The sequence below is a fragment of the Phocoena sinus genome, chromosome 6 (assembly GCF_008692025.1).
Source record: "Phocoena sinus isolate mPhoSin1 chromosome 6, mPhoSin1.pri, whole genome shotgun sequence".
Classification (NCBI taxonomy): domain Eukaryota; kingdom Metazoa; phylum Chordata; class Mammalia; order Artiodactyla; family Phocoenidae; genus Phocoena; species Phocoena sinus.
Window position 1 is genome coordinate 30,726,156 of NC_045768.1, and position 144,179 is coordinate 30,870,334.

At 40.9% G+C, this 144,179-nt stretch overlaps 4 protein-coding genes, 1 long non-coding RNA gene and 1 other non-coding gene across 12 annotated transcripts in view; 3 read left to right on the top strand and 3 right to left on the bottom strand.

Moving 5' to 3' along the window:
• Nucleotides 1-290: 290 nt before the first annotated feature.
• RNF20 (ring finger protein 20) lies at nt 291-25,450 on the bottom strand. 2 transcript variants are annotated; one of them, XM_032635574.1, is made up of 21 exons: nt 25,312-25,441; nt 24,113-24,267; nt 18,807-18,974; nt 18,553-18,700; nt 18,218-18,400; nt 14,274-14,392; nt 13,233-13,457; nt 11,674-11,820; nt 11,422-11,499; nt 11,115-11,234; nt 9,596-9,775; nt 8,501-8,636; nt 8,056-8,177; nt 7,548-7,918; nt 6,201-6,318; nt 5,241-5,390; nt 3,478-3,690; nt 2,801-2,926; nt 2,493-2,633; nt 1,644-1,745; nt 292-1,390 (listed from the first exon to the last, which is right to left on the bottom strand). In XM_032635574.1, the coding sequence occupies exons 2-21, from the start codon at nt 24,239-24,241 to the stop codon at nt 1,214-1,216; spliced, it is 3,153 nt and encodes a 1,050-aa protein (XP_032491465.1). In that variant the 5' UTR covers nt 24,242-24,267; nt 25,312-25,441; the 3' UTR covers nt 292-1,213. The 2 variants fall into 2 exon arrangements, with proteins under 2 accessions (XP_032491466.1, XP_032491465.1); XM_032635575.1 differs by lacking the exon at nt 13,233-13,457 and having other exon boundaries at nt 291-1,390; nt 25,312-25,450.
• Nucleotides 25,451-25,567: 117 nt separating this feature from the next.
• LOC116755596 lies at nt 25,568-35,560 on the top strand. The gene is made up of 4 exons (XR_004350407.1): nt 25,568-25,907; nt 26,439-26,642; nt 29,523-29,615; nt 35,520-35,560. It is a non-coding gene; the product is annotated as an uncharacterized LOC116755596 (long non-coding RNA).
• Nucleotides 35,561-50,996: 15,436 nt separating this feature from the next.
• Nucleotides 50,997-75,655, top strand: PGAP4 (post-GPI attachment to proteins GalNAc transferase 4). 4 transcript variants are annotated; one of them, XM_032636295.1, is made up of 3 exons: nt 52,482-52,500; nt 56,020-56,127; nt 71,715-75,655. In XM_032636295.1, the coding sequence occupies exon 3, from the start codon at nt 71,792-71,794 to the stop codon at nt 73,001-73,003; it is 1,212 nt and encodes a 403-aa protein (XP_032492186.1). In that variant the 5' UTR covers nt 52,482-52,500; nt 56,020-56,127; nt 71,715-71,791; the 3' UTR covers nt 73,004-75,655. The 4 variants fall into 4 exon arrangements, with proteins under 4 accessions (XP_032492187.1, XP_032492184.1, XP_032492186.1 ...); XM_032636296.1 differs by lacking the exons at nt 52,482-52,500; nt 56,020-56,127 and adding an exon at nt 50,997-51,057; XM_032636293.1 differs by lacking the exon at nt 56,020-56,127 and having other exon boundaries at nt 51,902-52,500.
• Nucleotides 54,206-54,309, bottom strand: LOC116756246. The gene has a single exon (XR_004350610.1). It is a non-coding gene; the product is annotated as a U6 spliceosomal RNA (small nuclear RNA).
• A 42,218-nt stretch (nt 75,656-117,873) lies between the features above and the next one.
• On the top strand, nt 117,874-131,343 carry ALDOB (aldolase, fructose-bisphosphate B). Its single transcript, XM_032636188.1, has 9 exons — nt 117,874-117,980; nt 122,486-122,607; nt 123,450-123,661; nt 124,693-124,747; nt 125,691-125,851; nt 126,746-126,829; nt 127,702-127,876; nt 128,294-128,493; nt 130,813-131,343. Exons 2-9 carry the CDS (start codon nt 122,496-122,498, stop codon nt 130,906-130,908), a joined length of 1,095 nt encoding a protein of 364 aa, XP_032492079.1. The 5' UTR covers nt 117,874-117,980; nt 122,486-122,495; the 3' UTR covers nt 130,909-131,343.
• A 9,818-nt stretch (nt 131,344-141,161) lies between these two features.
• The window catches only part of ZNF189 (zinc finger protein 189), a 12,045-nt gene continuing 9,027 nt past the window's right edge, over nt 141,162-144,179 (bottom strand). For all 3 annotated transcript variants that reach the window (XM_032636209.1, XM_032636208.1, XM_032636210.1), the window contains exon 3: nt 141,162-144,179. This exon is cut by the window's right edge and continues 252 nt beyond it. In XM_032636209.1, coding sequence (XP_032492100.1) covers nt 142,711-144,179 — 1,469 coding nt within the window. In that variant the 3' untranslated portion in view covers nt 141,162-142,710.

The following is a 144,179-nucleotide window of genomic DNA, read 5'->3' on the forward strand; positions in this document are numbered from 1 at the left end:
TCTGGAAAACAAATCACAATCTCTTACCCCCATAGCGAACTATGAGAGAGAACTAAATAGTCAAATAAACCATTATATTTTAGGCATAATCACTCCGCAGAACAGATTCAATAAAACAACTGGGAGAAAAGTGCTTCAGTTAATCAGAGAAATAAATACTTTAAACAGAGCTAGCCCCTTAATCTAAGTTGATTATTTCTGTTCAAGAGAATTCAATTCTAAAACAGCAGGTATAAAATCAACTAATACTGACAAATAGAAAAATTTCAAAGGAAAACATAAACACAAAAGCAAACTGAATCCTGCTTTAATTGAAGCTTGTGGAGTATAAAGTCCTACAGAAACATTACAGAGAATCTTCTGGAAAACAGGAGTGACGACAACCCCTGTGGAGAGGCATATGAGAGTAATTCATAGTTCACCAAGGCCTCCCTGTGTCGAGACCCCAGGGTACCCAGAAGATCTCTTCACCATCGCAGCCCCGTGCCCCATCCTCTCCAATCTTGATTTCATTATAAGATAAAAGGGGCTATAGTATTTGAAATTATTCTGGCCTCAAGAAATTTAAAGGCATCAATGAGTAGAACATTCAAAACTTAAGTAACTGTAACAAGGTCAGCTGACCTTAACAAATTACTTAGCTAGTGAACAGGAAATGGATTGAATCATCCTGGACATAAATTTCATTAAGGCTTCAAACTATCCAGGAATAAGTAGCATGATGATACCATTTTATAATCCAAGTTTACAAAAAGTTTACTGCCCAAATCAAGTACTGTTTATGCCTGCAGACAGCTTATTTCTAAAAGATCACCGCCCACTGCAAGTAGCCATGTGTCTCTACTCTTGTTTCTTTCTCTGTGTCAAAAATACCAATTTGACTTCTTCAGGAGGAATGGACAATCCAAGATTATACAGTAAAAGCCTGAAGATGTTGAAAAGTCTAAAGGCAGGAAATACACAAAGCTGGTAGGGAAGACAAATAAAAGTTGTTTCTAATTCATTCTAAAACCCAAGACTTGCATTACCAGTCCTTTCCTCCCGAAGTCACCTAGGAATTAGTGAGGAGAACCCGGACGTAAGGTCTGTGAAGGAAAGGGAGTTGACGGACAAACTGCCCTGTGGGTGACAGTCAAGGAGAGAAGAGGTAGAGGTTTGGTGGTTATTGACTAAGTGCCTGTCCAGCCTGCCCCTCTTCTTCTCTTGGCTTGGATCAACCAATGTAGATGCGATGGAAATCATTGGCACCAAAAGCAGCATTACACTTGGGACATTTGCGCTGGCGGGTGTCATAGCGGGTCTTCACACACTCAAAGCAGAAAACATGAAAACACTTGGTAAGTACAGCATCCTTTTTACGCATGTTGCAACATGGACAGGTCAGGCGTGCCTAGAAAAAAAAGAAATCACAGTCAGAGCAACCATAAAGGTTTAGGACCCAAATGGCTCTTATATATAAGCAAAAAATCCATTAAGCACTAAGACAGTAATAGCACCGCACGCCCCCACCACACACACATAATAAAGCATTCTCTGTTACCTTCAAGTAAAGAGGTTCAGTATTTATTATCCTAATCTGTTAGTAGGCCACTGTAGGCCAAAACAAAAAAACACACACAAATCACTGAGGCAGTTTTTCTAACCTTGTAATCCTTAATCTCCTCCATCAGAATCTCATCACATTTGGGTACATTGTCTGGTTTCTTTGTGGTCTCCAGCTTCCTTCGAAGTCTAGAGATGTCCTCCTGTGGTGGGATAGCATACCCATTACACACTCCCCCAGATCTGTCACTTTTGAGAAAAATTAATTGCTCCAACCTGAACTTTCTGTTGCAGAAAGAAAGGACTTTCTGTCCTTTCATGCCTAACTATATTTTAGGAATGTAGAGAATTGCAAATGACAAGCTATTTTCTTTTTTTTCGGAACAGGCAACCACAATCATATCACCAAACTTCAGTTGCATCTAACTACTGTCAGTTCAGTTCTGCGAAACTCCAGTCTAAGTTTAGAGGGATTAAATTTTAAAAAAAGAAAAAAAGATGAAAACTTGATAGGCCACCTTATTTTAAGGCAATTAGTTTTTAGGCTGAAGATAGATTGGATCAGAATTTACAGACTTATAGATAACTATAGAAAGGCAGCATGAGGAACAGTTGGCATGCAAAAAATAGAAAAAATTGTAGAAGAATTTAAAGAAGAACTTTAAAATTCTCTAGTGTTTTTTTTTGCTGCTACTTCTTTACGATTTCACTAACTCATTCATTTAAATAAATAAATATTTATTTCATGCCCATTAGGTGGCAGGCACCACGATAGGCTTTGGGGATAGCTTTCAGTGAAGAAAACAGACTCCATCTCTTCACTCAAGGAACTTACAGTTAAATAGGAAATGACACATTGATACGACAGACCAATGACTCTTTTGTAACATAGGTCATCTTAGAGCTCAGAAAATACCTAAAAGGCAAAAAGTGAAGAAAAAACAACTGACCTGGGCCCGTTTGAAATTGAACATATCTTTTTCTTTGGTGACGCTGTTCTCCACAATCTCATCCTGAAAATCATGTAGCTTCTTCTGAGCCAACTCCAACTGTGCTTTGAGGTCATCTGCAAGCTGGGCTGCCTCCATTGCCTATGAGGGATGTATGAACAACATTATCTTATCACCACTTATTTCCAGTGAGACAAAACGTTACCACGCCCAAGGAATAAAGTGAACCTGTAATTTTATCAGTGTTAAACTTATTTGTTCCTCTGAAGACTAACTGTCACTTTAGACCACAGAGTAATCGATCATACCTTGCGTTTATTCATCTCTAAGGCTTGGGTCCTAAGACCCAGCTCCTTCTCCCCTGTGCCAATGTTGCTTTGTAACAGATGCTCCTTCTCTTCCAGTTTCCTCACTACCTGTAACTGGGCATCAACCTTAGAAAAAGAAAATCACATTTTAACACAAGCAGGAAGGAAAAACACAAAAAATTGAATAGGCTCTGTTAATCCACAGGCCCACAAAAGAGAATCTGTTAGAAAACTCGAACTATTACTGATTTTATCCATGAACCTTTCAAATTACATGCAAGACTATGGTAATTCTCTCATCTCAACGTCCAGAAGTAATCAGGTAACCACTCTTACAGCTTCTCATGCAGCCTTACAGAAATTTTTAAGATACACAGCACGTGCACACAAAGACATACACATTTTTAACACAGAAGGGATAAACAGATGAATCCCTCAATGATATATTTAAACACTCTTCCTTATTAGCAGATCCACTTTTGTTTAAACAGCTGCACTGTGCTCCTCTGTAGGGATGTGTAATTTATTTCCCGGCACCCAAATCATGTACATTAGTTTTGGGGAGTTTTTCCTATTACAAAAAATGCCACAATAATCATTTTTTTTTTACTTGTATCTTCGTGTAGAAAGCACCCTATTTCAACAGGATTCTGGAAAACTTTTTTCATTCTAGTTACCTGAGTCTTCAGAGTCAAAACCTGGTCTGCCAGCTCCTCCTTCTCTTCTTTCAGCAGCTTATGGATCTGATTGGACTTGATACGTTCTGACATGAGCTTGAAATTTGCATCATCCTTCTCCCTCAACTGCTGCATCAAACGGATATTTTGCTCCTGCATGTCTTCAAAGGCCTGGCCTGTGACGTCCATCTCAGAGAGGAGAGCTTCTTCCTCCTAAAATAAGAAAGAAGAACCTTCATTTTAATGGAATCTTCTAACTCCAAAGAAATGCACACAGGAAACTAAACTTTCCTACTGTTGTTATGGAAATAACCTAGTGACAGAGAAGACAGTTTTAAGAAGCTTAGTTTTGTCACTAGGTTAGCCCTAGGAATCTGAAGCCATTGGCATTGATTGTTGGTCTGATGCTCATTAATTGGTCCGTATTTGAGGTCAGCTGAAGCAGACTAAAATTATATACACCATAATCTAGCAAACTGATCAAGTAGGAGTTGGTTAAGAAAATTTCTATCATAAAACCTCACATTTTCTCATACTTTTCCACAATTATAATACTGACTTGAATCTACACTTTTCAACTCTGAAAACATCTGTTTCATAACAATCTGATAGGTGAAAAACTGAACGTAAAACTAGTTTTAATTTACATTTGTCTTATTATAAATTACAGAGCATCTTTTCATATGTTTAAGAGCCATTTGTTTTTCTATGAATTATTAATATCTTTCATCTGTTCTTCTATTGGGCTTTTGAGTTTTCTTCCCTATCATTTTTTGGGGATTTTTTAATATATATTAGAAAGATAAGCCCTTTCATGATAAGAGTTAGAAATATTTTTTCCAGGTTTCTCATTTACCCTTTTGCTTTGCTGCCGTGTAGAAGAAGTTTTGTGTGGTCTTTTTTATAAGTCAAAATTATCAATCTTATCTTTCATACTTTTTAGACTTTTACTAATAGTTAGAAAGGTCTTCTCCACTTAAAATTTAAAAAGAAATGTATCTGTTTTCTTCTGGTTCTTTTATGGATTTCTTTAACATTATATATATGTTCCATTTGGAAATTATCTTAGTGTAGAGTGTTCAAATATATCTCCAACTTTTTTCCAAAATTATTTTGTTTTTGCCCACCACATTTAATCATCTTCCTTTTTCTTGCTGATTTAAAACTATATCTTTTGCACATATTAAATACCCATGTGTACTTTGGTTTATTTATGTACCTATATGGTTTTTCCAACCATTTTTGGTATCTTTATTATCGAAAGTTAATAAAATCCATTGGGACTTAAAAATAAAGAAATATATGTTCCTTATGAGAAGGGGACAAGTCTCTATAGTTCTATGATCCAGAAACCACTACAGTTGACATACTGGTTATTTATTTGTAACCTATTTGGGGAACATGTTTTTCTTGGTTTCATGTATTTATAATCATAATGTGTATAAAATTTTATATCTTTTTATAAAATTTTATATTCATTACATCCCCTGATTGCAGATCAGCAGAGAAACGATACATCCCTCAAGAAACAGTTTTTGAATAACTGTCTATCCATTTGAAAATAGAAGTAAATTTCCTTCCTCACAAATACACAAAACAAAGTAACTGAAGGATGAGAGACTTCAGTGTAAAAACAAACATATAGGAGAAAAAAATATTAACCAAAAAAAAAAAACTGGAATGACAGGGCAAATTTCGCTGTCAACTTACTTATCAAGTAAAACTTACTTAAAAAGCTCATTAAATAAAGAAAGTATGCCCACCTGCTTGGCCATGGCCAGCTTCTTCTGCAGGTATTCTATCTGCTCCTCTACTGCCCGGATCTTCCTCAGGGCATCTTCGTCAGCCATTTTCTTGTTCTCTTTTTTCTCCTTATCCTCCAGATCTTTGAGTCTTTGCCTTAAATCTTCCAACTATAGGAGGAAAGAAATCACATGAAAAGAAAAACAAAAAAGCTATAATACAATTTCAAAAATCAATTAATACTGTGCACAGATGGAGGGCCCATAACACCAAAAGAACCTTTATAGGATTATGGAAGGAGACAAATGATACACTAGTGCACCACATCACAACCCTGCTTTAACATCACTCCATTCCAACGTCACACGCTTCTGCAAGTGGCATTTTTTTTTTCTCTTTTTGTGGTACGCAGGCCTCTCACTGCTGTGGCCTCTCCCTTTGCGGAGCACAGGCTCCGGACGCACAGGCTCAGCGGCCATGGCTCATGGGCCCAGCCACTCCATGGCATGTGGGATCTTCCCGGACAGGGGCACAAACCCGTGTCCCCTGCATCAGCAGGCGGACTCTCAACCACTGTGCCACCAGGGAAGCCCTGCAAGCGGCATTTTTGAGGAGCGCAAATGTACTTTTCTTTAGAATAGTCCTCACCCTTTTTTTTCCTAGGCTCCCAATTTTAAAAGAACAAGGCATTCTTCCCAAAAGTAACCAGAAAAAGAAAATCAGTATGACGATGATTTATATGGCACAAAGGGGAACAAAAAGTTTGAAAAGGTTACTCCTATTCCCCGTAATTCTGATATACCTTACCACCTAGTGGAAAATCTGGAAGTCTCTATATTAGATGGTCTTTGAAAGGGAAGAAAATGTTGCTAAGTCTTAAATGCTAACTTTAAAGAAACTACAGCCTTCAGAAGTGTGAAGGAAAATCCCACAAATGGAAGATTTTGACCAGAATGACAGGTAATGGCAGATTAGATTACCTCTCCCTTAGACTTCTTTTCAGCTGCCATTAGCTGAACCTTGTCTCTCTGTTCCTTTGGGGCAGAGCGGTACATATCTAGCAATAGTTTCATCTCCTTTTGGCTCTCCTGTGCCTTCCTATGATGAGGGTGGTAGAGGGGAATGGTGTAATGAGAAAACAAAGGGCATCAGAGAGGGGAATTTTGAATTATGCAAAATATTTTACAACAGTTCTATTTTACACTTTACATAACACAACTAAAAGACAAAACTTTTGCACAGACTATCAAGAGATTTCTGGATATACTCAGAAAGTATAGAAAAGTAAGTTTGTATAAAAGACTCATTTCTCCCGTCAGACCAAGTTCTCCAACATAGTTCTAAAATAAACACTTATGGCACTTGTTAAATAGGCAAAGTTCTGGGGCGCCACTCTTAGAAACTGAGACTCTGTAGGTCTGGGATGGAGTCCAGGAATGTATTTTAAGTAAGTCACCCAAATAATTCTGATACCACACTTGGAGGGAAAAAAAATTGCCTTAAAGAGAGCAAGAGGAAGAGAGAAAAAAAGGGAGAAAATTCAAAGTTTAAAATATACTGCTAATCCTAGATTTGACAACTGAGTGATTAACCATCGGCTAAAGGCTAAAACTTTACCTTACTAAATTTTCAAACCTCTTAACTATCCTTTTATATACCAAAGAAGTTCAAATGTTTTGAGCACAGTAGTCCCTTAAATCCAAACATCAATAAACACTCTACCATGACCAATGGGGAGCAAGAAGGAACCGGTTCTATCAGAAAAGGTACGGCTGAGCAGGATGAGAAGCGGCGATATGTGAGATTACGGCAGTGTTTCTTGACTTAAAGGTCTGTCTCAATGCCTGTAGGAGTAAACCTCCTAGAAATCTCTTAAAATGATCTGATATACACACAGACTACTTAACTGCCAGGCAAAGAGATCAATACTGTTCAAGTTATAGCGATACATATTCTACCTACTATAATTTAAATTATAATTCATGCCAACAATTTGCCCAAATCTAGTAAACAGCAGTATTTACTTCCAATAATTCTCATGAGTGTTACCTCAATCATGACATCCTTTTCCTTAATTTGGATTCATGAAGAATAAGGCTACAACAATGGGGTTTATTGAGACCTGATCACTGAACCAGAGTATACAATAGCTACACAGGCCACTGAAGTCGTACACTTGATCAAGAATTGTACATTAATTGTACATTTAGTTACACCTGATACATTACAATTATTGAATAAGCCATGCCATCATTCAAACATTTCATGCACGATGTCCTAACCTTAGCTTTTGAGTCAGAAACAGTTACTCTAAACATTGCTCTTACTTGAGTTCAATCTTCAATTGTTTGATAATTTCTGCTTCCTTCTTCCTTCCATCATCATGTTTCCCTTTCTCTTTATCCTTAGCAGAATCTCTCTCTTTTTCTGACTCTTTTAGTTTCTGTTTCTCTCGTTCTCTCTCCTTTTCCTTCTCCCGCTCTCTTTCTCGCTCCCTCTCTTTCTCCCTCCTTTCTCGTTCTCGCTCTTCCTCATCGCGTTTGGACTTAATTTCGTTGACTTCCTCCTGAGATGCCTTCGATGCGGTGGACTGGGCAGACAAGTCCTCAGGATCTTGTTTTAGCTCTGCAGGCTCGTCCTTAGGGTCCTCAGTACTGGACTGAGACTGCAAGAGGGCACTGCCACTGCGCAGCCGTGTCTGGGAGGGCAGAGAAAGGAAAGCAGCACCCACACTTACTTAGTGGTCACTTAGTGGTGACCACACCACTCTCCTCACCCCAAGACAGCTTTGCAAACTTAACAGAAAATAATACTTATTCTCCTCCTCCTGGTTACCTTGTTCAGGTCAGACTGGGCTTCTCTCAGTTTCCGCTTATACCTTAGGACCTCCCCTTTCAGCTGGTGATTGTGATTCTGGAGGCTACTGATGAGGTGGCGCATCTCCCGGTTTATGGGGCCTTAAATACAGCAATAGCAATGTCAGAAAGAAGTGTGACAAGGGCAAAGGCACAAGGAGAGAAAGTGTAGAACACATGAGGGACCTCTGAGAAACAGGGAGAATTGACAAAAGGAAGATTCCTTCTCAGAAGATGAAAACAAAACTGGCCAATCTGAGTTAAAAAACAAGCACCCAGGCTGTAAACCAAAATGAATGACAGGATTTGAATTAAGGTTCTTTAGGACTTCTGAGCTCCATAACAAACCCTGGTGACCACGCTGTGTCTTTCAAGGAACGCATGTGTAGCAGACGAACTACAGGGTGGAGCCAGAGTAACTGTACCTGCTTGTTCATTGGCAGCAAGGGTCTGCTCAAATTCTATCCTCAGCATTTCATACTCCTTGCGGACCTGGGCCAGTGTATCTTCTAGCTGGATCACTTCGGTCCTCAGCTTCTTATGAAGACTAACCTCATCTCGCTACACACAGAAAAAGGAACCAATCAAAAATTCTTATCAAAATGTGGACATGTCATCATATTCTATTATTGTTTCCTAAATTTGATCTATAAGGATCAAGATCCTTATCTACGTATATAGATCCTTGATCTATAAGGATCTAAGGAGAAAAAGAGAAAACATCAAGAAAGGAGGGATTACTCTGAAAAGTTCCAATTCAATCAATACTTAATGAGCACCAGACAGCTACAAAACACTGATCTGAGAACTAGCAGGAGACTCAAGAAATACAGGAAATGGTTCCTAACTGAGAATATTACAATCTGGTTGGAGAACTAAAGAAGAAAACAGTATATAAACAGTAAAGTAAGATATACTCAGCTCTTTGGCAGACACACAGTAAAAGACAAACTACTATAAACATAACCTTAAAGGCAATGGAAAATACAGAAGTGAACACATGAATGAAAGTTTCTGCCTTAAAAAAATTATTTACATATGCCATTATATGATATAATGGCTTGTAAGCAGTGATACAGCTTCTATACACTATTCTCCCCAATGTACATAAGACTCCAGCCATACTAAACTATTTTTTTTACATCTGCTGTTCTCACTGCTGGGAATGCCCTTCTCCTATTTTTATCTACGAGTAAACTTGTATTTATCCTTAAGAGTCATACTGCACTTTGGCAAGTGGAATCAGGACGGCTCCACAGTCAAATCAGATGTTCTGTCTCCTTTATCACTGTACCTTTTGGATATACTCTATTGCAACACACTGCATTCTACTGGATACTGTTCTCCCCACTAGACTCTAAGATCTCTGATGGCAGGATGCCCACCATCTAGCAGAGTAAAGACCTACAGCCACTCCATAAATGTTTTCTGAATGAATAAAAGATTGAGCAGAAGAGAGTAAAATTATAAAATTTATGAGGGAGGAAGCTTATATACAGAAGACAAAGCTAGGCTGTTACCTCAATGAGCTCAACTTGGCGTTGGTGGGTACCCCTGGTGCCATGAAGTAGGGTCCGAGCCTCATCCAAGTGGGCTTTCAACTGCAGGCTCTCGTTGTACAGGACAGAGAACTGTGACTGCATGCAGCGATATTCTGGAGTCTCCTTGACCACTTCCTCCACAGCACTCCGTAATTCCACCTTAGGAGGGCCCAAAGAAAAGAAAAGTCAGAAGCAGAATCTAGGATGCTAGCCTGGAAATAAAATCTTAAACTCTCTGACGTCTTGTGCAACTGAGACAAACTTTATGAAATCTATCTACCTATTCCTCTAGTTACAATAAAATCTATCCTAACTTAAAGTAGACTGTCCAAGAGGTGGTACCTGGTACCTGTATTCTTCCACCCAACGATTGTTTTAATTCATACATGTTTTACATTATGTGTCAACCTAGATCCAAGGACACTAGAAAAGCCCTATGAAATCTGTCAGATCTAGGGACAGAGAAGAGCACTACGAAATTTGTCAGGATACTTATTTTAAGAACATAGTTGAGGACCCTAGCCACTAACTTGTTCTCTTTATTGACAGTCACAGAGAAAAAAATTTTTGGTATTGTATCAAAAATACTTATGGGGCTTCCCTGGTGGTGCAGTGGTTGAGAGTCCGCCTGCCGATGCAGGGGACACAGGTTCGTGCCGCGGTCCGGGAAGATCCCACATGCCGCAGAGCGGCTGGGCCCATGAGCCATGGCCTCTGAGCCTGCGCGTCCGGAGCCTGTGCTCCGCAACGGGAGAGGCCACAACAGTGAGAGGCCCGCGTACCAAAAAAAAAAAAAAAAAAAAAAACAACTTATGCTTCTCCTAAGTAACTGTTTACTTTAATTACCCAAACACATCAACTGATTCAACTCAGGTTGTTTTTGTTCTTTTTTTTTTCAGTTCAAACATCTTTATTCATATATTTACCTAGAAACAAATAAAATTATAAAAGATAGGTGGTTGTGACTGAAAGAGGGGTGGGAAGACTTTCGGAATCTACTTTCTTCTCCCCAAGAACCAGGGAGAGAAAATTCTAATGGGCAGGTTTGAAAACCAACAGGATCACTGACCATGTTTCTTTCTCTGTTTTGGCAGTTAGAAGCTGCAGAGGCAACTTCTGTGGCCCACATTTGGCAGTTACTGACATGGGAGTGGCCTACGTACTGTAGCTACATGCTTCTTGCATGTATCTTGTATACAAGCCCCATTTTTAAAACCCACTTTGGATCCTCACCCTAGTTCACCCTACTCCTCATTTTTTCTCAACAATTCTTAAGTTAGTGCACTTTGATTCAGCCAATGTATTTTTGTAGGTTGCTTTAAATCCTTTTCAGAAAAGGCAGGGTACCAATATTAAGTATATATATAACTAAATAAATGGATATAGCAACAAAACTTACATTTTTCTTTCCCGTAATAAATTATGACGGTTCATAACACATATGTGAGTTATCAGCAAAAAGTTTCATTTTACTGCCCCTCAGAGTTGTGTCTCCTACCTTCAGCTTTTCATTTTGCGTAGTGACCTCCTCAAAGTCTTGCCGAAGTTTCTCCAGCTCACAGTGACGGTTCTGAGCCAACTCTTTGTTCTCCTCAAGTTCTGCGTTCATTTCCTCAAACTGGGAAAAGGAGGAAATAGCAAAATGAGAGTAAAGAAAAGGAATTTCTAAATCATTCCCATTCCTAAGCTTCCAGCTCCACTGATCGACTCTTCTAGCAAAACCCCACATTGTCACTAACACAATACCTAACACAATTCCTGACACCAGGTCAAAGAAACAAACCCTCGGGGCGTCGTGATTTTACCTTCCGGGCATTGATAGTGATTGTGCCGCCATAGAGACTGCTCCCTGCACCGTATACTTTATAACCTTTTGAATTCACCTATGGAGAAGACAAAGATTCTTTAGTGAGAGGCCCTAAAAGTTTAGTCTGATAACCAAAGTACTTTCAAAGAAGTCCATTTTTTCTTCAAGTACTACTACCCAAGTTCATCCTTTCTGAGTAGACTCCTTAAAATGATTCTAGTCTTCAAACTATGAATAAAACAGCACTTGCCCGTTCTAGGACTTCTACTAAGTGTCGATTGAGTCGCTGTTCCCTCTTTCGAATTTTGTCAATATCCCACTGCAGGTCATCAATCATGGACTCCAGGACAGATACTCGTGACTCAGCTGTCTCCACTTTACTCTGCAACTTGGCGAACTACATCCCAAACACAGGTGTTCAGAAAAATACAGCAAAAAAAAAGACCAGGTTAGAAAAGGAATGCCTTATATCCCAAATCCCACAAAATTAACCCTTGCTTATGTGTCATTAAAGAAAAGGTTTAAGTAAAAGCTATTTCACCCTCTTCCCAACACATGAGTATAAAACTGAAATCACAGGTTTAACAGTTTGGGTAAGTCACAATTATGAAAACTGTACAAGTCTATAAGAACTCTCACAAAGAAAAGACTACTTAAGATTCAATAATTTTTCTACCTCTGAGAAGCACCATTTCCCTATATAGACCACAAACCCATCAGAAAATATGTTTTTTAAGAGACAAAAGATAACATCCTTGATTTTACCAGACAAATATTTTAGGAGATAAAAATTCAAATATTTATTTAGAAAAGACAGCTATCTTTACCCTCTACTTTCCCTTCCCATATTCCAACAAATAATAATCCAAAGAGAATGGAAGGAAAACTTCCATTCTCTTTTTCAAGCTGAGCCCAGGGCAATCTAGAATCAGATGCTATAAAGATACAAAAATCTATGTTGTTCTCTGCTTATTTAGGAGATGTACACAGCTAATGCTATTTAATACTTTAATTATAAAACTGTTACATGCCCACATTAATCTACACATATCTTTTGTGTTGGTTTTAAAATATGGCCCCCAAATACTTTGACAGTCCTCCCAACAAAAGGTGAGGTCACTGTCCCCTCCTCTTAAATCTGGGTCAACTTTGGTGACCCAGTGGAAATGATGCTACATAACTTCAAGGCTACGTCTGAAAGGCCATGCAGGTTCTGCCTGATATTCTTGAAACACTCATTCTCTGGAAGAAGTCAGCTGCCATGTAAGAAGTCCAACTACCCTAAAACATCCATGTTGGAGAGGCGACACTCCAGTGGACAACTAAGATGAGCTCTTAGCTGACAGGCAGCGTCAACAGCCACCCATGAGTCGGGAGTTCCCTAGTGGTCCAGTGGTTAGGATTCAGTGCTTTCACTGCCATGGCCCAGGTTCAATCCCTGGTCAAGGAACTGAGATCCCACAAGCCATGTGCCATGGCCAAAAAAACCCCAAAAAACAAGAGAAAACAAAACAAAAAAAAACAACCAGCCATGAGAGCCGTCTTGGATATCAGCTCAGCTGAGCAGAGCAATATGTCTCTCCAACTTAGTAATGCTAAATGAGATTTGGGAAAGGGCTGGTAAAGGAAGACCTTTTCATCTTGGTAGCACCTAGCTTATGCCTTAAAACATGACAGAAAGTTATACTGATTTTTTTACTACACTCCAATTTCTTTATAAGCACCACTATACTCTAACCCCTTTGAAGGTTGATGAGAAGTATTAATAAACTTCCCAAATGATTCCCAGGCAACCAGCCCAGCATGCACCTTGGCACTGGAGTTTTTTTTTGTGTGTGTGGTACGCGGGCCTCTCACTGTTGTGGCCTCTCCCGTTGCGGAGCACAGGCTCCGGACACGCAGGCTCAGCAGCCATGGCTCACGGGCCCAGCTGCTCCGCGACATGTGGGATCTTCCTGGACCGGGGCATGAACCCCTGTCCCCTGCATCAGCAGGTGGACTCTCAACCACTGCGCCATGAGGGAAGCCCCGGCACTGGAGTTTAGGAAAGAGGACATAATGAAGAACATAGGCTTTGAAGTTGAACAGACCTACATCCAAATCACAGTTCAATCACTTTCTGGCTGTGTGCCCTCAGACCAGTCATCAGTTTCTTTGAATTTGTTTCCTTAGCAGTAAAATGAGAGTTATTTGACCATGAGAGATAATATTTGTAAAGTACTTAAGTGCTACGCACTAAGTAAATGGTTAACTATTAACTTACCAATAAGCGTAAGAGTTGGGTGGCCAAGCTAAGGTAGGTCAAATTTCAGCAGAAGGCTTATCACCACATTGTCTCAATCATTTTATACAATAAACAAACACCCAAATCTTGACATAGTTTGGTCGTGGCACTATGTGTGTCCAAGTTTGGATTGAAAACCCACATTCCTCAAGTTCATAGGTCATCATAAATGCAGTATTTCCTACTGCTCCATTCTCAGATAAATTTCTACCAACCTATTCCTCAGTAACACTGTACATGGTCTTTTATATTTGGAGTAATTTAATATTTGGGGGTTTGGTGTGTTGTTTTGCAAATCTCCATGATGGTAATTCTTCCTAAAAACTAAGATCCCAAAATGTCCACTTAAACAGAGGCAGAGTCAAGGAGAAACGTTCAATTATTTCCTTCCCTTAACCTTTACTCGGATTTTGATTTCTCAGAGGTGGTTGCTTTAACCTGCCCTGCATGCTCTTCAGTATAAAAACAGGCTTTCTAGAGTAAGATGATGTTTGAAGCACTTAGTATTCTGAGTCAATGTCTGCCACAGGCCACTGGAAACTGCCATCTCCTTTCTGGTCAAGTACCTCCTGAGACATGGTGCAATGCTTCTCCTGAAGGAGGTCTGTCAATTCTTGTAGCCTCATGTCCTCTTGTGCAAGGAAGGAATTCAGCTCCTGCACTGCTTCCTCCACTATCAGATTATCTGAGGGAGAAGAACTGTACTTTAGTTTAGTTAGCATCTATAGTGTCAGATTTTACAACTGTGTATCCCACCAAAGCATTAACGTGCTATCTCACTTTATTTTCCTGAAAATTGCAAGAAGTAGGCTGGTTTTTATTATCTTCACATGACATATTAAGAACCCAGGCTTGCGTAGAGGACTTAGTCCTTCGTTAAAGCACTTGCTTAAGGAAATTAGTCAACTTTGTGCTTCTGTAGAGGTAGACACAGAGGCAAGGTCACGTAACGCCCATCCCTTTCTATAAAATTAAAATGCCTTGAGAAAAGAAAAGGAGAGGTCCTATAACTTTATTCAGATAAGGCACAATCACCAAAAAACCCTGCATTTTAGAATTGTAGACAAGACAGAAGTATCTCTAATCAATGTCAGACTTAATAGCAATAAAATTCTATTTTCTAAGACTGTCACAAATTCCTATTATTCACTAACACCAACGTGAAGCATCTCTCTGTTGGGAAAGAAGGGAAGGGCAGGGCAGGGAGCAGTAATTTCCTTGTTCAAATGAGCACCTATAAAATCATGAAGAATAAAGACAAGAGCATAGAATTACTTATCATATTCTGGTATACTATGCCAGAGGCACTCCTGAGGCTCAAAAACCAAAGTGTGAAAAATAAAAAAATGGTCATGAAGAACCTAGGGGCAAGACGGGAATAAAGACACAGACCTACTAGAGAATGGACTTGAGGATATGGGGAGGGGGAAGGGTAAGCTTGTAAAGAGTGAGAGAGTGGCATGGACATATATACACTACCAAATGTAAAAGAGATAGCTAGTGGGAAGCAGCCGCATAGCACAGGGAGGTCAGCTTGGTGCTTTGTGACCACCTAGAGGGGTGGGATAGGGAGGGAGGGAGGGAGACGCAAGAGGGAAGAGATATGGGGACATATGTATATGTATAACTGATTCACTTTTTTATAAAGCAGAAACTAACACACCACTGTAAAGCAATTATACTCCAATAAAGATGTTAAAAAAACAAAACAAAAACAAACAAACAAAAAAAACCAAAGTATGCAGTGTTATTTACAAAGAAGGTAGTAAATCTACAGAACTTACCATACCAAATTAGTATGTTTAAAATCAGTCACAGACACTGTAGCTGAAATCCAAATGTTAGTAAATGAAACCACATACTCTCGGGTTATATACTGCCCCTAGAGACAGTTATCAGGAAGTAAAATTGGCACCACTCTTAGAAACATAATACAGGTTGGCCATGCGGTGGCTTTTATGGTTTTCAACCAACATTACCCATCAGAATCACTTGTGGAACCTCTAAAATTAGATACCTAGGACCCATCTTATACCTACTAAATAAGAATAAACATGGGCAGGGCCAAAAAAGAGTATGCTCCGAAAACTCTCAAAATGATTCTGATTCATAACCCAAGCTAAGAACTAGGGGCTGAATTTTAGTCCTCTTAATATCTTAAAATATTGAGAATAAGGCCCAGAATACAATAAGAGCTCAATAAATATTTAGTGAATTAATAAACAAGCTGATAAATGTAATTCTTTTGAATCAAGGACCAAATAAACATGAGGAAAAAAATGAACCGCCAAAAGTTACAGTTGATGCTACAATTCATACTTTATACAGCTTTTATCTCTTAGAACGTTCAGCTTATCAATGGCAATTGCCTTTTATGTTATAAATAATAGCTTAGCAGTTTGTAACTTGTACTGAATGTTTTTATTTTTTAACTCAAATCCTACCTTAAAATGCATGCCATCAAAAAGAATAATTTTAGGGCTTCCCCAGTGGCGCAGTGGTTGAGAGTCCACCTGCCGATGCAGGAGACACGGGTTCGTGCCCCGGTCCGGGAAGATCCCACATGCCGCGGAGCGGCTGGGCCCGTGAGCCATGGCCGCTGAGCCTGCGCGTCCGGAGCCTGTGCTCCGTAACGGGAGAGGCCACAACAGTGAGAGGCCCGTGTACCACAAAAAAAAAAAAAAAAAAAAAAAAAAAAAAAAAAAAAGAATAATTTTAAAGTACTGTTTAATGTGTTACTCATTTTAGTTTGTTTTTAAATACAGCAATTCCTTTACTTGATATTCATTTATAAAATCAAGTTTCATAACGACATAGCCTCTGCATATAGCATATTATCTGGTACACCATGCATACTGTATAAATCATAATGCATATGGTATATCCGTGTGGCATATTACTAATGTTTAATAATACCTTCTAACTATTCAAGTGGAGCCAAGGGAGAAAGGAGTAACATACAGCTCAGTTTACATTAGGTGACAGGGAAGATTTATAGCCATTCATTCACCATTATGTAAGCACCCACTAGACACCAGAAACAGTGCTAGAAAATGGAGAAACAAGGAAGAGTGAGGCAAGGCACTGCACCAAGAGACACAGCTGAGCTGGGAACACACAAGTAGATGTAATATATGAACACAAAAGTCTGGGAGGACATGAATAATATTGTTTACAATGGCTGTCTTTGGAAAGTAAGATGGAAGGACTTGTGTAGTGTACTTTATGTGATTTCTGATTTGTATATCTTAAAACAAGTATCAGTTATCCAAATAATAAAATACAGAAATACACAAACACCCTATTGGAAAAGCAAAGGAAACCTTTGCCCACAAAATATTCACAGGTCTTTAATATGCCTCTTCTTTTAATTCTATTGATAATTTAGCCCAAGTATCTTAAAAAACAAAACTACAGAGTAAGAAAATTCTTATTTTCCCATCCAATGGTTCAACCTCCATCGCATTTGACATATTTCTTTCAGAAATGAAAGGTTAAACATCTTAATGACAATCAGAGAAATTAATATATTACAACTAGACCAGGATTATTATTTAAAGCATGAAATCAGGGCACTTAAGAAGATGCAACCTGGGGCTTCCCTGGTGGCGCAATGGTTGAGAGTCCGCCTACCGATGCAGGGGACATGGGTTCGTGCCCCGGTCTGGGAGGATCCCACATGCCACGGAGCGGCTGGGCCCGTGAGCCATGGCCGCTGAGCCTGCGCTCTGCAACAGGAGAGGCCACAGCAGTGAGAGGCCCGCGTACCAAAAAAAAAAAAAAAAAAAAAAAAAAACAAGAAGATGCAACCTGGACTTCTTTGGTGGTGCAGTGGTTAAGAATCCACCTGCCAATGCAAGGGACGCGGGTTCAAGCCCTGTTCCGGCAAGATCCCACGTGCCACGGAGTAACTAAGCCCGTGTACCACAACAACTGAGCCTGCACTCTAGAGCCCACGCATCACAACTACTGAGCCTGCGTGCCACAACTACTAAAGCCCGTGCATCCAGAGCTTGTGCTCTGCAACAAGTGAAGCCACCGCAATGAGAAGGCCGTGTACTGCGATGAAGAGTAGCCCCCGCTCGCCACAACTAGAGAAAGCCCACGCGCAGCAACGAAGACCCAACACAGCCAAAAATAAATAAATTCAAAAAAGAAGATGCAACATAACTACACAAATACTTAACTACACTGAACAAATATAAATTTTTGCATTAAATCTAATTAGTTAACATAAAATAATACTTTTATTTCAAATAGACACTTTTCCATCCCTATAATATTTTGTTTTATCTTTTTAAACACTAAAATCTAACAATTCTAAAGCCTGAGTCAACTTTTTTTGGAAATATTAGAGATAACAGAAAAACAAAAAACAAGGACATATTAAAACTGACTCCAAGAAATTTAATTAAAAATAAATATGTAAGTCTGAAAACTACAAACTAGCATACAAAGGTGAGTTCCTATTTCTCCCCCTCTGCTTCCAGTCTCCTGGTTTTTGCCTCACCTCCACTGTTCAGCTTCCGTGATAAGAGCTCCACTTTTTCTTGCAGTTTATCATAGACAGTCACAATCTGCGACACAGCTCGGCGGGAGGACTCCACGCGCTCCTGCAGCTGAGATTCCATCTCTTCACTGGAACTGCTGGCCAAAGTAGCAAGGAAAGAGAAAGCTGGCTCTTGCCCTTCCCCTGAGGACACAGGGGGAAAAAAGAAGCCCCTAATATTATAAAACTGGAAATATCAAAATCTATTTTTTCCCCTCAAATGGAGAGCCTCAAAGCGAAGCTCTACTTCAAACAGCCAGAAAGCATGAAGTGGCAAATCCGCCACCAACACTCACCTCTCTCTCGGTCATCTTTCCGCTCCTGATTGCTATCAGAGTCTGGTTCCGGCTCAGGCACAACAAGGGCTTTTCTTTCTGTGAGTAGGTCTCCCAAACCCTGCTCCAGATCATAACGTTTAAGGATGATACGGATGTTTTCATCAAACTGGAGGAGGGAAGGTACAGTTACGAAAATACAAAAGGAAACAACTTTGGAAATAAAGAGTCTGCTAAGGAGAACTACAATGCTCAGATAAAAACAAGCTAGCTACCTGACTCCAGTACCGGTTGACGATCAATAGTGAGGCATCATCGGTGGCCTGTCTTCGTTCCAGTTTTTCAATGTGCTCACGGAGCTCATCTTCAATGGCTTGCCGTTGATCCAGCATTTCTGCCAGTTTGCGATTTTTGGCTTGCAGTGTTCGAATGTCTAACTCCTCCTGCCCCAGGAAACCAGTCTTATTAATCTCCATAAAGAAATTAGACAAATCAGTGGTTAAACTCAACAGGGGCTAATATGTGCATTACTTAGTTCCTATGAAAAAGGATATTTATTAATAAAATCTTACAGCAAATAATGGGATAAGAAGTAGAAGCAGAAGAAATAAATAAAGGTAAAGGTCTGTGATGATGGGAGGAAAGAATGACACACACATATACACTAGAACCTTGACTTCACCCAGCTCACTGTTCTAGTCACATGTACATCCACAAAATACTGCTACTGTGAGGCTCCACCATCCAGCTAGATCACCCTCTTCCCCAATCAATCAGCTATCTCCTAACCACTGCCCGTCATTTATTCAAGACTTTGACAACCAGGTCCTTCTGTATCCCAGTCCCCGTCAACACATCTGGTGACTTCAATATACATGTGGACATGTACCTGTGTGGACAAACCATCCAATCCTCTAGTATCTACACTGTCAGCATTTTGAATTCCTTAACTCCAATGATTACTTCCTTCACTGTGCTTCAGCCAGACATTTCAAAAGCCACATCCTAGACTTTTGTCATTATCTGGAACTGTGTCACATCTGAAATCTTAAATTCCAACTTTCCATTCTTTCCAGATAGCTCATGCTGTTATCTCAATATACCAGTCTTCATCTGGATCTCCAAAATTTGAATTTTCTCCTTTCTCCTCTGTCTCCACTATCTTCCATACCTTGACTATACCCTATAATACATTCCTTCAAACTCCTGCCTATCAGGCTCCTCAAGTTCTCTGCCTTTAATCTTTTTATTCTACCTCTGTGAACAAACCCCAATCTGAATTAATCCACGTATTAGACTATTCCATTCCTATACCCAGTATGCTGAGACTTCTAGATAAGGTCATTTAACCAGGGAGACTGGTGCCTTTATAAAATGAATTCTAACCTGAGCAGATCTTATCATTTGTCCGGAAATGTTTCTTTCTGGATCAAGTGATCTAGCTCCTTTTCTACACTGAGGCACTCCTCTCACATCACACTAAGCAGGTGACTTGGCCTCCGTTTTAAAGAGAAAACAGAAACCATCAGATGGAAAGTTCTTCAATTTCCTATCTTCTAAACCCATCCACACAACTTACCAACTTATGCCCATATTCTTAAAACCTCAACTTGTGCTGAGGATCCCATTCTCTCCTGTTTCTGCAAAAACGTCACTCCATCAGTAATTGTGTACCCCTCTCAGTATCTTTAACCTCTCTCTAAGAAAAGCTGGTGGGGGGATGGGGGGTGGGGGGGAGGGAGGGAGAACTTCAGACAAAGAAACAGCATGTCGAAATGATTACATTTTTACTTTACTGAGAAATTAATGAATATTTTAAAGTAAGAACCGTTTATTAGAGCACGAATTTCTCGTTTCACTTTTACTTTCCTCTCTTCCATTTGGTTAAACAGTCTCGATACACCAAAACAGTCAACAGCTTCCCAACTGTACCAGTTTATGAATACTATTAATAAACTATATGTTTAACCTCTTTTCTGAGCATCACCTTCCCCTTCTTTGCTCCACCTGAAACCTGGATAAGAACACTGTTTCCCTGCAGGCTTCTCCAGTGATGGCTGTTTCTCTCCCACATGCTTTGAAGCCCTGTGCCTGGAGGCAGGTGGGTGTCCTCCTTGCTCTCCAATGCCACTAAGCCATTATCCACTTTGCTCCCTAAAACCTCCTAGCTTTGCAGCTCATGCCATTGGTCTGGACCACCTGCCACCCTGCCTTGCTGCACTCACCTATAAATGCCCAGGTCACTTCCCCACATTTCCTGAAGATTTAGCACCTGGCTTGTCATCACTCTCTCCAATACTACTCATGTTGTACTTCTTACTGATTTCAATTCCCATATAGATGATCGTTCCTGTATCTCAGATCCTATATCCTGACCTCCTCTCCTCCAATGATCTTGTCCTTTACCTCCCTCAGTCACCAAACTCCCAGTTATTCCTATTCGTGGTCTTAGCTGTACCTGGATGTTCTCTATAAACTCAATTTCAAACAACCCATTCTCTACAGTTACCACCTGTTTTTCCAGCTCACTCTCTCTAGTTTATCAACTCCAACAATTCTTCAACTCCTCCAGGATCTATTATACAATCCATTGGTCCTATACCTTCGTCCTGTACCTATGTCTTTCACTCCTCTCACTTCCTCACTTCCTTATCAAACTTAAATTCCATGACCAGTCACACTGTTTTATAACCTTCTCCTCCCTTGCTCCCTATTTGCCTGCTGAAAACCCCGATCCTGGTAACATCCAACTCTCCACCTACATCCATGAAGCTAAATGTGACTAGAAAAAATAAAGCACCATGCTGACTGGTCTCACTTTAAACTCATGCTCACAGACTCAGGTAGGTCCTCAGTGCTGCCCAGCAGCCCTACTCCCTCTCTCTAGTCCGTTCTCTCTTCAAGGTGACTACTTCCTACCTTCTCCTGTCTCTCCGCACCTCCAAAACTTCCTCCCCCATCCTCACTCTCAGATGAGTCTTGCTTCTGATTTCACTGAAAAAAAACAGAAGCAATCAGAAGAGCATGTCCACCTCCATCTCCCACAACCCTCACTACTGCCCTGCTTACATCTGAACCCACATCCCTTGCCCTCCTTCTTGTCGATAAACCATCCCTCTCCTAGTTAAGGCCCATTCTCCCACTTGTGCATCGTATTACATTCTTTCTTCTATTCAAGGACATCACACCAGTAACTGTCTTCTTTTTCTGCTACATCATCAACTTTACCCTCTCTAGCAAATCATTTCATCAATAAATAAAAATGCTGTAATATCTCCTACTTTAAAAAACAAATTAAGAAAACCTCCCCTCAACCCCACATTTCCCTCTGGCTAAGGCCCCATTTTCTTGGTTCTACTTTACATCAATACTCCTCCAAAGCAACATCTCTGCCCTCTTTTCCCTCCTCTCTTATTCTCTTAAGTTCACTGCAGTCAGGCTGCCATTGCCACCACTCCACCAACACGGTTTTTGTCAAGACTCCAGTGAAATTTCTAAGGCTAAATCTAAGTCTCAGTCCTCCCCTTGCTCAACCCATCAGGAGCACCTGATCAACCTCTTCCTGAAACACTTTCTTCTTTTGACTTCCGGGACCCCACTCTCTCTTATTCTCCTCCTACTTCAATGGTCCCTCTTCAATTAGTCTCTTCTCATCTCCTTGACGTGAAGGGTTGCAGTGCTCCAGGGCCCTGTTCTCAGACTTCTTTATCTATGCTCATTCCTTATGGGAGAGCCTATAGTCTCATGGATTTAAATACCATTTAAAAAAATAATGATTATCAAATGTACAGCTTTAGCCCAGATCTCTCCACAGACTGCAGATCACCTCATCCAACTACCTATCCACTCATAGGTCTAATAAATACCTCAAACTTATATGTCCAGTTTCAAACTCATGATTCATCCCCCACAGCTCCCAGAAATCTGCTCCTCTCATACCCTTCCCTAGCTCAGTTAGTGAAAACTGCATACTTCCAAAATCCTGGGGTCATTGTGCCTCCTTTCTCTCATATACTTCACCCAATCCACAAGCAAATCTTGTCGACACTACCTCCACAGTGGCCCAAGCCACTGTGATCCCTCAAGATTACGGCAACAGCCTCCTACACGTAGCAGACACTTTTGCGCCCCATGCCACGATCTGTCAGCCTTCCAGACTTCAGCACACCTCTGGTGGACAGCTCCAGTCACCCTACCAGTGTCCCACTTCAAGCATACCTTGCAGTCTCAAAGTTTTTTGCTCCACAATCTCAGTTTGTTTACTACAGCAACCTCAAAGTGCAAAGGAGGAGTTATTGCCTTCAAGGGCAACCTTCAACCAACTGGGGCAGGGATCAGTGGATACATGCACCAGCTCCCCACCCTTAGAGAGGGAGAGTGGGAGGGAGGAGAGGGAGAAGGAATGAGGAAACAATTTTGCTAACTGAACTCCTGCTTACAACCCTTGCTCCCCTACAGTCTATTCTCCAAACCTAAGTCAGAGCATGTTACTCCCCTGCTTAAAACCTTCCAGTAGCTCCTCATGGCCTTCTGGATAAAGTCCAAAATGGGACGTGTGTTCGGTGCTTCCCTTAGCACATGTGGTTATCCCTGTGAAGAGCACGTTTCCCACTCTATTATGACAGTCTGTTCCCTTCTCAGTGCCAACCTACAAGCTGAAGTCCAGGGGCTGTCCTTAGGGTAAAGCACAATGTCTGGCAAATAACAGATTCTCAGCAAATATTTATTATTGAATGAATAAGTGTCCTTGGGATGCATGACATGAGACAGTGCCAAGACAAAAATCACCTCCTGGCAACAGGAGGCTGATGAACCCCAGACAACTTCAGAAATGATACTTATCAACAATTTACTCTGAATGTTCCTATTATTCTCTCTGATCCTCAATTTCAAAGAGTAGATGTGGTTTTGTAGGCTATACAAATGTGAAGCATTTTTATACCATATCACCATGGCTGAGCTCCAAAATACAGACTCCTGACCTATTATAGTGAGCTTCTGATGTCTAATGGACATATAACATTACTATAAGCTGTTGGTGTATAACAGTCTAATAAAACTGCAAACTCCATAACAGCAAGGACAATATCTATTTTATTCACCATTAGAGCCACAATGTCTAGCCCAATAAAAACTATTAATAGTACATTACCATGTTAAAGGTAATATTCCTTAGCAGGAACTCTTTCATTTCATCCTCTCAAAAACCCAGTGAATAAGAAGACACTCTCTCGGTGATTTTGCTACATTGCTTCTTAGTACCTGGCACCTAAGTTTTCAATGAATGAAAAATCAGTGTATAACTCCCTCACTAAATACCTATAATGCTAAATACCTCAATGCTGTATCAGGGACCAGAATCTTCAGAGAATATAAACATACCTTTAAAAATAAAGATCAAATGTCAATATATTTCTTCTTCAGAAATGAGCAATGCATCATTTCATCTACTTCTGGCTGTTTTATTTCCCTCTTCTTTTCAAATCAATTTCCCTTACTCCAGAAGGCTTCCGTAAATTATTACTTTCAGGCGGCCACGGACAGAAGAAAAACACACTCTCACAGCATTGTTTCCACATACCGTTGAAGAGACACTCCCGAGCTTAATTGTTTCCACCGTGGTCCCTGAGTCTTCAACAGCTGTCTTCTTCTCCGGAGGCACAGATGTGCCAGCCTCTCCAGCTGCTCTTTTATTTCCAATTCCTGACATCTTGGCACAAGATGATAGCTGTTTTCCTGGAGAGAAAAAAAAGACAGAAACTTAGGTAAGTTTTGCAAAGAGAACTAAAGAGGGTCCACCTGTGATGTAAAAACTAGCAGTTTTTCTGGCCAGTCCTTTAACCTGGATCCATCAATTCCACACTCAGCAACATGATCCTTAAGTTTCTCTTGGAAAGAGAAAAATTGTGGAGTAAGAGTCACAGCTGAATTTACGGAACTACAAATTTCTAAATAGGATGCTGCTAAGAAATAAGCCAATGGGCAAAGGGTGAAGAGACCAAGAAAAATTTCAGGAATCTCATTTCCTGAAATGTCAACATCTGAAAAGTTCAGTTTGATTAGAAAAGAAGTTAATTCTATAGTGTTGGGAGAATCAGAGAGCTGAAAGAGACCTGGGAGATGTCTACTAAATTATTAATACTGGACAAGTCATTTATCATCTCTGAGCCTCAAGTTCCTAAACCAGAAATAACAACAATATAAGCTTCCTATGCTCCTTATAAGGAATAAGTAAGTACAGAAAGAATTCTGCATAATGCCTAGCATGAAGTGTGCACTCAGAAATGCTAGCTCTCCTTTATATATTTGCAGTTTCTTCTCTATTTCCAAACGCTCTCCCCACGAATTTGTGCAACCCTGTGGAAGCTAGACCTGGGTGTGAATCCCAGTTCTAACTTTTAGGGAGCCATGCTGCCTTGGAAGAGTGAGTTCTCTATATGCACAATGCAAGAGAACAGATATTGTCTGCCTTGCTTGCCTCCCAAGGTTTCGGAGCTCATAGGAGGCGGAATAGATGCTAAAGCACTTTACTACTTCCATCAGAATTACTCTGCTTCCAATTCAAGCTCCAGGAGACGGGTATCGGTGGCAGCAACCTGAGTGGGACCTCGCCTGGAGACAGAGGAGCAGGACAAGGGCCTCAATCCTACTCGAGAGGGGCCAAGGACCCCAGCCTCCGAATGGGCCAACTGCAGGCCCCGGAGAGGGAGGCCTGGGAGCGGGAGAGGGCGGAGATCCCGTTGCCTGCAGAGTCCCTCCCACCGTTGTCAGAGATCTAACCTGAGTTCTTCCAACTTGCGCCGCCCGGGAGCAGAACTCTGGGCAGTTATTCACCAAGGTCCGCGTAGCACTCCCACCTCTCACCCCTTACCCGCAAGCGAAGACCAAGTGAGACTTCCGGGAGGCGGGGCCAGGGAGAGGAAGAAGGGAAAGGAAAGAGGAAGTCGCTTCAACCTGGCACAGTGGACCACAAGACCCAACCGGGCGGAAGTGACGCACTTCCAGGGCGCCCCGGCACAGAAGTAAGCGCCGTCTCTTTAGCAACGCTTGGGGACCCGGCGGCAGCTCAGATCCCCAGGTGTCCCGAGGCCTCGCTGACGCCGGAGAGGGTGCCCCTGCTTTTTTCCGTTTGTTGGCCATTGCTAGTAAGACCTGCTTTTTCTACTGAGACGAAGTGCCTGTTTACTTAAAGTGCCTATTTTTTTGTTGCCTATTATTGGTTCTACCGAGACTCAATGGGTTCTCCTTAGATTGCCGATTGGCTGATGGCCCCGTCAATCTCCAGGGGAAAGAACGAGTTTTCAGACACCTGGGGAAAGTATTACTTCTAGCCCCTTGCTGAAATGAAGGGTTCTGGAGAAAAACCAAGAGATTAGGTAGGTCTCGGAGCTTGTAGACTTTTCTTGCAGGGAAATGTATAAAAGCTCTGTCTACACATTAGAGTCACCCGGGGAGTTCTGTACCCTCTAGGGTAGGGCCTGAGCATCCACACTTCTTTAAAATGCATTTCCCCAGCCCTCCCGCACCCGCACGAGATTCTAATGTGCAAACGGGATTGACAGTTGCTTTTGTGCTTCTTTTGAAGCAGAAATTGCTTCAAAATCAATAAATCAATAAGTAGTTTCTGATCTCAACATTAGCCTATTTTAAGCTAATTAAGCATTGATTTTTATAGTTAATAAACTGCTATTTCCCGCTCAATTAAACTAAATGTGTTTTAATGATAGGAAGGTAATCAATCTAATGTATTGATAAAAAGCTGTATGCCTCGCAGAGCTATGAAAGACTACCTAATAACGTCAGAACGTAAACAATGGGATACAAGTGTTCACTGTTCCTGGTACTATCACACTTTGCCTAGCCTAGAAAGAAGTAACTGGCTCCAAATGGACTTTACGTTTTGTTAGGTGAAGCAGAAGCCTGAGAACCGTGTTTGGGGACCCACCACGGAAAAGCATTGTATGAAATAATGACACTCTCTGACTTCCCTCCTTTGGCTGCTCTGCTCTGCTCTCGGCAACCCTTGCATCCACAGAGCCACTGAATGGCAAGCAATGATTCTAGCCCAACGTTTGTAAACTTGAGGTTCACAGGCTGTATGTGGCCAACAGGTATGCTTTGCTTATTTTGGACGGTATCGGCTGCCTTCTACGGTTAAAAACAAAAACTGACTTAGTTGCCAACGTTTAAAATAAGATATTTTACATAAAAATCCAGATTACCAACTTCTCTTGAAAATGTTGAAGATCTAGTAACACTGGGTTTATATTCTTGCGTGGCCACATTGCCTAGAATTGGGTTGTTCTTTTATTCCTGTTTGCTGTGATCACCACTATTCATTATCGATTCCCTGACACTAGTTGAATTTCATTTGAACATTATCACCTGTGTGTTGTATTGTGCTAAGTCAATCCCTGATACTAAGTGAACGTTGTTGATTGCCTACTCAGCATCCATTTCCCCTCTCACCTTCTTAATAGAACACAACCAGGATTTTATTCATATGATTAGTTATATCCATTTAGACCCCTTCATTTTCTATATGTCTTGAAAGAAGCTGACTTCACTTCCATCTCCAAGGATTGTCTTAATTTAAATAGTAAGTCCCATTCCCCAAGCCAAAGTCCTAGTCTAAACAGTGGATAGTTTAATCAGGGTGAATTGCTTGGAATACTAAGGCTGAAGCAGTTTACTTATCTTCTGAATTTCTTGTGAGGCCTGAAACTGTTGGAGCCTTCTTGCTACCCGGCTTGATAATGAAACCAACACAGAGATGAAAGAGAATCTCAGGGATGTTAAATAACAAAACCCTGAGTAAATATTAAAGATCTAATTAGCTTATTGAACGATTCATGAATTGGGCAGCATCCCACTTAGCAAGTAGAGGGGAGCTCTGAAAGGCTATAGAAAGGGAGAGGTTTTTAAAGGTAAGACAAGGAAGGCAAAAACAAAGCAAAACATAAAGATTATTTCAGGCTTAGATAATCTATCTATATGGGATGAAGGGGATCTATGTGCCAGGTTACCTCATTTTCCTTTTGGAGGATGGAAAGGATTACCTCATTGGTACTGACTGGAAAATTCCACACTGACCAGTTAGGATTACATTCTTGGAGAAGGTTGTAACTGCAGTAAGGTCAGGTATTAAGTCTTCCTTTTAGCACAGGTGACTCCATTTTGGGCCTGTTATTTCTTTTTTAACAGGGAATAGGCACCAGATCAACTCAGCTAGGACACCCCTACTCCACCCACACTTCAGAGCGCTGGAGAAGATATTGAGAAGAAAGCAGACCTTTATAGAACCTTTCAATTCTCACCATGTAGATAACCAGATTCTTCAGCTACTGGTGAGATTTATCTTTTCCAAAAGCCACAGTCATCTGACACCTTCCCAATAGCCTGTCCTGATCCAAAGAGATAGCCTAACCCTAGAGATTTGGGAAAATGGAATAGATGAAATGGAGGATGGCAGAGACCTCTTTCATTGACCATGTTTCCAGTTTCTGATCAGCTACCACATGTTCACGATCGTAATCAAGAGAAAAAAAGAATAACCCTGGAAAAATAATTTTGGCCCTCACTACTAAATGGCAGAACGTTTGCTGTGCTATAAGAATACTTGCTATTTTATACCACTTGTCTTCGAAAGTTCTAATTGCTTGTATCAACAACATTATAATTTAAGTAATATGGTAATAGTCCTTTTTTTAAAGGAGCAAACAGAGTCATAAAGATTGCAAGTGATTTTTCCTAGTTGATGAATATTTCTCAAAGGACCCAAGTCTTAGACTTGCTGCCTGTCTTCGTCAAATATACAGTTCTGCACCAGGTGGCAGCAGGCAACATGCTTCCACCCCCAGTTCCTCTTGTAAAACTTTGCTTGCAGAGAGTACTGTACTTACATCAGGGTGGGGGTACAGAGCATAATTACAAAGGTGAGTTTTGGAATTTTCATTTCCAGCAGCACAGTATTTGTCACACTGGGCAAATATGAACTTAGGTTTTCATGGCCTGGAAGGGCAAGGTGGGGCAGGAGACAAAGCCCAGGAACTATCAAGGTTGGGTGCCTATTACAGGCCCCTCCCCAAAAGAGTGAACTAGATATAACTCTTCTAACATCCAAGGGACTGAAAGAAAATTGTCTGTCTCAAACCGTCATATAAAGATTTTTGCTGATTGATCAGGAATTCCAGAAGGCACTCAGAAAGAATTTCAAAGACTGCAGAGGGGTGAAGGAAGGATACATAAAGGCCATGGGCAAAGCCAAATAGGAGCAAGAGATTGTTCCTTATCGGAGTCTTCAGGAAATAGACTCTAAGATGGAGATTTGTGTGTGCAAGAGGTTTAATACCTAAGGGAAGTAAAGGAAGCAGGACTGGGGAGAAGGAGAAGTTGGACTGTGTTGCTTTCACAACAAAGGCCTCTACTGGTAGGATGGGTAGCTCTAGAACTGGGAAAGCCTTTCAGAGTTGCCCTGAATTGAGGCACGGAGGCCAGGGTTTTATACCCCTACATCAATCAGTCATTGGATGTGGATATTGGGTGGCCTGGGGAAGGGGGCAGGAGCTTGAACGAGGTGGCTTCCTTCAGCCAAGGGCAAACTCTGGAGGGGAACTCAACTCACTGCTGTCAACGTCCAACATTCCCAGCAGCTGGGGAAAATGAGTTCTTCAGTTCTAAAGAGGGGTGGGGAAGATGTTGGCAGCACACCATGGCATCCACTGGTTGAGCAAAGGATGGGGTAATCAGTGCTGGAGGTCCTAGAGCTATGAGAGTTGAAAGAATGTCACTTTAGTCTTCTAAGAGACACAGAGGTTGGGGGCTCCCACTTGACTTCTGCAAGTCTTTCTGCAAAAGAAAGTGTGGTGTCTTTGCTGAAAAGTGGTCTAACTCCTAGCATATAGGTACTTCCTTGATCCCAGCAGATGATGGTTTGTATGGAGATTATTATATTTTACTCTGAAATTATGGCTCTGTTTTTATTCCTGCAGAGATAAAAATGGAAGAAGAGCGCATTTCCCAACACTTCCAATAACCCAGTGCTATGGACTGAATTGTGCACCCCTCAAACTGTTAGTGTGATGGTATGTGTCCCCCAGTGTGATGGTATTTGGAGATGGGGCCTACGGCAGGAGCAGGGAATCAAAACCATCTGTAAACTTTACAAACAAAATTCCATTGAGATTTTGGTATAATGCATTACATTTATAGACTAATTTAGGGAGAAATGAACATTTTCTAGTATTTATTTTTCTCAACCAGGAACATATCATATCTCTCCATTTTCTCAAGTCTTCCTTTATGTTTCAGTAAAATTTCATGGTTTTTCTTCTTATAACTCTTTCACATTACTTATTAGGTTTATATCTAGGTAGTCCATAGGTTTTGCTACTATTGAGAATAAGACTTTTTAAATTATATTTTCCAATTGTTTATAAGTGCTATATAGGACAGTGCTATATTATATATGTATATATGTGTGTACGTATGCATATATATATACACACACACATATATATATACGTATATATAGCTTTTGACTTATTATCTTACAAAACTCTCTTATTGATTCTCTTGGATTCCTTTTCCTTTTTTTGGGTGGAGAACAGCCATATAATCTGCAAATAATAATAGTTGTCTTACTTCCTTTTCAATATGTATACTCCTTTTATCATCTCATTATGTTTTGAAGAGAATGATGATACTGAAGATTCCCTCCCTCATGCTTTTTTTCCCCACCACATGTATTTTCCCACCATGTTTGTTTTCAGTCCATGCCAATCACCTTACATACTGTCTTTCAGAAGTTGACAGCTGAATTTGCTTGTGTGATGTGACCCTCATTTATTAATCAACATGCCCCATCTGGGTCACCCATCTAAATCATATCTGTCTTTTAAGGCCCAATTCAAATCTCTATTCCTTTGATTAAGACTTTCCAGATCATGTCCCAGACTCTTGCTGCTGAAACCCACCAACTCTGACAATGAAGGTAGTGTTAAAACTTGAAATGCAATGCAAGAAGGAGGCATCCCCTAAGGAAGACTGGCTGGTTAGCATAAAGATATCTCTCCAGGTGGTATGTAGGTGAAATCACTTTATTTCCTATTCTGGGGCAAACACAAAACTGATTAGAGTTTTAGGACCCCCAAAGGTGATCAGGGAGTAAAGAAAACACTCATCCAAACTTCTATGTAATGTTCTAACAAAAATGCCCTTTTGTTAATTATTTCAACAAGACAAGAATTTTCATTCTCTGGCTATTAATTTCTCTTCTTGTAGCTGGTGTGTGCTTGAAGCCACATTTATAGATAATCAGAAGGCTACTTTGTGAACCTGGAATGAAAACAAGCAGGATTAGATGTATTATTTTTACAGTACATATCAAGAATGGCTGGCTAAATAATGATACAGCTTCACAATGGAAAACATATCTCAATTTATAGTGCTAATATGAAACACCATGACAATATGAATAGTATGCTCTCATTTTCATGAAAAAAAAATTAAACCATATTTATAATTAAAATTTACTAAAAGAGTAGAATTTAAATGTTCTCACCACCCCCCCCAAAAATTTTTTTTATAATGCAATAATCATTATCCCAGCCCAGGGTAATTGTGCTTGCTTGTTCAGTTCAACCCCTCTAAGCACAAATTTGGGGCAGTCAGGTTTCCAGGCACAACTCCCCGTCCCCGCCCTTGGAGTTTATAGGAGGCTCAAGAGAATCCACATGGACAGAGGTCAGGCATCTTCCCCAATGCGCAGTCAAGAGTTATGAGATGGATCATTGAACTCCAAAGAATCTATATCATACCATATTCACATTTTGGGTAGGATCTTAATTTCAGCAAAACGACATCAAGTGTCACATCAAATGTTGCTCAGGTGAAGCTTATTTGACTTTATTTATATTGAATTTGTAAACATGTTTTGGTTTTATAGCTTAAGCATAAGGCATTTATACCATGATTATGTTGATATATTTTTACCAAACATTATAATAAAAATAATTTACGTAAGCACTAGGTGGTCCATGAGAAGTTTATTTTCCTTTAGACAGGGATCTGTACATCACTTAAGTTTGAAAAATACTATTTATTATTTAATTGTATATATATGTCTTGTGTGGTTCATGATTATTACTTATTTCTAGTCTTTTTCATTCTCTATCTTTTAAATTATTCTGAGATCAATAAAGGAGAATTGATATCAATATAACTAGCATAGTATATCAATTTAAATATTCATTGATTCTAACAGACTACATGTATTAAGATGTTACTCACATTCATTTGGATATATTCAGTTACGAACTTCTGGGGCTTGAAGTCATGTGGCCAAACTTAGCTGAAAGGAGATCTTGTAGTAGTAGTATCAATATATGGCCAGGACCCCATGGATGTTTAGAATCTTGCCTTATTGGCACTCCTTCTCCACCTCAGAGGAAGAATAAGGCTGACAACACTGATGACTAACTCCGTTACAGTTACTACAGAGTTGTGAAGTCGGCCAAGACTCCCTCCAGCATTCCAGCTCTTGTAAAGTCCTCAAAGCTCTGTTCCTACTCCCGTCACCTCCGTGATACCTCAGCCAACTCTCTTCTCTCTTCTCCTTCTCAGAACATCAGGAAACACTCTGACCTTGCACATGCACATACTGACTATAGTGAATTTAAGCTGATGTGTTACCTGTCACAAGTGACTCATTCACATTTGCAGTTTGCTTGATCTTTACTGTGGGATGATGATAATATTTCCTGTTGGAGACATTTATAAAGCAGGAGACACATGATCTTATTTGGAGCAGGTGGGAGAGAGTTCAGATGACATCCCTTCCCTACTCTTCCTCCCAAGCATAGTCTGGTAGGTAACCTTTCCCCTTCATATGGATTAAGCTGTTATGCCTTACTTATTGAACTAAAACCTCTGTGAACAAAGAAAGAACAAAGGGTGTCACTTATCATCCAGTTACACAAAGGGTTAAGTCAAAACCCACTGCAGTTGCCCAACAACAGTGCACCCTGAATGGAATCAAGATGGAAAAACAGGATGAAGCATTTTGTGCTTTGGAATGGGTCCCTACATAGTTAAGATACGTATCTGAGGAAGAATTTCAAGGATCCCAGGTTCTTGCATCTTCCCATACACAGAAAAGCACTAAATTCATTAACTTGAGATATCTTTTCTTTGTGATTAGCAGTAATCTTTTACAAAGATATGTGCTTGACTACATGTATTTCCTAGCCCCCAAAATTTATATATATGCTGGCTCCTCCCCTACCTCTTTGGAGCCGTTCCTCAGAGCTGCTGCCCAGCCTCTCATCCTCAGTAAGTTCCCTCAGTAAAACTGAAACAATTTTTAGATTGTCTGTTTTTCTTTCAGTGGACAGTTTGGGTGACCATGAAGGGAACTGAGCAGATTCTCTCCTTCAACTGAGCTCTATGAGGATCCAGAGCCTTGGTACCAGGAAGGGCCCCTTGTACCCATCTACCTCCTCAGGGAGTCCAGACACCTGGGTATATCTCTCCTGGGTCTCAGACCTCCCATATTGGTTGATAATCCTGAGTTTTATCTGGTGGTTGATAAACTCCTTGCTGTAAGGAGTAGGGTTTCCTTGAACTTTAGGCTGTTCAGGAAAGAGGTACCCTCTTTGGTTTGTTGACCAGTGAGAGAATTCTCTTTGGTCTCTGCCATCTGAAAGGTATGCATATGGTGTACATTTGGCAGCCAATCAAATACACTGGGATTCCAGACAGTCTCTTTGGCCATGCCAGCTCTCAGGAAAATTTGTCATAAGGAGTCCCAGTCCACAAGGGACCCTTTGTCATTTCAATCTTCATTGCATCCACCTGTACAAAAAAGACCTTTTACTTTCCAGACTTTTTTTGAAGGGGAGTAAACTTTCTAGATCTTGTAAGGGCTACATCCTTTGCACTCTCTTGTGGGGACACCTCTTGTGTGTTGTTGATTTGAGTTGCTATTAAGATCCTCTGGATGAGGGATGCTTTAAATTGTAATAAACTTCTAAACTGGAAAATTTTTAGAGAGCTCTCATCATAAATAACTGTTTATTGGTACCTATGTTAAGACCAAATTAAAAGGTGGATACAAAGACAAAATGGCTAACCTTAGGAACTCCCTTATTTTAAACAAACAAAATGGTTTGGGAAGACTTATTGAAATTGTGATCTCACCTTCCCCTCAATGGGTCTTACATATGTTAATAAAAATATTAAGTTAATGCTAATTAGGTTAGTTAACAAGGGAATAAAAAGCTGAGAAGAAAGTCAAGAGACTCTTCCCAACAAGGTGGAAAATTTTAAGAGGACTTGTCCCAGCAGAATGGAAGTCTTTAGATGGCCATTAAGAAGTCGAATAGATAAAACACATTGATGGGATTAAAACAAGGATTGGAATACAGCACTGCCTAAAGTTGGATGAGCCAAAAGGAGCCCCTTTGGTCCTCCAACATTAAAGGGCCCCAAACAATTGATGAAATAAAATTCTTATTTTCTGGCAAGACAAGAAAAAATTAAGCATAGAATTTTTCTTTGCCCATTTGGGCCTCCTCCTTCCCCTTCAGTGTGTGTTGTGCATCTGCTTTACCAGACTTCCTGAGGAGATAACGTTTCTTAACTTCATCTAGGCTCACAGCTCTTCAGGAGATAATTTTCCTTCTTAATCTTGTAAAGGGCTTGATGACCCATGCACTCCTTGCTTTGTACTTTCTTTAGATCTGGATTGTGTAAACTGTCAATAATACATCATTTAATGGACAACCCTCTGTCTCAAACACTTATGTAACTGTGCTTTGAGCTTTCTGAGAACTGTTCTCAGGTTATAATCACCAATTTGGCTTGAATAAAATTTTCCATTTATTTTCTTAGATCAACTGATTAATTTTGTCGTTGTTGTTGATACAAGTCTACGCTTTCACTTTAGAAAAATTTAAAAGGCTGGAAGATAAAATTACACTGAGAAACCTGACCAGCAATTGCTTGGGGCAACAGTTAGGCCAATTAATCAAGTCAAAGATTGACAAATAAGCCTGGGTCCCTTGGCTCCACCCCTCACCAGAGACCCCAGAGCCTTTACACGCAGGCCCAGCGGCCATGGCTCACGGGCCCAGCCGGTCCGCGTCATGTGGGATCTTCCCGGACCGGGGCACGAGCCCGTGTCCCCTGCATCGGCAGGCAGACTCTCAACTACTGCGCCACCAGGGAAGCCCCCCAGAGCCTTTTTATACAGGAATGGATAAAATTACCAGGGGATGAAAAAGTTTCCGGGGCTCCTTGTGAGACCAAGACTTTGTTAATGGGGTCCTAATGGATGCTAAGGTTAAGGGGGTAAGAGTTAATAGAATTGAGATGAAGTTTATAAGAAAGTTGGTTTATTTGAATGTTTTTATAGAAGACGGGTGCATCTCTTTTGGTTGATTATATTGTGGAGATAGACATTATGTCTCAACTGTTGAATGCTTTCCCCACCTGCTATGATAAAACAGGGCATATAAATCTGCCCCCCAGGCAATGTTAATTTAACATAATAAAGGGGAACCAGTAGGGTTACTGGAGCCCACACAGTATGAGGTAAAAACTGGGGCTAATATTCAGGGGCTAATAAAAACAGTAATGGAGATTCTTTTGCCTCTTGGGTTAATTGGTCTGGGTTTGACTTGTGTCCCTTGGAAGAGGGCCTTTGTTGAATGCCTTGTGCAAACTTTTGAAAGCATGATACATTGAACCTTAGAGTTCCGGAACATGGAACTCTTTTGATTTCCAGTTTAGTGGGAAATCTTCTCATGGATATAAGGAAGCAAAAATTTTTTAAATATAGTTGTGTAATAGGGAAGAACCTTTGTAATCTATTACAAGTTAATCACTAAAGGGATGTTGCCTATAAGTTAAATTATACATAATGGAACATCTCTGCGAACGCTGCTTCCCAGGTAATGAGCATTAAGCTAAAATACCTTTGTTCACAGGAAACATCCTGACCAGGCCCACCTGTGATGACTGCAGGAAGGAAGAAATTAACACATCCCCTCTGGAAGCTGACCAGAAGCAGGAAATGTTTGACTTTACTCCCTCCCCTTTTAGTGTAAAAGAAGCCTGAATTCTAATTATGGCAAGATGGTTCTTTGGGACATGAGTCTACCATCTTCTTAGTCTACCAGTTTTCCAAATAATGTTGCTATTCTCTGCCCAAACATCTCGTCTCTCAACTGATTGGTCTGTCATGTGGTGAGCAGTATGAGCTTGGACTCGGTAAGATTTGGGCAAGTCAATCTTTTGATATCGTTTAGGCAGCACCCCAGTTCTTTGGGAAATTGAAAGCAGCTGTCTTTGTCTTGCAAGTATTTGCAAGATCAGAAATATAAACACAGCCCAAAATGGCCTGAGTCTGAGCCTAGTTAACTCAATCAGGTAGAACCTGAAATCTAAAGGGAGAAAAAAAAGAGGGAAAGAAGCCTTTTTAAAAGTAAAAGCTGCTGGCACCCAGACATATTGTAATTATTCCATTTATATGAAATATCCAGAATAGGCATATCCATAGAAAGCTCATTAGCGGTTGCCAGGGACTGAGTGGGAAATGGAAAGCAATTGCTCATGGATACAGAGTTTCTTCTTGGGGTGATAGAACTAGTGGTGATGATTGTACACCTCTGTGAAAAAACCACTGAAATGTACACTTTAAAAGGGTGAATTTTATGGCATGTGAGTTATATCTCAATAAAAATTACAGCATTCATGAGAAAAAAAGATGTTTTGTGTATATATATATATATTTACAATGGAATACTACTCAGCTATAAAAAGATGAGATCTTGCCATTTGCTATGACATGGATAGACCTTGAGGATATTAGGCTAAGTGAAATAAATCAGACAGAGAACAACAAATACCGTATGATTTCACTCATATGTGGAATATTTAAAAAGTAATATAAAACCAAACCAAACAAACACAAACTCATAGATAACGAGGCCAAAGTACTGGTCACCAGAGGGAGAGTGAAATGGGTAAAGGGGACCAACTGTACGGTGATGGGTGGAAAGAAAACTTTTGGTGGTAGGTGCACTGTAAGTGTGTATGAAAGTTGAAACATAATGTTGTACACATAAAACTTCTATTATGTTATAAACCAATGTTACTTCAATTTAAAAAAATCTTTCTGAGGTCTTTAAAAAAATAAATTATGTTTTATGATATGTCTATTTAAATAGTTTCTCCAACTCTTTTTGGTAATTTAAAACTTTAGAGTTTTTCTAAAGTAAGCTAAATGATGGAAGTTTATTTAATATCCAGATCATTTCCAAATAAGATAAAATAATGAAACATTAATTGTTGAGCATGTCTACGTTTAACTACTTTTATCTTCTTATAAGATTAAGAAGCCAAAGATGTTTGGGTTTATCCCATACATCTTGTACCACATTAAGGAGAGAAATTTTGCTATGAGAAAATTTGTGTTTCTAGAGGTTGTGGAGTACGTTCATAAGTTTTCCAATCAGGAGATGCTAGTATGACAGTTCACAATTGCTTGCTTTTTGGTTTTCTCTAGAGATTAGGGGTTTTAAGAATACAATTAATACATATAATTGGGACTACTAAAATTAATAAGGAAAACATCTTCATATGCAACAGAAAAAGAGAGTTTAAGGATCGTAAATGCATTTCGTTAAGGGAAAAGAAAGTAATTTTGTCCTAAGAGAAGTTAAAAAATAGAGAAAAGGGGAAAGCATGGGACAAAATTTGAAGGTAAAAAAGGAAGTTACAGGTTTGTGGAACAGAATCCCTGAGAAAAGAGTTTTGTATGTGATCAGGACTGGCTAACACTGGAATAAATTTAATTGAGTGAATAAGTTTTAATATTAAAAGTAAGCTGGTACAAAAGTAGAGTCTGGTTTTCTCTCTGTTAATAGGACAAAGTTTTCTTGGAGTATTGATCTGCTTTTGATAATAGATTGTAAAGTTTCTTTACCTTTTAAGTTCCCTTTCATAACTTTCTGTAGTTTACCTTTGAAATCTTTTAGTGTCACTTTGGTTAAATAATTAACTGAGTATTGTTTCACAGTGACTGTGATTCTGTTTGACCAAGTGTTTCCAAGTGTTTTAAAACCTTTTGATATCTTTGACAAACCCCCCAAATCAATTCTGAATGAAGTCCTTTTGACCTCTAGCTAACTTTGGGGTGTTTCAGAGGTTCCCTGAAACATCTCAAAGAGAGGTATTAAACTAGTGAGGCTTATTTTGGTATGTTGAATTATGTCGGAAGCATTGTCAAATGAGTGATGATAAATTTTCTTAGATTATATTGTATGGGCAAATATTATTAATATAAATGTTCTAGAAGTTATATGAAATTCCTAAAAATCAGATATGTGTTGGTATGTTGTCAGTCATAATTCTGGTTATTATCTTAAAATTTTGTATGTCACAGAAATATCAAAATTTCCTTTTCAATTGCATTGTGGTCATGTCTTTAACCATGCCATTCAAAGTCTTTTGTCATTTACAGACAGTTATTGTTTTACTCTGATGTCTTTACAAAGATGAAACTCTTCAAGAAGATTAATAAAAAGGACTTTTTGACAAGAGCAGATTTCTGATAACTTTTAGATAATACCACTGAACTGGGTAAGAAATTCCAGAACACTAATGGAAAAACTTTATGACTTCATAAACTGTTAACGGAAATCATGATCAACAAGAATTAGTTACAAAGGGCTGAATGATCATTTTTATGACTTTCTGTCTGAAATATTACTGTCTTTTAATCTTCCTTTTCCAGATATAAGGAAAATTTCCCACTTAAGCTAACTGTAACTTGGAGCAGTTGGTAAATTACACCTTTGTAAGCAGAATTGAAACATTTGTCTTTTTCTCTGTAACATCTCTCCAGAGTTTGAAATTATTAGTGAGTATTCTTATTTTTATGGCAGTATAGTTATTTGCATAAGTTCAATAAAAATGTGTTCTCCTTATAACAGGACACAAATGGGAACATTGGTTATATTACCAAGGCTTTGACTGGAATGTCATGTTTGAGAATTACATAGAATCAGATATAACCAGACAGCTTTAAAGAACTAAGATGGACTTTATGGAGCCATTTCCTTAGAAAAAAACAGTCTGATACCTTGCTTACAGAGTTCCCAGCAACCTTAGCAGGTGACTAAGAAAGGTCACTTCCTGGCAGGTGTAAGAACCTAAAGATATTTTGGGGCATGTGGGGCAACTCTCTAAGTATTTTGGGGCAACTCTATAAGTATTACAGTCAAATCTCATGGTGAGTCCTTGGAATGATGTTCCTGGCTTCAGGAATCTTTCAACAGTCAATCTGAGATTCCTTATAAAAAGTTCTATCGAAGTAAATTTACAGAAGCCTACATGATCAGTTGCCATTCTTGTTACACTTACGTAAATAATCAGCTCAAACTTACTGAAACCAAACTTATTTTGCAAATAAATTAGTCTTAATTTGTCTATGTTTGGTGGAAATTAAAGTAATTTTAGAGAAAAAAATATGTTTTAGTGGATATTAAGTTCTAGTGCTGTAATTGTATTTCAGGTTAGGCAATTACAGCCTAAACTCACTTCCTAGATGGCTCCTTATTGCTGTATTGCATTATAGCAAAGTTTAATTGAATTATTAAAAGGACATTATAAGTCTGTTTCTGAAGTTTGTCAAAGAGAGAAATATCTTTGGATGAAGATCAGATACCCCATAACCAACCTACAACCAGGAGATTATATATACTGGAAAAGACATCATTTAAATGACTCTCTCCAGCATAGATTGGAAGGCCCTTGTCATGTATTCTTTTTTTTTTTTTTGCGGTATGTGGGCCTCTCACTGTTGTGGCCTCTCCTGTTGCGGAGCACAGGCTCCGGACGCACAGGCCCAGCGGCCATGGCTCACGGGCCTAGCTGCTCCGCAGTATGTGGGATCTTCCCGGACCAGGGCAGGAACCCGTGTCCCACTGCATCGGCAAGCAGAGTCTCAACCACTGCGCGACCAGGGAAGCCCTCCCCTTCCCTTTTCATCTGTGAATGAAAAGGAAATGTCTTGGGCATCCTAGTCCATTAATAGGGGGACCATAGAAGACCAATTGGGTACTATAGCCAACTAGACCCTGTTGCTAGAGAACTCCCTCTTTACGAGCTTTCTCTGCTACTGCCCTCCAACTCAAAGCAACCAAAGAAATTGCCATGGGTTCCCCTTTAAGAATCTACATGCCACATTCAGTAGAAGCACTTTTTAAAATATTGAAGTATAGTTGATTTACAATATTGTGTTAGTTAAAGGTGTACACCAAAGTGATTCAGTTATATATATATATTTTTTTTCAGATTATTTTCCATTGTAGGTTATTACAAGATACTGAATAAAGTTCCCTGTGCTACACATTAAATCCTTGCCACTTATCAATTTTATGTACAGTAGTCAGTAGAAACACTTTTAAACTTTCAAACACTCAACATCTTTCTGCCAGTAGATGCACATCTTAGGAGATTTTGTTACTGACCCCTTTGAGTCATATCCCAACAGGTGTTCTCCGGCCGGCAATTGAACAAGACCAAGGAAAGCTTGAATCTGATCAAAGAATGGAGGGTGTGAGCTTGTGCTCTAGAGCACACACTCTCTCCCATCTCCACAAGCCATGGACAGTGCTGCTTTACTGGGTTCCCAACAGCAGGGCAGAAGTGGAGTCCTCACCTGTCCGGTGAAGCTGCTCTGCTCACGCTCCACTTCACAGCGCGAGGAGCATCTCTGCACACGACCCGCTGCCGCCATCTTGAATTGAGTGTCGCGCAGCTGCTGCACGTGGTCCTGAGCTGAAGTGTTGGACAGCCATTTCTCACTCGGAACTGTGGTCTGAAGTGCTGGGTGTGAGGCCTCTACACGCAGCACCGTATGAGCAAGGGACACTAGACTAAGCACAAAGGAAAAGAAAAAAAAGGTTAGATTTTATTTAATTACCCAGATTCTATTTTTACTTCCTGGGAATTGTTAATGGGCTTTGCTGATGACAAATCCTGCCTCCATCGCTAGTTCCGCCCCTCATTCTTGAGGGGCGCTGAGAGGCGCAGGTCTGTCTTCTGTAACTGCTTCCTGTTGAATTGGGATGTAGTTATAACCCCGGGGAGAGGGGCAGAACTTTTCCCCAACCACCTTTAGATGTGTTTGATTGTCGCCAGGGCTCAGCCCTAAGCATTGGTATCCCTGAGCAACCCCCTTTTGTCTAACCTTTTAGAGACAAAGAACACCAGACAATTTAAGATATGTGGCCCAAATATTAGCAAGAGAATAATTGCCACATGTCATATTTTCCTAAGCATGAAGGTATCTAGGTCTTTTGCCTGTAGGCAAAAGTGTGCCCTAATGTGCAGGCTCACTGCCGTGGCCTGAATCTCTCTGGTTACACTTTTGTAGTTTTTTGAAAGAGAAGCTTCAGGTCAGAGAGGTTCACTCTCAAATAGTCAAGGGGGTCTGTTGCCCCAGGTTGTCTCTCTGGAGGTTGGGGCTCAGGGACCCTCTACACTTGAGTGTAATGTCCCCACAGAGTGATTCTCTGCTACTTCAGGACAGAGTGGGTGTTTAGGATCACCAGGTGGGGTCCATTCCCCTTAGGAGTGAACTGACCTTGCAAGCTACCGGTTTCTTAGGTTTTTAGGTGCACCCAGTCTCCTGGCTTGAGCGGGTAGAGGGCCAATTCGGTGGGTGTGGGCAGCATTTGGTTACCATGTTCCATGACAGCTTTCATGGTTTCTCCTACCTGGAGGGCATGCTTGAGTTGTTCCATTTCAAGAGGGTTAAGGTGTCCCTTCTCTCAGTCTTGGGTCTACCATACATGAGTTCAAATGAACTTAACTTTAACTTATCCCTTGGGGCTGACTGCATGCCGAGCAGGGCAATCGGAAGCAACTTAATCCAATTTTCTTAAGTTTCCTAACATAGCTTGGCTAAGGCCCATTTCAAGGTCTGATTGGATCTCTCTACTTTCCCTGGTGATTGGGGTCTCCAGGCTGAGTGCAAGATCCATTTTATGCCCAGGGCACTTGTCATCCCCTTTGTCACTTGAGACACAAATGCTGGACCATTATCACTTTGTAGGGATCCTAGGAGCCCAAACCTGGGGATTATTTCTTTTAGTAATGCCTTAGCCACCTCAGCTGTGGTTCCAGTTCTAGCAGAGAATGCTTTCCACCTGGAAAATGTGTCTTGCTAGCACCAAAAGATAGCTGACGTTGCCTGGTACTCTTGGCATGATAGTGAAATAAATCTGCCAGCCTTCTCCAGGATATGTCCCTCTGGTCTGAATTGGCCTTTTATCTAGGGGTCTCTGGGAGGTCTGGTTTTGGGGTTGTTCATTGTGCAGGTGAGGCATGTCTCAACTATCTGCCTGATTGTATTTTTCATGCCAGAAGTTATCATGACCCCAACTAACCAATTATATAAGAATTCCCTTCCATAGTGAGTTTCTTGATGATCCTCCCTGATGGCTTGACAAGCTGCAGTTTGGGGAAAGAAGTATTGCCCAATGGTCATTAAGTAGCCACCCAGGGCCTCCTAGATCTCTACTGAAGCCCCATTTGGGGGCTGTGTCTAATTCTTCCTTTGTATAGACTGGGGAGTAATTGGATGGATCTGGCCTCTTAGGTATGAGTGGTAATTGCCAAGTTAGTAGTTCTAGGGCCATCCTTTTGGCAGTTGCCTCTGCCTACTGTTTCCCTTTATTACCTCTGCATCCCCTTTTGGTGACCCCTACAGTGAATCACTGTCACTTTTTTAGGAAGCTGCACTGCTCCTAGGAGTCTCAATATGTTTAAGCCATGTTTCACCTGCTTATTCTCCACAATAAGCATAATTCTTTCCTTCCAAATAGCCCCAGGTGTGTGTAGGATGGCATACATATACCAAGAGTCTGTGTAAACTATTTAAAGTCTTCTCTGTCCTGAGCTCTAAGGCTTGGGTGAGGGCTATCAGCTCTGCCTTTTGACAGAAGTCCCTGGGGGTAGGCTTGCTTCTATGACTTAGGTGTGGGAGGTCACTGCATATCCCCCCATACCTTTTCCCTCCCTCATAAAACTGCTCCCATCCGTGAAACCATTCCTTTTTGGCATTTGGGAGAGGCTCACTTCCTAGGTCGGGATGAATGGAAAAGATCATCTCTATGATTTCTACACAATCATGCTCCAGGGGTCCCATTTCTGTGCATAGCAGGGTAGAAGCACTTAGTGAGTGACAGATTTTTATGGTAGCCGCTGGCTTGTCTAAAAACATAGCCTGAACTTGAATCGACCTTTTGGGAGATAGGTATTTTGTTTCCTTCGAACTTACTAAACCCTGAAACTGGTATGAAGTCCATATGGTGATTGGCTGACCAAATGTTAACTTTTCAACCGCCTTTAGCAAGGCTGTAGTAGCTGCTACTGCCTGTAGGCAAGGAGGCCATCCCTTAACATTTTGATCTAATTGTTTAGAGAAATAAGCAACCACCCGAGTAAGGGGTCCCAGTTTTTGAGCTAATACCCCAAGACCGATTCCCCTTCTCTCATTAATGTAGAGGTCAAAAGGTTTAGCTAAATCTGAAAGGGACGTAAGGGCCTGAAGTAATTGCTTTTTCAATTTTTGAAAGATTCCTTTGCGTTCTGAATTCCATTCAAAAAGATCATCATTCTTTCAACTTTTCATGTAGAGGCCTAACTATTAGACCATAGTTAGGGATCCAGATGCAGCAAAACCTGACCATCCCCAGGAAAAACCCCTAAGCTGTCTTCTAGTTTTAGAAAGGGTGAGGCTTCAAATGGCTTCTTTCCTTTCCTGGCGTAGGCTTCTCTGACCTTCTGTGAGAAAGAAGCCTAGGTGGGTCACCCTAGTTTGTGATATTTGAGCCTTTTGTGGGGGGCACGTTACATCCTTTATTGGCTAAGTGGTTCAGAGTGGTTATAGTATTTTTGTCAGAGGCCTCCTTAGTAGGGCTGGCATTGAGAATGTTGTCTACATACTGGAGGAGGGTAGGGAAGAGATCAAGAAGGTCCTCAGTGGGAGGGTCAAGAACTGGTATTACCTCAGTGGAGGAGAGCCCACATCCCCTTTGAATGCCTTTGTTCTGATATAAGGCTATTTAAAAACTGGACATAGGGAATTTCATCCCATTTCTTTTTTTTTTTTCATTTTTTTGGCCACACCACATGGCATGCAGAGCTTCCCAGACCAGGGATCAAACCCGTGCCTCCTGCAGTGGAAGCATGGAGGCTTAACTGATGGACCACCAGGGAAGTCCATCCTATTTCTTTTGCCTCTGGCATAGCAGGTGCAACTGTAAAATGGTGTTGTAATATAGAGACCCATTGACGGGCCAACTTTCCCCATCTCCCAGCCAATATTGGGGCCAGGCTGTATTACATTGGAAGATTAAATGTTTTGCAGTCAGGGGGTGATACCCCCAAAACTTCCAGTTCTGTGGGCTACACCCTAACGGGCTATGGTTTAGTATGGTGGATGTTTTGTTCCTTATACCTTAGATGTTCTGTTTTAGATTTGTTTCCAACTACCCACAATCGGGGGTGGGGGGTTGGGGGGGCGGTTGGAGTGATTTGTTGGCAGACAAATACCACCATATTTGACCCAAATAAGGTTTATGGTTCAGGAAACTTGGAACCAGTACCAAACTGTTCATGATTCCTCAAAAGACCAAAACAGGAGGTGTCAAATTGGCATGGATTCTGATATAACTGAGGGTCCCCCTTGGATTTATAATGATCCATGCTTGAGATAGTAAGTCCCTCCTCAGTTGGAATATCTCACAGGAGGTAAGACTGCCTCTGGGCCAGAGCAGCTTAGCCACCTTAGTTCCTGACCAGCTTGGTCTATTAGGGAGTGGCACGGCTGTCTGAGGCGGGGGTTTCTTTCCTCCTTTCAGCTGAAAAAGGAGGAGTTTTTGGACTTCTGAGTGAGGGCTAAAAGCAGGAGGGATTCCCATGGGGTACTTACCAGACCTCTGGGGCAACTGGCATTCTGTGCTGGTACTGGGAGGAGAGCCCTAGAATCTTGGTCGATAAGGAATCCAAGGTTCGCTTCACAAGCAGTTGGGGGAAGAGAGGTTGGGTGGTGGGTGTTTCCTTTCTCGCCAGCAGCTCACAGGGCATCCTGATAGTGGGGTTTCTGGTCTTGCAAACATCTTACAGGAGAAACTGACACTGACCAGAAGAGGTCAAGTCACTGGTCGAGTACCTACTGCAAGACCTTTTCCCACTCGGGCATCCCTGGTGTCCTTTCCTGAATTCGGATTGAGCATCCTCTTTCTGTTCTGTCAGGTGGTCCTTATTATCTGGGCCTTTTCCTGGTCTTGCCTCTTGGCACATGGGGCTGACCACTTTCCTTTACCAAACTGAAAGTGACTATGGAGAATGCTACTGTTGACCCCAGGAGGTCAGTGAGGAGGGCAGAAAGCCCTGGTGCAGCCAATATTGCCTAGTATAGGGGTTAAGAGGACAGCACTACAGGCAAGACAGCAGCCAAGACTGTGGTGGTTCCTTCTCATCCACAGGTCCCCTCTGTCCCTGTGTTACCAAACCAAACTTGGGTCCGCTCACTCATGTGAAGTAAAGCCAATCTACTGACATCAGGTTGTGGTGAAGGAAAGTGCAGCATTTTTTGTAGACATCATACAAGGGGTCCAGGGCAGCCAATACTCAAAACTCCCTGATGGGTTTCAGGTAAGCATTTTTAAAGGCAAGGTGAAGGAGGGAAGTCACAGGGTGTGTGATCAGTTCATGCAAAATTCTCTGATTGATTGATGGTGAAGTAACAGGGCAGTGTCACAGGGGTTAACATTATCAATCCTCAGGCTCCAGTAGGTCTGGGAGCTATGTGCTCATGGTCATCAAGTAGTTAACTTCCTCCATTTGGTGGAGGTTTTAACATCTGTAAAACAACTCAGGAAATGCGCATCAAATACTGTTATCTAGGTACTTCGGGGAGGAACTAAAGACTACCATATGGCTGATTAACTGTTTACATTCTTACTAGTTCTCCTAGCTCAACTGCTATTTTTGTCACTACATGTTCACATCCTTTCAATCAATAATTCTCCTAAATAGCTCCTATTTTATTGCCTTGTTAGATGCCATCTTACTGCCAAAACAATTAGCAATTATTAAGGTGCCTGGTCATATAAAGTTTGATATTGATGAAGGTCATAGAAACCATCAGACCTATGAGGCAGCTAAAAGAGCTGCTCTCCCAAACTCTTCTTGTTTACTTATGATTTCCCCCATTGTGAATGACACTAGAGATTTGAAGGAGGTAATTAGATATGGGAACAGCATGCTACTGCTAAAGAAAAGCAAAAATGGAAAGATGCTAAATGCATCTATAATCCTGAGTCTAAGTTATGGGATAGGCTAGACGTCGTCTGGCCCTATCCAATGTCACACAAGAAACAAATAATATTAAAATTGACACATGAAATGATACATTGAGGTACAGACAAAATGTTAGATTGGGGATGACAATATTTTTGGAACCCTTCTCCCAGAGTTGCCTCTGAGTTATTTCAAAGGTGTCTTGTTTGCCCAAAACATAATCCAGGCAAGCTTGTACGCACATCAGTGGGCCATTTCCCTTTACCCAAAGTCTCTTTCAAGTTATGGCAATTAGATTTTACTCATTTACCTCCTTCACAAGGTTGTAACTGTTTTGGTAATGGTTTGTATGTATTCTCATTGGGTGAAAGCTTTTTCTTGTCAAAGGGCTAGTGCTCTTGCCATGGCCAAAATTCTATTGGAAAAAATAATTCCCACGTGAAGAATTCCACTGGAATTACTTAGTGATAGAGGAACCCATTTCACTGGTCAAATTCTAGTGCAGTCTGTGATACTTGGCCAATTCTACAACATTTCAGTTGTGCTTATCACCCTCTGTTCTGGGTTGGTTGAGAGGACAAATGGTATTATTAAAACACAATGCTAAGTATGTAGAAAATTTTAGCCTCTCTAGATCACAATTTCATTCATTGTTTTAATGAATTTGATATCTATCTCAAGTATCTATGTGCTACTAAACATAAGGGTGTTGACCCATGTTTCTCATTTAAAGAAGGCTCCTGTCCCCCAGTGGACAGTGGAACCAACTGGAAATTTTAAACTCAAGTTGACCTGGAATTGAAGAAGATGACATCTGAATGAATAGCTTTCCCAAGACTGGACCAGGTCTGTATTTTTTTTCAGAACAATTTGTTGATTTGCTATTGCCTTTCTAATTATTCTACTAGGAGAATTTTCTACATATGATAAACACATTACCATTTATAACCTGTATTCTGGTATTCTTTCTTATGGACCTCCTTGCACATAGTGAAGGCTTATGCTTGATATTTAATCTAAAGAGCATCTCACAAATTCTTTGGAAAACTGGACACGAAGCATTGTTGGATTGAAGTATTTGGACTGCTGTTTATCTTAATAGGTATTCTAATGGTTTTTGCCTTACTACACACAATAGGAATTCTCAGTTGGTGGTAAAACCCCATGAAATCAGAGGAACTTGCTGCCTTTATGTTGCACTGCAGTTTGAATGCCTTGCTTGTTGACTGTTTTTTCATGGTACTCATATACTGGCCAACATACTGAACCACCCCTCTTTAGATTCTCCTTATAATGACTTTTGTTATTAGGAATAATTTTAACTCTTGGTTTGGCCTTTTATCTTCTCTTGTGACCCTCATTGCTGATAATGATGCTTTACTGCACTCTTTTGTTTCTACCCTGCAGAAACTTTCTGATTTTGCAAATCTTATTGACTGTTGGATTTGTGCTAGAGCAAACCACACTCATGATGCTCCAGAATTAGTGGATTGACCTCTGTCCTCAGGGGAATGGAAGGCCCTAACAAACAAAAATGTAGGGTTCTGTTTTGGTATCTTTGAAAGCAAGCACTCATCACCTTCCCTCTGGGAGACATGTCCCAGATATTACTACTTTCCATTGGTTTTCCCCTGCTCATAAAGGAATACTTCTTACTCGAATCTGGATGTTGACTCATAATACTTCCCTATGTTTTGAAAATATAAGTGGTACTGGTAAAACATTATATTACCTTCCATTGCATGTCTGTGCCTATACACTCGTATGATTCAGATGATCCTGAGTTCACTCCTCCTTGGAGTCTACATGACTAAAATGTAACTTCTCACAATGAATCCTTGTGGTAGCGCAATGAAATCTATAACAGAACTGGATATTGGGACACGGAGGTACTCCCCCTTAATAGGACAATGTGGGGAATCTATCACAAATCTGTAAAATGGTGGGAAGTTAATTCCACCTACCTCTTCTCTGGAGACTCCCCAAATCTTAGGCAAAATTTTGATCCATAATAAACTCATTTATTCCTTCAGGCATATAGAAATATAAGATGTTCTTAGAGCCACTTACACAATTCCAGTCAACCAGATTATCATGTACTCAGTGAAGATGAATTTTTTTGACCATGAAATTTCTTCTTTTGAAACTGATAAAAGAATTTCAGTTCAAGAACCTACTTATTCTTTGTCCCTAGAAGGTTCTGGGCATTTTGTATGTGTAGCACAAATATTTACTCAACATTTCCTACTAAATGGAAAGCGTGTTGTGGAATCATTGCTCTTGCCCTTGACACCACTGTTAGAAAGACCCTTCCCTCTACTGCTCACATACCAAACTTAAGGTCTTTCTCATATCAGTTAAAAAGATCTCGGAGAAGCTGAGAAGGTTATAATTTTGAGTATATGCCAACTAATAACCCAATTGTAGACAGAAAGGGCTTGGTCATGCTTTTGCCAGGGCCTTCCTCCCTTGGTTTGGGGTAGAAAAAGCAATACACAATTATCCAAAGTTATGATCAACCCCTTCAATGCTTCTGTCTAAGCATTTGAATATCATGAAACTCAAACTGATAGCCTGGCAGAAGTTGTGCTACGAAATAGAAGGGCACTTAATAGCTTGACAGTTCAACAGGAGGCACCTGTGCATTACTAGGGGAAGAATGTTGCTTTATATCAGTCAGTCTGGCAAAGTAACACAAGAACTAAAGGTAATAAAAGGTAATATCAATCTGCTAGCTGAAATAGGATACACACCAAAACCTGAGGATTATCTAGATCTCTCTAGTTGGTTACCATCAGGAATAGGGTCATGGTTAAGAACAGTATTACAAACTGGATTATTATTGTTTATCTTAATAATATGCATTGTTATATTAACCAAATGCTTGCTAAAAATTATAACCTCTGTTGTAACTTGCTTAACTACCCAGGTTATGTTTGCACAGATGACTATGTTAGATGTTCTTCATTGAGACAGACTTTATGAATCAGAAGATTTGGAAGAAATTATTGCTAGTGCCTTCACAAGACCCTTCCCCCCCACAACTGAGGAACTAGATGGAACCGGAGCAGGTAATCAAACCACTCTGGTCATGAGCAACTAATGGTGCTCTGTTGACGTTTTGTCAGGAAAAATCATGAGCCAAAGGGGGAAATGTGGAAGGAGTTGTCAGTAATAACTCCACTTTGTACTTTAGGACTCCATTTTGTTAGACTGTGAATTGTGTTTACCCTGCTGGGAAAAAAATTATTTGCTCAGAAAGGAATCCCTAAGAATTGTGCAAAACTGTGCCTTAACTAATAACAAATGAGACATCATTGACAAGGCAATAAATTGTAACAGAAAAAAATATATATACATTCCAATCATATCTATTGGCAAACAAATTATGTAAAACAAATACCCTTTTCCATTTTCCTTTAAAAACCCTTGCTTTTTGTTCCCCAGATGGGACACTGTCCTGGTTACTGCTGGAATCTGTGCTACCCAAATTATGATCCTGAGATCCCTGAAACACAGGTTTCTTTGTTTTATAGCCTGCCTCTTTTTTCTCAGATGACACTAACAAACATTCTTCACTCAACAAAACTTTAGTCAGGCTCTTAAATCTTCTCCTAGGTCCATCTGTGCATTTCCCCTTTGGGGAGGAGGGGAGGATATTCTGCAGTGCTCATTTGGATATGGAGTTGGCTTGAGACCTCACTGCTCTTTTAAGAAGTGCCTAGATTTTTGGTCATTTCATTCGTGATATGTGAATGAAATAAAAGTTACAAATTATGATAGATCACATCTTCAACTACCATTTAAATTAGCATTTATAATATACTTAGTGAATACTTAATGCCTTCACAGTAAACACTAAGTTATCTTGCTCAGCTATCACCTACTTACGTATAGGATCTTTTATTAAACCACTGTGGCCTATGAAATAAATGAGTTTTGAGAGGTGAAGCTCAGCAATGATCTCTCTCAATGCATGAAAGCCCTTCATTAGTAATTACGGACACTTTTCAGGTATTTCCTTTATGATTCTCTTCTACTTTTGCAGTTTTCTCTCCTAGATGTTCTGTGCAATATGTTAGAATTAAAGGGTAGAACCAGGAGTTCATAATCATTCATTTGTCATTCATTGTGGAGAAGAATTAAGGGAGGAATACAAGGGATGGGAGAGCTGGGGTGGGAATAGGGATATGCGAGATGATCAAGGACAGCAAGGGAGCAAGCCACATGGAAATCTAGAGGAAGAATGTTCTAAGCAGGGGGAACAGCAAGTGCAAAGGCCCTAAGGTGAGAGTGTGTTTGATGCATTGGAGGAACAGCAGGGCCTGTGTAGCTAGAGGGCAGAAGGGGATGGTGGTTGGATAGGAAGCCAGACAGGAGCCACCAGCCACATCCTGCAGGACCTTGCTGGCCATTGTAAGAACTTTGGCTTTTGTTATGAGTGAAATATACCCAACTCTGATCTGCCCCTAGAAATTATGTCTGGTGCTCTTCAGGAAAAGCATCAGAATCCATAATAGTACAGCCTGGGCCCTATACACAGAAAGCCAGCCACTGACTAACAAATACTTCAATTTATTAAGTGCTGTGCACGTCATCCAGAAGATGCCTTGGCAAATGAGCTCAGTACTAGGCTAGGTGCTGTTACTATGTCCTGAGCCTCTGGATAAAAGTTAGGTACTCCACTCCTCTCTGGCAAAATCTAAAAGTAATGGAAGGAGCAAGAAGCTGCATAGTGTAGGGGAAGAATGGTTTTGGAGACTTGAAGCATCCGTAGACAAAAAGACCTAGATTTAAATCCAAACTCTGCCACTTACTAGCTGTGTAACTTATACAAACTCATAATCCCTCTGAGCCTCAGTTTTCTTCACTCGGAATGAAAATAGTAGTTTCCTTACAAGAGTGTTGTGAGCACTAAAATAATGTGAATTATGTGTTTTGCACAGTGCCAGCGAATAACCACTTCATTATTAAGTATTAAGCTAGGCTGACCAGCTCTGTCACTTGAACAAGATCATTCCTTTGGCCAAACCTCAATTTTTCCATCTGTAAGATGAGTATGACTGACTATCTGCCAATATCAAGTGTTGAGGATGCTTTGGACTCAAATGAACCACCAAAGCCACTTCTGGGAGAGACTGACAGGTGAGTGGAAAGAGCCACAGACCTAATTCCCATGCGTGGCTAGGTAATTTGATTAGAGCAAACCTTTCTGTTTGTTTGTTTTTAAATTCTGGCTTTTGGAGTATTGCACTTGGCAAATTACCTTCTCAAATATTTTTTCTTCATTTACTAATTGGGGATGACAGTCTCTAATGTACAGAAGTAAAGTGAGGAATTTTCATACGGTATCTGGCATAATGCGGGGTACAGTGGGGATTAGGGGTGGAAGTGGTGTCCGCTATTATTTTTATTATTGGCAAAAACAAATCTCCTAATGGACCTGAGGACACGGGGAGGCGGAAGGGTTAGCTGGGACGAAGTGAGAGAGTATCATTGACATATATACACTACCAAGTGTAAAATAGATAGCTAGTGGGAAGCAGCCGCATAGCACAGGGGGATCAGCTCGGTGCTTTGTGACCATCTAAAGGGGTGGGATAGGGAGGGTGGGAGGGAGACGCGGAGGGAGGAGATATGGGGATATATGTAAATGTATAGCTGATTCACTTTGTTATACAGCAGAAACTAACACAACATTGTAAAGCAATTATACTCCAATAAAGATGTTAAATAAATAATTAAAAAATAAAATAAAAAAATAAGAATGCACATTAAAAAAAAAAAACCCAAATCTCCTCCCACGATTAAGAGAACACGCTTGATGGCCAGCTGGGGCTGTGAACACTGCAGATACCTAATCCTTCCAGCATTTCAACTTCCTTTGCCCTGAGCCTGCTTTTCCCTTTATGCCCAGCAGTTGGCGCCTTTTGCCGTCCTTTTTTCCCCAAGCTGGCTTCTGGGGGGCTGCAGTCGCTCCCCAGCTCTCAGGTCACATGGCCTGCCAGAGCGAGGGGACTCCGCGCCGGAGCTGCGCCGCAGGAGGTGAGGTTTCCGCGCGCACCCGGCTGCGCCCGCCCCTCCGAAGCCTCAGGGTCCGGCGATGGCTCCTCCATGGGCATGGGCCAGATAGCCGAGGCGACACCAGCAGCGGCCTTCAGCGTGCGCAGGGGACGGAGCTGACCGCCCCCACCGGGAAGGTTTCCGCTGCGCACGATCTGCTCAGCCCCCTTGGCATCATGACTGGAGCGCCCACCCCGGAGACGTCTCCAGAGCGAGGGAAAAAGAATTAGGATTGCTGCAGCTGGCACGCGGAGAGCAATTGCAGGGTCTGGCGCAGCCTGGGAGGGCCTGCGACCCCGGCGGTGTTCTCTGGGCGGGCGGGCTTCGCTGCGGCCCCGCTCGTGGCGGTGGCTGCTTCCTGCCGGAGGACTGCGGGGACCCCAAAAGGGCGTACCCCGCGCGGCCAGGGCCGGGATCTGCGCAGGGATGACAGTGTCGCAGCGAGCTTGCCTCCCTACCCCTCGTCCGCTTTCGTGGCGCCGCGAGGTCGACAGAAAGGCTGGAGCCGGGCGTGTGCAAGTCCAGGTAAGACCCAGCTCCTGCCCAGCGTGGTCCGGCCGAGCAGCCTAAGGGAGGATCGCCTAATGGCCGCCCGCTCGTGGCTGCCTCTGCTGCGCGTCGGCCCTTCGGGCCAGCCCCGCGCACCGACACGCGTGCTGCTGCGGCTTTGGGTTTCTGCGGGCGACCTCGCAGCCCCTAGACCGAGGAAGGGCAACCGGGCAGAGGAAGGCGTCCTTCCCAGCTCCCGGAAAGACCGGACCGAGGGAGTCAACACGGCGATTGAGACTGTTAGTTTCTTCCTACGGGTGGGGAAACAGACCCGAGCGCGGTGGGGACTCCCCAAGGTCAGTGGCAGACACTAGATCTACTCTGGTCCTCCGCTGCCATTCTCTTTCCATGAGGGATAGTTAGGACCACCCCGGCTCGGCTCGCCCTCTTCCTGGCCTCTGGGTGCGGGCGTTGCCAGTGCCGCACTGCGCCCGCAGTATTGGAGAGTGGGTGTAACCCCGGCATCCCCTGCTTGTCCCTTTTTCTCCCCTAGGTGAGGGGACACAAGGGCGGATCCAATGATGATCTCACTATGCCGATCATTAGCAAAACCTGTGTGTGTGTGTGTGTGTGTGTGTGTGTGTGTGTGTGTGCGCGCGCGCGCGCTAGCGTGTGTGCGCGTTTTCCCTAGAGAACTAAACCTCGTAAGGCGGATTGGCTTTTAGGGATGCATTTCTAGAGTGCACTGCACCAGGTATTTTAGGAGGTGAGAAGAGAAAACCATGTTTGTCTAACATTATTAAAATTAGAATTTTTTAAAAGGATAAGCTTATTACAAAACATTCAGGAAACAGAAAAATGTAAAGGAGAAACTAAAGATAACTTAAAACTTCATCTCCTAGATTGTTGAGATTTCCTAGATATATTAAAAATTTCTCTGCATACACATTTAATCCAGTAACGTGGGCAAAACATATTGTTTCAGTTTGTACGTCTGATTACCCAGGGGGAATCAACTCTTTTTCCTCTATGTATTGGCCTTTTGCATTTGTTTGTGTGTGAATTGACTATTAATACTTTTGCCCCTTTTTCAGTTGGAGTGTCTTTCTGTTCCTGATTTTTAAGTGCTCCTTATATATTACACATTAAGTTAGTAATTCTGTTATCTATGTTGCACAGTCTTTACCAATTTACTTAATGTTTTTGTCAGTTTTTCATCTTTGGCCGTTCAGCTCTATTCTTCTTTTTTCTTTATGGTTTCTGCTAGAGTATTTTGCTGAGAAAGGCCTTTACTAACCCAAGTTTGTATAAATATTCTCCAGTATTTTCTTCACGTACTTTTAAGCTTTGGTTTAAAAATTTTAATGTGTAATTTATTCTAGTTTAAGTTGTAAATTGGAGAGCTAATTACTTTTCCTAAATGGTTAGCCAGTTGCTACAAAGCTATTAAGTTCATTTTTTACACCTGATTTAGACTGCTACAATTATGGTATATTAAATTATTATATATTTATATCTGTTTGTAGATTTTTGCATGTGTCTATCAGTATATTTTGGTGCCAGTGCCATGTTATTTTAATTACTGAAGTTTTATAACAAGTTAAATATCATATTACCCAGTATCACCTTCCTGGCTTTTCAAAAAATCAGTTTTATTAAGGTATAGTTTCCATGCAGTAAAATGCACCATTTAAATGTATATTTTGATGAATTTTGTCAAATATAATGACCATCACAATAAAAAATTATGGAGCACTACATAAACTTGATGTCATCCTTACACAGGGGCCATGCTAATCTTCAATATATCATTCCAGTTTTAGTATATGTCCCAGCAAAGCGAGCATTTCCTAGCAGTTTTTATTAGTGCTAATTCCAGGTTATCTTTAGAATACTTTGGTCAAATTAACCAGCCTCCTCCTGTTCCACCAAAAGAAACAAATCATGTTTGGATTTCTATAGGATTTTTGATAATTAAGGTCCTGAGAGTAGGACCCCTGTGTGTCACGTTCACTATTCCAGTGCCTGGTACAAGACTCAGTATTTGTTGAATTAAACTTTTAACAATGATCATAAAAGTAATATATGCTCTTTGAGAAGTGTAGAGGGTAAAACAGGAAACCTCCATCCTGCATACCTTCATCTCTCCTTCACTAAATTATACTCCACGTTAAAAATAAAACGATCATACTATGTACACTTTTCTACAATTTGCGTTGACATAGTTTGCATTTTTCCCTTAGAGACTTTTTCAAACTGCCTGGTTCGATATAACGAATTACCATAAACTGGGTGCCTTAATCAGCAGAAACATTTATTTCTCACAGTTCTGGAGTTTGGAAGGCTGCGATCAGGGTACCAGCACAGTTGGATTCTGATAAGGAACCCTCTTCCTGGTTTATGGATGGCCACCTTCTTGATATGTTCTCACTGGCAGAGGAGAGAGAGGAAGCAAGCTCTCTTCTGTCCCTTATAGGGGCACTAATCCCAGCAAAAGAGTTCCACAAACGTGACCTAAAATACCCCATCTCCAAATATCATCACATTGGGGATTTGGCTTTTGATATATGAATTTGGGGGGAACACAAACATTCAGTCCACAGCAGAGGTTTAGCTAAGACTTTTTAAATGTCAGTATATTTAAACCTTTCATTTTCCTTTTAATGTCTCCATATCATCCCCATGTGTAATTATCTAAACATCTGTTCCCTATTGCTGGCCATTTCCTCTCCCTGTAGTTTGTCTATCCTTCTCCCTGCCCTGTCCTCTATTCCTCTCCGCCTCTTTCTGCCTCTCTTTCTTACTTACAAACAAAATTGCTGTGAACATTCCTTGTCTATGTTTGGTAGCATGTGTTGGCACTTCTGCAGGGTAGATTCCTAGAAGTAGAATTTCTGTGTCAAAGGAGATGCACATATAAAATTTTTGTAGATACCATCCCAACTTTCCCTCCAGAGGTTCCACCAATTTATATGAAAGCGCCCATTTACTGTACTGGCCCACTCCCTCTTGAAGTAAATTGGATTGACATTATGTTAAATATAGAGATTAATTTTGGAGAAAGAGACCTCCATCTCTTCTTTCATTAGTGACACTTCTCAGCTGGGAAAATGTTATTTTTATCCATTTATTACACTTTAGAATGTCCTTCAGTAGAATTTTATAGGTGTGTATATTCTGCATATTTTTAAAATTTATTGTAGATATTTTTGGTTTCTTTTTTTTTCATTTTGACTGAGATATTTTATCCCATTGATTAATTTAGTAATTGTCTGAGTAGCTGAAAGCAATCAGTGTATATATGTAGTGTGTGTATAATATTATATATTATTTTTGCATATTAATTCCGTTACTGAACACATTCTGAAAGTCTGTTACCATTTCTAATGGTTTTTCAGCTGATTTTCTTGGGTTCCCAATCCATGCAGAGACAATATTGCGTATTGGTTGAGAGCATGAGTTCTGGAAACAGTATGCCTGGATTTCAAGTTTTGCTACCCATTTAAAGCTTTGTTAACCTAGGGTACAAGTTAATTGTGCCTTAATTTTTTTCAGGTATAAAATGGACTTAATAATAGTACTTCTCATAGGCTTCTTATGAAGATGAATGAGATGCTTAGAACAGTGCCCAGCACATAATAAGTGCTCAGCAAGCACTTCCAAGTAAGTTGATCTCTGCACATTAAATTGGGAGTCTTTGATACTCCCAATTTTATAGCTGAGGAATTGAGATCCATAGAGATCATTTATTTGCTTAACAAATATGAAACCTTTTCTATGCATAGAATACTGTGCTGGGTCTGTGAGGGGTATCAAAGATAAATTAGACTGAATCCACTAATGAGGGATTTATAAGGCCAATTGGGTTGTAAATCAAGGGCCATGAAAAAAGCCATGTAAGGCAGCAGGTATCATGAAAATAGCATAGGCTTTGAAATTTTTCCTGTGTTTGAATTTCCTACTTCCAACATGGTAGCTTTTTTTTTTTTTTTTCATTTAAATGAGATTAGTTCCATTACTATTTGAGAGTTGCTCTTTTGGTCAGAAGAAATATACCTAAGTATGAAAATATGTCTCAAACATATTTATATCCACAAAATAGAGGAAGTTATATGAAATCCATTTGCCAGACATCTAATCATCTGTTAGACAGTTTAAACTGTCCGGGAGCATTACGAACAGACTTCCTAGTACTTCCCACTTGTACTTCAACAAGTGGTACAGTGAGGTGTAGGCACTTTTTGTAGCCTTGTTAATGTTTCTCCACCAATACTGATTCATGAATGTTATCATTTTGTCAGTAGACCTATGGCTTAATGCCATAGGTAGTGAGGAGTGGGAATTTCAGTGTCTCTGGTAGGATTGGGTTATGCTTTGGTCCTAACCAGAGATTTCTCTTTTTATCAAATCAACAGTTGTTGAATTTCTAAACTTGTTTTTCCTTTTCAGAAGCCAGTTGTTGGGCTTCTCTAGCCAGTTTTTCTAAGTTACCATTTGGGGAGCCTTTGGACCATGATAGAGGTTTGGCTGCTGAAGGTTTCTTTAAGGGCAGCCTTTTTTAGCAGAAATGTCAGCAAGGTGATTTCCCTTAGCTTCCAGAGAGTCAAGTTTAGAACACCTCAGAATCTTAATAGCTAACGTGCCAGGTAAACGTATTGCACCCAATAATTTCTTAACATAGGAGCCATTTTAAATTTTCTTTCTGCTTGAAGTAAGGAAGCCACTTTTCTTCCACAACATTGCAAAATCATGAACTACTCTGAAAGTATATCTGCCATCAGTATAAATCATTGGCAGCTTTGTTCTTGGCTAGAAGTACAAGCCATTGTAAGAGTATATAATTCAGTTTGTTGGACTGAAGTAGCCATAGGTAAAGATGCTGCCTCAACAACATCAAAAGGAGTTGCAATAGCATACACAGCACAATATTTGCCATTGTCACTATTTAAATAAGAACCATCAGTGAACCACGAGACGTCAGTGTTACAAAAAGGATTTTCCTGCAGATCATCATCAGGGGTCAGGAGGTGATTTGTCAGTGGTAAGCAGTCGTGAGGGACTTCATCATTGATGTAGGGGGAGAAGAGTAGCAGGGTTAAGGTTATTACAGTGTAAAAGAGTTATGTGAGAAGCAGTTAACAAAAGGACTTTATAGGAGGTGAGGCCGCTAACTGAGAAATGTTGAGAGTGAGCACCAAGATTGTGGTTCCATTGTCAGTTAGGACTGGAAGAGATTCATCCCCAATCTGGAGAAATGTTTCTCCAGTTCTATTAAGTGGGAAGATTGGGAAGAGCCCCTGTAGTCCCCCCGCCCACCCCGAGCCCCATTGTTGAGAATTCAGAGGACATTGGAAAGACTGGTTAGAGGGCAGAGGTGCTGAAAATGCTTAAATTTGTAACAATCTCTTTTCTGATGTCCTTGCTGTTTGCAACTAAGCCAGGCCCTGAGGGAGTGGCTTGTAAAGTATTCAGTCAAACCAGATAGCTAGTGGGAAGCAGCCAGCGCGCGTAGCACAGGGAGATCAGCTCAGTGCTTTGTGACCGCCTGGAGGGGTGGGATAGGCAGGGTGGGAGGGAGGGAGATGCAAGAGGGAAGAGATATGGGAACATATGTATATGTATAAGTGATTCACTTTGTTATAAAGCAGAAACTAACACACCATTGTAAAGCAGTTATACTCCAATAAAGATGTAAAAATAAATTAAAACAAAAAAACACCCTACCCGGGATGGGCGGGTGTTGCCTTTTCCCTCAGCACTGAGCCCTGGGGGTTCAGCAATGGAGAGTGCTCACGTACCCAATAAGAACAGCTTCCTTGCTAGTCCTGTTGGTCTTATGGATGTATTGCCGCATTGGCTTTCAGAGTTACGTGTTTGGGGGCCTGTCCGTCAGGTAGGAGTCTTAAAAGTTGGGGCTCTGGGTATGTGGTCCAATCCCTTCACTCCTCAGGGAGCAGCTGGTTGTTGGGAGGTTGGGCCCAATTGTCTGGCACTGTGCCAGGGGTGGGGTTTATGGAAAGAGCATGTCTTAGCCTTTCCTGACTGTTTTGACATGGGTATTTTCTCATTTGCCTGATGTCACTCAGCTAGTTTATGGATTTCTCTCAGAAGGAATTTCTCCTCATGTACATTCGATGTGTCCATGGGAGGAAGGAAGATAAGGAGGCTTCAATGTCGCCATCTTGGTCTCTCCCTGAGTTTGCTTACTCTTCGTGTGTGTGTGTGTGTGTGTGTGTGTGTGTGTGTGTGTGTGTGTGTGAGATCTTGCCGCATATTCATACTTGCCTTGGAATAGGAAATAAACATTCAGTAAAAACATATAGGCAAAATACATTTTAACCATGCAACTGTTAACCTACAATCACTATGTATTGGGTTGACCAAAAAGTGCCTTCAGTTTTTAAGTAAAAATAAAAGACACACTTTTTTTTTTTTAAACATCTTTATTGGGGTATAATTGCTTTACAATGGTGTGTTAGTTTCTGCTTTATAACAAAGTGAATCAGTTATACATATACATATGTTCCCATATGTCTTCCCTCTTGCGTCTCCCTCCCTCCCACTCTCCCTATCCCACCCCTCCAGGCTGTCACAAAGCACCGAGCTAATATCCCTGTGCCTTGCGACTGCTTCCCACTAGCTATCTACCTTACTACGTTCGTTAGTGTGTATATGTCCATGACTCTCTCTCTCCCTAAAAGACACACTTTTTGTTTTCACCAAGAACGTTATTGAACAACGTGTTCACCCTTACGTTCCACTACCTTCTGCCATTTGTCAGGCAACTTCATAATTCCATCTTCCCAAAACCTTTTATCTTTTTGAGAAAAGCACTGTTCTAGGTACCTTTTACAGTCTTCCAGGGAATTGAAATTTTTTTCTCTTAAGAGAATTTTGTAGAGACCTAAATAAATGGAAATCCGAAGGTGCAATGTCTGATGAATACGGTGGATGAAACAGAACTTCCCAGCCAAGCTGTAACTGTTTTTGTCTAGCCTTCAAAGAAACATGCAGTCTTGCATTATCCTGATGGAAGATTATGTGGGGGTTTTTTTTGGTTTTTTTTTTTTGCGTGGTATGCGGGCCTCTCACCGCTGCGGCCTCTCCAGTTGCAGAGCACAGGCTCCGGACACGCAGGCCCAGCGGCCATGGCTCACGGGCCCAGCCGCTCCGCAGCACGTGGGATCCTCCCGGACCGGGACACGAACCCGCGTCTCCTGCATCGGCAGGCGGACTCCCAACCACTGCGCCACCAGGGAAGCCCAGATTATGTGTTTTCTGTTGACTAATTCTGGACACTTTTTATCGAGTGCTGCTTTCAGTTGGTCTAACTGGGAGCAGTACTTGTTGGAATTAATCGTTTGGTTTTCCGGAAGGAGCTCATAATAGAGGACCCCCTTCCAATCCCACCATATACACAACATCACCTTCTTTGGATGAAGACTGGCCTTTGGTGTGGTTGGTGGTGGTTCATTTCATCTGCCCCATGATCTGTTCCACATTATTGTACAGCATCCACTTTTCATTGCCCATCACAATTTGTTTTAAAAACGGAACGTTTCCCTTACATTTCAGTAGACAATCACATGCGGAAATATGGTTAAGAAGGTTATTTTCACTTAACTTATATGAAACCCAAACATCAAAGCAATTAACATAACCAAGGTGGTGCAAATGGTTTTCAACGCTTGATTTGGATATTTTGAGTATGTCGGCTATCACCTGCGTGGTATAATGTTGATTGTTCTCAGTGAATGTCTCGATTTGATCACTATCAACTTCAACTGGTCTACCTGACCGTGGAGCATCGTCCAGTGAGAAATCTCCAGCACTGAACTTCGCAAACCACTTTTGACACATTCCATCAGTCACAGTACATTCTCCATAAACTGCAGTAACCTTTTTTTGCGTTTCAGTTGCGCTTCTACCTTTCTTGAAATAATAAATCATAATATGCCGAAAATGTAGCTTTTTCTCTTCCACCTTCGGTATTAAAATGGCTACACAAAAATTCACCAATTTTGATGTCTTTTTTTAAATGCACACTGATATGACAGCTGTCACATACAAACTAACAACATTGTTTCGAATGAAGTTAAAGACAAAATGCTACTAGACACATCTTATGGAAAAAACCGAACGAACCTTTTGGCCAACCCAGTACTTTATATTTTTGCACGTAGACCTAACATTGAAATTAAAAAAAAAAAAGTAAACAAGATTGAGACCCTTAGGAGGATTTTTTTGGGGGGGGGCAGATATATTTCAAAAAACAACATGAATTTTCTATAATTAAATACAGAAAATATACTGGTTTTCCCAAATGAATAATTTGATATGTTAACACTTCACCATAAAGAATGTATACCACCTGGATGGGATCCTAGCGTAGGAAAAGGACATTAGCTAAAAACTAAAGAAATCTAAATAAAGTGTGAACTAGTTAAAAAAAAATAGAATTAGTAGCCTCAAACTATAAGGCAGTTACTTTGTGAGTTTGCTTACTTTTAATGGGTACTTAGTATTCCATTCTTTGGAGGTACCATAGTTTATTTGACTCACAACTGATGGGCACTTGGCAATATTTTGCTCTTACAAATGATGCTACAAGTAATTTCTCACACATGAGAATATATATCTAGGAAAGAATGCTATAAATGGAATTGCTGAGCATTAGTGTGTTTTGTTAGATATTTCTAAATTAATTCTACAGAGGTTGTGCCAATTTATACTCCCACTTTGCTAATGCAAAATACTTGAGTACTTGTTTAATAGGTCCTAAGATAACACAGGCCAGGGTTGGCCCCTCTAGGAGATTGTATTACAGGATGAGAAAAAGCTATCTATGTGAAGAGACAAGGAAGGTGTGGGAATAAGAATGTTCCAGGGTAAGGGAGTTGCATGAGCAAAGGCCAGGAGATGGGCAAGAGCTTAGCATAGTTGATGTTCGAAAAGAAGGTCAGCATGTCTAGAGCTGCCCTGCTCACTGGCCGCATGTGGCTATTAAGCACTTAAAGTATGGTTTGTCTGAATCGACATATGTTGTAAATGTAAAATACACGCTGGATTTCAAAGACTTAGTATGGAAAAAGAATGTAGAATACCTTATTAATAATTTTTTATATTGGTTTCACGTTGAAATAATAGTTTTGATGTGTTGTAGTAAAATATATAATTAAAATTAATTTCATCTGTTTCTTTTTGCTTCTTTATTGTGGCTGCTAGAAAATGTTAAATTACATATGTGGCTTGCATTATATTTCTATTGGACAGTGCTAGTCTAGAGCAGGGGTTGGTAAACTATGGGCTGCAGGCCAGATTTGGTCTACAGCCTGTTTGTTTGTTTGTTTTCCTACAGCCTGTTTTGATGTGGCTGGAGCACTAAAAAATAGATTTTACATTTTTTTAAAGAGTTAAAAAAAAAGAAATAGTCTAAGAGGAATATGCAACAGAGACAGTGCGTAGCCCACAAAGTCTAAAATATTTACTGTCTAGCCCTTTGCTAGTCTAGAACATACAGAGAAAAGAGGGCAGTAGAACAAGATGCCAGGGGAAGGCAGCGTCCAGATCATAAAGGGCCTTTTGTATCACGATAAGATGTTTAGATTTTATTAAAAGAGCAATGGAAAGGTAAAGAAGGGTTTTAAGCAGGAGAATGACATGATCAGATTTATATTCTTAAATGATAATTGTCTATGTGTGTCACATTCTCGCTTTACCAAAAACTCACTAGAATAGGGTATTGAAGGAGGTTGGATGGTAGTTTTACACCAAACACTGAACTCTGCATTTCCACCGTAATCGCATTGTCATCTTAGCACTTATATGTGCCTGGCATTTTCTGAGCTGTGTGCCTTATCTTATTGACTGTATTTTGTTCCTTCTTTAAGTGGTTACAGCTCTCTTGGGTAATAGCAAGGGTAGGGAGAACAGTGTGAGCAGGAAGCCACCTGAATGACTCCATTCCCAAGATCAACTAAGGTAGAGTGTGAGCTCAACCCAGTTTCAGCCCTTGGCTTCCAGTGGAAGTGATGTGGAACTGGCGAGGCCATGGGGATGTGCAGCCACATGATTTATTAACTCCATTGGCTTGAACATCACAGGGCGATGCAGCAAGTCTGCAGGTCTTTGGAAGTCCGCATAACAGCAAACCTGGGATCTCATACTACTCCAACCTCTCCCTGCTTTGTTTCCCTCTTTAATACTATGCAGATCTCTTACTAGTACTGGGCTAATCTGTCTCACCTCTGGGGTCCCACAATATAATCTGCTGCTGTTGCTGAAATGAGACTTATCTCTCTACTTCCTTGAGTTACTATGTCATCATGCCATAGAGAGAAGTTTGGTATTCTACACAACTCTAATGGCAAGGTAGGCTAACTGCTGTAATAATAAGCAAGTCAAAAAATCGTTAGTGGCTAGAAACAACGGTTTGTGTATTACTCACAACACAGCCCACTCTAGGTTGGGCAGGTGCTGAGAGGTGAGCTGTAGGAGGGACCTCTGTTCCAGGCAGTCATTCAAGGACCCAGGCTCCTGCCATCTGGTGGCTCCTCCCTCCTCTAGATCCACCAAGGCTGTCCAGCCAGCAGATGGAGAAAGAGAGTCAAGAAGGCACATCTGCTCTCAACCACGTTGTTCCAGAAGTCATAACTGTCATGTTGCTCACATTTTACTGGCAAGCCCTAGTCACATGACCCCACCTGGAAGAAAGCAGGCTAGGAGATGTGGTCTTTCTGTGTGCCCAAGAAGGGGAGAATGTAAGAAAGCACTAGACTGCACCACAACAACCTCGTATGGTACCTGGGCAGTCCTTCTTCAAGATAACTCACAAGCTAGGCCATTTCCTTCCCAATATGTGCAAACTTTATTATGCTTCTGAGGTAAGAGGTTTACCTTTTATTCTATAGACACTGTTTAGTTTGGCATTGACCTTACTGGAGTTATACTGGCTTTCTCCTTTTAGTTCTCTTTTTTGGTGGAAGACTGTTTTCCCTCAGATTATTAGACCTACTTACTCCTAAAATATTACTAAGTTTATTCATATAGGGAGATTATATATATACTTTTTTTTTGTCTGCGCCATGTGGCAAGTGGGATCTTAATTCCCCAACCAGGGATCGAACCCGCACCCCCTGCAGTGGAAGCACAGAGTCTTAACCACTGGACTGCCAGGGAAGTCCAGATATATATATATATATTTTTTTGTTCCCATATCTCTTCCCGCTTGCGTCTCCCTCCCTCCCACCCTCCCTATCGCACCCCTCCAGGTGGTCACAAAGCACCGAGCTGATCTCCCTGTGCTATGCGGCTGCTTCCAACTAGCTATCTACCTTACGTTTGGTAGTGTATATATGTCCATGCCTCTCTCTCGCTTTGTCACAGTTTACCCTTCCCCCTCCCCATATCCTCAAGTCCATTCTCTAGTAAGTCTGTGTCTTTATTCCGGTTTCACCCCTAGTTTTTCATGACCTTTTTTTCCTTAAATTCCATATATATGTGTTAGCATACGGTATTTGTCTCTCTCTTTCTGACTTCACTCTGTATGACAGACTCTAGGTCTATCCACCTCATTACAAATAGCTCAATTTCGTTTCTTTTTATGGCTGAGTAATATTCCGTTGTATATATGTGCCACGTCTTTTTTATCCATTCATCTGATGATGGACACTTAGGTTGTTTCCATCTCTGGGCTATTGTAAATAGAGCTGCAATGAACATTTTGGTACATGACTCTTTTTGAATTATGGTTTTCTCAGGGTATATGCCCAGTAGTGGGATTGCTGGGTCATATGGTAGTTCTATTTGTAGTTTTTTAAGGAACCTCCATACTGCTCTCCACAGTGGCTCTATCAATTTACATTCCCATCAACAGTGTAAGAGGGTTCCCTTTTCTCCACACCCTCTCCGGCATTTATTGTTTCTAGATTTTTTGATGATGTACATTCTGACTGGTGTGAGATGATATCTCATTGTAGTTTTGATTTGCATTTCTCTAATGATTAGTGAAGTTGAGCATTCTTTCATGTGTTTGTTAGCAGTCTGTATATCTTCTTTGGAGAAATGTCTATTTAGGTCTTCTGCCCATTTTTGGATTGGGTTGTTTGTTTTTTTGTTATTAAGCTGCATGAGCTGCTTATAAATTTTGGACATTAATCCTTTGTCAGTTGCTTCATTTGCAAATATTTTCTCCCATTCTGAGGGTTGTCTTTTCACCTTGTTTATGGTTTCCTTTGCTGCGCAAAAGCTTTGAAGTTTCATTAGGTCCCGTTTGTTTATTTCTTTATTTCCATTTCTCTAGGAGGTGGGTCAAAAAGGACCTTGCTGTGATTTATGTCATAGAGTGTCCTGCCTATGTTTTCCTCTAAGAGTTTGATAGTTTCTGGCCTTACATTTAGGTCTTTAATCCATTTTGAGCTTACTTTTGTGTATGGTGTTAGGGAGTGATCTAATCTCATACTTTTACATGTACCTGTCCAGTTTTCCCAGCACCACTTATTGAAAAGGCTGTCCCTTCTCCACTGTACATTCCTGCCTCCTTTATCAAAGATAAGGTGACCATATGTGCATGGGTTTATCTCTGGGCTTTCTATCCTGTTCCATTGATCCATATTTCTGGTTTTTTTTTTTTTTTTTTTTGCGGTACGCGGGCCTCTCACTGTTGTGGCCTCTCCCATTGTGGAGCACAGGCTTCGGACGCGCAGGCTCAGCGGCCATAGCCCACGGTCCCAGCCGCTTCGCAGCATGCGGAATCCTCCCGGACCGGGGCACGAACCCGTGTTCCCTGCATCGGCAGGCGGACTCTCAACCATTGCGCCACCAGGGAAGCCCCCATATTTCTGTTTTTGTGCCAGTACCGTACTGTCTTGATTACTGTAGCTTTGTAGTATAGTCTGAAGTCAGGAAGCCTGATTCCTCCAGCTCCGTTTTTCGTTCTCAAGGTTGCTTTGGCTATTCGGGGTCTTTTGTGTTTCCATACAAATTGTGAAATTTTTTGTTCTAGTTCGGTGAAAAATGCCAGTGGTAGTTTGATAGGGATTGCATTGAATCTGTAGATTGCTTTGGGTAGTAGAGTCATTTTCACAATGTTGATTCTTCCAATCCAAGAACATGGTATATCTCTCCATCTATTTGTATCATCTTTCATTTCTTTCATCAGTGTCTTATAATTTTCTGCATAAAGGTCTTTTGTCTCCTTAGGTAGGTTTATTGCTAGATATTTTATTCTTTTTGTTGCAATGGTAAATGGGAGTGTTTTCTTGATTTCACTTTCAGATTTTTCATCCTTAGTGTATAGGAATGCCGGAGATTTCTGTGCATTAATTTTGTATCCTGCTACTTTACCAAATTCATTGATTAGCTCTAGTAGTTTTCTGGTAGCATCGTTAGGATTCTGTATGTATAGTATCATGTCATCTGCAAACAGTGACAGCTTTACTTCTTCTTTTCCGATTTGGATTCCTTTTATTTCCTTTTCTTCTCTGATTGCTGTGGCTAAAACTTCCAAAACTATGTTGAATAAGAGTGGTGAGAGTGGGCAACCTTGTCTTGTTCCTGATCTTAGTGGAAATGCTTTCAGTTTTTCACCATTGAGGACGATGTTGGCTGTGGGTTTGTCATATATGGCCTTTATTATGTTGAGGAAAGTTCCCTCTATGCCTACTTTCTGCAGGGTTTTTATCATAAATGGGTGTTAAATTTTGTCAAAAGCTTTATCTGCATCTATTGAGATGATCATATGGTTTTTCTCCTTCAATTTGTAAATATGGTGTATCACGTTGATTGATTTGCGTATATTAAAGAATCCTTGCATTCCTGGAATAAACCCCACTTGCTCATGGTGTATGATCCGTTTAATGTGCTGTTGGATTCTGTTTGCTAGTATTTTGTTGAGGATTTTTGCATCTATGTTCATCAGTGATGTTGGCCTGTAGTTTTCTTTCTTTGTGACATCCTTGTCTGGTTTTGGTATCAGGGTGATGGTGGCCTCGTAGAATGAGTTTGGGAGTGATCCTCCCTCTGCTATATTTTGGAAGAGTTTGAGAGGGATAGGTGATAGCTCTTCTCTAAATGTTTGATAGAATTCGCCTGTGAAGCCATCTGGTCCTGGGCTTTTGCTTGTTGGAAGATTTTTAATCACAGTTTCAATTTCAGTGCTTGTGATTGGTCTGTTCATATTTTCTATTTCTTCCTGATTCAGTCTTGGCACGTTGTGCCTTTCTAAGAATTTGTCCATTTCTTCCAGGTTGTCCATTTTATTGGCATAGAGTTGCTTGTAGTAATCTCTCATGATCTTTTGTATTTCTGCAGTGTCAGTTGTTACTTCTCCTTTTTCATTTCTAATTCTATTGATTTCAGTCTTCTCCCTTTTTTCTTGATGAGTCTGGCTAATGGTTTATCAATTTTGTTTATCCTTTCAAAGAACCAGCTTTGATCTTTGCTATCATTTCCTTCATTTCTTTTTCATTTATTTCTGATCTGATCTTTATGATTTCTAATCTTCTGCTAACTCTGGGGTTTTTTTGTTCTTTCTCTAATTGCTTTAGGTGCAAGGTTAGGTTGTTTATTCGAGATGTTTCCTGTTTCTTAAGGTAGGATTGTATTGCTATAAACTTCTCTCTTAGAACTGCTTTTGCTGCATCCCATAGATTTTGAGTCGTCGTGTCTCCATTGTCATTTGTTTCTAGGTATTTTTTGATTTCCTCTTTGATTTCTTCAGTGATCACTTCGTTATTAATTAGTGTATTGTTTAGCCTCGTGTTTGTATTTTTTACGGATCTTTTCCTGTAATTGATATCTAATCTCATAGCGCTGTGGTCGGAAAAGATACTTGATACGATTTCAATTTTCTTAAATTTACCAAGGCTTGATTTGTGACCCAAGATATGATCTATCCTGGAGAATGTTCCATGAGCACTTGAGAAAAATGTGTATTCTGTTGTTTTTTGGATGGAATGTCCTATAAATATCAATTAAGTCCATCTTGTTTAATGTATCATTTAAACCTTGTGTTGCCTTATTTATTTTCACTTTGGATGATCTGTCCATTGGTGAAAGTGGGGTGTTAAAGTCCCCTACTATGAATGTGTTACTGTCGATTTCCCCTTTTATGGCTGTTAGTATTTGCCTTATGTATTGAGGTGCTCCTATGTTGGGTGCATAAATATTTACAATTGTTATACCTTCTTCTTGGATCAATCCCTTGATCATTAAGTAGTGTCCTTCTCTGTCTCTTCTAATAGTCTTTATTTTAAAGTCTATTTTGTCTGATATGAGAATTGCTACTCCAGCTTTCTTTTGGTTTCCATTTGCATGAAATACCATTTTCCATCCCCTTACTTTCAGTCTGTATGTGTCTCTAGGTCTGAAGTGGGTCTCTTGTAGACAGCAAATATATGCGTCTTGTTTTTGTATCCATTCAGCCAATCTGTCTTTTGGTGGGAGCATTTAGTCCATTTACATTTAAGGTAATTATCGATATGTATGTTCCCATTCCCATTTTCTTAATTGTTTTGGGTTTGTTATTGTAGGTCTTTTCCTTCTCTTGTGTTTCTTGCCTAGAGAAGTTCCTTTAGCAGTTGTTGTAGAGCTGGTTTGGTGGTGCTGAACTCTCTCAGCTTTTGCTTGTCTGTAAAAGTTTTAATTTCTCCATCAAATCTGAATGAGATCCGTGCTGGGTAGAGTAATCTTGGTTGCAGGTTTTTCTCCTTCATCACTTTCAATATGTCCTGCCACTCCCTTCTAGCTTGCAGAGTTTCTGCTGAAAGATCAGCTGTTAACCTTATGGGGATTCCCTTGTGTGTTATTTGTTGTTTTCCCCTTGCTGCTTTTAATATGCTTTCTTTGTATTTAATTTTTGACAGTTTGATTAATATGTGTCTTGGCGTATTTCTCCTTGGATTTATCCTGTATGGGACTCTCTGTGCTTCCTGGACTTGATTAACTATTTCCTTTCCCATATTAGGGAAGTTTTCAACTATAATCTCTTCAAATATTTTCTCAGTCCCTTTCTTTTTCTCTTCTTCTTCTGGAACCCCTATAATTCGAATGTTGGTGCGTTTAATGTTGTCCCAGAGGTCTCTGAGACTGTCCTCAGTTCTTTTCATTCTTTTTTCTTTATTCTGCTCTGCAGTAGTTATTTCCACTATTTTATCTTCCAGGTCACTTATCCGTTCTTCTGCCTCAGTTACTCTGCTATTGATCCCATCTAGAGTATTTTTCATTTCATTTATTGTGTTGTTCATCATTGTTTGTTTCATCTTTAGTTCTTCTAGGTCCTTGTTAAATGTTTCTTGCATTTTGTCTATTCTATTTCCAAGATGTTGGATCATCTTTACTATCATTATTCTGAATTCTTTTTCAGGTAGACTGCCTATTTCCTCTTCATTCGTTAGGTCTGGTGGGTTTTTATCTTGCTCCTTCATCTGCTGTGTGTTTTTCTGTCTTTTCATTTTGCTTATCTTACTGTGTTTGGGTTCTCCTTTTTGCAGGCTGAAGGTTCGTAGTTCCTATTGTTTTTAGTGTTTGTTCCCAGTGGCTAAGGTTGGTTCAGTGGGTTGTGTAGGCTTCCTGGTGGAGGGTACTAGTGCCTGTGTTCTGGTGGATGAGGCTGGATCTTGTCTTTCTGTTGGGCAGGTCCACGTCTGGTGGTGTGTTTTGGGGTAGACTTATTATGATTTGGGGCAGCCTCTCTGCTAATGGGTGGGGTTGTTTTCCTGTCTTGCTAGTTGTTTGGCATAGGATGTCCAGCACTGTAGCTTGCTGGTCGTTGAGTGAAGCTGGGTGCTGGCGTTGAGATGTAGATCTCTGGGAGATTTTTGCCGTTTAATATTATGTGCAGCTGGGAGGCCTCTTGTGGACCAGTGTCCTGAAGTTGGCTCTCCCACCTCAGAGGCACAGCACTAACTCCTGGCTGCAGCACCAAGAGCCTTTCTTCCACATGGCTCCTTAATTTGGGATGACTCGTTGTCTATTCATGTATTCCACAGATGCAGGGTACATCAAGTTGATTGTGGAGCTTTAATCCGCTGCTTCTGAGGATGCTGGGAGAGATTTCCCTTTCTCTTCTTTGTTCTCACAGCTCCCAGGGGCTCAGCTTTTGATTTGGCCCCGCCTGTGCGTGTAGGTCGCCGGAGGGCGTCTGTTCTTTGCTCAGACAGGACGGGGTTAAAGGAGCCGCTGATTCGGAGGCTCTGGCTCACTCATGCCGGGGGTAGGGAGGGTCACGGAGTGCAGGGCGAGCCTGCGGCGGCAGAGGCCGGAGTGATGTTGCGCCAGCCTGAGGGGCGCCGTGCGTTCTCCCGGGGAAGTTGTCCCTGGATCCCGGGACCCTGGCAGTGGCGGGCTGCACAGGCTCCCCGGAAGGGGGGTGTGGATAGTGACCTGTGTTCGCACACAGGCTTCTTGGTGGCGGCAGCAGCAGCCTTAGCGACTCATGTCTGTCTCTGGGGTCCGCACTTTTAGCCGCGGCTCGCGCCCGTCTCTGGAGCTCCTTTAAGCAGCACTCTTAATCCCCTCTCCTCGCGTACCACGTAATAAAGAGGGAAGAAAAAGTCTCTTGCCTCTTCATCAGGTCCAGACTTTTCCCCGGACTCCCTCCTGGCTAGCCGCGGTGCACTAACACCCTGCAGGCTGTGTTCACGCCGCCAACCCCAGTCCTCTCCCTGCGCGCTCCGACCAAAGCCCAAGCCTCAGCTCCCAGCCCCGCCCGCCCCGGCGGGTGAGTAGACAAGCCTCTCAGCTGGTGAGTGCCGGTCGGCCCTGATCCTCTGTGCGGGAATCTCCCCGCTTTGCCCTCCGCACCCCTGTTGTTGTGTTCTCCTCCGCGGCTTCGAAGCTCCCCCGCTCCGCCACCCGCAGTCTCCGCCCGCGAAGGGGCTTCCTAGTGTGTGGACACTTTTCCTCCTTCACGGCTCCCTCCCGCTGGTGCACGACCCGTCCCTATCCTTTTGTCTCTGTTTATTTTTTTCTTTTGCCCTACCTAGGTACGTGGGGGGTTTCTTGCCTTTTGGGAGGTCTGAGGTCTTCTGCCAGCGTTCAGTAGGTGTTCTGTAGGAGTTGTTCCACGTGTAGATGTATTTCTGGTGTATCTGTGGGGAGGAAGGTTATCTCCGCGTCTTACTCTTCCGCCATCTTGGGGACCAGATTTAAAAGCCGCAAGGATTTTTTTAAGTCATGTTTTTGTCTCCATCTCTATCCTGAAGGATGTTGAAAAAACAAAACGTCTTGTGTGGTTTAAGCACTGCCTTTGGAATCGATATGGATATATTTTAATGGCATTTTTATTCTGTATGATTTTGCTCTGTAACATATTTAATCTTCACAGTAACCCCGTGAGATAGGTATTATTATTACCTCCATTTTAGAGGTAAGGAATCCAAGCTGTGGAGAGGTGAAGTGACCTTTCACCTAGTGGCTGAGCTGGTATTCACTCCAGGCTTGTACTCTGAGAGATGATGTCACACTACATTCCTTCCTGGACCAGGCTTGCAGCAACTTTCTGTTTCATCTTCATCTCTGCCTACCCTCTCCCTACCTCACTGAAAAGCTGCTTATAGATCTTCCTTGAGATATTTCCTCCCCTCCCAAAGTCTGGGGCTCTAGAGTTCTCTTGAATATGGGGGAGAGATCCTTTCTCTCACTGGTTCCCATGGCAATTCTGTAAATTATAAAATGGAAGAACAATCAGGATTAAATTAACATGTAATTTTAAGTATAGTTGCATGAGGTTAGAGAAATAGGAATGGAAGATCTTGATAAAGACATTTTAGGGAATCCTAAATAGTCCTTTTCTTGTTTGGGATGTGCAAAAAAGTTTTCAGAAACGACTATGCACCGTTAGTCCACAAGTACTTACAATGTACTTACCTTGGAACTTACTTTAAATGCGTCTTTCCTTTGTGCCTTGCGTTTTTGCGTCTGTTTTAAGAACCTGTGGCTATGTAGCTGCTGAATTGAAATAATGATTTTGCTAGCCTATCTGGTGATTTTCTGGGACACTGTAAACCTTAACTAAGCATCTGTAGGTGTGAAGACTTGGTTGGATGTACCAAGGTTTCATTACTCATAGAAATGATCAAAGAATCCCAGAGATCATTAACAGATACAACCAAAGATGAGTATACTGGAGAAAATACTTAAGTCTCTAGTAGGTACAGAGCCTAGAATTAGAATTTCTGGTTTGACATGTGCTGAGTTCCATCCCTGGATTTTTTAAAGCTCTATACCATTCTTTACTTTTCTCTCTTTAGGTTTGCCTTGCACTGATTTTGGCCTGAGGTCCAGGATGGTTTGTTCTTGGGACCAGACCTGACCAGAAGTCGACCTCATGAGCACTTCAAGCTCTCCAGCTGCCATGCTCCTCCGGAGGCTGAGGCGGCTCTCCTGGGGCAGCACTGCTGTCCAGCTCTTCATCTTAACGGTGGTGACCTTTGGTCTGCTGGCCCCCCTGGCCTGTCACCGGCTTCTGCACTCTTACTTCTACCTGCGCCACTGGCATCTGAACCAAATGAGCCAAGAGTTCCTGCAGCAAAGCTTGAAAGAGGGTGAAGCTGCCCTCCACTACTTTGAGGAGCTGCCCTCTGCCAATGGCTCGGTGCCCATTGTCTGGCAGGCCACTCCCCGCCCCTGGCTGGTCATCACCATCATCACTGTGGACAGGCAACCTGGCTTCCACTACGTCCTGCAGGTGGTGTCCCAGTTCCACCGGCTTCTTCAACAATGCGGCCCGCAGTGTGAGGGGCACCAACTCTTCCTGTGCAACGTGGAGCGGAGTGTGAGCCATTTCGATGCCAAGCTGCTGTCCAAGTACGTCCCTGTGGCCAACCGCTATGAGGGCACTGAAGATGACTACGGCGACGACCCTTCGACCAACTCGTTTGAGAAAGAGAAGCAGGACTATGTCTATTGCCTGGAATCCTCCCTGCAGACCTACAACCCAGACTACGTCCTGATGGTGGAAGACGACGCCGTTCCAGAAGAGCAGATCTTCCCAGTCTTGGAGCACCTTCTGCGGGCTCGTTTCTCCGAGCCGCACCTCAGAGATGCCCTTTATCTAAAGCTCTATCACCCCGAGAGACTCCAGCACTACATCAACCCAGAGCCCATGAGGATCCTGGAGTGGGTCGGTGTCGGCATGTTGCTGGGGCCCTTACTAACCTGGATATACATGCGGTTTGCCAGCCGGCCGGGGTTTAGCTGGCCCGTCATGCTCTTCTTCTCCCTGTATAGCATGGGGCTGGTGGAGCTGGTGGGCCGGCACTATTTCCTGGAGCTGCGGCGGCTGAGTCCTTCCCTGTACAATGTGGTCCCTGCTTCACAGTGTTGCACCCCGGCCATGCTCTTCCCTGCCCCGGCGGCCCGGCGGACCCTCACCTACCTGTCCCAGGTGTACTGCCACAAGGGCTTCGGCAAGGACATGGCACTGTACTCACTGTTGAGGGCCAAGGGGGAGCGGGCCTATGTGGTAGAGCCCAATCTTGTGAAACACATCGGGCTCTTCTCCAGCCTTCGGTACAACTTTCACCCAAGTCTGCTCTAGCCTGCCAAGAAATGCCTTTCTGAAATTGGCCACTTCTTGGAGATTCAACTATTGAGCTCTTTATTTGGACATGGTTGCTTGCCGATATTTCATTGTTTTAGGGTTGCTAGGGATATAGACACTGGGATGGCTGAGGAACATACAAGTCTAGAACCTTGGCTTTGGTAACTCTCTGGCAGGAGCAAGCTGTTCACCGTGGGTCCAGACCTCTCGCCCTCCACACAGCCACACTGCCTCATGCAGTCTGACCCACCCAAAGAAGGGCATGTAAATACCACTTATATTCTCCAGTTGTTTTACGCTCTGCTTCATGACAGAGTTTGTGACTGCCAAAAATATTGTACACAGTGATATGACCAGTTTAGGATTTTAAGCGTAGAATTTGGTGAAAGGTGAGATTCTTTTGCAATGATTTCTTTCTCACTGGGAATAAGAATGGATGTATGTTTAGAATATATGTCCCAAGAGGCAGGACCACGTTGATAGATTCTATTTGTTTCCTTGACCTGGAGTAATAAAAGCCGCGCAGGGCCCGGCATCTTGGAGGCAGGTGACCCGGCTTTTGTTACCTGGCGTTTTCTTTTCCACACATCTGTAGTGCACTGATAATCAATGTTGTCTGTGAGAACTTTAAGGCACAGCAAGATCTGAAATCACCTTCTGGATCCTCAAAGTCAGATTGCTTAATGTTTAGTAGTGATTTAATATTGAAGATTTCTATCATAATCTGATTCTTTGAAAGTTGGACATTGCAGAATGATATAGAATGGGTGAGCTTTTTACTAATAGCATATCCTTTTCCCTAACTTTGCTGGCTAATCATTCACCTTCACTTCTTTTTCTTCTATGTAGCATGATGTTATAGAAGAAAAAGCATGGACTGAAGTCAGAAGACCTGAATTTTTATTTCAGATCTCTGTTAGGTCCCAGTGGTGTGAACTTGGGCAAGTCATAAGCACTCTGAGTCTCAGGTTTGTCACCTGTAAAATGGGGACAGTGATATCTACTTTTTTACGTTGCCTTGAGGATTAAATGACAGAATGTATGTAGAACACTAACAAGTGCTTATCTCACAGAGGGCACTTGGTGAATATTAGTTCTTCTCTCTCCTATAATAAGCATATGAAACGCAAGTGTATTTTGGATAAAGGTATTAATGATATTATTTAAAGTATGATATGGGGCATAGGGCTGACACCTATGGAGCAGCTGTTCCAGACCAAACACTACTAGAATAAAGGCTGACTTTTCCTTGTGACTTCGGAAGGATATGCAGCTCAAGATAAGAATTGTTCATTCAACTGGAAATGATCGAGACTCCTCTTGAGCTTATTCCAAGACTAGCATCTGAAAACTACTCTTCTCAAAAGTTACAAGTAAATTTCATTTGACAATACTTATCAAACCAGTGGCCAACTGTCCCTTTGTGGGGATGGATGATTATATTAGAGTGCAAGCAGCTGTCCAGTTTGTTTCAGTGCCACATCTTCCCTTTGCTTTTAAGTTTCCACAGTGAGCTAACATCTTGGGATCTGCTCGAGAACACTGAAAGAGTAACAGGGGTTCATCACCACACTTTATAGATGAACAAACAGGCCCCGAAATGTTAAAGGATTTCTTCAGGTTCACACAGCTGAACAGCAGCAGAGAGGACTGGAATGTAGTAGATTTTCTGACTTCCAGCCCCTGTACTTTTTTCTTAACTGCATTCATTTTATAAATATCTATGTAGTCAAATTCTCTTTTGTGAAATCTGATTGTAACCTGGACTAAATAATGTCTCTGTAAGCTAAGGTGGTAAAACCTCACTGTGGTGTTGGTCTTGGGGAACAAACAGGTATCAATATATGTTGTGTTTTTATAGTGAGCTGTTATGTATCCCCCAGGAATGTACAAAGTGACTAGAGCTACTAGATGACTTATTGAGATTCTCAGATTCCACCCCTTCATCTCTCCTTGCCCAGTAACTGGTTCAGCCCCATGTTTGAGAATTGAACCACCGTCAACCTAGAATTCATTTGAGTTTGTTGCATTAGTGATTGGATCTCCTTATGAAAAGTTTGTGTCCAATGACAAAACATGTAAGCTGGCCAAGCCCTAGATCAGAATCATTGCTGGTTTCCATTTCTGCTCTTTCTAATTCAGTTATCTACCACATGCAGACATTCCTTCCCCTGACTCCTTCATTCTCGATGGCTAAAGTCATCTTTGCCTTGTCTTATTTCTCTACCTACACACTAAGACATCTTCCCCCATTGATCTTAACTAGAGTCTGCCATCCTTGGACATTTTCTGCAGAAGCAAACATGCTACCCACTTTTATCCCTACCCACTTTCTAGATCACCCTTCCTTTTGTCTCTCATTCCTAGAGTCCAAATTGTGTGTGTTGTCCTGGATTAGGACAGCTGACAGCTGTCTCTCATTTAATTAAAGCTGAAGTCTCTCATTTAATCCTAAGCAGAGGGCTAGGGGAGAACTGAAGTCCCCTTCCAATATCAAGGGACATAGTTTACCAGGAGGGTAAAGGCCTCTAACAGTCCTGCATACTTTTCAGAAGTTAAATTATTGTCAGGCCTAAGAAGCCCTATTGTGACTGACTGTATTTGCATAGACTTATCAGTTCAAATAAATGCACCTGTTTCACCAAGTCATCCTGAGAAAACTGGTCATTCTCTTGTTTCTACAGATGAGTTTTTCTGATGTGGTGAATAGTATCGAACACACACACACACACACTATTGTGGGGTGTGAGCCATTCAAAAGTATGGGGTGTTTGCTTAAAAATTCATAAATGAGTCTTGTATTTCTTAAATGGAAACATTTGAATTGTGCTTTCTTTTTTTTTAAAAAAGTGGTGAGAATACTATAGTGCAACTGGAGAATACAAGTAGGATGAATATAATGATAGGATTAATTTAATTTACCTTGGATACAGTCCTCATTTGGGGAAATTTATTTAATTGGTAACTTAATTTAGGTAAAGAGGCATTCTCTTTGGATTTGATTACCGTGGGGTTTTTATATACACTATGATGCATTGTGAATTACTGTAACACAATATAAAATTGGGTAATTTAAAGTCACATGATCCATTTGGATATTTTTATCCCAGCTACAATGAGTTTGCTGAGAAATGCTCATTAACTGGCACTGTTTTTTTTAGGTTGGATTTTGTTTGGGAAAAAAACCCTGGAACTACATCAAAGATGATTGGAAATGCAATTTTAAAGTACTTAATATAACTGCGGTGGAGATGTGCTGTGGCTTCCAGGTCATTACAGTACTTGGATTACAACATTGTTGTGAGTCATCACTCTGCAGTGAATGGGGATTTGGGGGTTAAAATTCAGCAACTTTTCTTGATCTTTTCCCTAACAACCTATGCAGAAACATGGATGAGTGATTTTTTAAAAAAAAGCATCTATGTTAATAATTTGGGGGTAAAAACAGATGAAAATATAAAGGCAAATGATGAATTTATCAAAAAGAAACAAGGACCCGATGGCATAAGTATGTAGGAATGGGTAGCTCAGAGAGATGGGGGAAGTAGACAAAGATGTAGAGTGAAGCAGAGAGTCTCACATTTGTCAACTGTTGTGTGTCCCAAACTCCCTTATGTAATAAATCCTTTATGTCTGCCCCACTGTCATGAAATCTTTATAGGACCAGCCTATGGAGAATACAAAGGAACGAAACAATGGATAGTCAGTGTTCTGGATAAATAATTCATCCCTTTGCTAGGACCTGGCTTCCTATTGCATTTAGAATAAAATACAAACCTCTACATTACCTTCCAGGCCAGATGTGACCTGCCCCTGCAAAACTTCATTTCTTAACCACTTCCATCCTTCTTCTCCAAGCTCTAGCCACACCTGCTTTCTTTAACTTCCTCGGACTTGTTATAGCAGTTCTTACTACAAAAGGAATTTTCACTGCTATTCTCTCTGTCTGGAATGCTTTTCTCTTAGCTGAATCTTTCCTGTAATATAGGTATCAATTAAATTTTAATCCCTCTTCCCCCAACAGACTTTCCGTCCCATCTAAAGCAGTCTTTCCCCTTCCCAACCACCAGGTCATCTATCACGTTATGCAGTTTGATTCCCTTCAAAGCTCTTATTACCTGAAATGTATTATTTTTGTTTTTTTCCTCTATTCTACACCCCCCCCCAGAATATAAGTTCCAGAATATCAGGGGTCTTCTAGACTTCATTCACTGCTCTATCCCTAGAACCTAGAACAATACCTGAGACATAGTAGGAAATGAATGAGAGAGAGAGATTGTGGTAGTAGAGGGAGAAAGAAAGGAAAAAAGGAAGGGAGAAAAAGAGCAAAGGGATCCACAGTGGAACTGCCTCCAGAAAAAAAGACTACTGGAAGAAAAGAAATGGGACTAGGGAAGAAAATGAGAAAGAGAGGAACAAAGAGGGATCCAGGTAGTGAGGGCTGGTTATGATGTACAATTTTGACACCTGTAAAAAGAAGTTTTTTATGTGTTTTCCAGGCAAAGGGAATGACAAATGCAAAAAGGAACTTTTTACACCACCACACAGCTACTTTTTCCTCTGTTGTTATTAGGGTTTTGTTTTCAGTGTGTGTGTCGTGGTTGTGTGTGTTTTTGGTGGGGTGGGGGGGTCCCTGTGTGTTATTCTAAGGGGAGGGCTGGGTTTTCTCCTTCAGGCTTCAACTGCTGCATCTTCCTGGTATTACCAATGGGAATCACCTAGACAATGACCACCACCCTTGGTGGCTCCACGGCCTATTCTAGGACTTTTAGGCAAGAGGCTGGAAAGAGAATGAAGGAAAGATCACCACCTGGCACCAATGAACTCTTCTCAAGTTCTATCAGTAAGTGGAGAGATGGTTTAAGTCTTACCATGTAGCTCTGGGTGATAGTGGTGGGCTTTCCAAAACATTATGACTTAACACAAACCAAGAACAGAGAGGTAAACCTTCCCAGAGGATGGGAGGGACAGGAAACTCTTACAAGGATCATTTTTCTGGTGCATTACTTGTGTGTCCTTTAGGTTCTGTTAGCGTAGCTTTGTTTAAATGTGAGCAAGCTGAGTCCTCCGCAAAATTCATGCACTGGCAACATGTTAGACAAAGAATGCACCCCACCCCAATTTGTTTTTATCCAGAAAAAATGTAAACCCTGGCATTGCTGTGACCGAGGACCTAACACTGGTTGCTTGTACAGGCCAGCAGCTCATACTTTTGAAACACAAGTCAAACCAGTGTTTGTAGATTTCTTTCTAGCAACATGTTTGGGCAATTACTCTTGTCTTCAACCAAACCCCTTTCCAGCCCCAGTACATACAGATCCAGAATCCATAACTAGCTGGGGTTCAGCAAAAGTAGCTTGGCTTCCATCTAGCTCCCCCTCCCATGAGGTTTATGATAAAGGAGAGGTAGGATTACATCTTCTTCCTGCAATGTGCACAGGAAGCAATCATATTTTAAAAGTTATTAAAAAAATAGTATGTATCTGTCACATTCCAAATTGTAGTTCATGTATTTTTCTGCAAGGAACTACATCAAACAAATTAATCATAAGTAAATCTAAATTTAGCTGTTTATCCCTAACTTAAAAAATGCCTAACTCATATTAGCAACATTCAGATAACTCAAGCTTTTTTTCTTTTTTAATCCAGCTGAACTATTAGCTGAAATGCCCCAATCTGCTGAAACACATTCCTGTATTTGAAACAGAAAAGGCTTTGAAGAGGTTAGAACCACATTATTTTTCATTTACCTGTTAACACCAAAGGAAGAAAAGAACTGTTTCAGCCAAATTAACACCTTATTGTCACACTTAAACATTAGTCCTCACACTAAAGCAGACACACATTAAAATTCTGAATTGCAACTCGGGAGCCCTTTAAGACAAAGAATTTTTGTTTTGTAAAAGGCACCAGGTGTCATGTCTCACATATTAATTTACATTTGGGGTGACAGGGACGGTGCTGAATGCTGCAGACACAAGGTTGAGTGAATAAGACATGGTTTCTTCCTTTCAGGACCCTGGCATCCAAGGGGGCAGCTAGTACAGGAAGGTGAGTCCTGGGTTGGTAGGATCACAGGATGCTGTCTGTAAATTACCCCAAAGTGCCAGGAGTCTAAGGTACCCCAACTTCCTCAACTCTTCTGCAACCACTTTTGCCGAGGACAACATGGTCCACCAAAGAAGTCTCTAACTAACAAAGGAAATTTTTTACATAAACATTTATTTACAGGAAAAAAATGAGAGGTGTGGGTGAAGGGGAATGAACTTGTCCCAGCTAGAGGGAGATAAGGAGGGCGAGTTAACTCTTGGAGAAGGTGCTGTCGGTAGAATATATGTATCTTTTGCTGTAAGAGGAAGATCCAGAAAATTATCATTGAAGGGTTATTTCTTTTCCTTGCATTTCTGGAAAAACAAGCCTCTTAATATCCTATTTTCTAATCCAAAGTCATGTGACATCTTTTTCTGAAAGTGAATAAAATTGACTTCCAAAGAACTTTGCTTGCCCAGGGGTGACACACCTTGTTGCAGCACCTTGCCGTACCTCAAAAAAGAATCAAGAAAACCTCACTCCAAATGTCTTACTGTCCATCTCATCTTGCTGACAAAAGCGTGCTGATCCTCAAATGGAGAGAGGGCTGTGAGGGTCACAGTTGTCCTCACTCCTTTAAGGTGAAAACTGATGCTTTCCTGCCAGGTCATTGCCCTTGCCCAGGCTTGTGGCCTTTGGGTGTCTTGTGTAAAGTCTGTTCTTTCCAAGGCTTGTAGTCTCCACAGCTGACTGCAAGCTAGATCCAGTCTCCTGGAGCTTTCTGAGGACTTCCTCAGGCACCACAAGTTGTGAGTGAGCGCCCTTCTTTGAACTATGAAGAATGTTTAACTGAGGGCCACAAATTTCTTCTGCTTGCCTTCATCAGTTTCCATATGGATCTGCAAGCCTGAAGACACTCATTCCTTTTAAAAATTCTTATTTTCTATCGATTCACATTGAAACAGTATTGGCCAAAGTTGTCAGTCTGGCTCTAAGGCTAGCTGGTCAAGTTGCTGCTCCACAAACAGTGGAATATTTCTTAATTCACAGCTATTGTTCATAACTCTTCAACTACTCTAATCCTTACCTTCAAGGATTCCCACATATGAATGAACTAAGCAGAATAACACAAAACAATAAGAGAAAGACCTGTGTTTTCAGCAAATGTAATTCTTAACTAGTTAGGAAGCATTCACTAATCATTTCTAACTATGTGCCAGTAAGTTTGGTTTACCTATGAAAATTCTGATTTCATTTGCCAAAGATCAGACGTCTCAAATGAAAACTATGCTGTTATCAATCTACTTCTCTGAAAGAGATGTTCAGAGTGCTCTTTTACATACATCAGGAGAGTGTGTTGTGAATTTTGCAGGTTGGTTTCAGCACGGGCTGCTTGTAGCATTAGGATGCATTCAGCTGCAAATAACAGAATCCAGTCTCCCAGGGCCTTAAGCAATAATGATGTTTAATTTTCTCACCTAACAAGAAGTCTGCGGAAGGCAGTCTCGGCAATGCAACGATGTCATCAAGGACCCAGACTCTGTCTGTCCTGTTCTGCCATCTTTTGCCGCTTCATGGCTATTGCAGCTTCAAATATCAGGTCCTCACAGGGCTGCATTCAAAACAAGAATGAAAAGACTGAGTAAAGTCCTTTCTTCTTGTGAAGTTCTGTGGTTTTTTTCCAGGAAAACAATTTCAGGAAGTCTCCCAACAGACCTCTCCTTTTGTCTCATCTGCCAGTTATGGGCCACAGGCCCATTCCTAGACCAATCAGAGGCAAAGGGAAATGGGAAGAGCCCAACCACAACTTATTCCCTTGTGGCTTGCGTGAGAAGCTTAGCTTGTGAGAAGCTTAGCTTCTCAGATTCCTAGAGGCCCATAAGATTGCATTTTCTTTCTGATATGATAGGGCATCTGAGCCACTGGATGTGAAACATCATGGGAACAAGATTGTTGTTGCTAGTTTCAAGGAAGTACAGATATTCAAACTCAAATTAGATATGAGGATTGACCAGTTGACAACTGAAAACTATGCTTTCTACCTATTGTTAAACTGTCCTGAATTATTGATTTGGGGCACATGAAGAGCTTTTTTTTTTTTTTTTTTCCCAAATTCACAGTTTTGTAAAGTGGTCACATGAATTCTGATGCATAGTATGGACCATGTTGTAAATTTCTGAAACTCTCTTTGGCAGGCAAACCTTAATATGTCTGCATTTGAAAGTATTTTCCTGTCTGTATTCAGTTTCAAGAGAAGACAATGAAATTGAAATCAAATTATGTTCACCCAGAGAACTCATAATCCCTGGAAGTTTAGAGGTGAGTCGAACATCTATCCTAGGGAGATCCCAAAATTTCCAGCGATAGGAAAAGTATTTGGCAGTTTACTCTTCAAGAAAGGAATAAGGATGAAGAGGAGAACTACAATCAGCTCTGCCAGCTAGAATTGGAATTGCAAGCTCTCCCCAACAAAAGGTATCCCACAACTCAGTCAATTAATACCTAGGGACACCAGGTCTCACTAGACTGTGGACACAAATGAAGTCATGTTCGTATCAAAGAATGCGGGCTTCCCTGGTGGCGCAGTGGTTGGGAGTCTGCCTGCCAGTGCAGGGGACATGGGTTCGTGCCCCGGTCCGGGAAGATCCCACATGCCGCGGAGCGGCTGGGCCCGTGAGCCATGGCCGCTGAGCCTGCGCATCCGGAGCCTGTGCTCCGCAATGGGAGAGACCGCAACAGTGAGAGGCTCGCGTACCGCAAAAAAAAAAAAAAAAAGAATGCATAGTTTCCTTCATTGACACACTCTTCCCCACCCCCTAAAAGTCTCACTCAAATATTTCTGGGAATCTCCAGAGAGAAAGCTTACATCTATGTTCTCTCATAGCAGTTTGCTAGCCACAATCATCACACAGCATCTATCTTATCTTTCCTCTCCGATGGCTCCACATTGCCTAGTTACTCTAAAGTAACTCTAAAGGGCGTCTGTCTTGCCTCTGCTCATGATAACCATTTGGGGAACATCAATGCCTCTGCTAAGGTTACTATTTTTTAATGCATAGCAAACTCAGTTCTCCAGGCTAGGCTAAACTAGCACAGCAAGAACAAAAGCCAGTGTCTCAGTCAGTGGCTTGCCATGACAAATGTTTATTTCTCACTGCCACAAAATCTAATAAAGATTTGGGCACGCTTTAGGGCAGGTATTTCACTTATAAGTGTTGCTATACATGAAATAGTTGCCCTAAAGGGTGCCCAGATCTTTATTAGATTTTGTGGCAGTGTCCTGTAGTTGCCCCGTTGGGAGCAGGAAACCTCCCTGGTCAACCAAGCAGGCTTACAGGGATACTCACCAGATAAGGGGCTTAATGGCTCCTCACCAGCTCTTCTCTGCTTTAGACTGCATGTAGCCAGTGCCACGGGCCCATTCAACTACAAGAGGGCCGAAAAGTGCAGAGAGGTCTTCCATATATATAAAGGCGAAGAGAACAGATTTTGGTGAATGCTAATAATATCTACTTTACAGGTAAGTGCTGGGTTCTTGGAAAAAATGGAAACAATAACCCTTCTCCAACTCTGTGCTCTGTTTCGTCACCTGATCCTCAAATCAGTACTGCGCCCAGAGTCCCCCAGACTTGCTCATGAGTAAGCTCCCTTGTTTAGTTCTAATCTCTCTTTCTATAGGAGTTTCAACAAGTCCAAGATTGGGGGGAAATGCTGTGCCATCTCTCATTCTCTCTGATTTTTTTTTTCTTTTTCCTGACAAATTCACATACACCCCCAGTTTTCTCCCATTCCTCCCTCAGACAGTGTCCGACTTGTTCACTACTGTTTCATAAAAGTCACAGCCCAGTGCCTGGAACTCAGAAATGTGTTGATGAGTGGATGAATGGATGGATGAGTAGATGGATGGATGAATGATGGTCTCCTCTCTACCCACAGATGAAGCTCAAAGGGAACCTGTTTCCACTTTCTATTTACCCTCTGAACTTCTCCGTCACCTTGACCCTAGTTTTGGCCCTTCTGTCTTAGATACTACTTTTGCCTCTTTCGAGCTCCATTTGGATTGGGACCTTGTTTAGGATTAATTATGGAAATGTCAGAGTTTCAGTTTAGGGGCTGAAATCCTACCACTCAAACCTCTGCAGTGATTCCTGACTGAGGAATGTGTGCATGAAAATAAAATACCTTTTTATTAACTGATAGGCACCCAATTGTCTCCCAGTACAGAGATCTTTGTCAAGCCAAGTCAGATTATGCCGTTTAGGTCTGGAATCCTAAAGAACCTTCCATTGTTTCCATCACTCAGGGGTGATGGAAAGGTCTGGAACAGACCAGAGACAGTTTATGCAGAGCACATATGTAGAAGAAAGAATGGTCAGACCCTGATCCAGTGAACTGAAATAGGGGACTCTAATCGCAAAAGAGGGAACATCAGCTTAGAGACTCCATTCTCTAGTTAAATGTGTTTAGTAATTACCCTGTGCTTTGAGCACTTGAGTAATTCTTCCTCCCTCAGAAAGAAGCTAGTCAGAAGGGTAGACAGAAGGTGTGGGAGCAGCAGAAATGCCCTCTCCCCTACAGGCCAAGGTGGAAATGGAAGGAGAGCTGGCTGAAAGTTGTCTATCTTCTCTTCGTCTCTTACATGACTAGCTCTTCTCTCCTCTTCACTTTAAATGTTATCTTCACTTCTGCCCTTGCCCAGGCCTTTCCGTGCTTTACCCTGCTCACACCCTTTCCACTCCATGACAAACTGTCTCCGATCTAGATCAGTGCCCTCACTCCACCTGCTTTCTAGAGAGACAAGGTCAAACTCTAGGCTTATTACTGCACTTTTGTATAAAGTCATTTTGCAAAATACAAAACTTGCTATACGTTAACACTGGCATATGGATAAACTTTCTTCTGTGTACACATGGATTTCTGATCAAGTGGCCCACTACTGAAAATTCTTGGCAATCTTACCACAAAGAATAGCCTATAGCTAGTTTCCTCTGCTGAACTAGGGTTCCCATCTCCTTAACATACTTGCTATAAAATAACAAAACGTTCATCCATAATAATGAAAACAAAAATGGGGGAAAACAAGACTATGAAGGGTTGGCCATGATATAGACAGTGTGGGAGGAGAGCTTTGGATAGTGCGAAATCAATATTACCCTGCCTAGCTTCTTTCTCTCAACTTCTCCCACTGTCTCCCAATTATATGCCATTATTTCCCCACTCACCTTTACTTTTGCAAGCTTGAATGAGTGTGAATAGTCTCTGGCTTTGCCATAAATATCAGCCGATTTGGATAGTTCTCTGTTAACACAGATCTTCTTTGTTTCCAACTAATAATGCTGTTCATCTAATAGTTCTGTCAACAAAATTTTAGAATAGACAGAGTGTAAAATGCCTCAAGGTATTCTCATTACTGCAGAAACTTTACAAGGAAAAAAAACCTAGAGTTAAAAGACTTATAAGTAGTGGTACAGACACTCCACCACAGAAGATGGCAAATAAGCACACCAAAAGATGCTCAGCATTATTAGTCATTATGGAAATACAAATTAAAACCACAATGAGATACTATCACACACCCAGTAGAATGGCTAAAAATTTCTTCAACTGACTATACCAAGTGTTGGTGAGGATGCAGAGCAACTAGACTCTCATATACTCCTGTTGGGAATATAAAATGGTAGTCACTTTGAAAAACAAGTGGGAAGTTTCCTGAAAAGTTAAATATACACATATCATTTGATCAGATCCAGCCATTCCACTCCAAGGTACTTATCCCAAGAAAAATGAAAAGATACATCTACATTAAGACCTGTACATGAATATTTACAGAGCTTTATTTGTCATAGTTAAAAACTGGAAACCACTCAAATGTCCATCAGCAGCAAATGGATAAATACAGTGAAGAATATCCATATCATGGAATACTACTCAGCAATGAAAAGGATGAATATGGATGAATTTCAAAATACTTATGCTGAGTGAAAGAAGCCAGGCCAAAAAAAGAGTATATATTGAATGATACCATTTATGTAAAACACTAGAAAATGCAGACTAATCTCTATAGTGACAGGAAGCAAATCAGTATTGCCTGGAGATGGGGTAGGGTGAGGTAGGGAGGAAAGGTTTATAAAGGTACATAAATAAACTTTTAGGGGTGATGGATATGATCAATATCTTGATTGCAGTGATGGTTTCATGGATGTATAGATATGTCAGGACATCAAATGTTATACTTCACAAATGTGCAGTTTATTATAAGTCAATTATATCTCAATAAAGTTGTTATTTTAAAAAGATGCTTAGTGGTTTGCACCAGCCAAAGATGAAAGAACTGGCTTGCATCTTTTCGTTATGTTTCAAACTGCTCTCTAAATGTCCCTTTTAGAGTGTAGGTCAGCAGAGAGGAGGGGTGGGTATTCTTGGTTACCTATCACCCCACAGTGCTTTTATCTGTTGGTGTGTATATAGTTTCTCTAAAGATTTATTTCAAAAAAGGCCATGTTTAAGAAAAAAAAGTCTTTAAAATCTGCTGGATCATCTAATCTTTAATGCCTACTAGCTAAAACATTTTATGAATCTAAAGTTCTGTAAATATACTCTCTCTTTGATTTGAAGATGCCCTCAATTATAAAAGGCACACTAAATCTCTAGCTTTTAATGGCTTTTTAGGGCAAAAAAAGTAAAAGCAATATATTAAAAGTACACTTATTATAAGATTCACTCCTGTTTCAAAAATATTAAAAGTATGACTTAGAGTACTCATTGTAGCACATGGTCCCCAGGTTGTAGAAAGGGATGTTTTGAGAACTAAAAGTGTTCGCATTAGTCAGGGTACAAAGTGTAACAAAGAGACCCCAAAATACAACAGCTTAAACTGCGTAGAAGTGTGTTTCAATCTCACTTAACACCCAGCAGGTAGCCAGTCCGGGACGGGCTTAATGGGTGTTTGACCTGTGCAGTTCCACAGAGCCCCACACTCAGAAGGGCCCAGAGCTTGGTTTAATGTGCTGCTGTTGCAACCTTGAAATTCTTAATAATCTTATGTTTGAACTTGTGTTTTAAAAGCAAAGTCCCTTGGGACAATGGAACACGCATGTGAGCAGAGGAATACACAGTACGTGTCTGTCATTCCTGCACTCTATTTGCATATCATGTTGGGAATGCTCCATGAGTGAAGAATTCCAGTGGACCTACAGTGCATGGAAGTTCAGAGAAACTCAAAGTGAGTATAAGTGTGTTATGTTGATGACGAAGGAAGGGACTGAGGAAGGGCACTGACAGTCCTGGCAGTCCTGGGAGGCCATGCTCTCCATTTGAACTAGAACTTGCTTCTAATCCAGAAAGAAGACTGATACTCTAAGAAACACGAACAACTAAGGAATCTTATCACATCCTTTCTTACTTGTGTTACTTCCCTGTATTAACAAGCCACTTACACTGCAAATGATAACATAGAAAGAAAGGGAAACCTATAGTCTTTTTTTCCTTTCAATCTTTCCTTACTCAATATGTGTGTATGAAGAAGTGAAACAAAAACATTTGAGTTAGTTTTGTGCTGCATTTAAAATCTTCTGATGAGAATGAAATACATATACATGTAGGAACTACAAAACACATCATGTAATTTTGGTGATTCTGCATGTGAGTTAAATGCTCTTATATTTGCATTTATAAACTGTCATCGCACAATATAATGAATGGTAAAATTCATGTTAATGATCTAGGTTTTAAGTTTACTTAGAGCAACACTAAATAGCAACAAATAATACCCTGAAAAATCAAAAGAAAGAGCATGGAGAGAAGAGAAAACTTTAAATTTTACTACGTTTAATGGCAATTTTCCTCTCCTTTTCGAACAAGAGGCCCTGCAGTTTCATTTTGCAATGGGCCTCACAAATTGTAGCTGGCCCTGCTGCTATCTGCAAAATGTGACTTCCACTTGTGGGTTCAATATGACTGCTTCAGCTTCTGTCATCTTCCAGCCAGTGAAGAGCTGGAGAAAGACCAAGGAATTGAAGAAGAATTCCTTTATGGGCCCCCATCACTAAACTCAAATCCCATCGGCCAAAACTTAGTCACACAGCCACATCTAGCTTTGAGGCCGGCTGGGAACTATCTTTAGCCAAGCAGCTATATACTCAGCTAAAATGCTTTTACTTTAGAAGGGGAAAATGGGTATTGGGAACAACATGCAGTTGGCCACAATATTCATTCAATTGGATCTAGTATTTCCAGTCCTAGGAATTTAGCTTAAGAAAATAACAGAAATGTATAAAAAGTTTTAAGTATAAGGATACTCACTGCATCTCTTTCTATAATTACAGAAAATAAATTAGAAACAACCCGCATTTCCAAAACAGAAATTGGTTAAATAAATAAATGCATACCTATATTCTGGAAAATTATAGACCCATTAAAATTATGTTCTCAAAGAATATTCCGTGGTATAGGAAAATGCTCAAGATGTAATGGTACATGAGAAAAGCCGAATGTAAAACTCTGCATATAATATCTTTTAGAAGCACTTTTTCAGCTAAATGGGTATGTCTGGGTTTATCACAGGGATCAAGGGAACAAGACTACAGCCCTCAAAGAGTAAATTTCTCACAGCATATATTTGAACTACAGCCCTGCAGGATCAGAAACTAGATTGTGTTTACAGACTCAGAACAGATTTGTCTCTCAGAATGAGACATTTTAACCAGAATCATAACATAAATACATACATCATGAAGGCAAGTTTATTCATTTATGAGGACATATAATAAGGACATGAACTGCATATATATATATATATGCAGTATATATATAATGTGTATACTATATGTATATTATATATATGCAGTGCCCTTCCTCAGTCCCATACTAAGTGCCAGTGCCCTCCCTGGGGGCAATATAGTATAAAATACTGTATCATTATATTCGATGCTACTACAACACAGCCAAACAAATTTCTGTCCAGTAACAAAGTCAAGCACTTATTCTTAAAGAATTCTCCATGAGGATTTTTCGAGAAAAGCAGCCAGAGTGTGAAAACAACCACATTTTTCAGAGGACTCTAAATGTCTTTCTGTAAAGGATTACTGAGAAACAGAGGCATAGAGCCCGTATGTCCTTCAGCCATTTTCAAGAGTCCTATAGGTGATGATCAGGAACAAAAGTTTTGACTTCCATTTCCTGTTGGGAAGAAATGTGGAGGGGCACAAGAAACATGAAGGGGGATGGAGAAGATTCTATCTGGAGAGGTGTGTCAGGAGAGTTTTGGAGGAGAGTGGAGATGGAGAGTTTGCAATAGTGACTCTGAAGCTCATGGGATATAAGATAAAAACAAAAGATTTAAAGAAGTGTTGCTGTAGTTATAAGCTTGACTTTCATTAATGTTCCTTGAGAAATATGAATAAATCTGAATTACTTTTTAATTGCTTTTGGTTATGTGACCTTGAAGGGACCCTGGAGTAATATTCCAGGGATACACAAAATACAAAAGTAATTAATGATTTTAAAATCTACATTATATCAACAGGTAAAAAAATCATTTAAAAAAAGACACTAGGGGCTTCCCTGGTGGCGCAGTGGTTGAGAGTCTGCCTGCTAATGCAGGGGACACGGGTTCGAGCCCTGGTCTGGGAGGATCCCACATGCCACGGAGCAACTAGGCCTGTGAGCCACAACTACTGAGCCTGCGCATCTGTAGCCTGTGCTCCGCAACAAGAGAGGCCGCGATAGTGAGAGGCCCGCGCACCGCGATGAAGAGTGGCCCCCGCTTGCCACAACTAGAGAAAGCCCTTGCACAGAAACGAAGACGCAACACAGCAAAAATAAATAAATTAATCAAAAAAAAAAAAAAAAAAAAAAAGACACCAGGGCTTCCCTGGCGGCGCAGTGGTTAAGAGTCTGCCTGCCGATGCAGGGGCACAAACGGGACACGGGTTCGTGCCCCGGTCCGGGAAGATCCCACATGCCGCGGAGCGGCGAGGCCCATGATCCATGGCCGCTGAGCCTGCGCATCCGGAGCCTGTGCTCCAGGGAGAGGCCACAACGGTGAGAGGCCCGCGTACCGCAAAAAAAAAAAAAAAAAAAAAAAAAAAAAGACACCAGACTTTGATAATATTCAACATTTGTTTTTATTTTTTGAAAGATGAGAAGATTTAGTATATGTATCCATTGAAGAAAAGTTCTTAAGCAGGTACTCTTAACGTCTTCAAACTGTGCCCATGTGTTTCCACAAATAATTTTGAGGAACTATGTACCTTTGCACTTTAAATTAACATATACAATTTCCAACTAAATTTAAAGAGTTCCAAATGATGTAATATCCAATGTTTTACTATCGGTCACTATTTTAAATACATACAAATATTACAGTGATTAAATATTCACTATCATCCTTTAAAGAAAAATACACGTAGTAGTTCAGAACATGTATATTGTCCTTTTCCACTTCCCTCACAGAATTCTATCTAAATAGATTTATATACAATATATTTCTAGGCTTGAAAGTCATATTGATCACTATATCATACTTCTCTGCAACAAACTAAAAAAACTTGCTTAGTTTTCTGTAACCATAAAGCTTAAGTCTACCTGCCCAATACTGTAGCCACTAGTCACATGTGGCACTCGAAATGAGACTAGATTAACTAAAAAACTAAACTTTTAATTATATTTAAGTTTTAAAATTTAAATTTAAAAAGTTTTTTAAATTTTCCATAGAGATCTTACCTATTTGTTAGGCTTATTTCTAACTATTTTATGTGCTTGATGCTTTTGAACATTATTTTATAAAAGATACATTTTCTGTTTGCAGTGTAAGGATAATTGATCTTCATATACTGATTTTGTATCCTATAACCTTGCTAAACTATGATTAATTCTAATAATTATTCCATTCAGGTAGACAATCTTATCACCTACAAATAATGAACAATTTTGTTTCTTCATTTCTAAACTTTATACTTTCTATTCTCTTTCTTGTCTTAATTCATTTAATTCATTGGCTAGGATAATGTTGAACAGAAGTAGTGATATTGGGTACCCTTGTTTCATTCCTTATCCTAAACAACATGCTTCTAATATTTCGCCATTAACTAGGATGCTTGCTACAGGTTTTTCATAGATCCTTTTATTAGATTAAGGACAGTTCCTTCTGTTGATAACAAGCCTTGAATCATGAGTTTTTTCTAACACCTTTTCACTACGAGATGATTATTTTCCCCCCTGTAATCTGATAATATCATTACTTATATTATTTTATCTTCTCATGATAAAGTACATTTGCAACCCTGAGATAAATCCACGTCGTGGTCACTTTTATGATTTATTGTCTTCAATTGGCTAAGATATTCTTTAGAATTTTTCCATCTATGTTCACTAAAGAGATTGGCTGTAATTTTTCTCTTTCATACCATCTTTTCAAGTTTTACTTTCAGGTTCTTGTGAGTCTCATAAATATGTTGGGTAGTGTCCCCTTTTTCTGCACGCTGGAATATTATTGAGTAAAATCAGAAGCATTTGTTCTATGGTTAAAACAAACCAATAAAACTGTGGCCATACAATTTTTTCCTTGTGGTAAGAGCAACTTAAGTTTCTATTTCTTTAATGGTTATTCTATTTCTTCTTGAGTCAATTTTGTTTGTTATATTATTCCAGTAATTGTCCATTTTAGTTAGGTTTTCAAATATGTGGGCAACAAATTTCTTGATATCCTTGTTGCCTTTTTAAAACCCTTTTTAAAATTCTTAACGTTGATGAAGACAAGAAGAAGGCAAAATAAATAATCTTGGCAGAGGGTTTGTCATTTGTCTTTTCAAAGAACCAACTTTTATCTTGTTTCATTTGTTTCTACTCATATCCTTTCTTTTTTTTTTTTTTTTTAAACATCTTTATTGGGGTATAATTGCTTTACAATGGTGTGTTAGTTTCTGCTTTACAACAAAGTGAATCAGCTATACATATACATATGTTCCCATATGTCTTCCCTCTTGCGTCTCCCTCCCTCCCACTCTCCCCATCCCACCCTTCCAGGCTGTCACAAAGCACCGAGCTAATATCCCTGTGCCTTGCGGCTGCTTCCCCCCAGCTATCTACCTTACTACGTTTGTTAGTGTGTATATGTCCATGACTCTCTCTCGCCCTGTCAAAACTCACCCTTCCCCCTCCCCATATCCTTAAGTCCGTTCTCCAGTAGGTCTGCGTCTTTATTCCTATCTTACCCCTAGGTTCTTCATGACATTTTTTTCCCTTAAATTCCATATATATGTGTTAGCATACGGTATTTGTCTTTGTCTTTCTGACTTACTTCACTCTGTATGACAGATTCTAGGTCTATCCATCTCATTACAAATAGCTCAATTTCATTTCTTTTTAAGGCTGAGTAATATTCCATTGTGTATATGTGCCACATCTTCTTTATCCATTCATCCGATGATGGGCGCTTAGGTTGTTTCCATGTCCTGGCTATTGTAAATAGAGCTGCAATGAACATTTTGGTACATGACTCTCTTTGAATTTTGGTTTTCTCAGGGTATATGCCAAGTAGTGGGATTGCTGGGTCATATGGTAATTCTATTTGTAGTTTTTTAAGGAACCTCCATACTGTTCTCCACAGTGGCTGAACCAATTCACATTCCCACCAGCAGTGCAAGAGTGTCCCCTTTTCTCCACACCCTCTCCAGCATTTATTGTTTCTTGATTTTTTGATGATGGCCATTCTGACTGGTGTGAGATGATATCTCATTGTAGTTTTGATTTGCATTTCTCTAATGATTAATGATGTTGAGCATTCTTTCATGTGTTTGTTGGCATTCTGTATATCTTCTTTGGAGAAATGTCTATTTAGGTCTTCTGCCCATTTTTGGATGGGGTTGTTTGTTTTTTTGTTATTGAGCTGCATGAGCTGCTTGTAAATTTTGGAGATTAATCCTTTGTCAGTTGCTTCATTTGCAAATGTTTTCTCCCATTCTGAGGGTTGTCTTTTGGTCTTGGTTATGGTTTCCTTTGCTGTGCAAAAGCTTTGAAGTTTCATTAGGTCCCATTTGTTTATTTTTGTTTTTATTTCCATTACTCTAGGAGGTGGGTCAGAAAGGATCTTGCTGTGATTTATGTCATAGAGTGTTCTTCCTATGTTTTCTTCTAAGAGTTTGATAGTTTCTGGCCTTACATTTAGGTCTTTAATCCATTTTGAGCTTATTTTTGTGTATGGTGTTAGGGAGTGATCTAATCTCATACTTTTACATGTACCTGTCCAGTTTTCCCAGCACCATTTATTGAAGAGGCTGTCCTTTCTCCACTGTACATTCCTGCCTCCTTTATCAAAGATAAGGTGTCCATATGTGCGTGGGTTTATCTCTGGGCTTTCTATCCTGTTCCACTGATCTGTCTTTCTGTTTTTGTGCCAGTACCATACTGTCTTGATTACTGTTGCTTTGTAATATAGTCTGAAGTCAGGGAGCCTGATTCCTCCAGCTCCTTTTTTCGTTCTCAAGATTGCTTTGGCTATTCGGGGTCTTTTGTGTTTCCATACAAATTGCGAAATTTTTTGTTCTAGTTCTGTGAAAAATGCCAGTGGTAGTTTGATAGGGATTGCATTGAATCTGTAGATTGCTTTGGGTAGTAGAGTCATTTTCACAATGTTGATTCTTCCCATCCAAGAACATGGTATATCTCTCCATCTATTTGTATCATCTTTAATTTCTTTCATCAGTGTCTTATAATTTTCTGCATACAGGTCTTTCGTATCCTTAGGTAGGTTTATTCCTAGATATTTTATTCTTTTTGTTGCAATGGTAAATGGGAGTGTTTTCTTGATTTCACTTTCAGATTTTTCATCATTAGTATAGAGGAATGCCAGAGATTTCTGTGCATTAATTTTGTATCCTGCTACTTTACCAAATTCATTGATTAGCTCTAGTAGTTTTCTGGTAGCATCTTTAGGATTCTCTATGTATAGTATCATGTCATCTGCAAACAGTGACAGCTTTACTTCTTCTTGTCCAATTTGGATTCCTTTTATTTCCTTTTCTTCTCTGATTGCTGTGGCTAAAACTTCCAAAACTATGTTGAATAAGAGTGGTGAGAGTGGGCAACCTTGTCTTGTTCCTGATCTTAGTGGAAATGCTTTCAGTTTTTCACCATTGAGGATGATGTTTGCTGTGGGCTTGTCATATATGGCTTTTATTATGTTTAGGAAAGTTCCCTCTATGCCTACTTTCTGGAGGGTTTTTATCATAAATGGGTGTTGAATTTTGTCGAAAGCTTTCTCTGCATCTATTGAGATGATCATATGGTTTTTCTCCTTCAATTTGTTAATATAGTTTATCACATTGATAGATTTGCGTATATTGAAGAATCCTTGCATTCCTGGAATAAACCCCACTTGATCATGGTGTATGATCCTTTTAATGTGCTGTTGGATTCTGTTTGCTAGTATTTTGTTGAGGATTTTTGCATCTATGTTCATCAGTGATATTGGCCTGTAGTTTTCTTTCTTTGTGACATCCTTGTCTGGTTTTGGTATCAAGGTGATGGTGGCTTCGTAGAAGGAATTTGGGAGTGTTCCTCCCTCTGCTATATTTTGGAAGAGTTTGAGAAGGATAGGTGTTAGCTCTTCTCTAAACGTTTGATAGAATTCACCTGTGAAGCCATCTGGTCCTGGGCTTTTGTTTGTTGGAAGGTTTTTAATCACAGTTTCAATTTCAGTGCTTGTGATTGGTCTGTCAGTGCTTGTGATTGGTCTGTTCATATCCTTTCTTTAGATTTATTCTGTTTTTTAAACTTAAGTAGCATGCATAGCTCAATTTTTAGTCTTTCTGCTATTCTAATAGAAGTACTTAAGGCCAAAAAAAAAAAAAAACAAGTGCTACTTTAGCTGCATCCCAAAATCTTCAATACAAATTATTTTCATTATTTAATTCAAAATATTTTCTAATTTCCATTATGATTTTTTTTCTTTGGCCTATGGATTAATCAGAAATATGTTTATTTCCAAACACATGGTTTTTTTCTAGTTTTTTTTTTTTTTTTGCGGTACGCGGGTCTCTCACCGTCGCGGCCCCTCCCGTTGCGGAGCACAGGCTTCGGATGCGCAGGCTCAGCGGCCATGGGTCACGGGCCTAGCCTCTCTGCGGCATGTGGGATCTTCCCGGACCGGGCCATGAACCCGTGTCCCCTGCATCGGCAGGCGGACTCTCAACCACTGCACCACCAGGGAAGCCCTCTAGTTATTTTTGATACTAATTTCTAATTTACTCATATTAAGGTTTATATAACATAGTAAGCCTCTGGAATTTCCTAAGACATGTTTTATGGCCTGGGATGTGGTCCATTTTTGTAAACGTTCTAAACGTCCTTAAAAATAATGTATGTTCTGCAGTTATTAGATGCAGTGCTCTATTAGGTCAAACTTGTTAATTATGCTGTTCAAACTTTTACATCCTTAAAAAACTACTAAGAAAAGTGTAAATAAAATCTCCCCATGGTCCTAGGATTCATCTGTTTGTCCATATAGTTGCTTTTCTTTTGTAGATTGAGGTTCTATTATTAGTTGCATTAATTATAAGATAAAAATTACTGGGCTTCCCTGGTGGCGCAGTGGTTGCGAGTCCGCCTGCCGATGCAGGGGACACGGGTTCGTGCCCCGGTCTGGGAGGATCCCGCATGCCGCGGAGCGGCTGGGCACGTGAGCCATGGCCGCTGAGCCTGCGCGTCCGGAGCCTGTGCGCCGCAACGAGAGAGGCCACAGCAGTGAGAGGCCCGCGTACCGCAAAAAAAAAAAAAAAAAAAAAAAAAAAATCCTTAAAAAAAAAAAAAAAAAAAAAAAAAAATTACTTGTTCCTGGAAAATAAATCCTTTTATCATTATGTAGTAAGCCTCTCTATTAATGCTTTTTGCCTTAAAGACTACTTCAAACTTAATATAGTTACATCAGTTATTTGCCTGCCATAACTTTTTTCATTCTTTTACTTTGAACTTTTATGACTCTACATTTTAGCTGTGTTGCTTTAAACAGAATATATTGATTTTTTTAAAAAAACCTAGTATAAGGATATATTCATCAGAGACCTTAATCTATTTACATTTATCACAATTGAGATTTTTGTATTTATTTCTACTATGTTGTTTTGCACTATCTCTTCCTTTTTTTGTTTCTCTTTCTGTCCTTTCGTACCTTCTTTTGGATAGAATACATCTTTTCCCCTTCATTCTTGAAGCATTTTTTCACTGAGTATTAGCAGTTATTTTCTTCTATCTCATTGATAACATTTCACTTTCTTCTGGCTTCTGCTGTTGCTGTTGAGATGTCAGCTGTAAGTCTGACTGTGGTTCCTTTGAAAGTTATGTTTTCTCTGGTTGCTTTTAAGATTTTTCTCCTTTTTGTTGTTTTACAGTTTTACTATAAATCATTTAGATGTACTTTCTGAAAAATATTTGTCCTGCTTGGAATTCACTGGGTTTCTTAAATCTGTGAATTGATGGTTCACCAGTTTGGAAATTTTTCAGCCATACTCTTTTCAAATACTACGTCTGTCTCATTTTTTCTCTCCTTCTGCTAATCTATTTATATGTAGGGTAGAACTTCTTACTGATTCCCTATGTCTTTAACACACTCCTATATATTTTTATTCTCTTTCTCTCTCTCTGCTTTGTGCTAGATATATCTACTGACCATTAAATCCAGTTCATTAATTCCCATTCTCTCTTCATCTATGCCTAACCTGCTATTAAACTTATCCAGCAAGTTCCTGATTTCAGTTATGTTTTTCAGTTCACTTGTCTGCTTATATTTTAAGGTGTGTTAGATACTGTATTTGAAAGCTAATGTGTAGAAATAACTTGGGGCCTAAAACAAAGTTATCTTCTTTCAGGAGACGAATTAAAAAAAATTTTTTTTAATTTAATTTTATTTATTTTTTTATACAGCAGGTTCTTATTCAGCACACCACCATCCCCAACCCCCCGTGGCTTTCCCCGCTTGGTGTCCATATGTTTGTTCTCTACATCTGTGTCTCAACTTCTGCCCTGCAAACCGGTTCATCTGTACCATTTTCCTAGGTTTCACATACATGCGTTAATATACGATATTTGTTTTTCTCTTTCTGACTTACTTCACCCTGTATGACAGTCTCTAGATGCATCCACGTCTCAACAAATGACCCAATTTCATTCCTTTTTATGCCTGAGTAATATTCCATTGTATATATGTACCACATCTTCTTTATGCATTCATCTGTCGATGGGCATTTCGGTTGCTTCCATGACCTAGCTATTGTAAATGGTGCTGCAATGAACGTTGGGGTGCATGTGTCTTTTTGAAGTATGGTTTTCTGTGGGTATATGCTCAGTAGTGGGATTGCTGGGTCATATGGTAATTCTATTTTTAGTTTTTTAAGGAACCTCCATACCGTTCTCCATAGTGGCTGTATCAATTTACATTCCCACCAACAGTGCAAGAGGGTTCCCTTTTCTCCACACCCTCTCCAGCATTTGTTGTTTGTGGATTTTCTGATGATGCCCATTCTAACTGGTGTGAGGTGATAGCTCATTGTAGTTTTGATTTACATTTCTCTAATAATTAGTGATGTTGAGAAGTTTTTCATGTGCTTCTTGGCCATCTGTATGTGTTCTTTGGAGAAATGTCTGTTTAGCTCTTCTGCCCATTTTTGGATTGGGTTGTTTCTTTAATATTAAGATGCATGAGCTGTTTATACATTACAGAGATTAATCCTTTGTCCATTGATTCATTGGAAATATTTTCTCCCATTCTGAGGGTTGTCTTTTCGTCTTGTTTATGGTTTCATTTGCTGTGCAAAAGCTTTTAAGTTTCATTAGGTCCCATTTGTTTATTTTTGTTATGACTTCCATTACTCTAGGAGGTAGATCAAAAAAAGATCTTGCTGTGATGTATGTCAAAGAGTGTTCTTCCTATGTTTTACTCTAAGATTTTTATAGTGTCTGGTCTTACATTTAGGTCTCTTATCCATTTTGAGTTTATTTTTGTGTCTGGTGTTAGGAAGTGTTCTAATTTCATTCTTTTACATGTAGCTGTCCAGTTTTCCCAGCACCACTTATTGAAGAGACTCTCTTTTCTCCATTGTATATCCTTGCCTCCTTTGTCGTAGATTAGTTGACGAGAGGTGCGTGGGTTTATCTCTGGGCTTTCTATCTTGTTCCATTGATCTATGTTTCTGTTTTTGTGCCAGTACCATATTGTCTTGATTACTGTAGCTTTGTAGTATAGTCTGAAGTCAGGGAGCCTGATTCCTCCAGCTCCATTTTTTTCCCTCAAGACTGCTTCGGCTATACAGGGTCTTTTGTGTCTCCATACAAATTTTAAGATTTTTTGTTCTAGTTCCATAAAAAATACCATTGGTAATTTGATAGGGATTGCACTGAATCTGTAGATTGCTTTCGGTAGTTTAGTCATTTTCACAATATTGATTCTTCCAATCCAAGAACATGGTATATCTCTCCATCTGTTGGTATCATCTTTCATTTCTTTCATCAGTATCTTATAGTTTTCTGCATACAGGTCTTTGGTCTCCCTAGGTAGGTTTATTCCTTGGTATTTTATTCTTTTCTTTGCAATGGTAAATGGGAGTGTTTCCTTAATTTATCTTTCAGGTTTTTTATCATTAGTGTATAGGAATGCAAGTGATTTCTGTGCATTAATTTTGTATCCTGCAACTTTACCAAATTCATTGATTAGCTCTAGTAGTTTTCTGGTGGCATCTTTAGGATTCTCTATGTATAGTATCATGTCATCTGCAAACAGTGACAGTTTTACTTCTTCTTTTCCAATTTGAATTCCTTTTATTTCTTTTTCTTCTCTGATTTCCGTGGCTAGGACTTCCAAAACTATGTTGAATGATAGTGGTGAGAGTGGACATCCGTGTCTTGTTCCTGATCTTAGAGGAAATGCTTTCAGTTTTTCACCATTGAGAATGATGTTTGCTGTGGGTTTGTCATATATGGCCTTTATTATGTTTAGGTAGGTTCCTTCTATGCCCACTTTCTGGAGAGTTTTTATCATAAATTGATGTTGAATTTTGTCAAAAGCTTTTTCTGCATGTATTGAGATGATCATATGGTTTTTATTCTTCAGTTTGTTAATATGGTCTGTCACACTGATTGATTTGCATATATTGAAGAATCCTTGCATCCCTGGGATAAACTTCACTTGATCATGGTGTATGATCCTTTTAATGTGTTGTTGGATTCTGTTTGCTAGTATTTTGTTGAGGAGTTTTTCATCTCTATTCATCAGTGATATTGGTCTGTAATTTTCTTTTTTTGTAGTATCTTTGTCTGGTTTTGGTATCAGGGTGATGGTGGCCTCATAGAATGAGTTTGGAAGTGTTCCTTCCTCTGCAATTTTTTGAAAGAGTTTGAGAAGGATGGGTGTTAGCTCTTCTCTAGATGTTTGGTAGAATTCACCTGTGAAGCCATCTGGTCCTGGACTTTTGTTTGTTGGAAGATTTTTAATCACAGTTTCAATTTGAGTGCTTGTGATTGGTTTGTTCATATTTTCTATTTCTTCCTGGTTCAGTCTTGGAAGGTTATACCTTTCTAAGAATTTGTCCATTTCTTCCAGGTTGTCCATTTTATTGGCATAGAGTTGCTTGTAGTAATCTCTTAGGATACTTTGTATTTCTGCGGTGTCTGTTGTAACTTTTCCTTTTTCATTTCTAATTTTATTGATTTGAGTCCTCTCCCTCTCCCTCTTTTTCTTTTTATTTCCTGCGGTATGCAGGCCTCTCACTGTTGTGGCCTCTCCCGTTGCAGAGCACAGGCTCCAGATGCACAGGCTCAGCAGCCGTGGCTCACGGGCCCAGCCCCTCCATAGCATGTGGGACCCTCCCAGACCGGGGCATGAACCTGTGCCCCCTGCATTGGCAGGCGGACTCTCAACCACTGCGCCACCAGGGAAGCCCCCCCTCTTTCTCTTGTTGAGTCTGGCTAATGGTTTATCAATTTTGTTTATCTTCTCAAAAAACCAGCTTTTAGTTTTATTGAACTTTGCTATTGTTTTCTTTGTTTCTATTTCATTTATTTTTGCTCTGATCTTTATGATTTCTTTGCTTCTACTAACTTTGGATTTTGTTTGTTTTTCTTTCTGTAGTTCCTTTAGGTGTAAGTTTCGATTGTTTATTTGAGATTTTTCTTGTTTCTTGAGGTAGGCTTGTATAGCTATAAACTTCCCTGTTAGAACTGCTTTTGCTGCATCCCATAGGTTTTGGATCATTGTGTTTTCATTGTCATTTGGCTCTAGGTATTTTTTGATTTCCTCTTTGATTCCTTCAGTGATCTCTTGGTTACTTAGTAATGTATGTTTAGCCTCCATGTGTTTGTGTTTTTTATGTTTGTTTCCCTGTGATTGTTTTCTAATTTCATAACATTGTGGTCAGAAGAGATGCTTGATATGATTTCAATTTTCTTAAATTTACTGAGGCTTGATTTGTGACCCAAGATGTGATCTATCCTGGAGAATGTTCTGTGCATACTTGAGAAGAAAGTGTAATCTGTTTTTGGATGGAATGTCCTATAAATATCAACTAAATCTATCTGGTCTATTGTGTCATTTAAAGCTTCTGTTTCCTTATTTATTTTTATTTTGGGTGATCTGTCCATTGGTGTAAGTGAGGTGTTAAAGTCCTCCACTATTACTGTGTTACTGTCGATTTCCTCCTTTATAGCTGTTAGCAGTTGTCTTATGTGTTGTGGTGCTCCTGTGTTGGGTGCATATATACTTATAATTGTTATATCTTCTTCTTGGATTGATCCCTTGATAATTATGTAGTGTCCTTCCTTGTCTCTTGTAACATTCTTTATTTTAAAGTCTATTTTATCTGATATGAGTATTGCTACTCCAGCTTTCTTTTGATTTCCATTTGCATGGAATATCTTTTTCCATCCCCTCACTTTCAGTCTTTATGTGTCCCTAGGTCTGAAGTGGGTCTCTTGTAGACAGCATATATATGGGTCTTGTTTTTGTATCCATTCAGCAAGCCTGTGTGTTTTGGTTGGAGCATATAATCTATTCACGTTTAAGGTAATTATCGATATGTATGTTCCTATGACCATTTTCTTAATTGTTTTGGGTTTGTTTTTGTAGATCTTTTTCTTCTCTTGTGTTTCCCACTTAGAGAAGTTCCTTTAGCATTTGTTGCAGAGCTGGTTTGGTGGTGCTGAATTCTCTTAGCTTTTGCTTGTCTGTAAAGCTTTTCATTTCTCCACCGAATCTGAATGAGATCCTTGCCAGCTAGAGTAATCTTGGTTGTAGGTTCTTCCCTTTCATCATTTTAAGTATATCATGCCACTCCCTTCTGGCTTGTAGAGTTTCTACTGAGAAATCAACTGTTAACCTCATGGGAGTTCCCTTGTATGTTATTTTTCGTTTTTCCCTTTCAATAATTTTTCTTTGTCTTTTGCCAATTTGATTACTATGTGTCTCAGCACGTTTCTCCTTGGATTTATCCTGTATGGGACTCGCTGCGCTTCCTGGACTTGGGTGGCTATTTCCTTTCCCATGTTAGGGAAGTTTTCAACTATAATCTCTTCAAATATTTTCTTGGGTCCTTTCTCTCTCTCTTCTCCTTCTGGGACCCCTATAACGCGAATGTTGTTGCAGTTAATGTTATCCCAGAGGTCTCTTAGGCTATCTTCATTTCTTTTCATTCTTTTTTCTTTATTCTGTTCTGCAGCAGTGAATTCCACCATTCTGTCTTCCAGGTCACTTATCCGTTCTTCTGCCTCAGTTATTCTGGTATTGATTCCTTCTAGTGTAGTTTTCATTTCAGTTATTGAATTGTTCATCTCTGTTTGTTTGTTCTTTTAATTTTTCTAGGTCTTTGTTAAGCATTTCTTGTATCTTCTCGATCTTTGCCTCCATTGTTTTTCCGAGGTCCTGGATCATCTTCACTATCATTATTCTGAATTCTTTTTCTGGAAGGTTGCCTATCTCCACTTCATTTAGTTGTTTTTCTGGGGTTTTATCTTGTTCCTTCATCTGGTACATAGCCCTCTGCCTTTTCATCTTGTCTGTCTTTCTGTGAATGTGGTTTTTGTTCCACAGGCTGCAGGATTGTAGTTCTTCTTGCTTCTGCTGTCTGCCCTCTCCAGGAAAAGATTTTTAATTTCCTTTTATCAGACGGTGTGGGCGGGGTTGCAGAGGCAGTTCAAAGCTATATCTTACTTGTACAAACAGCTTTTCCATTTCCTTTATTAATGTCTTATTAAGTAATTGATTGCATGCACATTCCATTACTCTTCTATTACTCACAAGTGCTTGCATAGCTTCCTTTGCTTTTGGAAGTGTGAGAAGATGATACATATCTATATCCTTATCTATGTTTATATCTATACCCAAGGATCTCTCCCAGCTTCTCTTCTTTACTTGTAGTATACTGCTGCGGTCACACATTGTATCATACTTCTAAGGTTAATTCAGCTGACTGTACTGGCACCTAGAATTATGGTTACTGATGAACTATACTTTTTAGTAAGCTGTCTGGATACATGTGGTTTATATGATTACTCATCCTCTTTTCTTGCACATCCATCTGATATTTGATCAGGAAAACAGTTCCTGCTCTGGGAAGGTCACATACGTTAGATTCCAAGGCCAAATACTCAGGTGGTTCTGCTTTCTGATGTCCTGCAAGTGCTGGTGCTTGCGGCCTCTGGACTCTAACTCTGCATACTGGGCCGCTGCCTGGGCCACGGCATCCTCATGCGCTGCCTAGTGGCCTCTCGGCCTGCTTAGAGCGGGCTCCGGGGACAGGCAAAGTGTCAGCACATTCCCTTCAGAATCCCTGGGCACTTCGCTCCTTCTCACTGCTGCTGCGCCCCAACTCCACCAGGCCCAGTGACAGCCTCTGCCATCACAAGATTGCAACCTGGCCAGACAGGGTCTCTGCCTCGACCCCGCACCCCATGCCCAGCTGGGGCAGAGTTGCCTCCGACAATCGGACCCAGCACCTCCTGCAGCGCCCCGCGGCCTCTGGCCAGCCAAAGCATTTGCTTCAATGTTTTTTTTTCTTTCTTTCTTATTTAATGTGAATGAAGATAGATAATTTTCTAAAAGAACGAGTATCTCATGTCTCAAACTAAAAGGCAATATTACACTTAATGAAACCCTGATAACATTATCATGAAAAAAATAAGCACACTATTATCACAAAATTTTAGCCTTTTTTTGTAAGTCACAACCAATGTATAAGTAAGAAGGGATTGAAAAGGATGATAATTGTTCATTATTTCTACCCGATATCATTTGTCTTAGACTAAACTTTTTTTCCAGTGGAAGATAATCAACTGAAAAACAATTAGAACTAGTTATGGATGTCAAAAAGGAGGTGAGTTACTAAAGAGAACTTTTCTATAATATATAGATTTCTAACAGCATTTATAAGTTAAAATATAATGAAAAATGTTCCACTTATCATAGAAACAACAGCAACAACCAAAGTTCCTAGGATAAACTGAACAAGAAATGCAAAAGGCTAATTAGCAAAAGACCTATAAAAATTTAGTGAATTACAAAAATTAAGGTGTAAATGGAGTGGCATATTATTTTTCTTGATGGTAAACTTTAATAACACATCAATTACTTCCTTATTTGTTTATAAGTTTAGTATAATTTCAATCAGAACGCCAGATTGAGAATTTCATGAAACCAGTCTAAAGTTTGTTTGGAAAATTAAAATGTAAGAAGAGCCAAGAAATCTTCGAAGATTGTAGGGACATATTCTTTTAGGTATTTAAATGTATCATAAAGCTACAATAAAAGTGTTGGGTAGTACAAGGATAAACAAAAATGCATCAATGGAAAAATAGAAAACAATACATTTGTGTGTGTGTGTGTTCATGCTATGCATGCATCTACAATTTATGTATTAATCAATATTTTATGGGCAGCATTTCAAAGGAAAGCTGAATTGTTTTAGAAGGAGTATTGAGATAACTGATTAATGTAGCGGAACTCTGCATTATGGCTGTCCAACATATTTTGAATACCCTCCTTACATTCTAATTATGTCTCACTGTGTAAGCAAGTCCTGCTTTCCCAAGAGAATCCATAAACCAGGCATATGACTTAGAGTCTATATCTCCCCCCACCATCGACATCTGATGTGGAAGGGAGCCATGTAGGGGGCATATTCAGAGAGACTCGTCTGTCAAGTGTGGTGTCAAAAATGTTTGCTCCTTTGGAGCAGCCATGTCAGAGTTGCAAGTGTCCCACTGAATCAGTTTTATTTATTTATTTTTTTTTTTTTTGCGGTACGCGGGCCTCTCACTGTTGTGGCCTCTCCTGTTGCGGAGCACAGGGTCCGGACACGCAGGCTCACCGGCCATGGCTCACGGGCCCAGCCGCTCCGCGGCACGTGGGATCCTCCCAGACCGGGGCACGAACCCGCGTCCCCTGCATTGGCAGGCGGACTCTCAACCACTGCGCCACCAGGGAAGCCCAGTTTTATTTTTTTTAAGTTTTTTTTTTTTTTTTTTTTTTTTACTGGAACTATCCTGTGGTGTGGTCAGGTATTTCTTCTGGTATTTCTTCTGGATATGTAGACCATGCCTGTCTTGTTCTTGGCTGTATAGCCTACAAAGTCTAGTTCTCTGGCTCTCTCAGAAGTCTGTGAATTACCCAAAATCCATATGTTGAAATCCTAACCCTCAGTGTGATGGTCTTAGGAGGTGGGGGCCCTGGGACGTGATTAGGTCATAGGGGTGGAGCCTTCATGAATAGGATTAGTGATCTTATAAGAAGAGACAGGAGAGAGCCTGTTTCCTCTCTCTCCTCCCAGAATGCAATGAGAAGATAGTCATCTGCAAACCAGGAAGTGAGTCCTCATCAGAACCTGAACCTGCCTGGATATACCTCGATCTTGGACTTCTCAGCCTCTAGAACTGTGAGAAAAATGTTTGTTGTTGTTTAAGCCACTCAATCTATGCTATTTGTTATAGCAACCCAAGCTAAGACAAGTAGAGTCTGTTATTTGCAATTTAAGAACATGCACGACTTTCAATTTACTATTTGGGGAAAAAACACATTTACATTCCTGCCTCATACCATTCACAAAGATAAAATACATCTGGATTAGACCAAAATATTAAGAACCAAAATAAAATAAAAAACAAACATATACTAAAACGCCAAAAACAAAAGCCCAGAGATAAACCTGAAAAGAAGTAGTCAAACCAATTACAATTAACTAAATAACCACAGTGGTCCACCACTTGGTATGGGTAGATCAAAAATGTGTCTCTGAATGAACCAGCAGGCAAAGAGAAATGGAAACCTGGCCAGTTAGGCAATTTCACAACATTATAAGATAAAATTAAACTGGTTACTCAGGAGAAGAACTAAGTATTCTTAGTTCTCAGATTAGACAAGAATTTCTGTCTGAGCACTTCATAATGAAAACAGTCTGTGATGGTATTTTATTGGACAATGACCAGGGAGTGAGTTGCACACAACTATATTTTTTTAACATTTTTATTATTCCATGGACTTTATTGACTGATTTCAATCAAGGTAGAAATATCTCTGGTCTGAGTTAGCCTATCCCCACAGGAATGAATTGTTAGAAAAAAGAAGGTAAGAAAAAGCAACAAAAATAATGATATAAACAGTGAACAGAACAGAAAAACTTTTGAATTATGATAATTTAAAGTAAGAAAGGTGACCAAATGCAACAATAATGAACATAAGGTAAGGGATATTTGAGTTGGAAGAAAAACAAAAATCAATATACGTAAACATTTTGTAGATTATAGGCCTAAAAAATAGGGAGAATAAGAAAAACCACACCAAAGTGAAAGAGACAAATTAACTGAAGACTATTAGCAAGGAGAGAAAGGAATATAAAGAGTACAAAATGTTTAAGAAAAAGGAATAAATCCTGTAATTTGTGACAACATGGATGAACCTGGAGGGCATTATGCTAAGTGAAATAAGCCAGGCAGAAAAAGACAAATACCTCTGGTATCACTTATACGTGGAATTGTTTTTTTTTTTAAATCTTTATTGGAGTATAATTGCTTTACAATGGTGTGTTAGTTTCTGCTTTATAACAAAGTGAATCAGTTATACATATACATATGTTCCCATATCTCTTCCCTCTTGCATCTCCCTCCCTCCCACCCTCCCTATCCCACTCCTCCAGGCAGTCACAAAGCACCGAGCTGATCTCCCTGTGCTATGCGGCTGCTTCCCACTAGCTATCTACCTTACGTTTGGTAGTGTATATATGTCCATGCCTCTCTCTTGCTTTGTCACAGCTTACCCTTCCCCCTCCCCATATCCTCAAGTCCATTCTCTAGTAGGTCTGTGTCTTTATTCCTGTCTTACCCCTAGGTTCTTCATGACATTTTTTTTTCTTAAATTCCATATATATGTGTTAGCATACGGTATTTGTCTTTCTCCTTCTGACTTACTTCACTGTGTATGACAGACTCTAGGTCTATCCACCTCATTACAAATAGCTCAATTTTGTTTCTTTTTATGGCTGAGTAATATTCCATTGTATGTATGTGCCACATCTTCTTTTTTTTTTTTTTTTTTTTTTTAAACATCTTTATTGGGGTATAATTGCTTTACAATGGTGTGTTAGTTTCTGCTTTACAACAAAGTGAATCAGCTATACATATACATATGTTCCCATATGTCTTCCCTCTTGCGTCTCCCTCCCTCCCACTCTCCCCATCCCACCCTTCCAGGCTGTCACAAAGCACCGAGCTAATATCCCTGTGCCTTGCGGCTGCTTCCCCCCAGCTATCTACCTTACTACGTTTGTTAGTGTGTATATGTCCATGACTCTCTCTCGCCCTGTCAAAACTCACCCTTCCCCCTCCCCATATCCTTAAGTCCGTTCTCCAGTAGGTCTGCGTCTTTATTCCTATCTTACCCCTAGGTTCTTCATGACATTTTTTTCCCTTAAATTCCATATATATGTGTTAGCATACGGTATTTGTCTTTTTCTTTCTGACTTACTTCACTCTGTATGACAGATTCTAGGTCTATCCATCTCATTACAAATAGCTCAATTTCATTTCTTTTTAAGGCTGAGTAATATTCCATTGTGTATATGTGCCACATCTTCTTTATCCATTCATCCGATGCTGGACACTTAGGTTGTTTCCATCTCCGGGCTATTGTAAATAGAGCTGCAATGAACATTTTGGTACATGACTCTTTTTGAATTACGGTTTTCTCAGGGTATATGCCCAGTAGTGGGATTGCTGGGTCATATGGTAGTTCTATTTTTAGTTTTTTAAGGAACCTCCATGCTGTTCTCCACAGTGGCTGTATCAATTTACATTCCCACCAACAGTGCAAGAGGGTTCCCTTTTCTCCACACCCTCTCCAGCATTTATTGTTTCTAGATTTTTTGATGATGGACATTCTGACTGGTGTGAGATGATATCTTATTGTAGTTTTGATTTGCATTTCTCTAATGATTAATGAAGTTGAGCGTTCTTTCATTAGTTTGTTGGTAGTCTGTATACCTTCTTTGGAGAAATGTCTATTTAGGTCTTCTGCCCATTTTTGGATTGGGTTGTTTGTTTATTTGTTATTGAGCTGCATGAGCTGCTTATAAATTTTGGACATTAATCCTTTGTCAGTTGCTTCATTTGCAAATATTTTCTCCCATTCTGAGGGTTGTCTTTTGGTCTTGTTTATGGTTTCCTTTGCTGTGCAAAAGCTTTGAAGTTTCATTAGGTCCCATTTGTTTATTTTTGTTTTTATTTCCATTTCTCTAGGAGGTGGGTCAAAAAGGATCTTGCTGTGATTTATGTCATAGAACGTTCTGCCTATGTTTTCCTCTAAGAGTTTGATAGTTTCTGGCCTTACATTTAGGTCTTTAATCCATTTTGAGCTTATTTTTGTGTATGATGTTAGGGAGTGATCTAATCTCATACTTTTGCATGTACCTGTCCAGTTTTCCCAGCACCACTTATTGAAGAGGCTGTCCTTTCTCCACTGTACATTCCTGCCTCCTTTATCAAAGATAAGGTGACCATATGTGCGTGGGTTTATCTCTGGGCACACAACTATTTTTGATGATGGCCCTCAGGCAAGTCAGATGGTCTCACACTGAAAGCACACTAGTGCTATTTACCCAGAACAATTCCAGAAGCAAAGGTGTAGGACTGGGTATGCAATGTGCCCATTCTCTGTACCTCTGATATCATCAAACTGGATGGACTACATATTCTTCAAAGAATCCCTTCCTAATATTTCTTTCAGGTGATCCTTTGATAAATAATCAGGGGAATGGAGCCCAAGTTTATACTCCTTTTTTTGTGGGATAAAGATCTCTCTGTATATATAAACAATCAAGGTAGGTGTGGGACACCGCCTCTCAGAGGCCACGAGAGATCCAGGCTACTTCTGTAATTTTAAACTTCCAGTAAATATATTGAAAATGAAGAAATGGCAAAGCCAGAGTTACCAAATTTGTTGTATAATTTGAATGCATACATTTAGTAAATTAATGTTTTGAACACGTACACAAAGAAATAACTGTGCGTCTAACTCATTTGGCAACAACATCTAAAGGGAATCTGAGGTCTTTCTTGAATGTGAAGCTCAGCCCCTCCTGGCCTCTGGCACTGGTCCTGGTGAAAGTTGAGGAATCTGTCGGGATGAGCCTAAATAGGAGACCAGTCTTTCCTCAGCAGAGAACCACAGGTGTGGAAGCCAATACAAAAATTGTTTTTTTCATGTTAAATGGGTGCCCGAAACGCCAAAAAACGTGCAGTCTGTACGTTAATGGCCACATAGTTCTAACTTTGGCTAGACTCCCTCCTTGGCCAAGAGAAAAATCTCCCTGATACATACCTAAATTAAAACAATGCTATTCCTGGCTTTCACAGGCAAACATGGAGAAAGGTCACTCCTGTGTGGGCTGGATTTTTACAACCCAGTTTAAAGGAGGTGGAAGTCTATAAAAAAATAACCTAAGGGGCTTCCCTGGTGGCGCAGTGGTTGAGAGTCCGCCTGCCGATGCAGGGGACACAGGTTCGTGCCCTGGTCTGGGAAGATCCCACATGCCGCGGAGCAGCTGGGGCCGTGAGCCATGGCCGCTGAGCCTGCGCGTCTGGAGCCTGTGCTCCGCAACGGGAGAGGCCACAGCAGTGAGAGGCCCGCGTACCGCAAAGAAAATAAAAATAAAAAATAACCTAAGGTTCAGAATTGTCCATTTCTTCCCTTGCCTTTCTTCCTGGCAGGATTGGCTAAACAGGGCCACCATCTGTCCTCGTCATGCCTAGCTCAAGAAAATGAAATTACATCATCTGGTATAAAGGAATACTTGTCCTTTGTTAATTCTCCTCTGGTGTTTTCTGGTTCTGTTTCACTCTCAGTCACAAAGAAGAAGGGCGGTGGGCGGGAGGAAACAGGCCCACGGAAGGATTGCCCGTCCTCGCAGTCTGTCGCCCACCTTGGTTCCTCGCCAACAACACGCACCGGAAGTTCTGTGTCAGAGCAGGAAACTTGCCACAGACCCACCTCCGGTGAGTGCATCCGCATTTCCGTTTTTCCCTCAGAAAGAGTGTATTCGTTTTAGCTCGCTGGGAAGAGGCTTTCCGCTCTCGTGGCCCGCGCTACACAACCTTGGAATATCCTGAAATGAGAAACGAAAATTGTGACGTAACATCAAAAGCGCCTTTTAAGGAAGGGGGAACACGGTAGGGGACGTCTCCGTGTTTCAGAGCGCGCGTCACTAGCAGAGGAGACAGCCCTGTCGATAGCCGAGCAAGTGGATTTGTTTGGAGATACGAAGGTGTCGAGGTGAGCTGGCGTGGGGGGGGGCGGGGGTGCTGCCTCAACTGGTAGAGTAAGAACAATTCAGACTTCCAAGGGGCGAACTGTGAGGGAAGAAATGAGGGGGAGCAATGCGGGAGGAGAGGAATGGAAACTGCGGCATCTGACCTCTGGTGGGAGTTTCAGAGGACTTGGGATTAGGGGTGACTCATGCTCAGTTTAAATTGTCCTGTGGCCGCCGTGTAATTCCCCTTCCTCTTTGCAAACCTTTAGGTATGTCTGCTGTTAAATGAGTTAAGCAGGGAGGCCATGAGACAGAGCTGGCTCTAATGCCGTAGCACGTGTGTAAGCAAGCCAGAATCTAAACCTGTAAGTGCCTCAAGGATGGGAAATCGAAACCTAAGGACAACCAGTCACAACCAGCCAACTAGGCTTTAAGCTATAGGCAGTCAATAAATTCCTTACTTGGCTTCCACACTTTCTCTATAAAAGTTTTCCCCCAGCTCCCTTCTGCAGGGCGCTTCTAACCACCTGGCATTGCTCAGATAAATTCTTAAATTTTTAATCTTCCTCAGTTTATCTTTTAACACTACCGAAGGGCTTTGTGCAAGTGAACTTTTTGTCTGTTTTTGCCTTTTTATGGAAGTCTAATGAAAGAGTGGAGCTCCCCGTCTAGGTCACCAAGGCTTGGACAGGGCTGGTGCACTGGGGCTGGAGGGATGATCCGTATGCTTGACTGAACTGTTAGTGAAAGGAGAAGCTCTGAGCCAGCGTGACCTTCATAAATTCCCAGAGCCCCCTTGGGAAATTGCCTCGAATTGGGGGGAGGCATTGGGCTTTCTGGGGGTTATAGAATGGAGGTTTGAGCCAACTGTATGTGGATCTAAAAAGGCAAGGAGGGCAGAGCTGAGATCTCAGTTATATATACTTATCTGTGGTCTTGCCTACTCTTTCCTACTAGACCCAAAAGGGACCTTCAGTTTTGCAGAACCGCTATAGGCAGCTAACCTCATAGGTCTGGGCTGGTTGTGGGAGAAGTTATGAGGGAAAAGACCCTAGAGACATGCCTTTGTGGGTGGGGGAGAGGAGAAGACATGGAAGAAAATGACTGGCAAGTTTACCTGCACACATGTGAGCAAGAGCTCTAGGAAGAGGTAACTCTTGTTTTCTCTGACCGTTGCATTCTAGAATATAATTATTTTTAATAAGTGACTGCCTTTTCTCTTCCCAGTTTTTTAAGTGACAGTTTTTACATTCCTCCCTGGGATGAAAGATCTCTGTTCTCACTTGGCAAATGGCCAGAGGGGGGCCAAAAAATGAGAGGGAGAAGAGGGTAGGCCTCAGGCAGGAAGCAGATTAAAAAAGGGTGAATGCTCCCCTTATCCCCCACTACAGGGGAACCAGGGCATCTGCTGCCTGGTCACGACCATTCGGCATGCAGCCTCCTCTGCTGGGGTGCCAGTGATTGGATGAGGACCTCTCTAGGCTCTCTGCCACAGAGATCATTTGTTCCAGCCTATCATTTACACCTCCATCTGGCAGCCCAGCAGGACCTAGCATGCCTAGGAGTCAGCTGTGCCACAGAGGACAGGCATTCAGTGGCCATGGGGCAGGCCAGTCATGCATCGTGAATGGTACGGCACAGGGGTGCTAATGACGTCAGCTTGTCTGCCTGCCTGGCAGGGTGACCCTTCCTGCCACTCAATCTGCTTCTAACTCCAGAAGCCTGGGTGCATGGCCTTCTCTCTTTATTCATCTCCTCTCCTTCATTCCCCTTTATGCTTTCCACAAATAATGTTGCCATTTTCTTCAGTGTTCTCAAGCCTGTTTCAACCTCTCTTCATCTCTTTCGGTGGCTAAGTCATATTTTTCTCTGGTTCACATACTGGGTGAAAAACGCTGTTCCTCATCCACAGCGCTCCACCACCTTCTAAGGGGGAGGGTACCTCTTCTTGGGTATAGGTATGCAACTTTTTTTTTTTTTTTAAAGAAGATGTTGCAGGTAGGAGTTTATTTATTAATTTATTTTTGCTGTGTTGCGTCTTCGTTTCGGTGTGAGGGCTTTCTCTAATTGTGGCAAGCGAGGGCCACTCTTCATCGCGGTGCGCAGGCCTCTCACTATGGCGGCCTCTCTTGTTGCGGAGCACAGGCTCCAGACGCGCAGGCTCAGTAGTTGTGGCACACGGGCCCAGTTGCTCCGCGGATGTGGGATCCTCCCAGACCAGGGCTCGAACCCGTGTCCCCTGCATTAGCAGGCAGATTCTCAACCACAGCGCCGCCAGGGAAGCCCGGTATGCAACTTTTGAGATGCACTCAGCATCCAGCTTAATTTTTCTGCATATTAAATGGAGAAAGCTTTTGAGAGTAGGATCCAGGATGAAGGCACAGGAGATGATGAGGTTGGATGCTGTGGAAGCAAAAATTTTGGAACAACTCTTTGGTAACTGAAAGAGAGAAGGGAATTTGGAGAATGTGGAGAGGAGAAAAGAATGATGACGATGTAGGCAGTACAAGAGCTGCTGTTTATCCAGTAGTTTATTTTTGCCAGGCATTATACTTAACTCTTTTGGTTCATTATTCAATCTAATCCTCCAACAAAATGTTAAGTTTTATTATTATCCTTTTTCTGCTGAGGAAACTGAGGCTCAACAAAGTTAGAGAACTTGCCCAAAGTAACACAGCCAGGAAGCTCTGAGCTGGAATTGGGAGCAAGTTTTAGCTGACTTCAAAGTCCAAATCCTTAATGACTAAATTGTATTGACTCGCCAAAAAAATTTATGGCTAGACCTTCAGAAAAGCAGAAAGTTGAGCTTGTAGGTGACTGGATTAATTACCTGGGAGGCTGAATGACCCTGTTCCTCCTTTTGTGAGAGGGTAGGTGACACTGAGGTGGTCACTCAGCAATTGACTGGCCTGCCATCTGCATATACTGGTTGGCTGCCAGCCCCTCAGTGTCTAGGCCTTTAGTCCAGCTTTCCAGGAAAGTGTAATTCTGGATCTGGTCAGCCTGGCACTCTTCATTCCTAAAGAGTGCTGAGGTGTGATAAAAACAAACCCAAAGAGCAGGGGAATAAGAGACAAGGAGTTAGAACCAACCAGTTTCTTTCATACACACCAGTATTTTGAGTAATTCTAGTCAATAAATAACCCATTTCAACAGTACTTCCCCAAAGAAAACTTTTTATGGTCTAATTTAACTTTCTTATATTGTTGTTTAAAACCATTTCCATTGTTTTTGGACAACTGTGTATGTAAAAAACATGCAGTTTCGGGGGAAAAGACCACAGAATATCGCAGCTAGAAGGGACCCCTGCCTTCACCATGCAGATGATGGGTTCAAGGTCCCAGGCTGGCTTTAGAGTCGCAGATCTGTATTTCAGTCCCTGCCCTGCTGCTTACTAATGGTGAAATATCTCTTCAGCCAGAGATAGGATCAACTCCCTCCTCTCCAAAACAGTACCTACCCTGGTGATTAAATGAAGTTTTCTTCCTGAAGTGCCTAGAAAAGGCCCTGTAAGAAGTAAGCGCTCAACAAATGGCAGTGCCCTTCCTTGGGCCATGTCATCCAGCTATTCAGGGTTGAGCTAAGGCCAGAACCTTGTTTTCTGATTGTCACGTGTGTGTGTGTGTGTGTGTGTGTGTGTGTGTACACACTGCAGAGCAGTGTAATGTCTGCTTCCATGAAGTAACATGGTTTATTACACTTTGTAATTCTATAGCAATCATTTAGATGATATTGTTCAAGGGGCTTCCCTGGTGGCGCAGTGGTTGAGAGTCCGCCTGCCGATGCAGGGGACACGGGTTTGTGCCCCGGTCCGGGAAGATCCCACGTGCCGCGGAGCGGCTGGGCACGTGAGCCATGGCCGCTGAGCCTGTGCGTCCGGAGCCTGTGCTCCACAACGGGAGAGGCTACAACAGTGAGAGGCCCGCGTACCGCAAAAACAAGGAAAAAATAGATGATATTGTTCAATCAGAGCAACAACGTGGTAGAGTCAGACAGGAATGGTATCACTAGGTCCACTTTACACATCAGAAAAGGGAGACTGGGAGAAGGCAGTTTCCTTCACTCCCATGGCTAGTCAGGGGTACAACTAAACCCCCAGGCAGTTTCACCAAAGAGATAAGGAAGAGTGAAAGAAGTGTTATGCTGGAGGTCATAAATGACATAAGTACCTGACAGTCCTGATTAGATAGTGAGAGAAAAAATGGACTTTGAGATGATTGAGCAAAAGACCAAGAGAAAACACTGACAAAGCAGTAAACAACCCACCATGAGGGACTAGGAGAAAATGACAGTGGTGGTCACAGCTGACAACAGTGTAACTCTTTCCTGTCAGATAAGTACTGCTCACTCAGCAATTCTGAAATTCTCCAGCCCATTCTTTCCAATTCACTCTGCCTGTGCAGCATCCTAACTGCACATACACATTTCCTCAGGCAAGGAAAACCTCAAGTTCTTTATCACATTTCAAGTTTCAGTTTTCTCTCTAGTCTCAAGGGGGTGGTATTCTAAACCCTAGGGTTTGGATAACTTTAAATTTACTTACCTGAGTTACATAAGCATACACAGGCACTCTAGTCTTCCTAGAATACACGCAATTCAGACTTCACAGTGATATAGAAAAACATCACCATGAGGCAATGCAAGGTGATCCCTGACTCTTCCAGCCCCATGTCTGCTGCACCCAAATGGCTCTTGACCCTGGGCTTCATTCTGATGCTTTAAATTTACACCCTCAGATTCTGAGCTTTTAAAAAACCTACCACATTTCTCTTACAAACTGACATTTAATACTCTGTGAATATACCAAATATGATTGGATTGTACACTTTAAATAGGTGAATTATATAGTATGTGACTTCTTCTTCAATCAAGCTGCTAAATTAATAAAGGGACCATAAAAGAATTGAAAGCACAGTCTTGAAGAGATAAGTGTACACCCGTGTTTATAGCAGCATTATTCACAATAGCCAAAAGGTGGAAGCAGCCCAAGTGTCCACAGACCAATGAAGAGATAAGCAGAATGTGATATCTATATCTCTATATCCTATAAATGTGATATATATATATGATATGTATACACACACACTGGAATATTATGCGGCCTTTAAAAAGAAGGAAAATCTGACATGTGGTACAACATGGATGAAACTTGAGGGTATTATGCTAAGTGAATAAGCCAATCACAGAAATACAAAACTGTATCATTCCACTTATATGAGATACGTAGAGAAGTCAAATTCAGAGAGAAAGTAGAAAGATAGTCTCCAGGGGCTGGTAGAGGGGGAAGTGGAGAGTTGTTGCCTAATGGATATAAGGTGTTAGTTTTGCAATATGGAAAGTGTTCTGGAGATTGGTTGCACAACAGTGTAAATGTAATGAACACTACTGAACACTTAAAAATGGTTAAGGTGGTACATTTTATATTATGTGTATTTTACCACAATTTTTTTTAGAAGGGAAGAGGGGACTGTGGTTCATGTGTACCATTTCAGGGGAGCTGCAGCCTGGATGCCTGTGAAATTCCAAATAAACAGTGATAGAAGAGCTTTCAGAACCTAGTATAGTTTTAGAGAAAAGTAATGGTCATATTCTACCTCTTAATTATTTCAAAGTTCTCTGGGGTAAGAATTATAAGACAGTAACTCCAGACTTTTCTGAGATTGATGAGAAAGCATTCATATATTTATTGATTCATTTATTCACAAAAATTGATTGTGTGACTACTGTGCTTTAGGCATGGTGCTGGATGCTAGGGAGACCCACATAGGTTCTGTAGTCTGATGGGCTGAATCAGTTGATATGGAAGATGACCTAGACTTGTAAAAATCCAGACTATCTAGACTTTTCAGTCATGTATTTCATAGAGTCTTCCATGAACACTGCAATAACAACCACCGCCACAACTGTCTCTTGATACTTTCATGTACGTTCTCTTACTTGGTTTGGTTTAATTTGATTCTGACCTCAACCCTCTCCTCCCATCTCTTACAAGTTTCTTGAGAACAGGCCAGTCTTATTCATTGTCTATTCTCTACAGAAGGTCCCCGTAGCTAACAAAGTGCCGTACACACAGAACCTCAATAACAATTTTGTGAAATATGCTGGGATAACAACTAGCCCTACCTCTGTGACCCAGATAGTGACTGCTGGTTTCAGGGTCCTGAAACCATCCCAGCCACCAAAGCAGGTTGCAATACAATAAGAAAAATGTCTGTCCCACAAATTAGAAATGATGTTTTTAAATGTCATGTTGATCCATCCATGGTTCTTCCTTGCATTGTGTAGATGTAGCCCGTTTTTATGAAAGTTCTTTGTCTATAATGTTACTAATACTACAGTGAGTATAACTCTATGAAACATGAGATTTATTTGCACGTGCAAGTTTGTGGACTCAGACCTCATACTGTGCATGAATACATTTAACTCATGTAAAAATCATATTCGAATTGGAAGTATCTAGAGTGGGACAGACAGTGGAGAATAAATGAGGCAGTTGTTGGAGGTTTTGAAAGTAGTGATCCTGAATGATACCGTCTTATGATTGCCTGTGAGAAGAGTCTGCATTCAGAGGCCTCTAAATCAGAATTATACATTCAGGTCCAATTATTTAATGAAATAACTGTACTAAATTCCTAGTCCTGTGTTGTTTCATTCATCTTCTTAATCAGTTTCTGATGGAGGCATTACTAGCCCATTTTACAGGTGGTGAAACTGAGGACTAAAGAGGTTGGGGGATTCCACAATGTTTCACAGCCTCCAAGTCCACATATCATGATATATCAATTTTGAACATTTTACTGAGTTAAGAGATTTAAAAAACTGGAAGCAGGGCTCCCCTGGTGGCGCAGTAGTTGGGAGTCCGCCTGCCGATGCAGGGGACACGGGTTCGTGCCCCGGTCCGGGAGGATCCCACATGCCGCCGAGCGGCTAGGCCCGTGAGCCATGGCCTCTGAGCCTGCGCATCCGGAGCCTGTGCTCTGCAGTGGGATAGGCCACAACAGTGAGAGGCCCGTTTACCGAAAAAAAAGCTGCAAGCAGTCTGTGTTCCTCAGGAGTTGCAGTTTCTCTAAGGTCCATTAAGCCTTATCCTTGCTTTGCTGAACTTTGAGTTTCAGCTGCACATCAGACCCTGGAAGTGGCCAAATGCTGATGCCATGGGAGCAGCAGCAGGCGGCACCACTCAGGGACAGGTGTACTTATGCTCCTCGGACATGCCTGGCCAGTCTGCTGTTCACGTGCAGCGATGCTCAGCAGACCAGGGCCCTCTAGGTCTGCCGATGCAAGTCATTCTTCCCTGATTAATATAGTTTTAACGTCCAAGGTTATAAGCTGCTGGGAGGTGGAGAGGGAAAGAACTAAGCTCTGCAGTCTGAGGTCACCAAAACGTAAGCAGCTCTGCTTTAGACCACTGACTTGCAGTGAGACAGGCACTCCCTTTATCTGTCCTGTGACTCTAGGCGAGTTACTTGACCTCTCTGAACCAGTTTCCTTATCCAGAAAGTGAGGCTAATAAACCTTTCCTCAGAGAGGTGCTGAGATTAGAGATCATGTATAAAAAGAACCAGGTGCATCATAGAACTTCAAAGAAGAGCTATTATTATTGTTGTCATTGTTGTAACAAGAATAATTAGTACTAGTAGCCTAAGGAAAATTATTTCTACCATGCATTTCTCAGCAGGTAAAATGTTTCAGTTACGGTTCTGACCACCCCAGCCCTGGCCCCCAACAATGATCACTAACCCCAGTCTCCATTCTTTCATCAGCATCCTCCTCTTATTCCTCCTTTCTCCTTTAACAAAATCAAATTTGATGAGCTCTAACATGTCCCCAGATCAATCATCTTGGTCTGATGAATCAAGCACCAGGTGGAGATGGGGAAACCAAAAAGTGTGCCTTGTGGAGGCAGGTGGAGTCAAGAGAGCTGATGGGAACTTCAGCTGGTCTAAAGCTCGGTTACCCTTAGGACAGACCTTGGCCAAACTTCCCCAGACAAATGAGCCTCAGTTTTGTGCTCCAAACATTTCAATTTCCTTCAATAATCACCTTCAATGTCTCACACTCTCCACTTTTAGAAGCTGTCTGAGCTTCAGCTCTATTTAGACAACCCAGCTCCCTGCTTCTTTTTCCTTCATTTCATTGATATTTCACTCATTATAGTGTTACACTTTATACCATAGAGCACTTTGGTTTTTTAGGGTCTTTTCTCCTATTTTATGAGTTATTCCAAAGGAATGTGTTCCTGAGAATGTATACTTTCCTGTGATCATGGTCATTCCATTATTCTTAGATTCCTCCACTACTTTTATTTGATTATTTGCCTCAGGAAGCATACACTATTTTTATTTGCCTTTTCTTGAATTAGACTTTGGTTTAATGCTCAGAGAAAAAACCCTGTAGAATGAACTTGTACCTAGACAGTGCTATAACTAGGGGAGCTGATGGCTTGCATCAGTCACTTTAAGTTTTATTCTAGTTTTTACCACCTTTAAAGACAAAAATGTACAGGTTGAGAGAGAATGAGAATAGAGTAAAAGATACTGTGTTCTGACATTAAAAACATCAGGGAGCCCAGCTTGGTTTGGGGGAACTGGGAAGGATCTTTGAATGCCTCCTATATGCAGGTACTTTATAAATTCACTTAATGCTCTTGTGAAATTCAGATCCCACTTTAGAGAGGAGGAAACTCAGGCTCAGAGAAGTGAAAAAAACTTGACCAAGGTAATGTGTGTAGTAATTGCTGGAGCTAAGCTAACGTGCTTCCCAGTTCTCCTTGGTGGACTCCAGAGCCCAGTCATCCACTCACTGCATTACCGATCCTAATCCTCTGTGTCTCCGTTTCCTCACCTGTAAAATGAAGAGTCTGGATTGAGAACTACAAGGTATCCAGGTGTCCCTTATAGCTTTAACATTCTGTGAGTACAGAGAGTGTGTGAGCATGACTAGAAGGATTGGCTGTTTATGAGCCAATCAGAGTTATTGGTTAAACACCTCTCTACCAGGCCAAGGTGGGAAGGGGAGGGTAAAAGTTAAAACAAAAAACAAAACAAACAAAAAAAAACCCTTGGGTGAGAAGTCTATAAAAACTGTGTGTTCCTGAAGATTCATCCTATTTGGCAGCTGCTGCCTCATCCACAGCTTCTGACAGACCTAAGAGGACTCTCCTCTCTCAAACTGTAAGTAAAAGAACTTCCTTTGTCTCTCAGGACTGCACCAGGGAGTCAGGGGTTAATGATAGCGCTAAGCCTGGCGAGGGGAAAGTTTGTTTGCTTTTGTTTTCAGGAAAAATGTGATGGTGGCTGAAAACATGGTGATCTGCTGAAATGATTGTTTTTCTCCCTACCTCCCCTGGCTCTTTGAGTGGTGGCAAATGCTCAGGATTGATGCCAGTTACCAGTGTTACCTGTAGGAGGGCTCTTCTGAGGCTTTGGCGAAGGAAAAACATCTTGAATACTCCTGTTTGGTTGGGCTCTACTCAGTGTTTGAGATTGCTGTTCATTTCTACTCCCTCCATAACAACTGCTTATTCCGATGACTTATTTACATATCTATCGCCTTGTGTCATTTTCTTCATTCTCTCCCCACACCTACTAGTACTAGCACTGAAGTTTCTTTGTCACAGAAATGAACTCTTGGCCTGTTTTGCCCTTCGTCTTCACCCACTGCTCAAATGAGAAAATGGAACAGGCATCACAGAGTATAGTCGTCCTTTGATTATGAATTGTCAAACCTTTCCCTTGTTTGATACTTTCTATAACATTTCCTACTCTGAAGATCCTACAGCTTCAGATATTTGGAATCAAAAGCTGCTGTTGTATTTTGGTACATTTGTTCTACTATCTGAAGAATAGGTGAGGATATGTTGCCTTTTAAAATAAACTTCTCTTTACATAGTTACCTAGGGTTCCGTTAGCTAATGTGGATCCAGCAGGGACTCTAGCGCTGCTGCCACCATCACTTTAGCCAAGGCTCATCTGCAGACAACCCAGGCCCAGACTAGACCTGAGGTGCTGGGGCAGGGAATGCAGTGTAGTTGCTGTAAACCTAGGAGTTCCTTTGGCTTAGGTGCCAATTTAGAGGAAAGAGCAACACTCAGGTCTCTTTCTGAGCTGCTCCATGTGTGTTCAAAGGCTCCAAGGATCAGGCTGTTCTAGAGCATCTCACTGTACTTACCACTGTGACATCAGATATGTAACAAAGCTGTGGGCATCTTCCTGCATCTGTCTATTAAAAAGTGCTGCCTGCAGTGCCTGACAATCATGGGCTTTCAGTGAATAAGCCCTTCATGTATGTCTTCTTGAAACTCTATCTGCCTTGTACATGGAGAAGCAAATGGATTTTCTACTCCCTTATATTCCTCCAGGAGTTAAATATTGGTATTTTACAAATTATTATATTTTCACAGAACCTCTTCAAAGAAGGCAGAAAGAATTATACTATAGGATTTCATCTGTTATTCTGCTAAAGAAGGATTGGGAAAAGAATTCCGAGTCATAAGCCCATAGCATGTGATTTACAGTCCTGAAACATCACAGCTTAGACGGGGCATCAGACATATTCTTCCTGGGCCTCAATTTCTTCATCTCTAAAGTTAGCAGGGTTGATACAGATATCTCTGAGATCACTTATAGCTCTGTTTTTCTGTGGTTGCCCTCTATTCATATATGTTTGTACTCACAACCTTCTCCCAGATTTGCATATATATCAATATTACCTGTTAATATGTATAGTAAATAATGTAATATATAAACTTACTCTCTGAGAAATCAAACATTACAAAAAATCCATAAAGTGAACTGTGAGTCACCCCACCCTGTTTCATTCCCCAGGAGTAACCTCAGTGTAGTTATTATCTGCTTATATAGACCCATGAACAGTATGTGTGTATACCATTTTTTTAATTAAAAAAAGGGTGATATTATGTATTGCATACTTTTCTGAAACTTGCTTTATTTTTTTAGTTAATCATATAATGTGAACAACTTCCTGTCACACTTTTTGAAAAGTTGGCTTGAGACATCAGTAAGCAGAGGCTTAGGGGCACAGAAATCATTCTCTATCATTGCCCACTTCCAGCTGGCCTCCTCTCTTCCAGTGGTGAACAGTGGCCTGTGACCCTGTTTTATGATTAACAGGAAAGCAACATTTGTGCTGATGTGGTACAGAACTTTAATCCCTCTGTAGAAGTTTAACTTCTCATAAACAGTATTTGTTCAATTTGACCTTTTCTCTGTTTTTCTTTTCTGGTTGAGTCAGCACACTCAGACTGAAGAAAATAGCTTGGTAGTAAACAGAAATATGGAAGTCCCTTAGGCAATTACTTTTTTAAATTAAAAAAGAGAGAAATACTGATACCTGACATTTTCATAATGCATTATAAAGCGTCTTCATGTTTATCATGTGATTCAACAAATATATTCTGAGCAACTACAGTGAGCAGGGTGCTCACAGATTACATGTGATCCATTTGGCAGTGAGACAACCAGAGCAGATATTATAGCCATTTAATCCATAGTAAGGTAAGACTCAGAGAAGTTAACCACCTTGCCCATGGTCCCGGTGAAGAGGAGGCAGAGCTGGTCCTTGAGCCCAGGTCTGTCTGATATACTTCCATGTGAACGTGTCAGATATTTATGAATTGGTAATGTGATGTGAGGATAATGATCCACAGCCCAATGATTTTGGGTACTCTGGGGGTGTCATCAAGGACATTAGAGTCATCCAAAGGCCAATTACTTTCATCAGTCTCACTCTTTACTTGAAAGAGGGAATACTAGTACTGCCCTTTATCCCAGCTTTGTGCCTTATTAGCTATTTGTCCTTGGACAAATAATTAAACTGTCTTATATTCTTTCCTTATCTATTATATGGCAGAGGGTGGGAGAAGGGGGAAGCCTGACTACCTTTTGAGATTATTGTGAGGAATAAATTTTACAGTGCATGTAAAGCGATTAGCAGAGTGCTTGGCAATAAATGATCATTCGCTATTATTGGGCTATGTTTTCCTTTTATTTCGTTAAGGAAACATCTTTATTTTTTTGGTAGTTGTCAATTCCTTTGTGCAGATATCTAAACTGAGAGAAAATTTGTACTTTGGCCTGACGGTTACCAACCTCAGGTTGGCTTTTATCTGCCAGGAAGATCTGGTAGCCAGGTCCAAAGCTAACAGTCCCTAACTACAATTTAGGAATTAATATATAAACAGAAGAAATACTATCTTCAGTTGGCTGGGATGTGAAGGGCCTTGGAAAATCATCTTTAGAAATCACTGCCCACTAACCTGTCCTGGTACCCCAATGACAGCATCGTGGTTCCATTCCTTGGGGTTAAGTATTGAAGTGAGAGTAGCCACAGTAAGAGTGCCATTAGTTATACCATCTCAGGAATTAGTTCAGTAGCCATTGACTTCTCATATCAAGGGACAGAGTTCTGAGAGCCTACCTTGAAGGGATACAGAAAATGTGAAGAAATCAATTTGCCATGAGAAGGAGAACTGGGTGGGGGACTCTGCCTCATCCTAGCTGGGACCTTGGACAAGTCAGTTAACTTCTCGGAGTCTTAGCTTGTTCATTAATTAATGAAGATAATACCTGTCCTGGTTACCTCATTGTCGAATGGATCAAAAGAGAACTGAGGTGTCCCTTGGCTTCCAGAAAGTAGAAAGCAGACACAGGGCATCTACCCTGTGTATGAGTGTATGAGGGGAGAGGAGACTGGGGAAAGGAGGAGGCCACAGGGTTGGATAGGAAATCGCTCAAGATAATCTTTACTACCATTTTTATTCTTTGATAATCCAACCTATGCAAAGCCATTCTTTCTACATCCAAGATAAGAGTCCTGTGAGCTTGCATCTTCAAGACTAGCCCAAAGTGGCGGCCGAACACGAGCAATGATCCCCTTCAAATGACCACTGCTAAGAACTTGCTTGGATAGGGGATCTTTGAGCCAGTCTCTCCTTGCTAAAGCAGTGAAGCTGCGAATTACTGGAGCAGGAATCAACATATGACGTCGGCATCCTTAGAGCTAATGGGAATCTCCAGCCCAGAAATGCTTAGGGAAAATCCTCTGCATCTGCCCCAAACGGTCTCATAGGTGGTTGAATATAAGAAAAAGGAGACACACCCCACCCTCTATGTCTCAAAGTTGAAGGGAGGTTAAATTCAAGGGCAAATAGTGGTTTCTCCTCTCAAGCTTGCAGCCTAGAGAATACTCTGCGGGGACTACAGGCTAACAGAGCAAAGTGAGGAATGGCCGCAGAGGCTGAAAGCCTCACTGTCCTGGCCTCAAGCCATCCAACCCCTGATGGTACCAGGAATCCATAGAATAAAGAGATAGTCAATTACTGCCATGCCCTCTATTTGTCAGATTTAAGTGGATACTCATTAGCTGGTTTGGTCTCAGGATCAGTGATCCCAAAAGTTTCCTGAAAGGCATTCTTTTCAGGATCACCATGAAATTTGTCATCCCACCTTCATCCATTATGGCTAATCGCAGCTAGTTAGGCTTAAGGGGGAAAAACCCAAAACAGAACAGACCTCATTTATTTAGCCAGTTGTGGAAATGGACCAGAAATGTCAGAGAGGCCTATGGAGCTCTTCTGCACACCTGCTGTCTTGGTCATGAGTCCATTTGAGCGACCCACAGTTCTGTTCACAGCTAACTCTCCTGAACGCTTTTCCAGACCTGTCACCATGGCCTACCAATTTCCAGCCCTCACTTCAGAACAGAAGAAGGAGCTCTCAGAGATTGCCCAGTGCATTGTTGCCAGTGGGAAGGGGATCCTGGCTGCAGATGAGTCTGTAGGTGAGTGCAAGAAACATCACACAACAACCATACTCTTGATTCTACACTTAGCAAAGGCAACTTGATAATCATATTCTCTTTCCTCTCAGAGGAAGTAAAGGTTTATATATACAGGAGTGGGAGCGGAAGACTCAGTAAGCCTAGACCTTTTGAGTCTTGTCATTCCAGAAGGCACATTTCTGAACACCAAGCAAACAGGCTCAAGCCCTCCATTTTAAGACCCCCTTGCCAGGGATCATTTGAATCCAAGCTGTAGCAAGGCCAGGAGCTCAGTAAGCAGGATGAGACCTCTGCCGCTAATGACAAGTCAGTGTAAAGTCAGCCAAGGAAGGGCACTGAGAGCAGGGAAACGTCCACATCAGGAACAGGGCAGCGCTTGTGACTGAGAGCAGCTCAGGATGGCACGTGGGAGAGCTGCGGTGGCCTGCATGGCCCACCATAAAATTATAGAAGCCAGAGAGGTCAAGAGCCTGCCCTACCCCTCCTTCCACTCTCTGTATATCCAGTCAGATCAGGGCTGGACCAGAGAGGCCTGAGGGCTGTGCAGCCCCACTTGGACCCTATGGTGGCTTCCACCCTGACCCTGACACGACCAGACCATGCACTTCCTCATCAGCATCCTGACAGCAACAACAGTCTTTCCCTGGGGAGGCAGAAAACGAGGCAGGAGCTCTGATGATCTGAATAAAAAAGAGAGTGTTGCTGTCCACCAGGAGCTCTGATGATCTGAATAAAAAAGAGAGTGTTGCTGTCCATCCTGGTGAGGGTCACTAGCTGGCCTGGAGGAGGGCGGCAGGGGAGCCCTGGCTTGCTCCTTTTGCTGCCTTTACTCGCCCACATAGGCACCATGGGGAGCCGCCTGCAGAGGATCAAGGTGGAGAACACTGAAGAGAACCGCCGGCAGTTCCGCGAAATCCTCTTCACCGTGGATGATTCCATCAGCCAGAGCATTGGGGGCGTGATCCTTTTCCATGAGACCCTCTACCAGAAGGACAGCCAGGGAAGGCTGTTCAGAGACATCCTCAAGGAAAAAGGGATCGTGGTGGGAATCAAGGTGAATACATCTCGCTCCCACCTCACCACAGGCCCACTCCCAACACAGTGGCTGAGTCACGGCCAACATGAGGCCCACTCTCATCATCTAATTGCTCTTCTCCTTTCCATCATCACCTTCCCACTGAAAACCAGATCCTCTTCTAGAGCTTTCCAGTACCCTCTTCCTTCAACCATTTTTCTATGAGGTACTTAATCTCTTTGTGTCTCAATTTTTTTCATTTCTAAAATGGGAATAATAGTACCTTCCTCATCAGGTTCTTATAAGGATGAAATGAGTTTGTAAAACAGTTCCTGTCGCACCCTTATTATTTAGTTCATGATAGCTGTTATTGTTAAAACACTTTACTGTTCTATTGTAACTGGGTCTTCCAAAACTACGTGAACTTCTGGAGTGATCATTAGTATTTGTCACGTGCTTACAACTCCAAGCACTCATTTACTCCTCACAACCTCTGGAGGTAAACTCAGTTATTATCCCTATTTTAGAGATGAGGATAGAAAACAGAATTACAACTAGTATAATTCGCCCACAGCAAGGCAAAATTGGAGCCAGTTCAGGCCCAGACTGTCTACCTCTTGGGCTCATGACCTTAGCCTCTGTTATGCTGAGAGTAGAGGCTGCATCCTTATTCTTCTTATCTCCTGTAATAGCATAGGGCTTGGCATGTGCAGTGCTCAATAAATGTCTCTTGAATAAATGAATGAATAATTTAAAGGAAGTGGCTCTTACATGGCACCTCTGCATCCCAGGTACTATGAGATTACTTCTTACTTTCCAAGCTCCAGCCCTGTGCTTTCTATACTTTCCCTCCTCTTAGGGTTGACAGTCTTACATTGTTCTTTCCAGGTAACTTCCCTTCTGCTGTGGACTGAGTTGTGTCCCCTCAATGCCTAATATACAATACCTTCCTAATTCAACTCCTTGGTTTGTGAAAGATGAGAACTAATATCTAGCACCAGGGGCTCTGCTTGTGTTTTACTGAGATACCTGACACCTGCTAATAACTTGTTAATTATTTATATTCACAGTTAGACCAAGGAGGTGCTCCCCTTGCAGGAACAAACAAGGAAACCACCATTCAAGGTAAGGACATTGCCCACTGATACGAATCATGCCAGTATATGCCAGAAATGAAGGAAGCAAAGAAGTGATTGAGGGAAAACAAAATATGAATTATCACACTGGTTTTAGAGCCACACACCTGTTCTTTAGCCCCAGCTCCTCTATTTAGTAACTGTGTGCCCTCAGGCTAGTCACTTAAATGTTCTGAGTCTCAGTTAACATGGGATAACAATATCTACTTTGCAGAATAGTTGTGGGGATTAAATTAGACAATGCACGTAGAGTGCTTATCACAGTGTCTTGCACAGAGAAGATATTTTATACTTGGGAATATTATTTTAGAAAAATCTAGCATCAGTAGAGAGGAAAGAGTCCAAGCTGTGGGATCAGACACACTTGGGTTTGAATGCTGCTTCCATCACTTACTGCTTAGATAATTTTGCAAGGTACATCGCTGCCCAAGTAGACAAGTATGAACCATAGCATTGGATTATCTAAGCAGAATTTGAATCCCAGCTCTGTCAAACTTGGTGAAGTTACTTTACCTCTCAGAGCCTCAGTTTCCAAATCTGCAAAATGAATATACAACTGTGAAGGTTGTGTAATATGACTATTAGGTCATAACAGTATAACAACTGTTAGGTTTGTTATGATTATTAAATGAGATAAGGTGTGCGAAATGCCTAGAATCATGCCTTGGAGCAAAGTAAGTACTAAATAAATATTAGTTCCCTTTATTCTTCTTATCCAATATGTATTATATGTCAAAACCGTATTTATTAACCCAGGTCTTTTGGCTCAGTACTGGGATGTTTATTTCTTTGCTGGATGTAATATTTCTTTGCCTGGATGTCTTGGGTCCTCAAGCTGTACGACTGAAAGCTAAGCCAAGGGTGAACTTCACTTTATCAGCAGCCCCAGGGGTCAGGGGTACAGAGAAGCCTTTCTCTCTCATGACTTGCAGGGCTTGATGGCCTTTCTGAACGCTGTGCTCGGTATAAGAAAGATGGTGCTAACTTTGGGAAGTGGCGTGCTGTGCTGAAGATTGACAACCAGTGTCCATCCCACCTTGCTATCCAGGAAAATGCCAACACCCTGGCCCGCTATGCCAGCATCTGTCAGCAGGTGCTTTTCCTTCCCTTTGGGCTAAAATACAGGAAGCGAAAGCTTTCTTCAAAGCCCGTCTTTCTAATTTTACTGTAACCACACGTGATCCCCCTCCTTTTCTCTCACCAGTATATCCTGATGGCATTTTTCACTGCTTTTACTAGGTGTAGTAGGGTAAGATTTGGTTCCACAAGTCAACTATGAGTCCAAAAGGCAAATGCCATCAAGTGTAGCCCTCTACCAAAGCACTGTAAACTGAGTCTTAAAAGCATAGGCTCTTGGGGGCAGGGCATCTGCTTGTCTATGCTCCACCATGTCCAAGGACATGATCCTCTTAAGTCCCCAGCTCAAGGGTGACAGCTTTGATCTGGTTCCAATTCATATAATTTCTTGGAGGATGGTAGCTTGATGCTAAAGTTTCCAACATATGTTGAAGTGTCTCTGGGATCCAGGTTAAGTCTGATTTGCTTGTGCAGGTGCTATGCTGAGGTTACCTGAGTTCTGGGTACCTGGAGCTTCCCAGTCAGAATTGTAAACTCTGCTTGAATTCCTTAGTTAATTCATACAAGAGGCATCTTTATTGGTGATTTAAGCTTGATGGCCCTAAAAGGGTGACAGCTAGGTTCTGATTTAGCTAGATTAGTCTCTAGAATAAGATATAGAAATTAAGAAAATAAATTGAATTTATTTTACCCCATTTCCAGGAAAACTTTTTTTCCCTCACTGTTCTTTTTTGGCTAAGCCACAAATGCTTACTAGACATCCCATTAAATTTCATTGCCTTTAAGTCACCTATATGTAAATCTCCATAAGAGCTTCAACCTTGTACCAATTACAACTGTTAAATATCTTCTTAAAGAAAGGATCCTAGTGAACAGAGCTTCATTCTGTCCACTCCATTTTCCTTTTTAGAATGGGCTAGTACCCATTGTTGAACCAGAGGTAATTGCTGATGGAGACCATGACATGGAACACTGCCAGTATGTTACTGAGAAGGTAAGTCTTAAATATAAAGGTCCCAATGCCAGTTGAAAAATCTGTTTTAAACAACCGTTGTTACTTAACATATATCAGCTGTTATATATGAGGTATTCTACAGTTAGAATCACTGTGTAGCACTGAGAAGGTAAAGAGGTATTATCAAACCTTGTACTTTTTTGGGCACATGGTACACTCCTTATGAAAAAGCACAGGATCTGCATTACCAAGATTAGGGTTTGAGCATCCATGTTCCCAGCTGTGGGACCTGGGGCAAGTCATACTACCTTTTTGGACCTCAGTTCCATTATGTTTAAACTAAGAAACTTTAAAATAAGCTGAGGCTTCCATGAGAAAATATAATTAGAAAGTAATTTTTTCACATGTGACTTTAAATTAGCCACAATATATCTGTAAGAGATTAAGAGAGTCCTCAGTTTCTCTACTTGCAAAATGAGGTAGACTGAAATGAGATCTGAAAGCACTTCTGTCTCTAAAATGTTTATTTTTATGATCACTCAGCTTCTATGGGGATGGAGAATGGAGGCCAGTTTACATGTCCCCAACTAACTAAATTAAGGCAGGTTTGACTGACCAAAGGGAGTAATGGGAAGGAAGGAGTGAAGGGCCTCTAGGAAGCAGAGCCATGCTGGTAGTCCATGCGGTGAGCAGTTAGGGGAGGGGCAGCAGGGACAGGCCAACTTGGCTGTGCTCAATGGCTATGGTTTGCAGGCATTACCCTGACTGAGCCTAGGGGCTGGTTGGGAAGCTTTGGCCAAGTAACGTATGGGAATTCCTTCATCCTGTGTCCCTGCAGTGTAGAAGTGTCAAGGTCAGGTAACTCTACGGCTGGCTCTAGGTTTCACCTATTTGGGCCTCTTGTCCTTCAGGTCCTGGCTGCTGTCTACAAGGCCCTGAATGACCATCATGTTTACTTGGAGGGCACCCTGTTGAAGCCCAACATGGTGACTGCTGGACATGCCTCCACCAAGAAGTATACTCCAGAGCAGGTGGCAATGGCCACTGTCACAGCTCTCTACCGTACTGTTCCTGCAGCTGTTCCTGGTAAGGTTTTCTTTCTTCTCTGACTTGAGGTCTTAGTCCTTATTCTTTGAAGGAGTGCCATAAGCATTTGCATTTGTCCAGGAGTAGTCTGCTTCTAGCCATGAAACAGACCTCTGATATCTCACATGCAGCCAGCACTTCCCTCTTGAACTCCATGATACCACCTATGCTGAGTCTGTCCAAATGCACACAATCCATTGATTTCCTCAACATTTCACTGCCCTCTTATTTACTAAAACCCTTCTCTCCTTAGTCCAACTAGCTTCAGCAAAGGCAAACTAATTTCTCCAACCTAGTCCCATGCAAATCAATTGGAGGAAAGATTGAGACATTACATTTCTTTCAGGCTCCTTGCTTGCTTCTTCAAGCAGGGTACATACTGGGACTAGTGGTGTGGAATGGCTTCTCTCCTTCCAGGCATCTGCTTTTTGTCTGGTGGCATGAGTGAAGAGGATGCTACTCTCAACCTCAATGCTATCAACCTTTGCCCTCTACCAAAGCCCTGGAAACTAAGTTTCTCTTATGGACGGGCCCTGCAGGCCAGTGCACTGGCTGCCTGGAGTGGCAAGGCTGCAAACAAGAAGGCAACCCAGGAGGCTTTTATGAAGCGGGCCCTGGTAAGATGCTACTACCTCTTATCTACTTGATCAAGTGGATACTTGGGGCCTGCTTGCATTGCTTTCTTCAGGCCATGAAGGTATCTCCAGAGAGTTGTCTACCATGCATTTTCAAATGTGGCATTAGAGCTGAGTAGGATGGTTAAGGCTGCAGAGTTTTGAATTATCTGCACTGGTAGTACAGTTGATGATGGTAGATTGAAGGACGGTTTCCACAGAGACACTTTAGAGGGAAGATGAGAGGGCCAAGGAATGAACCTGGGGCACGTTTTATTTTGGGAAGATGAAGAGGAGAAGCCACCAAGACAAGCAGCAATAATATATTAAGATGAACCAAGGATTCTGGGAACAAATGAATGAAGTTTCAAGAGGTCAATAACAATACGCTACAAAGAGGTTAAAAATTAAGGCAGAGAAAAGGCTGATACTGTCATTGAGGGGCATATCAGTGACCCTTAACAAAACAGGGTCAATGAAGGAGAGGTGCCCATTCAAGACGCTCGTCAGGAAAAGACACAGAAAGGTTACCAGGAACAATGAGGACAAAAAAATGGTCTTATTTAGCTACTAAAATTGCTTTTTGAATACCTACTAGGAGCCAAGCACTGGGGTGAACAAAGCAGACACAGCCACTGCCTTCAGGGAGCTTAGAGTTTAGCCAGATAGGAGAGATTGTCACGTTTAACTGTAAAGCAGAAGGAGCCAGAGGAGAGATTAAAGATTAGAAGAGGACAAGGACTTAGAGGAAACAGTACTGCATGAGACTAAATATTAAATATGGGTGGCAGAGTAGGTCTTAGAAAGGAGGGAGAGATAGGAAAGAAGAGACAGAATGGGTTTGGAATCAGGTCTGTAGAGGTGGAGAGATGCAATGGTTGATCACTGATTACAGGTGAGGCCATCTGTTGAGAATGATAAGGGTATGGAGATTTCAGTCTTTACAGTGGGGAACTTGGAATAGCTGTTGAAGTAGTTGCTAGGAAATTGACCAGAGGTTATGGCCAAGCATCAAGCAAGATGCAGCTGAAATGAGAGTTTGTGGTACATTAACTTAGATCCTGAACGTTCCTAATAGCTCTCGTATGCATGTAGCAAGATTCATATCAACCTAAATGGGAAAGAGCAGGGTTGAAGAATCCAAGTTTAACAGGGAGATGAAACAGTACCAAAATTTGATTGACAGCTTTATTCGGCTTGCTGATGACAGAGGAGACTGGGCAAGGAATCAGGTGTAGCCAGAAGTTTGATGATGAGGCACTAAAGGAAAGGAAGGGTACAGAGAAGCTAAAAAAATCATCTCAGGGGCATAAGAGAGGTGTGAGATTTTACAGTAGTGCTTTATCTTGTGATGATGATGGATATGGCTGTGCTGGTGTGTGGCTGATGAGGGGGAAGCTAATATAGCTAATAGGATGGAGGGATTATGAAAGTAAGGCTCAAAAGGGTCATCCACACAGAAGAAGGGATGCTGAGTTTATCATCTAGAGCTGCGGTTCTCAAGCTTGAGCATGCATCCGAATCACCTGAAGGGCGTGTTAAAACGCAGGTGGCTGGACCCAGCGACAGAGTTTCTGATTCAGAAGCTCTGGGGTCAAGCTAGAGAATTTCCGTTTCTAACAAGTGCTTAAGTCCATGAAACCTAACTTTGAAAATCACTGTAGATGTAGAAATAAGTCCTGGAGAGATTGGACAATAGCAACAGAGACTTGAAGACGGGGTACTGCTAAGTGGCATTTGAGTATTATTACAGGTTTCATAATTCTTAACTCACCTTCAACTGGAATTTACACAGGGTATCAAATGATATTATGATAACAACTACATAAAAATTATATATTCTTATGGACAAATATAAGTAGAAAATGGAAAATGTATTAAAAAAATTTTTTTTTTGCTATAGCAAAGCTTTAGCTGCATCTGCTTGATGCTTGACCTTATGTCTGGTCAGTTTTCTAGCAGACTGTTTCAACTATTCCAAGGTTCCCAAATTGGGACTGAAATTTCCATTTCCTTATCACTATATGAGTGAGAAGTTTCTTAACTTGAATTTCTATTACTGTTGTTGCAATATTGTTAGTACTAAAAAGAAACCTTCTCGGTAACACAACCTCAGGCTTGCCTGAGAAATGCTCAGAAAACTGGGATTAAAAATGGAAGTAACATTATAGAAGGAAAGGAATGGTATCAGCAGCAATATTTAGCAAAATCACTGTACAGAGAAAACTCACATGAAGGTGAAGCTGATTTCAAATGAGAAGCAAAGAGGGTCAAGCAGAGGGTTGCTCTAACTCGGTCTCCTCTATCACACTTGTTTTTTAGGCTAACTGCCAGGCAGCCAAAGGACAGTATGTTCACACGGGCTCTTCTGGTGCTGCTTCTACCCAGTCGCTCTTCACAGCCTGCTATACCTACTAGAATCCGAGGCCGACCAGCCAGGCTCTGGCGCTTCTAGGTGTCTTGGTAGGAGGGCAGAAAGGAAACAACAACCTTTCGACTGACCCTGGAAATTAGACAAAATTAGGTTGGAACTACTGGAAACACAATGCATGTTAAGTTCTTAGACACAAGGAAAAAAATCAGTTATTGAAACCTAAGTCTGAATATCAAAGATCTGATGAAATTTCACACAGTGATTTCCTTACAACACTTCCAGCTCCCCATGGCCCACAGTATCCATCTAAGAAAAGAATAAACTTTAAAACAGTATCAACTGTCCATCCACATAACCAAATGAAACACCTCATAAGCTGAGTGCAGAGAATTGTGTCTTATTAAACAGTCCTAGCAGTGGTAGGTTATGAAGGAGACAGCTGCAACCAAAAAAGAAATAAAATGTTCTACAAACCTTCAGTTTGTATCAAGTTTTACTTTTTGCTCTTGCTTTCAAAGGGCTCAATATATTTCATTACCTTTGACTCCACAGACGCGACTGATATTAGTGGTCAGGATCCTCGACTTTGGCTACTCATTGGAATAACCAAAATTTAAAAACCCAGATACTCAGGCCACGCTCCAGCCAAGTTTGAGAACTACCAAGCTAGATTTCAAGTTTCAGGGTATTTAGAAATGAAAACTATTCATAATGTGAAGCAAGCTACAATGTCAAATGATTTCAAGCAACATATGGAGTGTAATAAAAGAATCACTGTGACTCTGATGCTTGGAGCATTCCTCTTCAAGTGGCCCAGGTTGGTGACATAGGACTGCATCTTCCTCTGCACATCCAAGCACACTACCTCGTTTTGCAGTAAGAAATATTCACATAATTATACCTTATTGACTTCCAGTTTTCAGAATTAACCTATAGAAAAAGCATTAAAGACCACCATAGTTACAAGAGAGAATTTAAACATTATAACTTTGGACAATATAAAAGTAATGATTTTGGTGGGAAAAAAAGTAATTAAATGACAGGAGGTGGGAAATTCAGGGGGAGGAGAAGTGAAGGAAAGCAAAGGGAACACTAATTTACTTAGTGGGGAGTCAGGATACTACTTGAAATTGATGGATTAAGAAATAGTGCTTTGAAAAAAAAACAGTGCTTTAAGTCTATTAAAATAACAAGGGAAATGGATATAAATCATTAAAATATTCATACCTATAATTAAAATATAGGAGAAGGTAGTAAATTCTTTGTCTTGAAGAGTACAAAGATAAATGGTATTATTTAGAGTAAATAAATTAGGAAATAGAGGCATGAGCATATGATTTAGAATAATAAAGCAGAATTCGTTCAAAAGGACTTCTGAGGAAAAAGACCTGGAAATGGGGCACAGGGAAGATTTGTACATACGTGCTCTTACAGTGTTTGAGTGTTTATTTCCACGTATCTGTATTGTCTAAAAACAACTACTATATATTCATATAAGCAATTCAGACCTACCTTAGAGGTCATTTAACCCAAGGCTTTCATTTTACAGATGATAAAACCAAGCCTAGAAAAATTAAATTAATTGCTGAAGGTCATATATTTAGGGGTTTAGGTTAGAGTTGAGAGATTAGAATTCCGGTCTCTTTCTTCTGTAATGGACACATGGCCATGGAGGAAGGTAAGGGCAGGGCAACAGGCAGTGTTCAATACCTCTGCCACCAGTGCTATAGGTCTTTTACATTTCTTTTTGTATTCATCCAATCAGTCAGCAAGTAGTTGATGTGCTAAGCTGTCCTAAATGCTGGTAACACCTGGTGTGACAAAGCTTTTCTGCCAGAAAATTTTTATCTAGAGCTTATTCAGCATCACTGACCCTAAGTTGTAAAGAAACCTTTCAGGTTCTCATTTATGGGTTGGGTATGAATTTATAATCAAGGCTGAGCTATTTATGTCTTTTGGTCGAGGCTGAATTACATTTCACTCAGCGTGAGGATTTATATAATGCATTTTCCCTGGCTATCATCTGATATATTTTCCTGACTAAAGCACTACAGTTGTCTTTGAAACCTCAACCCCAGTAATTTCCTTCACTCATGGTAATATGAAGACAAGTGTTACAGACTGCAGTTCCTATTAACTGTGTGATCACTGAGTGAATATGTTAGTTACGTCCTAGCTTTTGGTACACTGTCAGATTTATTCTAGTAGTTATTGAACACCTACTAAAAATAAAACCTGGTAGTAGGCACTGAAAGTAATTAAAAGAAGTTTCAGCTTTAGGGTAGCCATGGTATTTGCATACCAGACAATTAAGTTTGAGTGGCTAAGCCAGAAACACAAATGCCATTGACTGGGGGTTGGGAAGTGTAGAGGAGAGTCTGTCAGTATGGCTGGCGACAGAAAGGGAGAAGGTGACATTTAGGTTGGACATCACAGGGTGACAAAAGGGAAGGAACTCTTAGAAGAGGAACTGCCTTTGTGTGAGAAAACGCTTCGATAATTCACTGGGAGAAGATGATACCTTGAAGGCATAAGGAGCAAAAGCCGAGGCCAAGAAAAAATTACTAAATGCTGGGAGAAATAAAAGAGGAATTTGGTTTTGCTCTGCAAAGGAAGAGGGAGAGAAGGGAGGGAAGGGGCAGGAAAATGAGTGAGGAGAAGGGAAGAAATGAGAAAGGAGGAGAAAGAGAAAAGGCAGGGAGAAGCTAGGGCAACGTGGAATTGTGGAGAAGTGACTAAAAGACTTTTGAGAACGGGAGAAATATCAACCGTATAAACATATTTGTCTTCTTGAGAGGGAGAGCTGAGTTTCACATATGAGTCCACATCATCCTTTACAAAAACAAGATGCTGAGATGACTCATAATGATTCATAATGTGAATTGATTTAGCAGAAGCAGAAGCCAACTGTGACAATGAGAATATAAGCCTCTAAAACTTGCAGAAATCTTGGAGCAGGCTTTAGGCAAATCAGGAATGGGACTTCGAGACTATCTGGTCTAGCTGTCCTGGGGTAAAGGACTCCAGCTGACATCTACATTTCACTCACAGCAACAATGGAGGAAACTGGCATTCATTGTGCTAGGGCAGTTGTTCAAGGTCACATAAACAGTAGGCGAGATTTAGGCTAGTGTGATTTGCAAAAGTCCTCTGGGGAGGCAGTACTCCTGGTGGTGAAAAGCACAGGTTTTGGAGTCAGACAGTCTAGGTTCAAACGCTGGCTCTGCTGCTTCCTAGCCATGTGACCTTGGACACCTTATACAACCTTTCTGTGGTTCAGTTTCTTCAGCTCCAAAATAATAGTATCGCAAGTTATTGAGAGATTAAATGAATCAGTACATCTCAATTACATGTTCAAAATCCCTTGTCCACAATTCTGAAATCCAAAAAGCTGTAAAAACCAAAAATTTTCTCAAAAGTTTGCAGCAGATTATTTGGTGGCAAACCCTGACTCAAGGCTGTCTTGATTCCACTTGATGGGAAGCAGAGATGTGTCTGATCTTAGATGCTGACTCAGATCCTATAGAGGGAGTTATACAATGTATAGCATAAACATATATTTGCTCTCTAAAATATGAAAGATACAGATTTCCAAAACACATATACCCTCAAAGATCTTGGATAAAGAATTTGAACCACCTGCTGTATAAAAAAATAAATTAAATTTAAAAATTAAAAAAAAAAATTTGAACCTGTCCTTAGAACAATATCTGCCATGCTTCTATAGTAACAGATGAACTATCCATGCTCAGAGCCCTGAGGGCTCATGTAATGCTACCAGTTCTCTAAGCCTATTTTCTAGAGAGGATGAATTGAGACAGGAGTAATGGCAAAGCTCGACACAGTCAGTTACAGCTCTTTTTTCATTACTCATATATGGTTTTCTAGCTGTAACATACTCTGTCCTAAGGCTCCTGAAATAGTCTAACGCTCAGTACTGGGTGTCAGTATATGTAGACATATATAAAATCAGTCGGCAAGTATTGATTTAGCACTACTGTATGCTTGGTGCTGTAAAGATACTACATGGTCCTTGTATGCTTACCACTGTGATGAGGAAGGCAAGGATACAGTTAAGAAACAAAATCGTATACAGTAATGTGCTAAATTACAGTGGCATAGGCAAGGTGCCGAAATCAAAGGAGGTGGGATGAATTGCAGACAGTTTATTGCTAGTTATATGATCTTGGGATCTTGAGTCTCAGTTTTCCCATCTATAAAATAGCGTTGCTGTTAGGTTAGCAATATTTTATGCAAAGTGCCAGATATATAAGTCATGAATAAATATATTTTTCTCTGTCAGTTGGCTCTTGAAGAATGGCACAGGCATTTGAGTGGAAGTGAAGATGAAAACTGTGTCCTGACTAGAGCTCAGATTGTGTATTTTGGGGAAATTATGGGAAATTAGGTTAAAATGGTGAGGCCAAGTGGAGTGGCACAGTAGAGTGGGAGGGTAGATAGGACAGGGATTTTATGAAAAGTTTTGCCTTGAAGTAATGAGAAATAGGGACCTGTGAATAATTTTGAGCAGGGAATAACATAATAGAGGGTATTGCTGAAAATTAGTTTTTAGAATGTAGAAGATTGGGAGGAAACCAGAAGCCAGCTAAGTGTGCGTCATAACAATTCAACATGGGGCCTAGCCTCTTGGTGGTGGAAGCCAGTGAGTGGATGTGACATCTTTAGATTGGGGAAAACAACACCCCCAAACTCTCCTTGCGTAGCATAGCTATTTAGCATTCTAATAAGTCTGTTATACTGGAACTTGAGAGGCAAGCACTGAGACAAATGAAAATTCAAAATTCTTTTACATCTAATTCTCAAAAAGAGGCTTACATACATGCATAGACTCAGCCCTTTGAGTATGCTGGCACAGTGAAATATAGAGCATATTCTAACCATAGCACTAATTCTTCCAGCAGTTCACAACAACCAGGGTTAAGCTGTAGCCCGAGGTCTCATGTGTCAGAGAATTCTACCCTTCTCTCTTACGATATCCAAGGTCAAGGCATCTTTATGCAGCCACTTCCAACTTTTCCTTGTCCTGCCCTGGTTTTACCCTGGGGGAATTTACAGGCCAAAGAAGTCAGAGTGCAGTTCTTGGATCCAGGGACACAATGACTGTCAATGTGATATAGAGGTTTATCTTAGTCATTGGGCTGACATAAGAAGTATGTTCTTGAGAACATGGCTCCTGGACTGGAAATAGCACAGGCAAAGATATGAACTATGTTTTATTTGTACAAAATGTATCTAAACTATGTGTCTTGGAAAGCTGGGTGATTTTTTTACACCCAGTCTTTATGCTATGGAATACATATGACTTGCTATTTACTCCCCAGTGAAGAGAATAAAGGACTGCTGAATGCCACTATGCAACTAATAATACCTATACTATTAACATAGTACCTGGCAGATATTTTAAAAAATACATGTTAATTGGACTTGTACCATTTGTGCAGTAAAGTAAATGTATCTGACCTTTTTCTGTTTGTCCGTGCGTCAAGGTTATAGAGATGGCCTTAATTAAAAAGAAACCCGCAGACTTCCCTGGTGGCACAGTGGTTAACAATCCGCCTGCCAGTGCAGGGGACACAGTTTCAATCCCTGGTCCAGGAAGATTCCACATGCCGCAGAGCAACTAAGCCTGTGAGCCACAACTACTGAAGCCCATGTGCCTAGAGCCCGTGCTCCGCAACAAGAGAAGCCACTGCAATGAGAAGCCCGCGCACCACAACGAAGAGTAGACCCCACTCGCCGCAACTAGAGAAAGCCCACGCGCAGCAACAGACACAACACAGCCAAAAACAAAAAAAAAAAAACGGAAAAAACCAATCAGCTCATCCCTACCATACCCAAGGCCACAAAACATTTTTGAAGGAGGTGGAGAAGGAAGGATAACCAATACAAATTAGGAACAGTAACTTCAAAAAATGATTGGAATATCTGAACTAGATTTTTTTTTAAGTTGAAATGTACTCTGCAAGAAAATATTCTCAACTGGGTATGCTGTGTATGCCCCTAGATTTGCTGATGACATCCTCCTTTAGGAAGACAGATGAAAGTGAAAGGCCTCACTCATCAAAATTACAGAGAAATGGAGTATTACAGTAATTTTTTTGCCACCAAGGACTCCTTTCACTTGTTCATTTTATTTATTTATTTACTTTGGCCGTGCTGTGTGGCTTGCAGGATCTTAGTTCCCCAACCAGGGATTGAACCCAGTCCCACAGCAGTAAAAGCACCGAGTCCTAACCACTGGACCACCAGGGAATTCCCTCACCTCGTTTTATTTATTTTTCTTTTTTTGGAGTATAATTGCTTTACAGTGCTGTGTTAGTTTCTGCCATACAATGAAGTGAATCAGCTATATGTATACCTATATCCCCTCCCTCTTGGACCTCCCTCCCACCCCCACTCCACATCCCACCCGTCTAGGTCGTCACAGAGCACCACGCTGAGCTTCCTGTGCTTTATAGCGTGTTTCCACTAGCTATTTATTTTACGCATGGTAATGCAGATAGGTCAGTCCTAATCTCCCATTTCATCCCACCCCTCCCTTTCCCCCCGTGTCCACATGTCCGTTCTCTATGTCTACATCTCTATTCCTGCCCTGCAAATAGGTTCATCTGTACAATTTTTCTAGATTCCACATAAATGTGTTAATATATAATGTTTGTTTTTCTCTTTCTGGCTTACTTCACTCTGTATGACAGACTCTAGGCCCATCCATATCTCTACAAATGACCCAGTTTCATTCCTTTTTATGGTTGAGTAATGTTACATTGTATATATGTACATCTTCTTTAGCCATTCATCTGTTGTTGGACATTTAGGTTGTTTCCATGTCCTGGCTATTATAAATAGTGCTGCAATGAACATTGGGGTACATGTGTCCTTTTGAATTATGGTTTTCTCAGGGTATATGCCCAGTAGTGGGATTGCTGGGTCATATGGTAGTTCTATTTTTAGCTTTTTAAGGAACCTCCATACTGTTCTCCACAGTGGCTATTTCAATTTACATTCCCACCAGCAGTGCAAGAGGGTTCCCTTTTCTCCACACCCTCTCCACTTGCTCATTTTTAACTGTTACCTACTGTGATGGCTAATTTTATGTTTCAACTCTACTAGACTAAGGGATGTCGGTGAAACATTGTCTTTGGGTGTGTCTGTTGAGGGTGTTTCTGAAAGAGATTTGTATTTAAGTCCTTAGACTGAGTAAAGAAGATTGCCCTCAACCATGCTGATTTGATTATCCAATTTGTTGAGGGCCTGAATCAAAAATGAATGAGGTCAAATTCGTTCTCTGCCCAAGCGGGGTATGCATCTTCTGTCCTTGGACATCAACGCTTCTGGTTCTTAAGCTCCTTTGGACTCAGATTGAATTACATCATTGGCTTTCAGTTTTCCAGCTTATGAACAGCATACCATGGGACTTCTTGTACTCCATAATCACATGAGCCAATTCTTATTATCTATCTATCTATCTATCTATCCATCCATCCATCCTATTGGTTTATTGGTTCTGCTTCTCTGGAGAACCCCAAAAGATATACTAATTAATATTTTTTTGCTTCATCTACTTTAACCCTAATTTTCTTTCAAAATTGTTCCATGTGTTAATTCACATAAGGAATTTGAGTAATGCCATTAAAAGTTCAGTCTTTTACTTTAGTGGGGCCCTAAACAAAACCCCACAATCCCGCCTCAAGTTTTTGTTTGGTTCTCTCTTCCATTGTCCGTAATTGCTACTCCAAATTTTCCTATTGACAAGGCTCCCAACTCTACCCCTCATGGTGGCCACCCCTCTCCTTCTCTGACTCTCAAAACATGAATTTGACTATTTTTTGGAAATGGGTCATCTCAAGTGTATTCTATTTCTTCCCCTTCCCCCAGACACTAAATCTGTCCTCTTTCCTTTTCTCGCAAATGGGAGGAAGAAAGCCTCCATAGTAAATCCTTCCATTAGTGCTAAAATTCTTTTTTGCTTATCTAATAACTAAATTTCCATTTGCTCTCCTTTATCTTCAACTTCTCCCTCAACTGGCTATCTATTCAGAATGGAAAAATACTTTTTTTCTTTAATCTTGATCTATATCCCTCCTCATATTCACAATCTACTTTTTATTCCCTTTTACAGACCAGTAAAATTAAGTAAGACGAATAATCAAAAAAGGATTGCCATTTTTTTTTAACTAAAGACATACATTCAACAGGCCAAAATTACTATTATTTCATGAAAGGACTTTTTTATTTTAAAAGGGGGGCATTATTTCAGAAAAAGATTAAGTTCTTGAATCAACTTAGCTTTTTTTTTTCGCGGTACGCGGGCCTAGGCTCCAGACGCGCGGGCTCAGCCGCCATGGCTCAGGGGCCTAGCCGCTCCGCGGCATGTGGGATCTTCCCAGACCGGGGCATGAACCCACGTCCCCTGCATTGGCAGGTGGATTCCCAACCACTGCGACACCAGGGAAGCCCTCAATTTAGCTTTTTTACAAAGCTACTCTATTGTCCTTGTTTTTACCATTTGAATGTAGAATAGTAAACTTTTCACCATGAATTGATAGTATTTGAGAATTGATGATCTACACTCTTCAGACACAATTTAAGCCCCTGAAAACTGGCCCTTCCCAATTTCAGAAGCTGTTCTTATAGTACTCATTAATGACTTTCTAATAATCCAATCTAAAGGACACTCTTCAACCTTTCTTTGATGTCTCTGCAGCACTCTTCTAGGTCACTTTCCTAGTTATCACTATGTACTGGGTTTTTGATACTTCTGGCTGTTCCTGTCTCCTTTGAATCTTGCCAATCCACTAAACAAGAGTGGGCCTCAGGATTCCATCCCTGGATTTCTTTTCTTGCTTTATTCTTTCCTTAAATCTTACTTACTTCAGTTCTGTGTCTAAACACGTGAATTCCTAAATCAATTTCTAACCTAGATCTTCCCTGTGCACCATGTCCACATCTCCAATTATCTTCAGACGTGTCTGTCTCACAGATAAGCCAAACATTGCACGCTCAAAAACTTTAGTAATTAATTCCTTACTCCATACCAGGTGCACTGTCCTCCCCCACCCTTTTAGTAAGAATACCAACCACCCAAACCCACCTTGAATCTTTACTTTTTCACCTTCCTCATCCAATTAGCAATCAGGTTTTACTCTGTATTTCTCAAGTTCATCTCCTTTCATTCCCACTGCCTTAAAGACACCACAATCTCTCAGTAGTACTACTCTAAGAGACTCTTGAAGTTAACATGGAAACCACAGGCCCTTGAATGCTTACTTTGTGCAACTTCCTGAGGATAAGACCCCCAGATCTTAAAAAGGTCAAGAGCCAATTTTTTCCCTCCTATTCACTTCCACATTGTCTCCTGAGTTAAAGTGGAGGCACCACAAGATGTGTGTTGTGTAGTATTTGGAAAGGTACACAAGGGAAGAATCTGGGGTACCAGTAATATTTAAGCTGGGTAGCAGTTATATAGAGGTTTAGTTGTGAAAATCCACTGCGCTATATTCTTAAAATGCGTCCTTTTCTTATACACACCATACTTACCTACAAGGAAAACATTACCACAGGATTTCAGGAGAAATCAAGTCCTATCTCTATAGCACTATAACTCTTGTTTATGGGCACCTTACCTCCTGCCACATTCCCATCACCAAGCAATCAGTTCACTCTGTAGTTGCCAGATCCTCTCACAACTTCGTCTTCAGACAGTATTCATCTTTCCTGGTACTTGTCTTTTAGCCTCATCTTAGGCATTATTTCCTCTTGAAAGATTTTTCTCCTTCCCTCATCTTCTGGCACTTCATATCCCTCTCTAAAGTCCTCTGCACATTTCTATCTTTTTCTTGTAAAACAGCAGTGTATACTGCAGTGTACTTGCTTTAAGAAAAAAAAAAACACCTTTTTTGGCTATGATTTTTACAGCCAATGAATTGTATACATAAGCAAGAACTGTTTCGCTGTTACTGGAGTTTGGAGCTGTCACTCCAGATTCACATTCAAGGATGTTAAAAATTACATACTTTTAGGAATATCTCAAATGACCATGGCCCCAAATTACAGTGAGGTCAACAGCCAGAACTTCTGCTCAGCAAGACAATCATACGATACAGTGCAATTTCAGCAAAAAGCAGAGAAATGTTTTCGTGTGCATGCAGTGAAAACATATACTTTGTGTTAGGTTTTTCAAAACACAGGATTCCATCTCTGGATTTCTAAGAACCTCATTATTAGTTGTGACTCTGGGCTGGGGAACCACTGGTGCAGAACAAGTAAAACAGGGAGATTTAGGGCAGGAGGATAATTTTATTGAAAAATTAAGTGCATTATCAGCTACCTTTTGTACTATTCACTGAGTTACAAACTCTGTTTTAAAAAGTTAACTGTATGGTAACTGTGAGTAATTAATTTGAATAAGGAAGTGTACAGAGAGGTGTATTTCTACACATACCATAACATCCACATTTATGTGTGCATGCACACACACATACGCACATACTCAGAGACGGGAAGATGAAAGTTTGGAGGTGACGTTAAGAATGTCTAGGTTATAGTTGAAAGTGAGGTCTTTTGCTTAAACTATTAGGAAATTAGAATTACCGAGTCCTGGCGATTTGGAATTATATACTCAGGAACTAAAGAACCTGGATTTAACCTTAATTGAACTATCCCAGAAAAGGTAACAAGTCAGAGGTAGAACAAGTGAGAGCAGTTTCCTTTAAATCCTTGATTCTAACCTTTAAATGCTGTAATATATTTGACAGGATAGATTTTACACTAGAGTAACAAATAACTCTTACACAAAGCAAAAAACAAAACAGGTTTAATGATTAGAAGAGCTGAATACGTTTATAATAACCATTAACTAAGGAAGCCCTAGAACCAGAAATAAGGATTTTAAAATTGCATGCAAAGTCTAGTTACCATAAAAATCAAAGCAATACCAAAATATCTCAGCTTCTTAGCATAGATTCCAGGTCTTTTTATTTCCAACTCTTGGTAATCAAAATATTTACACTTTCACATGCTACTGGTAATGGAGGAATAAGATTTAATTTGTCTAGGACTACAAATATCTTTCACAGATTGGAGGACACAAAAAGAACAGTGTCTTCCTCCACCTTTTTGGGCCCATCTTGGGAAAAAAGAAAAGGCACTCCCAAAGGCTCCTTGGTAACACCTTTGCTAGGTTTGTTAATTACATAATCTGTACATTTACTTAATATGTAAAATTAATGGTCCACTCATTTCACAGATCTGGGAATCACATGGCATTGGAACTGCCTTTAACCCACATGCCAACAACTGGATTAGACAATGACAAAAGCTTTGGGTGCCAGTTTTTTAAAAAATGGGGGGTTTGTTTCCTTGAAAACTTAAGCATATGCTTAATTATTGGACTTGGCATGCATAGCCAAACATGTCATGGAACTGAAAGAACCACCATATATTATGGTGCCAGAGGACTCTGAGCAATTATACTAGTTTTCTAACATCAGCTGCTTCCAACTCCCTTATGCCAATGTAACTTTGTTCTTCTCCCTTTATTAATTATAACTAAGTGCTCTGAACCTGGGTTTAACCTCTCTGCTGAAAGATTTGTAAAAGAAAGATGCTTAAATTACTGAGTCCTTCTCTATGATCGTCAAAACAAAGAGTAATGGAAATCAACTGCCTGTGGGCAGCTGCCTATTATTCACAGAACCTTTAGAAACCATTTGCCTGAGGCCAAAGAGAACCTGCTTTATCTAAATCTTGACTCACGTTGAGCCATACTGAAACTGCACTTGGGTAGCTGGTCTCAAGTCAAACCAAGCTTAAGTATTTCTCTATGTTTACTGCATCCATGTAGTGTGCAATTTTTGATGCTGAATAAGAGATATATGGCAATCGAAGGCTTCCCCACAAGCATCACATTCGTGGGTTTCTTGAATTTTCACCTCTGCATGGATCTTCTGATGGTTGACAAGGCTGCGCTGTTGACTGAAACTTTTGTCGCACTTCTCACACTTATAAGGTTTTTCTCCTGTATGTATTCTCTGATGCTGAATAAGGCCTGAGTTCCGGCTAAAGGCCTTCCCACATTCATCACATTTATGGGGTTTATTACCTGTGTGAACACCCTGATGTCGAATAAGATTACAGAGTTGACTAAAACTTTTGCCACACTGTCTGCACAGATAGGGTCTCTCACCAGTGTGGATTCTCTGGTGTTCAATAAGAAATGAGCTCCGACTGAAGCTTTTCCCACATACAGTACATAGGTAGGGCTTTTCACCAGTGTGGATTCTTTGATGTTGTACAAGATGAGCACTGACACTAAAAGTTTTCCCACATTCATCACATTTATAAGATTTTTCCTTAGGGTAGACTTCCTGCTGTATAATAAGATTGCAATTTGGATCAAAACTTTCCTTGGTTTCACTGTATGAATAAGTCTTCTCTCTGGTGTGGATTCTCTGATGCTGAATAAGACCTGAGCTTCTACTAAAGGCTTTTCCACATTCCTCACATTTATGGGGTTTGTCCCCTGTGTGAATTCTCTGATGACGAGTAAGGTTGCAAAGTTGACTGAAGCTTTTCCCACACTCTTTGCACTGATAAGGTCTTTCACCTGTATGGATCCTCTGATGTTCAATAAGGAATGAGCTCCGACTGAAGCTTTTTCCACATTCAATACAAAGAAAAGGCTTCTCACCAGTGTGGATTTTTTGGTGTTGTATAAGGTATGTACTTAATCTAAAGGCTTTCCCACATTCACCACATTTATGGGGTCTTTCCCCAGTGTGAATTCTCTGATGTTCAACAAGTAATGAATTTCGACTAAAGCTTTTCTTACATTTGGTACAGTGATAGGGTTTCTCACCAGTGTGAGTTCTCTGATGTTCAATCAGGTGTGATTTCCAACTGAAGGCTTTCCCACAGTCACTACATTTATGGGGTTTCTCACCTGTGTGAATCCTTTGATGTTTAACAAGGCTTCTTCTCTGGCTGAAGCTCTGTTTACATTGGTTACACTGATAGGGTCTCTCTCCAGTGTGGATTCTCTGATGTCTAATAAGGGTTGAGCTCACACTAAAGGTTTTTCCACAGTAATTACACTCATAGGGCCTTTCCCCAGTGTGGATTCTCTGATGTTCAATAACAAATGAACTGCGACTGAAACTTTTCCCACATTCATTACATTGAAAAGGTTTTTCTCCCGTATGGACCCTTTGATGTTGAATGAAATGAGCCTTGCGGACAAAACCCTTTCCACATTCTTCACATTTATGACATTTCTCTTCTGAATTTTGTCTCTTAC

Bases quoted from the DNA above. Each gene is read 5' to 3' on its own strand.
- RNF20 (XM_032635574.1), bottom strand. From the start codon at position 24,241: ATGTCAGGAATTGGAAATAAAAGAGCAGCTGGAGAGGCTGGCACATCT. The intron at 5,391-6,200 runs GTAATCTAATCT...TTCCTCCTATAG, and splicing joins AAAAGAAGTCTAAGGGAGAG to TTGGAAGATTTAAGGCAAAG. The intron at 2,634-2,800 runs GTATGATCGATT...CATCCCTCATAG, and splicing joins TAGAGATGAATAAACGCAAG to GCAATGGAGGCAGCCCAGCT.
- PGAP4 (XM_032636296.1), top strand. From the start codon at position 71,792: ATGAGCACTTCAAGCTCTCCAGCTGCCATGCTCCTCCGGAGGCTGAGG.
- ALDOB (XM_032636188.1), top strand. From the start codon at position 122,496: ATGGCCTACCAATTTCCAGCCCTCACTTCAGAACAGAAGAAGGAGCTC. The intron at 126,830-127,701 runs GTAAGTCTTAAA...CTTGTCCTTCAG, and splicing joins GCCAGTATGTTACTGAGAAG to GTCCTGGCTGCTGTCTACAA. The intron at 127,877-128,293 runs GTAAGGTTTTCT...CTCTCCTTCCAG, and splicing joins TGTTCCTGCAGCTGTTCCTG to GCATCTGCTTTTTGTCTGGT.